Genomic DNA, 144,179 nt, shown 5'->3' on the forward strand with positions numbered 1-144,179 from the left:
TCCTTACAATGCTGAGGTGCCAGTGCAACGGGGCAATGCATGTAAACATTCATTGCGTTACCATTTGTGTTACCGTAATAGATAAGAGTAAATACGCCCCAAAGCTCGACTGATGTTTCCATTACCAAAACTAAGTATACCTATAGTGAAAGTGGCAGTGTGCAATACATGATAATTTTGTAACCTTCCCCTTACCTATTGCCTGTGTCCAAACTGGGTGTTGGTCTTCCAAACCCATAAATACGTCTCTGTCTGGCTGATAAGCTTCCAATCTGATCAGATATCAATCCCTATGGTAAATTTGTTGAAAATGATTGTATATTAATCCAGACAGCCTTAGCTAAATCAAACTGATTCTAAATTAAAAACAGAGCTAATTTTTAGTACACTTTCAGTACACAGGGAACACATTCATGTCAGTATACCGAACATTTCATTCATATTTACCCCGGCACTGCTCTTCTATACCAAGGACGGCTGTAGTAGATTTACAATCTTAACATCTAGAATTACAGCAGACCTGTTTTATATCAGTATTGTTTTAAAGTTTTCCTAGATATTTGATTTTATATATTGTGCCTTTTAAAGTAATAAAATGTACTGCATTTCATTTAGGTTCAGCTCACAATATTTGCCATGCTTTCCACACATTGACTTGTGTATGTTTTTCTCCTACACATATTCTCACATTGACTTTTTATTTCTATATTTCTATACAACAGCCCTGGTGCAAAAGGATTTAACTTTTTTTTTTAAATCACACATATTTTCAAATATTAAAATATCTGTTTATGTGATAATTATAGTACATTTATATGATTATTTGCCAAAGTATAGATCTCTCAAATTGCATTGCCGTAAACATTATTAATATAAAAAAGCATCTTGGTTTAACTAAATTCACTTTAGTTGCCTATATTGAATTTGGTGTTGTAAAAAAAAAATAAACACTCAGCTGCATAGGCCTAGAAGTCTATTGCTTTCAATGCACTGCACTTAATAATGTTATAGATACTTAACAGTTACTTTCATGGCCACAGCAGCTACTTCAAACTTGGAGACTTGGACCACCACTGTTAAAATGTTCCCCAATTTGTGGGTGAAAAATCAGTTAATAATGGCATAGCAACAGTAGTCAGATCCCTTGAATACATGTTGCAATTGTATTTAAAAGGTACAAGAGCAAAGAGTTACCTCAACCTTCACCCTGACTGACTTCTTTTTTTCTTGCTATGAATATCTGTCATTCGGGATGTTATTATTTCTATGGGTTTTTTACCATTACAATGCTTTTAGGACAACTAATATTACAAACTGTTATTGAATATATAAACAGTACAAAGAAGGAGAATAATACATAGTAAATACCAAGTTGGTAAGATTGTAAGCAAAAAGGAGATCAACCAAGACATTGATGGTAAGTAATACATAATTAACATATTAATATGTTGCTTATGTTGGTCAACAAAATTGTTTTTTTTTTGTTTTCTTTTAAAGAGCGTTATCAGTATATTTCTGCATGGATGGTGGTGCACACAAACATCAGTGTACGTTCCAATACATTTAACTTACAGGTAGAAAATAAATCTCTTATAATTACTTTGGAATATGTGACTAATTCAGAGCATATCCCTATCATCTGACAACCTATAGCATAAAAAAGTAGATTACCTTAGACATCCTGTAATTATATTCTATAATTTTATGGTCTGTCTTCTCATTCTAAAGTTAGCAGCATATATGTCTAACAGTATGTAAATGGACAAAATTGTATGGTCATGCTAAGGTTAGCCAATTTAAACTTCCAGAGACAATAAACATGAAGTTTGGTCACAGAATGTAATATTACAATTCTGCATTCATTAACAATACTGCCAAATATTTTTTAGAAGTAAGTGTAGTGATAATTTATAATAACATTTATTCTACACAATATACCAAATACATATCCTTCATCAAAAAATAATTACTTGAAAATCTAATGACATACTAGCTTTTTTTAGGCTTAGCTTTAGCCTAGCTATTCAGTTCAAAACAAACCCATAAATCTATTTTAATTTTATTTTCATGGAAAACAAATGTCCATTTTTAATATTTCAAGCACGGGTGAATTTTTAAGCCTCTAGTGATAGGTATGTCCCACAGACGTTGAAAATATGTGGCTAAGCTGTGGTTTGTTGCTAAGTTAGTCTTTCTTCTGGAAGAACCCCCTTGTGTTTTGTTATTTCTGTAAATTTTCTGATTGGGAAGAATCATGTTCATTGACTGCTATTTATTCAACAGTAATTTCACAGCATCCTGTTTCTTCAGGGACTGGTCCTTTGATGATCTCAACAGTCTGGTATGGGGAAAATTTCTTGAGAATTTTCATCTACGAAATCCCAGCAGGACTTTGGCATCCATTTCTGTACTAATTTCATTCTACAGTTTATAATTACACTTTTGTTGTTCTGTTACTTCTGCTGAAAAGTTAATATTGTAGCAGATTGCATCAATTAGCTATGGATTTATTGGTATCATTGACTAATTATACTTTTTGCTGCAGTGTTTTTTATTTCTTAGGATGAATGTAAAGCTTGGTATAATATTGGCAGCCAAAAGTCAAAGGGAAATTGACTGAGAAGATTTCTTGATGCTCCACATGTCTTCTAGAAAAGGGAGATAAAAAACGAGTAATCTATTGTTTTGTTTTCTTAGACATCTAGTAGTAGTCCTCATAGTTTTTGGGGTTCAGGCAGTAAAGTATGGCACCTCCAAATGAAAATATTGTTGCACCCCATGCTAATCCGTAGCCCCAGTTGAATTCATGGTATATTTTTAGAGTGACAGTCTCAATGAACTTGATTGGATACAGCACAAGACCACAGACCTGAAGAACAACTGAAAAAAAAAAAAAAGTCCAATAAGCATTTTAAATTTATCAACATATATGACATAAAATTCAATGCAATATATTTTATTCAAACGATTAGCCTAATATTTTCCTAGGTAAACTTATGTATGGTCAGAATCCAGCTATGCAAACACATTTAAATCATTTATAATTAAGGTTTAAAATACTGGATAGTAATTTAGTGAAAATAATTAGGCATTACTTAAAATAGACCTAAACTCGAAATGTTACTTTACAAAAAAGGTTAGCAACGAGGTGATCAAGATAAAATGGGAGCGCAGAGCCTCCAGGGATACCTACGTCATGCATCCTGGGAGGCTCTGGACGATCCTGTGCATGCTCAATGCCCCCCCTCATCTACTTCATTTGATCTTGCGCCTGTGCAGTACAAGATCAGGTGACATTTGAAGAACCCGGAAGAAGACCGAAGAAGATGGTGGCGTCCAGCGCCAAAGAAGGATACCGGGATTACGCAGGACCCGTTGAAGAAACCTCCTAATTGATGGACGGATCTTCAGGATTAAAAGTGTGTTTTTTTTTGTTTTAACTTTAGTTCCACTTTAAATAATCTTAAAGGCTATGTGCACTGAAAATGGATGTAAAATGGATATACGATTCAAACAATGGGATCTCATAGTGTGCCAACTAAAGTGATAAATAGAATTCCCCAACTAACGCTTGATGTTACATTTTCTGTTTACTACATTTGCTTGTCAGTGCAGCAACTATGGTGGGAAGTAATAAAGAGAGCTGTAGCAGAGAGATACCGGCTCACTGAAGACTCAGCTGTTGGAGGAATCAACATATTGCCATTCGGTATAACAATACCACACTATTGGGTGGGCTTTAACCGTTAAAAAAATAGAATAGCGGACCAACAATAAAAAAAAGTCAATGTGCAATATGCTCCCTCAAGAAGTAGTTTTAGTGCATGCTATGGACTGATTTAATAAAAGCTGGGTGCTTTTTAAGCTTAGAATATAACTGGGCATTAAAGTTTAATGAAATGACACAAGGGACTGTTGACCCAGGGAACATCCAATTGCCTCAGATGATCAGAAAAAAAAACTTTTTTCCCCTGTTGTAATAAGGGGTAAAGTTTTCTAAGGGTTTTTTTTTTTTGCCTTTTACTAGATATCTATGTGTATAAGGTATATATGGAAAATTCTGGTTTCTATTGTTTGAATCCCTTGTAGAGCTTGATAAACTGTGTGTTTTTTCAAACTATGCAACTTTGTAAATATTTAGTTGTTTATTCAGATATTTATCATTAGCATTTTTAGGAATGATTGCATTTTTTGTTACTGAAGAATACAAATTATGGTAAATAAACGTGTAAGCCTTATGTAGAGAACACAGCGCATTTATATTAAAAAAATGTATATATAAAAATCATGAGAAGCTTACAACTGAAAGCTGATTTTAGTAGTGTGTATTATTAAAGCTTTACAGTAACACAGTTCATAAACCTTTCTATTGGTTTATAATCTCTGGAGGAACCAGTATTAGCAGAAGAGACAGCTTGTAGTTTATATAATTTGAACTTTCATGATTTGTTGAACTCAGCATGGCAATATGGATTAAACCGTTCTGGAGAGCCTTGTGTGTTGACATACGATTTTAATTTGATATGGCATTGGAAAAGATCATATCCCGTCTCCTCATCTTCATCTGAAGGTGTTTTTTAAAGGAGCAGGTATTAAAATAATCTTCCGGAGCCAGTCCCATCAATGCAATTCCAATCGAAAAAATGTATAAGAATTTTTTGTAGCTTTCCCTTACTGGCCACATCAAAAACCAAAGTATTCAGTCAGGATATACACTGAAATGGCAGTGTAGCATTCACAAGGGATTAAAACAGATTTATTTTTATTTTATCTTACACTAAAATGTACATGTGAAAAACACTGGGGAACTGGCTTATTTAAAGATTTGTGGGGTCAATCACTAAATTCTATAAAGAGTTCAAGATTATAAAATCAATTCACACAAAACGGAGGTTTTCGACTTTAGACTAGCACACAGAACTAATGCTGTCCACAGTCTCTGGGGCTGAAGAAATGTCCAAATCCTAAGAGCCTATGTACATACAAATCTAATTCAGAAGTAACTCTAACAAGGTTGTGGTGTCCATATGCTTTGATAAAAGTAAGAAAAAAGACCTATTTCATATCTTTGATGAGACATCATATTGGAGTTGACTTACCAGGTGACCTAATGCTTTTCACTTTGGAATTATCATTAGAAAGCTAAAAGATTCTAGCTTACCTAGCTTAGTGAATAAGGTGAGGCTCTATTCTCTGAATTCCTTTGGAAAACCAGTCTGAATATATTCCAAATACAGTTCAACACAGCATATAGGAAAACATATATTACTCCTGATCTGATTTGCACATCTCTATTTCAAAACACAATGCTTGGTGCCTTATTAGCCTTCCAATGCCACTATTTATCCTCTAACTAGAACTAGTGAAAGGGTGGCACTTTAATTTTTCTTGGTATTTTGTTTTCCTATTTTAATAAAAGTAAATTTTCTACACTGCAATTACAAGGGTCATATAGATTTAGAAATGTTGTATGCTTTAAGCTCACAGTAAAAAAATTTTTATTGCATTTTTGTAAACACTTTTTAATTTAAAAGGGTTATCTGCCTGAAATGATGAGAACATGCCACAAAAGAAACAGAATAGCATTTTCTTTGTCCAGCTGTGCGGAAAATGTTAAAATGTAAATAATGGAGGTTTATCTTGACTTGTGATAGTCATGGGGCTATGATTTCTTTTCAACAGTCATTTTTTTCAATTCAGCAATAACTTCACATGTGTTTCTCACATCAAAACCTCTTATCATTTAAACCACACTTATATGTTCAAGGATATTTCTTTTTTGCCACTCATCACTTTAAAAATTAATACAACTTATAGAAGACTGTATGGCATATGCTTCACTATATTGTAAGTGTATGGCTTGTTTTTAAATGAACTATCCATACAGTTGACTTTGTACCCTGACAATGTAAGCCTAGTAAGTAGAGACAAAGAACACGATGGCTGAGCTTCTTGTACAAGTCTATTATTAAGCAATGAAACTGACCTTTGCCAAAATATTTCCTGGTGGAGACTCTTCTGGGTCCATTTGTTTTTAGCGGCAGTGATTTGTTTTGCACTAGGGAATGATTCAGTGAATGTCAGATTTGCAGCTTTATAAATAGAGCCTATAGTCTTTATAGCACAACACATGTTTTCTAAGACAAACTACACTTGACATGGAGCACCCGCGCTGTGCTTCTGAAAGCCTTCAATGAAGCCAAGGCCTTCCAGAACAAACAACCTATCAGGCTCTGAATGAATAAATATATTTCAATAATTCTTTAAATACCAAAAGTTAAAATAGGACTTAATGAGATATTTTCTCAACTGCATGCATGCTTAGTTATGTCTAACTGTACACTTTTAGGCATTTTTGTGCTTCTATTTTGCATGCAGTAGTAATCGCCTCACCCTAGGCAGGATTGACTGCTAATGATTAAAGTTACAACGTAACCAAAATCAATAAATGGCAGAAATATATATATGCAGATGTGTTAAGTTACTGACAGGTCCATTTCAACATAATGCAACTCTCAAAACCTTGCACTCCTTTGCTGTGCCATGGAAAATCATTATTTGACAAGACTACCCCTGAGTACATTCAGGAAGAAAAATGGTAATTATAACACATTTAGTTTTCTGAAACAATAAACAAACTCATATTAAAATGCAAAAGCTGTTTATGTGAGTATAACTGATATTTTATGAGAATGGGTGAAGGTCTACATAACAATCAATGCAGTGTATTACCTACTTGCCATAATGTGCACAATAATGCAAACTGAAAACATGCTTGCAGTTCCTTAAAATTTCACTTTAGGAACAGCATGAACCATTGAGCTATAGACGTGGCATGACTATCAAACATCTCAAGCATGTTATTAGATAAAGGGAAATGCTAGCAATCATTGCACAAACAATATCTGGTTTATTTCCAAACTAGGCATTTTATATACAATTTAACTAAAGTTTGACATTAAAAAACAATATTTGCCATCTGAAAATACATAAAAAGCATATATATGTTCAATCAAGTACTTACTGAAACTGTTTAACATTTCAATTTATTGACAAATGTGCAAAGAAACATCAAGCAATCATGTAATGATAAAAAAACTGATAAATTTGAGAATGTCTTTAATAATTCTTTTGATACCATTAAAATATCTTCCCCTCCCTTGTTGTTAATTTAAACTAGACAAAGAAGCTTTTTAATATGTGGGTTTTAAAGTAAAACTAAACCTGTGCCACTCACCTATACACGTTGCATCGCAGGGCTCCACCATCTTCCTTTCTTCTTCTTCCTAGAGATGATCTTCAGCCTTGTTGATTCGTCATGCTGGCATGATATAACTCCTGTGCAGGCACTTTGGAGTTCATTTATCCCCGGCACATGCAAGGGAAGCTAGGATTGCTCGGTTTCCCTGGCAACCCAAGCTCATGCTGCGCATGCACGGCTCCAGCAAGACTGCCTATTGCAGGAGGGACATTGTCCCCCTGGCTGATCCTTTATTTTGGAAAGTGGGTACTCTAACTTGGATTACTCAAGGTGTCAGAGTCATTTGATAGCAAGCAGAACAGTCATATTATTTTTATGTCTTCCCATTCAGACTTCCAAGCATGTTAAAAACCCCTCTGGTAATATTTTGGAGAAGAACAGCAGCAGATTAGGGAAATGAGAGAATATGAAAACGGTCAAGTCTTATGACAAAATTGTGCCCCTTGTTTTCCAATTTCTTTTAATTCTTTTTTTAGACCTGAAGACAAATATAATAAAATATTACTGTATTACATACTTTAAACCATACAACTATTTACATACTAACTCATACCCAACCCTACTACTAACCATGGGAGATAGTAATGTTTCCCTGATTCTCATCTTTTACCTGCGCTATTCAGCAATATATACATTTCTATATTACATTTTTTTGTTACCTCTACTGGTATTTAAGAACCTTTATATAACCCTTTGTGCCAGCCATGACCTCCCTGCATTAAATAAAGGAGAAAATGATCAAGTGATGACATTACTAAGATTATATGCTTCTTTATTTAATGTAGACACCTCTAGCATTTAAAGAATTAAAATCCAATTAATAACTGTAGCAAGCCAGGAAATTAAGGCTCGGGGAAGGGTTAGGTGATGTTGGTCATCCTTCAGCCAGGAAATAAGACAGGCTCTGAATGACTTTCTGCAACTTATAATGCACACTGTGAGCAGCTCTTACGTTCTTAAGAAATCAGAATAAAGTACAAATGACAAGCCTCTAAGTCTGCTTAAGACTGAATGTAAGGCTGGAGTTCATCTTTACGTTACTCCAGTCCTTACACAGCATATACATTTCTGTCTGATCTATGAAGACATGTATTACATTGATTTATTAACGGAATTTCCAATTATTACATGAAAAGCAAATTCTTGTTTATGTGCTACAATTTAGGAAATGACTCAAAATGCACCCTAAAAAATGGACGTTGGATAAAGAGATGAAAACCTACAATTACAATCACAACCTACAACAACGGCTTTATATTTCCTTCTATTTTTTAAATGAATCCCCTTTGTTTTGCATATGTCACCCAACTGTCATGACAAGACCTATGACAATAAAGCAAAAGCAGCTGTATTGAAGGTATATAGTGAGTTGGCAGTACATGCTGCGTATTCAGTAATATTTTATTAGTACAATAGGCATGTTTTATTCTGGTAAATAGAATGCTAAGACGTATGAATACTTAAAAACATTTCAATTTGTCTAGATATTGGAAACATTCTGTAGATCTGTGAAAGCTAAGTACAGAAGGAACCATACAACCATAACATACAATGAGTGAAAAGTTTAGATTCATGCTGTGTCTGTTCAGTTGCAGTTTAATGCACAGTTTTAATTATACAAAAAGGAGTAAAGCCATAATTCTGTAATTGTTATTTATGTGTTGTTAACTAAATCAAACTTTAGCAAAATGTAACATGAATAGGTAGAGACTCATAACATATTTTTATCAGGAGCACTAAAAAATTTACTGGGAAAAGTATGTGAACTGCCATACTTTAAAAAAGCTAAATAGCTTAGCCAGGTTTAGTCTGATTTATATCTGTTCAATAAATGCAAAAAAATATATATATTGATTGTGCTCAGACTATGTGCTGTGTATTCTGCCGTCGTATCTGAAACCACTTTAACAGGTATGATCAGAATATTTCTTCAAGTTTCAAATCACCTTCTCTTTATAAAGTAGATGAGAAAAAGTGAGGTTTCTTTCTAAGGGAATCAGTATTCTCACCCAAGAGCAAAAAAGTGAGTTACTGGCAGGATAGCTAGGTAAAAAAGAGGGAAAAAAAGCCACGATTAAGGTCATGAATGCACCTACCATATCCAAGGCTTGGTAAATTGTAATATATTACATTTTTAACTTGGAGGTTTAAAAAGTGATTTATTAACCATATAGGTAAAAAAAGAAAAATCTTAGATGTATTTTTTAGTACAAGATACAGATCAGCTTTAAACTTCTGAGAATTGTGACATTGTCTGCCCCATGGATGTTCAACTTTTTAATTTCTCTAACAGCTAAATATCAGTGTGAAAAAAAGTTATGGGTCACTGGCACGTGTTCTATGAGATGGAGAAATTTGTTCAAAAGAAGTTATGTTAAAGGGAATGTAATTATATTTAGCCACAGAAATGTCCTCACTTCCACTTAATTCCTAATTATTCCTGCTGTTATATTAAAATCGCCTCTGGGTTTAACTATTAAGAAATTAGTTTAATATAGTCTCTGTTTCTTAAAAGAAAAATCATTCCATAGATAAACTTGTTATAAGTTATTTGAATTTAAGTAAAAATATTTGTTCACAGCACCAACAGTCACTATGTTCCAGTTTTGCTGGAAATAAGACTTACTTTAAATCGATCCCTGAGCTATTTTTTTTTCTGAAATCAGAAAAGAAAGTTGCAAGAAGTACCTTCTCTCAAGGAATGCCTCCCTCATTATTCTGTTTCTGCAACTGAACATACAGGTACTGCCCCCCACATCAATAACAACTGAAGTACCAGAAGTAGGACCCTGGTCCTCATGTGTCTGGCATAAAGAAGTCTGTAAAATGTATATACTGTATACTGGTATAACTGTTATATACATTATAACCAGGAAAATGCTAATTTAAAACCGCTGACAACTTTTTTGGGTATATTTAAAACATATTCCCTTGTTAATTCATCTGAAAGTTCGCTGACAGCAGTTCAAATGCTTCTTTATTTCATGTTTCTTTGCATATTAAACAATGGGCCTGATTTTTTAAAGTTCTCCAAATCTAGAGTAGATAAACTGGTTCACTGGTTCTCCTATAATAGTCTGTCTTCCCCAGCCTTGGGGACCTTTAATAAATCAGGCCCACTAAGCCATGGGCATATGCTATATATTGTAGTGAAGTAATGGATGAATTTAGGTTAAATTTACAGAGGAATATTTTATAAATATACTAATTGTTTATATATATATACTTTTTGAGGGGGGGGTTGCTTCAGGTGGACATATTGCAACATGTCTCAAGAGAAAATAAATGTTTTGTAACCCTTGCTGGTTTTAAATACTTGATTTCTCAACCATACTTTAACTGTATTTACTATTTTTATTTATATACCATGTTCAGGTTTGCAAGTAACTAAAAAAATCATATTTTCATGACCATATTGTAGCTTCAATTTGAAAAAAAATCCACGCATTTTTTAAGTTTCACGTGAACTACTATGACACTGCTCCACTGCTCAAAGGCACCCTTTATAATGAAAGAAAAATCAGAGGCTGCATAAAGTAACTTATGACTGTACTTTACTTGATGTGACTGCTAATGAAAATGAAGATTTGAGGGATTGATTACCAAGTAAATACTAATGATGCTTATAGATTGATTGATTCATTAGTTGCTTGCACCTGCAGAGACTTATATAAAAAAATAATCAAAGATACATAAGAATACTACTAAGCTGCTCCAGAAGTAATTGAAAATGTGTTACCACCAACTGACTTGCAAAAAGGATAGAATGAGGTGTGTTACCTGTAAGCTGTCACATTGCAAATCACATAGTTCTTGCTGTTCTTTGCCATTATAGTATTATATGGAGTGGAGTATAACACAATTACAATAATCATTCTAAAATAAGTAACAAAAGATATTGACTACAAAAGAAATGTAAGGACACAAATGTACAGTATTAAATGTGTATGGTTGGATAATTTAAAATAGCACAAACTAAACATGTCAAATAATAATGATATCTGTGACACACTGATTTTTGGTAGTTTCATAATAGTAAAAAATAAAGTAAATATCTTGTCTTCCAATACAGGTACATTCTGTAATATCTAAAGAATCATCAGCTCTTTCATCTTTATTTCATCATATATGAAAAATAATGCCTAATGCAATTTAGAGTCAAATCGTGTTTTGTCCAAGAAAACTTGTTTGCTTTAATTCCCCTTCTTTGGCATAAATTTGCATTTTCTATGCCCTACTGGTATCTTTTTGGCTACTAGAGCTACCTGGTATATTGGAGTAAGGAGAAGTGTGTTACTTAATTACTAGGTTAATCAGCATTGTCACACAGGACAGGCAGGACACGACCCTATATAACCTATGATTTAGTCACCTACAGCTTACAAAAGACTTTATTGGGGAGGTTAAAGCGGAAGTAAACCCAATACTAATCCAAAACAAAAAAAAAAAAAAATCACACTTACCGTATTTTTTTGCAGTATAAGACGCACTTTTTCTTCCCCAAAACTGGGGGGGAAAAGTTAGTGCGTCCTATACGACAAAGGTGTGATAAAATAACTAATATAATATACTCACCCGATACCCGATCCTGCGTGCGTCTCTGGCTGCAGCAGCGTCTGTCTCTTCTCTCTGGCAGCAGCATGTGTCTTCTCCTGTCTGTAAAGCAGAGCGAAAGAAGCTGGCACAGCGCCACCTGCTGTTCCCTGTCCTAACTGCCGTACAGTGGAAAAAAAGCAGAGTGATCAGAAAGGAATCTTGAATGACACAGAGTGATCAGAAAGGGAATTTGAAAGGAATAGAGTGATCAGAAAGGGAATTTGAATGGCACATGAGTGATCAGAAGGGGAATACCGGTATGAATGGCACATGAGTGATCAGAAGGGTAATAATCTTTCAGAATCTTTTTTTCTAGATTTTCCTCCTTTAAAATTGGGTGCGCCTTATATTCCGGAGCGTCTTATAGGGTAAAAAATACGGTACCTTCAATCCCGCAGATTGGTCTATCCGTCAGGAGTTTTCTTCCATCGGGTCCCACGTCGTCCCGGTATCTGTCTTCGGCGTGGCACAGAGGGAGCACCAAGTGCCGACATATTCTCATCTCTTTTTTCGTGTTCTTCCTACATCCCCCTATCTTGCACTGGGCAGGTGCGAGATCGGGTGATGTAGATTGTGAAAAAGCATGCGCGAGATTGGCAATTTTTTCCCCTATTGATGAAAAGGTTCTTTCTACGCATGCCCAAGATGCTCGAGCATGCCCAGAAGGAGAAGTACTAGGATGCGTGACGTAGGTATCCTGGGAGGCTCTGTGCTCCTATTCATTCATTATTTTAAAAAAAAGGGTGTTGCACTTTTTACTTTCAATAAAAGGGTTGTCTACTTTTTTATGTAAAGTAAAAATTCTGAGTTTAGGTACGCTTTAAGTTTAAGTTAAATTGTTGCTTTTCCCTGAATTGATATTCAAGAGTGAATCCTGTTACTGTTAGCATATTGAACCAAAATGAAAAATTTTAATATTTTGTAAATCATTTCTTCACACTGGAAAACTATATTTTAGTATTTTAACAAGATACATAAAGTACAACTTTATTTTGATTATGCGAAACAGCTCAAAAATATGTCCTGGAGCTGTAAGAACTGCAGGGAAGGACAACTAAATACATAAGGCCATTAACAGAACATATTGAGCTAAATGCTGCAATACTTGGAAAGAATTTACTATTGAAAATATATTTCCAAATGTTATACCCTGCTTCACCAAAAATTGGTGGAAAGTTCTTTGCCTCAGGTTATCAAAGAAGAAAAAAAGGAACTCTTTTTGTTTGGAAGGTAAGACGCTTTAAAGGATTTATGAAGCAATAACATAACCACATGCTAACCACCACATGGACTGCGTACCCATTTTACAGTGAAAAGTATAGTAAACACTATAATCTGCCCCAGCTAGACATTGATATAGGATCAATGGCAGCTGAATATGAAGTGATACAAATTTCTAGTTGGAAAATGGATCCCATCCAAACCCTAACTCTCAGTCCCTTTAAGCAAACACTGGTCCAGGAACGGGTTGCTTTCACTGCCAACTCTTTAGGGTTGACTGCAATCCTCTTTGGCTAATGGCTGTTTGCAGGATTTACTTTGTCTCCATCATCTAAGTCTATTCCCGCCACCACCAAGAATAGAGGCAAGGATCTATACTGCATGATGTATGTGTCATTCACTAGCGAAAAACAAAAAGCCACCAGGAACTAGGAAATGGTTTCTTTGCAAAGAAGACTTTGCATGTCTCCTTTGCAAAAACCTTTAACTCCTGGTGACTTTTTATTTTTTGAGTTTAATTACTGCAGGCAATAATGAGTTCTTTGTCTTTTTGAGAGAACATCCTAAAGTGTAATGGGTAACAGGAAAATTACCCGAGACAGTAGAAGATAGTCTATCATGGGAAAACCTGGGTAATACAGCAAAACTGGAATACATTTCTCAAAATAATTGGTATTGCTGTTGGTTGGCAAATGTTTTATTCCTGTAATCCATTCCAGTTTCCCCATGATAGTCTATGTTCTCCAGTCTTGGAGAGTTTAATAAATCAGGCCCAATGAATCTGAGAAGTTCTAAAGGCAAGAAATGTTCCTGTAGCAGACAGGTATACCTAATGCATTGAAATTTAACATTACAAATATGGGTCTTATACAGTACATCATGAAAATATGTTTTTTCAAGGGTAGATGAACATGTGAAATATATAGGATGTATTATTTCTCATAAATGTTTTCTCCTCTTTCAGAAGTATGAATTTATAAGGTAACATATGTCTACTTTTAATGTTTGTTGCTTTTTGGCAGGAAGAAGCCCATACCATCCAGATTTAAGGACACATCCTGTGGAAAAATAAAGCTTAATTAGCCTTGTGCAATGCTTTTATAGATGCAGTGTTGAAGTAATATTATCATTTATAGTTAGCTGTATGTCTCCTTGGCTTCCTCCTACTCAAAATAAAAAAACAATACCATACAGAATCAAGTAGCGCTGATCTTTCATAAAGATGTACTTTGTGTTACATGTAAACACAAAAGCAGCTTTAGTTTATTGTGATTTCAGGCTAATATGCAAATCCAAGCATCAAAACAATATAACAAAATATTATACATACTGGTGGCCATGTACTATAACTTTCTTTGTATCTAATTTTATTGGCCCTTAAAAACTATGTACACAGGAAAAAAAGCTTAAACAACTGAAGTAAATTCTAATGTGAAGTCACCAAAAGTATTATATAAATATAATATAAATATATAAAGCCAGGAAGAAATGCATGTGTATAAATGTTTTTAAGGCAACAATTTAAAGCAATGATTGAAATGGTATTATTATAAAAGACTAGGCTTTTAAGTTTTTAAAGAATTTGGAAAAAATAATTAAACGTTTTGAAAAGGAAAGGTTAGTATTGGCAGCCTTCATACACTATTTCAACCCATAAAGGTTTTCCCTGAAGCTCTCTCTTGTAGTGCCAAGGCCATTAGCAAGGGTATTAAATTCCACATGCCTGCACGTTTTCTACTCTGCAATACAAGTTGTAATTCTTCTCTGACCAGAGCAGCTTTAGTATATGTTTTTATACATATTAGTTGGTTTGTCACATTATGAAACACCAAGTAGATTCCACTTGGAAATCAAGGGGTTACTGTACAGTCAAATTGAGGTTATGTTTGCTTTATTTAAATACTAATGGAATTTTTGACTGCAATGAATTTCTTTCTGAGTTGGCCTGAACAATGGATTTCAATGCTCCAATCTGATTACAAAGTAAGTGGCAATCTGAAAACATCTGGCTTGTTTGGGAATAGAAAAGGTAACGATGATCATGTGATGCAAAAACAAAACTTTCTCATTTAATGTGTACCTACAAAAATGTCAAGATTTTGTATTTTAATTGTAGTGCCAATGTAAAGTCCAATTGAAATAATGTTTGTTTTTTGCAATAATATTGATTATGTCCTGATTAAAACTTTTTTATGTTTTAGGGAACATCTAGAAATGTTAACTTTGTCTAAGATGTATCCTGTAAAGTTTTTTTTGTCTGGAGTTTTTTTTTTAATATAGCAAGTATACCGGTGCACGTCCTTGTATGTGTGGGTGCCTAGACTCCTGTACCAACAATCATATCTGTTTTTCTGTAGTGTGTGATCTAAGGATGCATATACACGTTAGACTTTTGTTGATAGAGAGGATCTTTCACAATCTTTTCAAGCGACAAAAGACTGAAAGATGCTTGAACAAGTGTTGTACATACAGCTCAGTTCTGCTCTATGGAGAAAGAAGGGGGCAGAACAAGCAAGTGGCATCCCTTCAATTGTATTACAGTTGTTCGGCGTTCATGGATCCGCCAAGACGGATCAATGAACAACGCTGGACGAACGCTGTGCACATATCAGATTCTCGTCCTAGTCCAAGATTCAGCAGATTTAGTGCAGCTCCTAGTGTTTGCACATTTGACATATTTAAGTGCTGGTAACCTGCAATACATTACATTTTGTTGATATGTTTTAACACTTAACTAGTACTTCTCAAGCAAGAATTTACACGCCTTATTTGTAAGCAGTAGTGCTAAATTAAATTGCATTTTGCTGCTCACTAAAAAAAGGTTAGTGTTGGGACAAAGGATTTTTTTCTTCCTTTTTTCAAGTGTTTGCTACTTCAACCACCTCTATAGACTTGAATGAAACTGATTTTTATTGCTTTTACAAGCAGCTGTTTAAGTTGTATCCAGGAGCTGTAAACTTAGAAGTTTTTAACTTTAGTGTATATTCAGTCTAATCAAATAAATCAAACTACAAACATCAAATGCACTTTGGCCGGGAGGTGGGGTTATACTTCAGCCACAACTGTTGTAAAGTTAGGAATAATAATGAAAAATGTACCATTGGTTGATCCATCTATTCTTTAAAGTATATTCAATGCTGTAATGTGTAAATGTATGTGTGCAGTGTGGAATATAAATGTTTCTAAAAAATCGAAAATTGTTTCCAGGCAAACCTATTTAATGGGTAATGAATTTTCAAGACAATTAGGAAATTACTGGCAGGATTAGATTTCTTTGACAGTCTTAGAATGCATTTGAATCCAAAAGCAAAGTTATAATCAATGTGTCGGCAGATGGAGTTCTGGCATATATAAATGATCTTTCTGGTTGGGAACCAAACCTGTTTACACTTTTATTGCTCTGTAATATTTGATCATTTTACCATAAGTGAATTTTTACATGACAATTCCTTATATCTCCTCATATATGGGCACTTGTGCCAAATGTGGAAATATTGAATATTTATTACTTGAACCTTCCGAATGTAACGTGGTTTAGAGCACAGTTCAGTGTCTGTCGTCCAGGCAACAGAGTCCAGGTAAGTGCCATTATTACAAGGAATCTCCAGATACCAACGATGAAAGGAACGCTTTTTGTGAGTTAGCAAAGAGCTATTTTTAGCTGTGCTTCTTCTAGGCATTGTTGCTTCAAGGGCTCACACTTACAAATTCATTTCTCAGTCTCAAGTGGTTTAAGGAGGAACAACAAAAGCTGAAAATATGTGAATATAAAATGAGAAATGCTGTCAGCTATAGCAAAGACATGTATAAGAATCCTCACAAAATGCAGATAGTGAGCAGCAGAATTTCCCTTTTTTCTGGACTCTGTTATATTTGGTTGTTTCTAGCTAAACCTTAAAGTGAATTACATTGTCTTGCCTCTAGTTGTAAAACTACAGTTTGTACTTTTTACTTTTTTCCTCCAAATCAGCTTTAGTATGTTATCAAAAAATGAACAACAGTCACCTCCCCCTTATGCATTTCTTTTAAGGTTCATGCAGGCAGACTTTACTAAACACTGTATCTTGCATTTAAATGCATTGTTAATCAACTGCTTGCATGAAAATACAAAATGCAGCAGGACCTAAGTTCGAGACATATACTTGTCCAAGAAAATGCAAAGCATGTCAACCACTGAATGGTCATCAATACATACAATTACAGTAAATGGGAATCTGCAGACTTCAGACTTACAAGTGCTTTTCAAACAGGTCAGTTATTTAGTACAAAGCATATTTATTTTAATCTCTTATGTTGTTTTAACTGGTTTGTATCCTAAAGCAACTAAACTACAAATCTATTCAGGCAAAGCTGTGAGAGCAATACATTTTGTCTGTAGTGCTTGCAAGTATACAGATCACAGTCAATAAATCAGAAGCTTACTTGAACTCATTTTTATTCACTGCAAAATTTCCCTATACTCATGGCTAATAAATGTGTGCCTGAACTCAGCATGAAATCATTATTTATCTACGCAGTGGGTCCCATTCCCCACTACAAGATTATAAGGGTGTTTTTGAGCTAGCAGTATCTTAAGGAGGCATTTTTTGCTCCTTGAAGTGGTATCAGATCCTCTCTGCTGGCTTTGTGTATGTGTTTGTAGGCAGGCAGATGCCATCTTTCTATTTTAATGTATTAACACTACTAGGTAGGCCACATTAAAAGGTTGCTGCTAGAACGGGGAATGTAGATATGTCCCTGGCAGGGCACCTGTCCAAGCTTTCATTCAGATAATACTTAGCAGTAGTTGAGAAGTAGAATTCCTCCATCACGCTGAAGTGTTACTCTTTAGAGCCAAAGCCAGTAATATGAGCAGGATCTTTTAAAACCATATCCAGCCCTTGGCCTGCCACAAATAATGTTGTCACAGTCAGTACAAAAGTAAAGAAAAACAAGGCACTGTTGAGTTGCAAGCATACTGTTTTTAGATAGCATAAGCAAAGGGAAAACATTGAATACATTGGGTTGTACAAACCCGGTCTTAAAAAGTTGAAAAGAATGTCAGCATATGTATTTGGTCTGCAGCAAATGCATTTTTTAAGGAACAGTGGGTTAAAATATGATGATTGAAAGGATTTATTGTACTGATACACCTAACATCTGATTTAAAGGTAATGTTTAGCAATATAACTATAATTTTCGGTGTTTAACTTCTAAGAAATTTTCCATAGTTTTCAAACATGGATTTTATTAGGTTTTGTACTAGTAACTGTTTTCCTATGAAAATAAAGTTGCTGATATTAACAGAACTGGCACAGGGTCTGTTTAAGCTTTTATTTTCAGACCTCTAACTTACAGTGAACCTTTTGAAATTATACTTTAAACAGACAGTGAAAACAAGTCTTTCCACATGTTATGATATAAGGATGAAGCTTCTGCATCTGCATCAATGTGACCACTTTACCTGCTGCAAACAACATGACGGCCACAGGCCTGTAGAACCGCCGGCGGGATCCCACACATATGGAAATTAGGCCAACAAGGAATGCAATGAGAATGATGGATGCACCACCTAGTAGTAAAGCCAGGGTTGCAATTTGCCAATCTGCAAAAAAAGAAAATATATAATGTTTAAGTTATTAAACACTTTAAAACTAATTACCAAATTCATTAAAGTATATACAGTATGAAAAAATATTATGCAGTTCAGATGGAAAGGATAAAAAAGCAATTTAGGTCTTTAATAGGAGCTGTTAACCCTAAAAAGGAACAAATAAAAGTTTCCTTAAGTTGTATATAAAATACCAATAAATACAGTAAACAAATATAAACAGATTTAACTAGAAACTAAAGTACCTACTTTCACCACAAGACTAGGAAAACTGCAGTGATTCAAGTGTAAACCTAGGGAACATACTGCAGCCATCATTTATAACATTCAAAACAGAAATGTCAACAAATAATATGAATACATCCATGGTTTATTTTTTAAAATGTGTTTAAAAGAGAAAAACATATTAATAATAAAAGAGAAAAACCTATGCTCAGTCTGTTCAAGTTAACGTATTTAGTATTTTGCAACAGGATAAGGGAACAAAGCAGCAGACCCAGTGAAGGCTTGCTTAGATAATGCATCTTGTAGTGTACACAGAATATCAGTCCTTATTTCCCTCCTTGCAGAGGGTAGTAGCAGGTACAACAGCTACTGATGGGTAAAAAGTGGAATGTGCAGCAAGCACTGGGTAGCAGAAGGTAAGAAGTGAGTAAGATAGTGGTAAACAGATTACTTTAGAGAGAAAGCTAATAGAGGCAGCCAGTGATGGATTAAGTTTTGAATGTGACGGGTACAGCAATGAAGGGTGTAAAAGGATAGAACAGCAGAGGAAAGCAGCATAGAAAAAACAGAAGGGTAAATTGAAATGTTTAGTTTTTTTTATAAAATAACGGCAGGTCAGTGTCTATTATTTAGAACTCTCTGCTGCACACTGGCTAAATCTAGATTAAATCTCACGCTTGGCAAATTGGTTCACCTATCTCTTTAGGTCATCACTCTATAATGTTTCTTTGAAGTTCTGACCTGAATGATTATTTCAAAATAAATCTTTTGCACAAACATTTTACTTAAAGAATGTGCCACTGAAGCAGATTAACATTTTCTTAATCTTTTATTTATTCACTTATTCTCCCCGAGTGCAGTCTGCCAAAATAATTATTATTTTATAATTACCTATTTATAATTATTAATTTTTTTTACCCCATCTAAAGAATTTTCTTTGTGTATCCCTAGTAATGTCCCTCTTCCTAAAGTGCACATTGGAAAAGCTGCTCAGCGCACAGAAGGGCTGCACAATCTAGTTTACTAGGATGAGAAAAAAGGTAAGTATTTAGCATAGCATGTTGTACTTAAGAAGGTAAGGAAAGGGCAAGTTTACAAAAAAATGAATTTATCTTTTAATCCATCGTTTACATGCTACCTTTGTTCACACCAAACCCCTTTTTCCAGTAGATGTCCATTCATTCCTCCCAGAGTCTACACTGGTGCATAGTACTGTATAGTTCCAGGTACACAATAATTGCTTCCAACTATGACCACAGCCCTGATCCCCCAAACCATTAATATGCCAACCCATTAATTCAGCCATCTATACCTCTCCCTATAAAGCAGATTTTTATTTAAAATCTATATTTTGTTGTTTAATAGTTCCCTGTCAAGACTTGGATAAAACCATGAGCATACTCAATCTACCTCTATTTCTGATTACTGAACTACTGTGATTGTGTCATTAGATGATTTAGCCAAGTAAACGCACCATTTCCAAGACCATCTTATACCTCTGCTAATCTGCTAGGTGCTCACAACCTTGCAGTTAATCAGTGTAATAGCAAAATTGGTCTTGGTAAAAATTAGCCACAGTGTCCACTGCATTGTCTAGAACAGTTATTTTTCAAACTTTTTAACTTGGAGGAACTCTTTAAATAACTTCAGGTCTTCAGGTAACCCTTGCTATAATCATTATATTTACAGTTCACAATACAGTAACAGTGTGGTGGTCAGTAGGAAGACAGCTTCCTACATTGTTGGTCATTGGGAAATCTGCCACCCTTTATTTCACTGGTAGACTTTTTTCATTAGAACACCGGATAGGGAATCCCCCTCCTCCGCAGTGTCTTGGGAGGAAGGGGATCCCCCATCAGAGATCTCCCCGCGGCAGCCGAAGGGAACCACAACAAGGAGGCTGAAAAGCCGCATGCGACTCCAGAGCCTCAGGTTGCAGACCCCTGGTCTAAATCATTCACAAATGAATTGCTTCACATTATTTGAAGAATACGCTTGCCTGGGTCCACTTTAGCTACTTCCGACTATCTCTTATTGATTCAATTCCTACCTCCAGTCACACACACTACAATCCAACCATGCATTAATTTTAACATTTGTTCCTTTTTATCCAAAGTTTGAGGCCTAGTACATACCCCAATTTTGGCCCAGTGCTCAGCCCAGAAATTATTTTAGGCTGGGTGGGAAGAAGTTTTAGGCGGGTGGCAGCCCCTGTATTTTAACCCAACTCATCAGTAACTACCCAAAAACAGCCAGGTGGCTACTGAAAAGGGCCAGGTGCGCCCGGCTAAAAGGGGCTGGGGAGAACACTGTGGCCTTTGAAGTGATTTCCGATCTGATAAAGTAATTTGATACAAAGTAAATCTAAAGAGAATACAGCAGCTAACTCAATGTAAGCAACCAGTTTTTGAGTTTCCAATTAGAGATGGACATTTTTGATAGATGTTCATCTAAGTCATGTCTTGAGTATGAACTATGAAATCCTGCTGCTATTCCGAACATTTTCTGTTTGAGAAGATCAGTTGGTATTGGTATGTATAGCGTTTTAACCCTTCTGATCAATCAGTTCCTGATTGGAAAACTGAAATTTAATTGGATTGATCGTTCAACAGAAAAATTACCAGCAGATCTGTCTGTGTGAACTAATCTTGACAGAAGTGATTTTTATCTTCAGAGCCTGTTTATTTTCAAAAATAGGGGCATAAAATATGGATGAACTCCTCTGTAATGTGCAAGGTAAGTATTATAAAAAAAAATATAAAATGTTCACTTAATAGATAAAACAATAAACATTCTAAATATATTTTGCATTGCTCTTTCCTCATATAAGATCTGTATTGTATCAGGATATACCCTAAATATTCAAAATAACAACAGATGGTATGTTTTGTAATCCACAATATTTACAGTAGTAACAAATGATAACCACTTCAGTACCAGCATACTGAACCCCATGTATGATTTGTTTGACATTAAAGAGAGTCTTATGTATATATTCTATTTCTATCCAGTATTTACAGCCTAAATATTACCATCTTGCAGCAGTTCTTGGGACAAGTTCAATAGCCACAAAAAAAAGATAAACACATGCAAACCGACATAGCTCTGTAACATTTAATTCCAATACTCATAGGTAATTCTGGCAAGTGTGCTTCCTGCTTTGCAGATGTAATGAAATGCAAGCTAGATCATAATCATAATAGATCATAGAATCATAATCAGTTAATGATTTTTCAAATCATTCTGGTTTGAAAAAATAAGGGCAGGATGCAGAGGGGCTTAGTGGCATTGTGTAGTCACTGACATGTTTTGGAGCTTTGACCAGTCCTCAAGAATGTGCTCTACACAGAAATACTAAGCTGAAAAACAATGGAGAATGTAAAAACGACCTAAATCTGACCTTTTTAATGGAAATTTCTTAAAGAATGACAGTTGTGGTGGTGGCTCTAACTGAAGAACATATTAGGCCAGTCGTTACCAACCTTTTCACCCTTGCAAAACACTTGAAACATTTTTCAGAGGGAGGACAATGGGGAAAAAACATTTCAATATTAGAGTCATGCAACTAAGTCTACAAAGTGATATAAGCCCCAGAACTGCAGAAATCATCAAATGGGAGGTCGATCAACCACATTTGGAGGAACTCCTAGCAATCTTGGGAGGAACCCTGGGGTTCCAAGAAACAGTATCAGTATGGTTAGGTACGGCTCAATACAGTATGAGTTTTATGGAGTGTTCTGTTTCCATTGCACAAATAACTTTCATCTTGGATGATGTCTGCTGTAAACACTCTTTGTGCTTTTAGAGACAGAAGCCTCAAGGTGAAACAAGTCTCCCTTACTTCACGTTCATTTATACATTTAACTAGGAAAGGGTGCAATTAGGACAAGAAGTCAATGATAGCAAAGCAGGTATAGCAAGTATTCATGCTGAGGTGAGCAAAAATCTAAATGTCATTAAATTTGTACTTCTATTTTCTCTGTTAACAAAATGCAGTGAGGCTTTCAATCATAACTGCTGCAAAAATTAGTAGGTTCTGTGTCTGTCTGTGACCCATTTGAAGAGGTTTACAAGAAATCAGTAGTATGATGGTAACCAGGTCAGGAAAGCAAAGAAAGGAGCTCTACTTGTACCTTTACTAAGAAAAGCAAACTCCACTACTAAATATAATAATAGAACTGAAGTGACATCCCCCCAATTGGTATACCAATGGCAGTTACAACCTACAATACCATGGGTTCTAAATATTTTCCTCTCTCTCCAAAATCAAGTAACAGTTTTAGCAAGATCTTTTTTTACCATGTAAATAGATATTAAAAAGAGACGTGGAAAAACACAAGGAAGGCAGAATACCCAAAACACTAAAAAGGCAAAAAAGATGAGGAACTATGAAACTATGACAAAGGGATAGAAGAAGCAAAAAACATAGCCAGCTAAACTGCAACTAGAACTGAAATATTACTTACATGTCCAATAACTGTTTTTGGTTAAACGAATAAGCAATGCAAAATATGCTTTTTTATTATTGCCACCATACACAAATATTATTACAATGCCACTGTTTTTGAACCTTGTTTTAAAAAATAAAGAAAGAAAGTCTCAAACTCAACATGCAACACTTACACATACATAAACACCAGGTTTACATTGTGCTGCAGAGGAAGAAAACCCATAGCAATTATTGCACAGTTTCAATTTTCAGTAAGGCAGAGCAGAAAAATGACAACTATTAGAGCTCAATCCTGGGAAAGAATTTACCATGTAAACTATGCCAATTTTGCTCTGAAAAGAAGTAAATCAATTTTAAACAGAAATGCAATCCTGGCAGCCTTGGACAAATGGTGCATGCATGGGTTATAGCGAGCACCAAACAAAAGAGCAGATACAAAATCTATTATTCAGATGGAACACTGAAAGAGAAAAAAACAACTATAAGGAACAGTAAAGTGTTAAAGGCATTTTTAACAAATTCCCTATTGAAAGCATATACAGTGCTAAAGTTTTTAACGAGATAGTATAGGAATAATGATAGTCTGCTTACAAATATCACCCTGTGCAATTTTAACTAGTCACAGTACACAGAACAATAAAATTTCCCAAGTTTGGAATTGAAATGCCACCTATGTTGAAAATGACTCCAGAATGCATATTCATTTATATTGTAGGAAATTACTTGCAGGCTTTCTCTAACAGCTTTCTAGCAAAAACTATAATATAAATATTGATGAGAGCAGGGACAGAACTGTCCATTACTCTAAAGGAGCATGCTCTGTGTGCTTCTAAGAATATGGTGTGAGCAGTGCAATATTTCACAGCAAGCACTGTACGATTCCTATTTGCTCTGAACGATTGCGTGTAATTAAGTGCAATCATTCATGCCATTTTATTTCACATTTCAATGACAAGGGATTAAACAGGTAATATTTTTGTTAACATTATCTATGGCATTAACTATATATTGCAATGCAGTATAGTTTTACTCATGCTGAATATTTAATGTGAATATGTTGGGCCCACTTTATATTTTACAAGCTGTGGTCTAGCAGTTACTGACATGTCCCTGATGGGTAAAAAATTGCTCACAACACACAAGTCCAATTTATTGAAGGAAAAGAAAACAGATAAACAGTTTCCTGCATCTTACATACCTGAATCTTAGATTTAGCCCTATACATATTCCAATGTTTCTGTTATATAGTTTGAAAATATTTTGAAGGTATTTTTTTAATATTCTCTTTTTAGTAACGAAAAACATTGCAGCAATCCTAAAACTATTTAAACATTTTAGCACATAAACAACAGAAAAAGTCTGCTTTGCTACACTTTTTAATCCCTGGTTGTGTTTGCTCTACAACACAGCAACCTTGTTTCACACATAATAGGTTCCCTTTGAAATAACTCAGCCATGATAGTATTTCAGTATATCCCTATAAGGTGCCGTGTTGGCACGCAGATGAAATACTTACACATACCTACATAAAATAGGAATGCAATTAAGAACTTTTCTCTGACCTTTCTGATGTGGATACTTGTTCCATGTCATTCATTCAGAATGCAATAAAGACAGTAGCTCAGCATAAGAGCCATGCATTTACTATTTTTTTTCTCATGTGAAATCACATTTTAATGTTGTACTTCCTTTGGTACATGGTTATATCAATAGTTTTTACTGTATGTTAAAACACACATGTCATCTATATAAATAAACTAATCTTGCCTCTTACCAGTTGATACTAGATACCATTTTGAATTTTTATCATCAAATCTTGACAAATTATCCAGTGAGGACAGTCCCCCTGGTAGGACACAGAACAAATAACTTTTAGGCGTTTAAACCCTTCTTTACATATTATGACATGTGCACTTGATGGCACGGCCTTGACATTAATAAGGACCTTTTTAGGATATTCTGCCATAGTGCACACAGATACAAACATTCAAATATAGAATCAAAATGTGTTAGGATGTTCAATGTCAATACATTTTTATATATTGTGCAGATGCAGTGAATATATGATTTTAGTTATTTAGATAGAATGGCATAAAATTTATACTGGCCTATGCATATCAGTGCCCAGAAATTCTGGCCCTACTGTAATGCGCCTGGGCACACAAACCACAACCAACTCCAGATATCCTTCAATCAGGCTTTATTCAATGTCATAAAGCACGACATGGGTTAAGTCCAAATAAGCGAAGTACAAGAGAGTAAGGCAAAGATAGGTCAAGAACAATCCGAGGTCAGGGCAGGCAGCGGGCAGAATGGTCATTAACAATCCGAGGTCAGGGCAGGCAGAGTTGAAGCAGAGTCAGCTTCAGACCAGGTCACTATGGAGATGATAAAAGGAAATAAACTTAAACCAACACAAGGATGCACACAAGCACACTGTGTTCACAGAGGCTTATAGCGGGCAATGGTGTACAGGACGGGCTCTCCTTAAATGGCCAGAGTGACCAATGACCTTGCGCCACCTGGCGCCGTCTGATAGGAGACTAACTGATTCCGCAATTGGCCGCAGGGAATTCAAACTAACTATGTCCCGCCCCGCGGCGAGGCAGCCGAGTGCCACGCCCTCGGGGGGTACAAGAGGGACGCATGGTAGCATGCGCACCTCTTCCCACAGCACCCCTAGGATGTGCACTACATTGCACATGCAAAGGAGTGCTGAGAGCAGGAGTTTCAGTAACCACGTCCGAAGGGATGCAATGGATGCCGCCTGGCTGAACAGTAGTTTGGCCAGGATGGCTCCCTCCACCTGCAGAGAGAGCCTTGGCCATGCTGCCTGCTACAGCGGCGTCTCCCTATGCGGCTGGGATCCCCAGGGACACCGCGGGCTCACAGGATGGGTAAGTTCCTTACACCTACTACATTTTTTTTTACAATGTACTGCAATGCAGTGAAGCAAACATAAAATATCCCTCAACAATAGTCAGTGACGGTAATAGTAACCCCCAGCCCCTATACTTCCTATCCATGTGACATCAAGCTACTAAAAATGTGTTTTTTGCTGTTATTTGTGTCACTGTTGGAGAGATTTCCTGTAAGCCTTCTTGAGCCCTAGTGTTGCTTGGGAAGTTATGTCCGCAGATTTGGTGCCCATAGTCTTAAATGATTGCTATGTAGCTTAAATTGATCTCCTTGCTGCTTATTAGGGCCTTTTCACATCCGTGAATCTTTTACCAGTAGCCAAATACACTTTGGGAAGTGTTCAAAAAATGGTTGCCAACCAAGGCTGAGCCCACAGAAAAACACAGTAGCTTGCTGCAGGTCTGAAAGGGTCAGAATTAACCAAACAAGGAACATTTGTATTTATCTGATGGTGTTCAAGTTACCAGGTCTGGCAACCCTGTTCTATATAAATGAGGGCGATTTTCTATAGACATTCAGATTGTTCACTCTGCAAGGGGCAATTCAGTTAGCTAAGTGAATATAATAATGCTCTTCTGACTTCAGCATTCATGTGCAATGACACTTCTTTAGTATATGAACCCTGATGAACTAACTTTTTATACATGTGTTATCTTTCATACCAATCATCATTTTTATCAGGTGACTGGTATTTACATTCTCATTGGCAATCAATAATGGAAATAACATTTTCTAAGTTATAGTGTATTGAGCCGTACGTCTCCATTATCCTTTCATTTTTTTCAGAACTCACCAAGTATTCTGTTCTGAAATGTCAGCACTAAAGTCTGCAAGATATGTATTCTGTCTAATGTCTGCCACATTCACACAACACTTTGTGTTGTATTGGTAACCCAGCACTAGACAGATTTTCCTGTCATCTGTGCTTATTGCAAAAAAAAAGCATATTTCACAATGAATTACTGAAATCCACAAAAGTGTTTTACATCAAAAGTTGCCAAATACATTTTGCTACTGAATACACCAATACACCAAGTTTACACAGAGCCAATAAAATTCTAAGTGAATGTGTTTAAATGTGGTAATGGTTCTTTTGAAGCGATAGGTCATCACAAAAATACTAACAGCCAACTCCTGGCAGATATAAAAGACATAAATAAATGCAGCTCTGCATTCATTTTGTGTCTAAGCATTTTGAAACTGCACGCTTGAGCATTTCTTATGGACATATTTATAGGGAGGTTTGTTCAAAAATTGTCATTATTTATACACAGATAGCACTATTTTCTGTTTACCATGTTCAATTAGCTGACAAAATTGCAATTTTACAGTGTGATTACCATATTTAGAATTAACACCACTGTTCAAATTTACTCCAGTGCCATATTTACAATTTGAGAATGGAGAATAACTTTAAAATCACAGGTAAAGATTGTCCAAAAGGTTATCCCTAGTAAGGCCTGGGCAGCACATGGTTTTTTATTTACCAGGTTTCACTTGTGCTGGCCATCTATTTTCTTGTCCAAAGGATTTGTCTTCTCTGGCACCCAGGCATAAATTCACAAAAATTAAGGGAAATGTGAGGGTAATTTTTGCAGTGTACAGGATTAAGGCATTGCCTAGGAGATACTTATATTCAACAGAGCCCCCAAACTGTTTCCAATGAAACTAAGTATTACCGAATTTAGCTTTGGTCATAAATGGCAGAAGATAGGTCCTCAATGTGCATTATTTCATAGACCCTCTAACCTTGTTCATCACTTTTGAAACTTATCATTTTAAACTGGCACAATGTAAGTCTATGGACGTAAAGGAGTGCTGGTAAGCAGATGGAATAAGAGGCACCCAAGTGACGGAAGCTTTTGCTACGGAAGGCATTACTTTACTTCAATTCTTCACTTTCAAAAACCTTTTCACCAGAGAACAAAAGCTGTCCCAGCCTATAAATGTGGAGTTTAAATATTAATGGCACACACATTTTTCAAATTGGAGGTATGTAAAATAGCATATTAGGTCTAAGCATTTGTAAGTAGTAATATGTATGTGCAGAGAATAAACTATAAATTATTTTATTACTTAGAAGGATAATATAGCCTTTTGTATGCAGTGTTGCCTGTTTTTGTCTATGGCGTCTGGCATACAAACAAAGTCATAATATCTCAGTACTGTCATATATTGTTGCACTGCAAGTTACAAAAAAAAGATTAAAAAAGTGTTAGGGAACACCAACTGTCCACGGACATGCCATGAATGCCACACAGAGCATTAAACATTCATACTCCATCATGCTGTATTGTTCAGTCTTTCTGCTCAAAACAAAGATCAATGAATTCTATTATCTCCAGACTTGGCTCAGACATTACCTGAAATGCTTTATTGCCTCACCAAAAGCACATTACATACAGCAAGTCTTCCCATATAAAAATATTTATTATCAATATTTATGCAAAAACCATACCAACAAAATAGTTCATGTGCCTATTGAAAATGTGCAATATTCATAAAAATATTAAAACAGTCAAAAAAACTTTGACCATTTAGAACTGTGGGCTACCTTGTGGTCAAAAGTATAGTAGATATTATTAGCTCATTCAAAATAAATGACCTCTGGACTATAGCTGTACACAACAGCTGTTGGTGCATCATACAGAATCAGTTTTTTCCCAAAATGCCTAATAATAGGCCAACAAGGCAAACAGTGTTGACCTCTTATCTTTTTATATTTGTTTATTAAAGTGAAATATATTTATATATAATGTGAGATGGCAAAAGGAGTCATCTTTGAGGGAAGGTATATTTCTCCACATTTCCCGTCCTATGGGAGAGATTAACCAGCAACATGTCTGCTGGGATTCCAGACCTGAGTTTGCATGTCACTAAGAGGTGTTCTGATCCAGGCCAGAGTTTGGTTTTGTCTGGCCATTAATTACTGATGCATAATATTGCTGGAACGTTTGTTTTGAGTTGGCTGGGTAGCCACCAACTGGTAGAGAGGAATCTGCCTGCTGTATAGTTAGTGCCTAGCTGGCTAGGATTTATTTTGGTTTGGTTTGTTTTATCTTATGCAACCTTTTAATAAAACTGACTGCAAACCTATCTACTGTCTCCAGTGTGCTTCATCCACTTCTCCTCTGCCCCAGAAAAGGTGATCCAACAAGGGTGGTATACCAACACACAATATCTTTATAAATATATATATAAATTGCTAGGAGCAGGTTGCATATGTACATTTGTACAAATGTTTGCAAAATGTGTTCTCATTGGTTTATCACCATCTATAAGTATTGTCTTGATCTTTAAATTGGATTTATAATCTTTTAGTTTCCTTTAATCTTTAAACAAAAGTCTCAGGCACTCTCAACCAGGGTTCTTTGGAACCTTAGGGTTCCTTCAAAGGTTGCTAAGGGTTTTTTAAGGCTGGACCACAAGAATGACCCCAATGACCCCCTTAGCTGTAAATAAAGTATGAATATATATCATCACGGTAAGAGTGACATTCTCCACATTGACTATCAATGCAAAGGGTATATTTATAATTCATCTATTTTATCAGGGGTTCCCCAAGATACAAACATTATAGTAAGAGTTCCCCTGGGTTAAATGGGGTTGAGAATGGCCAGTCATCAGTAACTAGAGGGACTTCTGTTAACCTTGCCTATGTGCTTTTGCTTTTTCTTTATTCATTCATTCAATAGATAGATAGAATTGAGACAAGGATGTCTGGATCACAAGACTAGCTGAGCAGAATTATTACTCTTTTAGCGTGAGATTTTAGTTTCTACACATTTTTTCACTATGTATTTGGGTGCCTGTCTGGAGTTCAGCTTTAATACAAATATAATGCCCACTGGAGAAAAAATATTGCGATATATGATGGCAGTAAAAGCCTTTTAAACAAAGGTTAACTTTTCTGATAAAAGCATTTTCTACGATTATGACAACATAATGTGCCTATAAAAAAGAGGACATACGCCAACTTTTCATGTTATTTGTAATGTAATGGAATACAATTCTCCAGAGTATATGTTAATGTAGGTTGTCCCAGACACATATTATGTGAAGGATTCCCGTAATTTTGTGCGCTCACTTTACATTCATTCTCACATCTGTCTCTTATACTACAGCACATAAAGGAACAGCCAGGGAATAGCTCATCTGATATACCCTACAGCTTTTTTTCTAGCAGAATGCAATTTGTGAAGATTCCGATAATTGGTTTACGTGATGTTGATTAGATTTTACTTTAATGCATTTTACTACATGTTTTTACACGTCATAACAAAGAACAGATGATGTAAATGTGGTTGGTTGTTTCCTGAAGAAAGGCTGTAGCAGTAATGGATTGGGAGCATTCTATGCCTGGCATATGCAAAATGAGAAAAACAATTCTTGCAAAAAGATAAGGTCAACAATATTGCCTATATTCAATAGCCCAGAACAAATAAATTTTGATCATGTTACTACTTTATGGATGATGAATAAATATTTTATTTTGTAGTTGCCGAATGCAACGCAAGGGGATAGTTTAAATGCTACTTAGGAGAAAAAAAAACTTTTGGTCCGTTCCTGCTGATGTGTTCTGATGTCTGATGATAGGTGTACAATTACAGAGGTACAATTACAAAGTTCTTTTTTTATGTAACAGCATGATCTTTTTACTCACTGATGAAATGTCCTTGTAGATAGCAGTGAGTTAACTTCCAATGTCAGTTCCACGAGCCGTGGTGAGCAGAAATGTACAGCAGCAATGGGGGTATCATTACATCCTGTGTGGCTACATTATGGAGCTTTCAGTAAGGTTATCTACAGAGGTTTATATTTTAAGTACAATGAATTTAAGTATGTGGAGAGACTTTCTATTACGTTTACACAACAGTCCCTAAAGCACCAAAATATTAGAGTGGAACTAAAGTTTAAAAACAAAAAAATGCAAGTAGCCATTTTTTTTGTTGGTTTTTTTTGCAGAAGGGAAATGTTATGTCTCTTCTGCAGTAAAACTATTTTACCTGCCTAAGAGTCTTCAGGTAAATGTAGCTGTGCATGTGCACGGGAATAACGCCATTCTGGCTCTGCCAATAGAGATGGCCTGATCCTGAAAAATAATAGGTGAAGATGTCAGTGCCAGCAATGGAGCAAGGAGAGGTGAGTTTAGGTATGCTTTAACTAACAGGATGCCTCCTTTTTCTAGTGAAAGAGTCAACGGTCTCTATACTTTTAAATAACAAATTTCATATGAACTGATGTCCAAAACTAAATTACATATTCTAAATGAGATCTTAATAATGCTTTGTATAGTGACAAAATAATGTTTCTCTGAAGTCTATGCTTCTTTTAAGAATATAAAATATCAGGACACCCAGATTCTTTCCTTTACTGTTTCACACAATTTTCCCACTAGTATGTATGAAGACTACGTTTGTTGCATCAAAGTGCATGAGGTTTTATTTATTAAACCAATCACTGCATTTAGGTCAGCCTCAGAGCTAAACTCTAGAAAGTGGGGTTGAAGTTTGGGCTTACCGCTGTTTTGGGTTTATTAATCCTAAAATCTTGAGGGTTTGAGATTTGCAATAATGGTAAACATATGAGCAGATTCCACTAGGAGATTTCTTTTTAACCCAGAGTGCATAGTATCTGAACTATGGCTAGAAGACTTAGAAGGATTAAAAAAAGAGGCTCACTCAAATAAAAAGAATAGGGGAATGGAGACAGAAGTCATAGTGTCAGTTTATTGGAATCTGTTGAATGGAGATAATAGAAAAAGCTGATAGAGAGAGAAAGGGAACAGTTTAGACACTTTAATTTGCTGTTTAATATGTTTTTATACAGTGGTTAATTAGAGGTCAGCAGTTACATTTAGCTCTTCTGCCCATTGCAATAATTGACTGCAATGCTTTGCCCAAGGTTGTTGATAGGGCTCTTTTTTAAAATGTAAATTTATACTAAACACATACATGATACAAATGATACAGCAGTAAACAAATCGGTCAGCAACAGGCACCTCAACTGCAGAACAGATATACTATTACTAAAATACTATGACTAAAATCTTACCTTCTGATCTTCTTTGGGATACACACTAAGATGCTCAAAGCAGTAAATCCCACCCTAGGGAGTTATGCTGCCATGCTCAATCAAGAAGATTTAAGCTCCTGAACCTATAAGAATAGTAGAGGAAGATGTTGGTGCTCCGAGAGTGCTTGCAGAAGTTTTTCTTTAGGTTTAGGATGCTTAAAGACCAGCATTCACATCCTATTGACCATCTGTTCCTGAGCTGCCTGTTGCTGGCCATTTTTAAACTGCTGTATCATCAGTCTCTTAATTCTTGTGGTAAAGCAGGTGTCTGTAAAGCAACTGCCTGTAGTCTTTGCCTTGTGTGCATTTGGCAAATTCTGCCCGAAAAATGTCCAATTTTACAATTGGATAACTGTATCATCTGCTGTCTCCTTATAAAATACTAACAGATACAGTCCAGGAGCAGAACAATTTTGCATTAGGGAGAACAGAGACAGGTTCTGTAGACTACTGGCAAATTTCTTCCTGAATATTAATGCATGCCTGTAACTGCCTAAATAAAAAGCCTGTGTCCATGCAAAAGCTTTGTGCAAAAAATTATTTTATGTGCACTTGCTGTATGTGCACCAAGCTAATTGTAAAAGGAAAATAAACAACTCTACAGCCAATTATGAATTTCTGGGTTACATTACCAATAAGACTGTCTGTCTAAATTGTACTATTCCATAAAAACATCTACCTGCTCTCTGCTACATACCATTTCTTGCATTAGAACATTAGTCTCCCTTGACAGTGTTTAGCTCACTAACTGTATTTTTGACCATAGTTTGCCCATTAGCCATAACAATGGGTTTAATGAATTTCAAATAGGATCTGCTAAACCCTTGGCATATCAAATCCAGGTGCTTTGCTAATTCCTAACTAGAAGGATAGAAATGAATGCAGCTATATAATTATTGATATATCATTATATGCTATTTTTAAATATCAGTAGTGTAAGTACCTATATATGGCAACTTGCAGTCCCTGTAGAGCAGGGTTGGAGTGTGAAAGCACGAAACAAAACAAGGTGCCAATCAATTTACTTGCCCAACAAAAAGCATAAAGGAATATTAGGAAGAGAAAGCAAAGTGACAGATAAATTAGCATATCAATGTGCTTCTTCTCATTTAGGGCTTGAATTATTAAAGCTCTTCAAGGCTTGAGTGATCCAGGAAACCTGGAATGGATCTGGTCCAGGATTCAAAACATTTGCTAGATCTCCCAGCTTCACTGATGAACGTTTATTCTCTCCAGCCTTGGAAAGGAAGGAATGGTTTACAAATAACTGGGTTGCATTTTAAAGCTAATTTTAACACCAAAATATGTATATATTGCAGTGCACCTTAGACAAAATCACTCCATTTTTTAAGCCTTGTCTTTCCTTAAATTTACCTGTAAAACCTGAAAATACCATACTCAATATCCCTGCTTGGCTAGGATCACATACCCGCTGTGTTTGTGAAAGGGAACCATGGTTGCCAGCTAGGCTGGGCTGTCTTTGTTTTTTCCTCTCCATTACAAGGAAAATATGGAGAATAGTTGATTACGAAAGGAAGGTAACATTGTTTTATGCTTTCATTTCAGCTCACAAAAAGTAACAAGTACACTGTATGTCTCTCAAGATCAGCAGGATTGTTCTGTACTTGCTGAAAATTTTATTAGCATGAAAAAAAATGCATTACAGCTACCACTTTTAGGATCCAGTAAGCTTCAATATATTACATTTTTGTTCTTGACTAGTTAATGTTTTTAGAACCCATTTGGTCTGTGTGTTCTTTTAATGTTTGACTGTGTGAATCCTAAAATTATGGCATGAATCCCAAGTGAATAAATGCAGTTTCAGGCACAGATCAAATACACAAAGCAACAAAATAAAAATACACAAATATATAAAAGTAACACACATGTACTTTTGCATATAACTAAGTAGCTAAATAATAAAAGAAGCAATACCACCCACATACCCACTATGTAAAATACAACTACATGGACATTGTCAGTAGAAAGTTCATTGGTTCTTGCATGGTTCCTGACAGCCAGTGCTGTATATACTGCTGCTGCTTTCCTCCAACAGTCTTTCCCCTCTAGAATCCCAATGGTCTGTGCTTCTTTTGTGTTTCCATTTTTGTGTTTCCATTACATCACAGTAGTTTCCTGCTGCTAACCTGGATGTGTTGGAGAATTTAAATGTCTTTCTTTCAGGCAGCCCAGCCTAGTTAGAGCACACATTTAAAATGAAAAGCAGTTTGCAACTTCATTAGCATTTAAACAAGGGGAGTGGGACAAACTTTTAAATGAAACTGTTTTTTAGGGAGTCAGGTATCATTATTGGTTTAATTCCCAGATCAAAACACACATACACATAGTCAAACCTTCATGATAAAGTAAGGTAAATGATATAGGTAGCAAAAGAAAGTAGATGATGGACATTCATAGCAGAATGTTACTTTATATCCTGCAGCCTATAATAACAGCATCATAACACCTGTTCTGTGACAGCAGTTGAACATGATTGCTGTGTATAGTGAGCAATGTTTGTCATTAAAAGCATAGCCATGGCATGAAGAGCAACAGTGTACCGAAGCATTAAAAACGACTTGACCCACTTTAAATGGTTATAATAAAGTTTCCTTTTTTCGCTTTTCAATAGGAATTTATTTAACTATTGTAAATTGATTTTCCTTCAGATAAAATGTGTTTGGTTTAGTGTTTGTCATACAATAAAAATGTAGCTAATGCCAGGTAATGATTGTTCTTACTAGTGTTAACAATAGAGAACAAGCTGTCTTCGGCTGTGGATTATGTTCAGTGGTTCTTTAGTATGCCCTATTTAGGAGGCCTTGATAAAGAATAAAAATATACTTATGCAAAGAGCTGTAACATTTCACTGTTCACTTTTTTCTTAAATAGAGGGGGAAGGGTTGGCACCCTTATTCTGTTTGTACCCTCATTCAGGAGATTTATCCTAATTATCTTTTTCCAAAGATAGCATATTAAAGAGAGGGTAGGAAATTGGAAATCTCACCAATAGGGACAGAGGTGGGAAACTCTTGACCACCTAACTGGAAGCAAACTACATACCCATGATTGTCTTTAACCATCCACATGTCTTACTTTTATTAAAAATTCCAAACTAAGATTTTGCCAAATAGTGTTAAAAAAGCAAATAGAGTTTCTACCACCTATCTCATAACATATCTTCAAAAAGCGGGATACTATTTTTAATGTACAGAACAGGCTATGGAGTCGGTATATTAAACATTTAGCCCCAATCTGGCTCTTCAGTTTATGGTACCTTTGGGTTAGATGCATTTTTTGCCAATGCAAGTCAGTGATTGGTGCTTAAAGCCCTGCTTAGCAATTTTACAACTTTATAAAGGCAGCATCTACTTTTTGCAGAGCAAATTTCCACTGTCCTTTTATCTGGTGTTCACCAAGGCAGTTTGCTAAAGGCACCCAATGAGCCAGATTCTTTAAACTCTGGAGCAGATGGACTATCATGAGGAAATCTAGGTGATTCAACAAACCTGCAATGGGTTTCTTAAAATTATTTGTTGGCTAATATTTTCAATCGTGGACCAGAACCATTCCAGGTTTGCTGGGTCACCAAGGTTTTCCCATTATAGTCTATCTTCTCCAGTCTTGGAGAGCTTTAATAAATCAGACTCATTATCTGACACCAGACCAACCATTTCCCCTACGTCCCTCTATATGCTGTGCTCCGAATAAGGTACTATGCTGAAAGCATGGGTTAAAACATATGTGGAGAGGACAGGCTGCTTTGTGGGTGATCTGGGTGTGTGTATCCCAGAGCAATGTGCAGCTAATTTGTGGGGAATATTATGGGAATTCTCCTCTATTAGGTATTCTTTGTGGATTACGTAACAGGGGTGCAAAATGGATGATCCTGTTTTAGTTGATGTATTAATATCATCACATAATAGCTGAGCTGGACTAGTTAAGAAACAACTCCTTAATGGTCTTTACCTTTATAGGGTATAGGTGAGGATCACCTTTTTATGACTAGTATCTATTAAATGGGAAATTTCATCTTACTTCTTGACAATTTAAATGTTGAAATACACCCTTTAATCAATAGTTCTCCTTGCCTACTGCAGCAAGAAAAATTCTATGCACAAGTAAATGTAAGTCTCCTAGGCATGCACTGATTTAATTCAGTCCTCACTCATAAGCTACATGAACAAGCTGAGAGGTAGTATCAGTGGTATGAACGCCAAATGGTCAACAACATATTCTCATTTGCTAATAATAGCACTCCGGGATAATATTTTGAGCAGAAAGAATTTGTGCCTCTTTGAACTTCTGTTTTGTGAGATTCAGCCCAGGTGTTTTTCAATCGATGTTGAAGAGTTTATTTACAGTTTGAGGATAAGCGCTTTCCAGTTATTGACTTCTTGAATATGTTAAATAAATTTAAATTATGAGGATTTTTTTTTATTTCCCCACAAAAATCGAACAATTTTAAGAGGACTTACTTGAATTAAAAATAAAGGAACGTACTAAGGATATACACGTGTATGTTTCTGTAAGAGTGGTGTTTATGTAAAAAGTGTGCTTAATACACAATTTCTTTTATTCTGTCAAATGATAGTGGTAATTATGTCCTTGCTTTGGCAGGACATATACTAAAAATGGAACGATAGTGGTAACTATAAGGTAAAATGGTCAACCACTTGTTTTGTGCTGCTGAGAATTCTATTTGTAAGAAAAAAGTAAAAGTTGTTACAAGTTTAAAAACCATCAGTATATGAAAGAATCAGAAATGACTGTATAAACTATAATTTTACATGTCATGGAAATTTAAATGCTTCACCCTTCTCTTTATAGCTCCCGTGACTGCCCTGTGGAACTTCGAGTCCTTTTCAAAATTTAATTATAATTAGACTGCATTTCAAAGAAATACCAGGAGAGAGTTAGAGTTTAGCACAATCTTTTTTTCTTGAGGGTAACCCAAGGTGTAACCTTTTTTTAATTATTGAAAGGGTAGAAAAAGGTTGGTTCCTCTGTTAAGTATTAGTTGGTAGCGAACAGGTAAAAAGCTAATTGGATACTTTTTAAACCTGATCTGCTTAGGCTGCAGGCAGAGGACACATCAGAGTTCTAGTAACTCAAAAATGTCAAAAATAAGCTGCAGGCAACCTACAAGAAATATTATTCACTAGGCAATTGCCCACCACTTGGCTTTTTTGGGCATAGCTTCCATAGTATAGGTTCTCCTAAACTGATTATTGATATATAGTTATAAGATATTTGAAAGTCACAGTTTCTCTTAATTGGGATATACAATATTCAAGTGTACTGGACAACATGATTACAAAACTGCCTTGCAATACATTTTGGGCACAGCTTCCATAGTATTGGTTCTCTTAAACTGAGTATTGATATATAGTTATAAGATATTTAAAAGGCTACATGTTTTCTTACAATTTTCAAGTGTACTGGACCACCAGTCGCCAACCGGTGGTCTGCTGGCTGGTGCGCCCCCCAGCAGGGTCAGGAGGAGGACCCCCATGTCCCCTGTAAGGAAATCAGGCTCAGGGAAGTGGACGTGTTGTGTCTCTAGGACACAACCCGCCCACTGTCCCAAAGCAGGCTTAGATCTGCGATGGGGGAGTGGGAAGGTTCTGACATCATGACGTTACTATGGGGGAAGTTTCTTCCCCTTTTAATGACACCCGGCTCCCAATGCATGCCCAGTCCAGAGCCGGTAAATTTAGTGGTCGGTGGGTCTGAAAAGGTTGGCAACCACTGTACTGGACAATGTGATTACAAAACTGAAAAACAATGGTGTTGTCTTCTGCAGTTTACTGCCAACTCTCAGTGAGATGTTACAATGTTATAATGTTTGCTGAAGCAAAAGTGATTTTGTTTCATTTTAAATATTTGATCAAAAACTAAACTGGAAAATAGTCTGCATTAATTTGCTAAATGCCTAATAAATCTGAAGTAGCATAATGATAAATGAACCAAAATTATTCTTTTTACTGAAATGACTTTCTGCAGGTATCAGTTCCCTTGGCTGAAATGAAAGCTCATTTAATCTATAAGAATCCTACAAACACTGTAAAAGATCAGGGACTAATAAAAGTCTAATATTCAGAACACTAACATATCACAATAAGTATATAATTTCATCCATCCTTTGTTTTGAATAGCAGAAAATGCACAAAAAACATATTTGGAATCTTTAGAAAGCATTATTTGAGAAACACTATGGGATTTATTTTTTAAAACAAAGAATATGGTATTACCTCGTTGGGAAATCAATTACTGGCTTTGAAACACATGGATCTGGTTGATTCCTACAAGGGAATGTTTGAGGGAATGTCTGATTCTTTGTTTTATTAATAGAGCGCTATAACTCACAAATAAAATAAAACTATTTGAGCCAGAATCCCATGAAAGCTGTTTACTTGTCAAAGAATGACACCATACATGGCTTGGCATGGAAAACTTGCAACTCAGCAATGCTACGAAATAAAAAGTTGGGTACATCAAACTGCATTCTGAACTTTCCAAAGTTGTGAGCCAGAAAAAAACAGAAACTGTTTGTAAAATAAATGTTAAAATCCTTAACATTAAGCACATTAGCACTGCTCAAATGTTTGACCCTTACCCTATTTTTTCTACCCAGGATAATTTCACACTTTCTAACCTCTATCCCATGATCAATTGTTAGTAAATTGTTAATTTATTAGTCATAAAATCCCTGTGTATTTTTTTGATCTTGTATTATCCATCTAGTAGCATAGCTGGGTACTGAACCTTTACTGGAGGGGTAGAGGTCAGAGTGCATGAGGTCATTCCTCTTCTCACTACTCCATCAGCATGGTCCCTACCATCCTATGTGCATTTATTCCATTACTGTTTCAGGTGCGAAAAAGAATACTAGAGTATGATATAAAGGATAATTTATACTATTAGGATATATTTTTTTAAAATAAATTCATAATAGTAAAAGTAGTTTTAAATCTATGAGTAAGACTAAAAGCTTGTGTTGTGTTGATTTTATTAAGACTGTACTTTATTTTATAGTATTTTGTGATAGCTGAGGACACCTAGGTACTCCTGTGTCTACACTGTGATAGCTCTATTTGAGAAGTGTGAGATTAAGGTACCGATGCCTCTGCCTACTAGTCTCAAATGCTTTGAATTATGTTTGGTAATGTCACTACTGTGCTACTCGTTTTCTTTGCTGGATGATCTGAAAGCAAAACTCCGCCTCTAGGATTGTGGCCTCCACAAAGTGTTACAGTGTGGAACAAAGCATAGTAAGTTTGTCATTTGCAAAAGATCAGCTGCAGGTAGCCTACAAGTAATCCTAGTCAACTCCTTTTTGTCTGTTTTCTGGGCACATCTTATAAGTTAAGTTCCTCTTTAAGAACCTGTGCTACATATTTATCATACCATCGCCTGCAACACATATAGAACAAAGAGTAAAGACTGCTATTAAAGCTCCACCAATTTGAAATTTAGATATTATGGGAAAGATGTATTTCACCATATGAACAACAAAGCTCTACTTACTAAATTTGGGGCAAAAGTGCACATAAAGTACTTTTTTTGTTTGCTTGGAGGTCAGTAATATATGGCTTTAAATGGAGTACATAGGTATTTGTCTGCTGCATTCTGCCCTGCAACTTCCCTGGGTTGCGCTGATTTCTATTACGCCCACAGATGATATGGGCTGGGCTATTGATTTTAAAGTTCTCATTTCATTCTGTTACATTCTGGGTTTTTTTTGGCTGGTGTTCTGGTAAGTGTGTACTTCCAAATAAAATATGATAATGTGCAATGCTCAAATTATCAGAAAGTCAATTAAATCCAGGTGTATTATTTCCTCTAATTTTCCTTAAGGGAAAAAAAAAAAACAACTAATACAATTGCTTAAAAGGCATGCAAAAGGACCTCCAAATTAGATGTTTTTAATTATCAAGAAGCATGAAATAAGTACTTTAACCACAAGATCATTTACTGCCTTTGAGTCTATGTAACTGATTTTAAAGATGGGTAAGCAGTGAATGCTAATCATAGGCAGCAGACATTTTCATGACAACCTAATCTTATTAATTTGTTTTTATGCTTTATTAAATAAGTTAAGTAAGTGAGCATTTCATTTTTTAAATATGAGGTGACTTTAAAAAGAAAGGTTATGTGAATAATAATTAAAAATTGATATTGGCAAATAGTAAAGCTAAATTATTGTGGTAAAGTTTAGAATATAAAAATGGAAAACATTTAATGAAGATATATATAGCACATAGATTTTTTTACAGGTTTTTACCAAAATGTGTTGTTTTAAGTCTGTTTTCAGACTGGCAGTGACATTGCGGTTACTGCTTCCCTGTACCCCTGAACTGCTTCCTCCACCCACAGAGATTCGGTGCCACCTGCTGTAAAATTTTAAACTGGTTAAATTCTTTAAGATTAAAAACCAGTGCAACAGTGCAGGCAGGCAAGCAGCTGTCAAGGTACCCACCTGCTGGGAGCCGAATGTCTGTTGCTGCCAATAGTCACATACCTTAATTATCAGATAGCATTTCAGATCATGTAGACAACATTCCAGGTTATCACTGAATATTGAAAGCATTTTCTAACATAATGCTTACCTCTGAAATAAATTAATTGTCTCATTGTCATGCTGAACCTCTGATCTCAATACTTTTATTTTAGGCACCCCAATTAAATATGCAATTAAAAAACCTTGACTTTATTCTGACTTTCATTATATTTTTCAGGGTAACAACTCTGATAATGAATCTAGAGGTCAGAATTACAAACAAGCAATATAAATATATTATATATCTATATATATATATATATATATATATATATATATATGTATGTATAATATGAATATATTAATATATTATATATATGTGTGTGTGTGTGTTTCATATTTTGCAATAGAAAAAAAAAAGTCAATAACCACAACATTTCGGCAAAAATCTTACTGTAGTTGCCATGATCATTCTATATGCAATATACACAATAGTAATAAAAAGGAAATATTCTTTGCCTTTCATTAGATTTAATACACACTAAAATACTTTGACATTTAAACAAGGCTTACAGATTGAACAGCTCTGAGGAAACCTGTCATGTGCTGCCATTCCAAAACTCCTTTTAAAAAGTATGCAGGTCAAAGTTATGACATGACCAGCCGTTCAATTTTCCTTGGTCAACGATTTAGAAAACTGTAAATACAAAGCATCATCCTGACATAAAGCACTTTTAAAAGGCAGTTTGGGACTGGCAGCACAGATATGTCACTTTCAACACGTTCTCTTTAAATTAGAATCTTTTTATGCCAACTAGTTGCTGGAAATGATTTATTAGGTGTGATGCTAGAGCAGGCATAAAAGAGAAATGCTAACATTCTCGTTCATAAAATTTACTCATACCACAATCTCCAAAAATATTTCTAGCTTCTAAAATTCATCAGATGATTTTGTCCTAAATGATAAGAGAAGGTTCTGGAATAATAGATTTTTAAATTATAATAAATTTTTTCTTCTTTATTTAGAGGTTCTTTTTAACAAACAATCATGTGATAAGTAACAAGGGCATTATAAATGATGACACTGGCGATAACAGTTAATGACCTGGACAAATGGAGAGAGATGGTAATCTTTATGCATATAGTAACTCAGGGGCCATTTATACAGTTTACCTGCTTTCAAAAATGCACATTATTATATAGTGTGTTTCTCTCCACATACTTTGGGATTCTAATGTAAGGGCATTCTAATAAATTGGGGGAAATTACAGCAAGGAGGAAAGGAAAACTAGGGCCCTTCAACGGAGGCCTTTCTCCAACCCTGGAGAGTTTCTGAAGCATCATGCAGGTAACTATTCACAACAATCTCTGGTTGTATACCTTACACGCTTTATTAAATTAATCATAAAAATCAGGAGTAAAAACTATTATTTACTGCAAAAAGTAGGAATTGATAAACACACTTTTTACTTTAGAAACAAAATAATCTCATAAAACCAAACAAGGTAAAAATCCATCGATGTTCTGTAAAATAATGTCTGTATGCCCACATTTCTTCTATTAGCACAGAGTTGCTTTCTTTTGCAAAATTCTTCATTCGACCTACATAATTGATTGCTGATTATCACTAGCCTTGCCTGAGTTACTCACTTAGTTAATAGCGAGTTTTTTTAAACTAAACAGAACAATAAAAGGAACCCAATCTCCACACGGAAATGCCTACAATTCATGCATAATCCCTACATTGTCCGCCATAGATTTCATACATAGCTGATTTTGTGACAACACAAGAGTGTCAACAATAACTCCCAACTTCTATCAACAGAGGGTTGTACAGGGAGCTTGGGGTATTAAAATGAACATGTCTCCAGACCATGTATACTGTATTATGTACATATTATGAACAAGCAGAAAAAAGTACTTTAGAACGACCATATCTAACCTCTGTATCTGCAAGCATTGAAGTTATATGTGTTTTTTAATGTCATTAAAATCTTAGCTAAATCTAATGCTTGACATACACTATTAGTTTTAACATTATGATAGTAATTGCAATCAATGTAAGCCAAACCGTGTGATGGACCACAAGTATTCCATGTCCCATTTACTTGTTTGGTTACTGATGATTGATAATTGACCATTATATATCCTAATAATTCTTCTAACAGAAAAAGTGTTTTCAATCTCAATGCGGTGGTTAACCAATCCACCAAAAGAAAACAGCTTGAATGACCAGTTTTCAACATTCTGTGCAAATATCAATTAAAAAACCTGACCCTAGATGGGCAAACCCTAATTTACTATCTTTCAAATACCTGGATGGGAATGAAGCACATTCAGTATATGGAAAATACCCAAGTTCTCAGGGAAAGGAATGTAGAATTTTAGAAGTCATGCAGCTTTCAATCCTCACGACTAGGGATAAACGAGAATGACTCTGGCATTCTCGTGAAAATATTCTTGAACTTCCGATGGGTCCGCAAAATTTCGGCGAACTGATTTTGCGAAACCATCAGACGATCGAGGCAATCAATAGGATCCCTGACACTAGAGGTTAATCAACCTCTAGTGCCGGGGATCACAGTGGAACTGCAGATGAACTCTCAATGGCTCCCGTGTGCTTCCTCCAATCAGCTGTGACCACAAAGGAACTGAACTGCAGATGAATTTTTAATAGAGAAACTCCACTGAGAGTTCATCTGCAGTTCCACTGCGATCCCCGGTTAATTAACTAGCGGTGAATTAATCTCTAGTGCCCTGGGATCGCAGTGGATTCTCAGGGCTGCAATCGTTCATGCAGCCCTTGGAATCCTCCTGTCTACGATCCCCGGGCACTAGGGGTTAATTAACCTCTAGTGCCCCGGGATCGCAGTGGATTCTCAGGGCTGCAATCATTAGAGGTTAAATGGAGACAAGTCTCCCTATTCAAAACCTCTAGTGAAAGGTTTCCTCAGCCAATGATTTAGATTTCAGCCAATCAGACAGCACTAGAGGTTTTGAATGGGGAGACTAATCCCCTTTTAACCTCTAGTGCTGGGGATTGCACACTGAGGTGATCATTGAATGCAGCTGGCGCTGAATTCATTGATCAGCACAGCCCGTGATCCTTTTTTTTTTTTTATATTCGAGCTTGGTTGGGGAATTTACACCGACCACTCTCGCTTAACGAAATTGTAATTAAACAGCCGAATTCGCTGCGAAATTGAGTTTTAAAAACGCGCTCGCTTATTCCTACTCATGACAACTAAGCCAAGAAAGAACTAAAATATAAAGAATTGATAGTATAGGCAGAATATTATGTAACATAGAACTATGTAATTTGAAAAGTACTATAGGTTATAATATAGGTTACTGTTTACAAATAGTACGATCCGAAAAAAATCTAAATACCCAGAAGAAATCCCTTTAAAATAGAAACAACTTTTTTATATATATATATATATATATATATATATATATAAATGAAGCTAAATGCCATGCCCTCAGGTCTTTTTCTAATTCTAGGTCATACGGTTCTTGTTCTTTATGTTCCATTGTTTCCTTTACTACACGCTCTGTATGATTTATCAGAAACTGAAAGAATACATTCAGTAATACAGAAATGTGTTCTCAATCACATTTACTTTGTAAAAGGCCTTTAAACCTCCCTTAGTCATGGTAGCTTAGTCTGGAAATGTACTTATAAATTGTTGCTGATTCTGTGGCCTAGCCCAGATGTTAAATATTTTAAAAGCCTTGCCAATTTTCTTTCATTGCAGTGTAGTGCTGCTCATTTCTAAAAGCATTCTTTGTCTATGAAAATAAATGGTTATGTTATACTGGCCCTATAGTAGCACTGTTAGGAAGCCGGAAACTGAAATGTTTACATTGCAAGCTTTGATTAGAAACACTGTTAACTGGTACAAGTGTTAGGAAAAGAAAATTACAAAATATGTCAGTATAGAAGACTGGTTGCTGGAAATGTTTGTGTAGCATGCAGAAATCTAGCTTCAAGACAATATAACTAATAAGAAGGTAAAAGTTTTAAAAAGAGATAAGCCATATAAACACTTTAAATGTAGTAGTGATTGATGTTAACAAAACTATTACAGTTTTAAATACACCTGTTACAAATCCAAAAAACAGTTGAAACCTTTCAATGGAACAAATATTCAGTAAGGTGGTATAGTGATTTTTGTTAAAATGTCATTGCTATTGTAGTGTTTTTGCAGTGCACACCCCTCAGTCTACGCAAACATACTAAAAATCAATAGTCTTAGCAAAAGCTTAATAGTCAAGGTGACTACAAGAAAGTCATCAAATTTATATATGATGTGACATCAACAAAATGTATAGCAGTAAGCATGAAAAAATGTCATAAATAAATATTATACAAACTATTACTGGGAAATACATATTCCATTATTGTGCAAACTATTACTAGAAAATACACTATTATTCTGCAAACTATTACTAAAAAATACACTATTATTCTGCAAACAATTACTAGAAAATACACTATTATTCTGCAAACTATTACTAGAAAATACACTATTTTTTCCATTAAAGAAACCCTGTCACCAACTTCTAAAAATTATAGGTAAAAGTACAAGAAAAATCAAATGTTTCAAATGTTTATCTGCTATCTTTTTCCTTTCCGTATGTTTTATTCACTGGTGATGTGACTTTGAATTTACTACAAATCTGACTATTCCAAGAGTATATTTCCTAGCACAGCCCCCTCTTTCCTCACACATATTAACCCTAAACTCTTTGGGGGTTATCTAAATGCTCCCTGTGGTTGCCTAGCTCCTCTGATGCTACCTCCTCGCCCCCTCATAACCTTTTATGCAACCGCCAGGGGGAAAGTGAAGGAAATTGCTATAGAAAGTCACTAAAGTGACAGTTCTAAGCCTGTTGGGGCCGTCACCATCACTAAGCACCAATTACAGAGAAGTCCACATAAGACAGGCTTTTGCAGGTAAATAACATGCATAAAATATGTTAAATGTACATGTATTTTTTAAGATTTTTAATAAATAGTCTGGCAACAGGGTCTCTTTAAAAAAGATCACTTTAATAATCAGTATCTTTACTCATATTTTTTATGAGTTCTGGCAGAAGATAGGTGAGCCTCTTGGGATATTTTACAGACTGAAATGGTGCTGACAATATTGAGAAAACACAACTAAACAATTGAACACATAGCCACCCAGAAAGAGAATGCTGTCCTTATATAATAAAGATATTTAAAGAGATTCAGATTCCTACAATATTCCCTTTTTAACTGGTTTACTATAAAAAAGCTTAATTGGGTTATGAGGGCTAATTCAGATTTCAGATATCTAAATATTATGTACAGAAGCCATGGGGATAACTACCTAATCATTTCCAACAATGTGATGGGAGAAGGTGACATTTGAGTACTCAGTATTTTATGAACATGTGCATCTATTTCACTTATATAGTTGTCATCATTTTTTATTTTAATTGATTTCACTTGTCTTTTCCCATGATTCATCAATGATTAATTACTTAGTATAATCTCAGTAGAATTTATAAGGAATTTTGGCAAGGTAATTGTCAGTTCAATGATTTCAATAGTCTTATTAGCATATTAAGATTTACTGTTTAATTTAATTTCTTTAAAAAAACAGTCACTAAATAAAAGGAAAGAAACAGTAATACATTCCTTTTTTCATGTTCATGTCCTAATGCTGATGACACAGATAACCCTGACATTACCTGGGTTGTATAAAGGTATATAAAATACCAGGCTATGCACATTAAAACATTTATATATTCTAAACCAGTGTTTCTCAAGCAGGGTTCCTCCAAAGGTTGTTAGGGATTACTTAAGCAATGAGCAATTTGTGCCTTTTTGGTCATTTACAGTAACACCAATGGCCTTTCTGTAAGAATGTTATTTTTTTACAGGCCAGCAATGTAAGAGGCATTTTTCCTACTGACCACCATGCTAATATACATTGAGTGGTGGATATAGTAATATAGCAGGAGTTCCCTGAAGACATGAAAATTATATCAAGGGTTCTCCCTGTTAAAAACATTGAGGAAAAAACTGTTCTAAACAAACAGTAAAATGCATTTTAAATCAGGTCCTTATTCACCTCTGTAGTTTTAACATTGTGAGAAATTTTACAGAGCAGGCACTGAATTTACTACTAATACTACTTTCTGTTTACTAGCCTGCAAGTTTTTTTTCATTTAAGCAATCAGTAAATGCTTGTAAACTGAAAGGGTTTAAATCCTGACCTTGGTCTTTGAATATAAATTGTTTAAAAGCAGCTTGTTTGGAATATATTAACTATAGTCCAGCCAAGGTACACTTGGGTCTTGGTAATATTGGGTAAATGCACCTTAATATAAGGTATTCTGAAGATGCTTACCTTTTTTTCTAGATGTCCTTCTACAATTAAAAAAGTCCTTTTTAAGTAACGGAGCCAGATGTAACACTGTGGTTCTGCCAATGTGGAATTCTATTGTGGATTCAGGGTGGGGGGCTAAACCTCGATGCCCGAGACTTACAAGAAGAGGAACAGCCCTGGACTGGTGAGTCTGAACTGGTGAGTCTGAGGGACAGCTCGAAGAGTAGAGTAAGTATGACAGCCAAAGTTATTTTTCTTTATTCTTTTTCAAATAAACTCCACTGACAATCCTAAGGTCTTTGCTGTAATGTGTAAGTATGCACAGCAAATTTGAAAAATTAGACAGACTGCCTCCCTTCAATCAAAAAGTAAGTTAAATATGAGTTTTCTAATCTTAGTTTAGTAAGGCATGTGTGCAGGGATCTAATGATTCTTTGAGGAATGATAGTATGTCTCCATGGCGGAAATGCTTTGACATATTACCAGTGTTTAATATGTTAAGTTATTAACATCTAAGTTTGATGAACCACTCCACAAATATGTATAAAGATAAAGTCAATGACCTGGACTTCTGTTGATGTGTCTATATACATATGATCTAAACAGCCACGCAGGTTGTTGGTGGCTACTTTACTTTTGCAAAGTGGTAATGAATATTGAGCAAAAATGTGCTAAAGGTAAAATTTTAACATTTAAAGGTAACATTTGGCTTCTACATTTAGCCCTTAATTGACCTTAGATTACATTAATGACATATGACTATAGTAGGGACATGAGATAGTGAGCTCCTTTGAGGGACAGTTAGTGACATAACTATGGACTTTGTACAGCGCTGCGTAATATGATGGTGCTATATAAATAATGTGTAATAATAATAACATTGTAAAAAAATTCTATGAACACAAAGGCAAAATCACAACATTTGTGTTTGTGTCTTCTCATTTAACACTTGAACATGATTTGTAACAGGTAATGTTTATTGCTAATGATATATAGGAGCTATCTTTACAAATCTAAATGACAAAACCTATTTCTTCATCCTTATCAGGATACTAGCATGTAAAGTCCATTTGGCACATACCAGCTTGTCTATAATGCTACATCATCCATCAGCCTCTCTGATGACTCTCTGATGATTATTTTGATGACAGCAGTGAAGGGTGGAAGATTCGGAAAGCTGATACTCACAGCAGAGTGAATTGAAGATATAATTTTCCATGCAGCATCAGCATGGATGTGGAATTTGAATGCACACCATGAGGAACACACATCAGGATCATGGAAAAGCAGATGGCAGCACAATGATTCCCACCATGCAAATAATAAAATATACATGGACACGTTACAAAGCTATCAATTTGCTCTGTAGAAATCAACAAAAAAGTTCATGCCTGTTTCCCTCCTCTGCACACTTATTATCTGCTATGCATAAATATATATAAAGCTAAGCTCCAGACTTTGCTTTCTTTCAGTCTTCTCCTGTGCTAAAAGTGATTGGTCCCATTTCTACACAGACTATGACTTACCCTCAGAAACATTCTTAGGTTGTAAGCTCTTTTGGGCAAGGTCCTTTCCTCCTCCCATGTCATTGTTTGTATCTGTCTGCCATTTGCAACATTTATTTAGTGTACAGTGTTTTGTAATATATTGGTGCTTTAAAAATACAGTATAATAATAATTATAACAATATTACAAGCTGCAGCAGGTACTTTAAGAGTGCTTTTAAGGAGCTGACTGGAGTTTAGATTTAAAAAAAATGTCTGCTAACCTTCTTTTGTCAGGCTCATAGATGAAAATAAGGAAATGCCAAACAAGGCACACATTTAAAGATAGGAAAAGCTTGAGATGTCAGCACTGAAGGAATTGGATAATAGGAAATCAGCTGCTGATCATGACCTAGCCAGACAAACAATTCAAAAAATTTGTATAAGGAATTGGGGAGGAGCAGCTTATTCCTCACTAAACTAGACTAACATCTCACCTCCCTGCTTTCCCTTATGTTATTTCTACCTCTATCCCCTCTCAGATTTTCAATATTCAGATCCAGTTTAGGAAATTAAATTGTATAGGTTTCTTTTCATTATGAATACTTGTGACCACACTCCAGCTACATTGGTGTGTCATATTATATAAAAGTTTCCTCACTCATCTGTTTTAAAATTTGTGTCCAATATGTTTTTGACTCATTTTATTTTTATTTCTATTATTTTTTTATTCTTTATTTAACAATCACATGGAGAAAGTTTTGTGAATGGAACATAGTCCACCAAAGATAAACAAAACAATAAATCACAAAATATGGGAATAAACAAAAGAAAAAAAAAGTAATTGGCCTAATAAACAATGAAATGTAGGTCGGCTATTATAGAAATATATGTATATAGCTATACATATATATATGTAGTAAAAAAATGACAATATGGCATTAATGAGCAAACAGGCAAGTGAAACGAATCGCTTCTGCATTCAGATAAAATAACGCATAAAGGGAAATTTTTCAATCGACCTAATCTATTATTGAATGTTTGTGGAAGAAGAAGAGACTGAATCAGGAAAGGGTATGAAGAGGAGGGAAAATGGGTAATAGAGGTAATAGAGGGAAGGAAAGATAAAAAAAAAAAAAAGACTCCACACTTCTGAATAAATATTAAAAGTAGTTACCATATTGGTGAAACCCTAGGCCCTAAGTATAATTACTCAGAAACTTGATCTAGGGTATTGAAAAGGCCCTTAAATTATTTAGTGTGTAGGAATGTCATCCAAAAAAACTTTGTGTGTTAAAGATGGAGACAGACTGTTACAACAGGTTACAGTTGAGATCTTCCATTTACATGTTGTCATTCACTTTCCGAATCTATAAATTGATTGGTGGAGGTCAATCGAATGGTTAGGTCATTTTCCAGTACAAAGGTATGTAGGCTCTAGCTGCATGTATAAGGTGATTTAAAACTGATTTTCGATATTGTGCCATAGGCAGGGTGTATTGTTGTGCTGTAGGAAGTCATCTGGCAGGTCAGTATCACTTATTGGAAAGGAAGAGTGTTTCATCACCAACGCCCCTTATCTTAGTATACTACCAAAAGTTTGCAGCGAAGAACCTGGGGTCTCACAAAATCTATATTGTTTCAATGATTATAAGTTACTCTCTTGACAAAGAAAATATCCACTGCTACTAATTACTGTATATAACTTCATTTTTCGGCAATATTAGGAGTGACCAGTGGACCTTCTCCTTCTGGTAAGGAACCACCAAACACCATAGAAAGAGGGCCTTATTACTACAAACAACCTTGATGTTACATGGAATATAGAAATATGTGAACAGAATAGTTACACCAAGGGGTGGACTTGGTCCCTCAAAATAGGCTTACTTGGCGTTGGATGATTACCTGATAAAATATTTTAGTTTTCAAATGTAATAACTTGTATGAGATACTGTAAATATTATAGGACATTAGCAGCCCACAAATTTCCCAATAGATCAACAGTTTTTTAACCAGAAAATCAATAATATATATATGTATATATAAAAAAACACTTTCAATGATGTATAAAAAAAGACCAAAAGATACCAAATAGGTCAAGTTCATTGTTGGGGGAGATTCAATATTTCCTTTTCTATAAAGATTTTATATCCACCTGCAATGTGCTTAACTTGCTAGAGTTTGACCACTTCAGGGATTTCCTAGCACAGTCACACCTCCCCCTCCCTGCTGCTACATCATAGCCCTCTCTTATTCTGGCAGTGTTTAATTACTCTCTGCACTGGCCTAGCATCTCCACCCCTCCTGGTTCCTCCATACAAAACCTTTAATGTAGCTTCTGGAGAAGAACAACTTATAAAAGTGTCTATAAAGTGTCAATTGAATGGCTGCTTTAACTCTGAGACTGACATCCAATATAATGGCACCCAGAAGCAGTTTCAGGCCTTTTTGATCTCTACGCAAGAGAGATTTTATTGTGAATAATAATCTAATAGGAAAGATGGTTGTTAAAATGGCTGGTCTTGTGACATGGTCACTTTAATTTGACTTAGCACGGAACAAAGTTTAGAACAGCCCAGCTCTGTCCTCTTTTTTCTGCTTTTCCAGGGTGAAGCTATTTTACAAACCTGTCAATGTAAAGTGTTACAAATGGAAAACACACAGTTGCCACAGGCTACAGAGTTTGTTACTGCTCTGTGATCACACATTCTCGCTTGTGACTATGTGATTAATTAATCTGATGCTTTAGGAAATTTAGCGCAATTTGCTTCTGCCTTTGAAAGGTGAATTATAGCAGTTTCCTACTTTAAAACAGAAGGCATTTCTGCTCTCTTTTATATCCAAACAACATGATAAATGATATTTTCACTCATGAATTGTGAGTTGAGATTTTATTATTTTATGGATACTTCAAACTGTGTATTTAGAACTTTTCTATGAAAGGTAAAAAGCTAAAAGTGAATATCAGCAGCAAACTATTCATTAAAAAATCTATAAATGTATTATTAAAATGATATCATAATATCTACAGCTTCATTATTTACCCAGTAAGCTAGGGGTGCTGCTGCATTGAAAGTACTGGATCTGGCTATGGTGTTTGGTAGTATGTTCAGGTAATAAAACTGCCCAAATAGAATTACAAATCCTGCAGCAGGTTAACATTTTTTATAAATTATTATTATTTTTGTTATTAATAAACTGTATTTATATAGAACTGACATATTACCCAGCACTTTACATTAAATAGTGGTAGCAAATGACAGACAGATACAAACAATGACACAGGAGGAGGAGGGGACCCTGTCCAGAAGATATTTTAGTTATGTATTCACCAGCTCCAGGTTCAGCCTAAAATGAATTCTGAACACTTACCAATACGTATTTAGAAACTTGATCCTAAAATACAGACTTTACTTTGTATGGATATATATACATATGCATAATGGACTATAAACTACCACTATTGCTATAAACTACTATATAATGTCCCCATTCATTATTTTCTGAATGGCTAATGTAAATGTTACATGTTTACAAAGTATCAGATGCTACACAATTGCTATATCGTTACCCTTTAGATTATGTTTGTACATTCTCCCTTAACAATTCTTCCTGCATGTGCCTGCATTCCCACATAACAATTCCAAGAAGCTGCTTTTGTTTAAATCACAATAAGAGGTCAGCTGGGGTTGACAGAGTATTCCTTATAATGCTATATCACTACTGTGCTGGGATCAGGTTCTGAGAAAATGCTGAACACCCAGAAAACAAAACCACTTAGCAACCTTATTTCAATGATTTTAAATTACTGGATAATGAAACATAAGAAAGGATGCCTCTAAAGAAGTAAGACATCTGAAGTGTTCCCACTTATGTGGTTACTAAGCAGAAAAAGAAACAAAAGAAGCAAAAGTGGACTTATAAATACAGAAAAGGAGTACAAAGTATCTAAAAATGGGAGAAAATTGAAACAATACCAAAAAAGTTAGATAAAGAAAAAAACACCATATAAAGATTAATAAAATAAAATAAAAAAAAAAACAAATAAAATGTAATCAAATAAACTTTAAAAATGATCAATAAAAATTACAGAATGCTAAATGATAAAATGTAATGTAGGTCTGGAAATGATAAAAAATAACAAGGCAATCCAAAACAAAATGGAGAATATTTCTTCTTTAGGAAACCAAAAAACTGGTAAGGCGCCTTTAAAACCTAAAGCCCTTACTCATTTTTCCCACTCAACCTAACAAAGCCCCTTGGAGTTCTCTTTGCTCAATGGAGCACAGAGCCTTCAGTGACTGGAGCAGGGCCAGTCTCTGGACTTTGGCAGGTCACATGGGAAGGGCTCTGTTTTTGCTTTTTTAACAAAACTTTCATTCAGTTTTGTTGGTCTTTAGGGCTTTGAAGCTGGAAGAGCACAGAGCACATTTGTGAAACACCTAGCTTTGGTGTTTGTTTTTTTGTATGATTTTTGATATGATTTAAAGGATCGCAGTACAGCTGTCCAATTATTCATTTTTCTGTTTCTTCGTCAGTTTGCCAATATTCTGTTTAGGTAGAACCAGTATCTAATGGAACAAGACTATGTACACACATCAGATTACTGCCTCTGGAAATGATCTTTTGTGATAGTTTCCTGTAGAAGCTGAACAAAGGAGTGCTGTACACGCATGCAGTACTGTCCTGTTGTATGGAGAGGGGAGGACAAGCAAGTGGCTCCTCGCTGTGCTCCTCTCCATATGAATACACAGAGCATTCCTGATCCTGCATTCAGCAATCTGCCATGGTAGACTGATGAACGACATTGGAAGACCACTGTATGCATGCCAGCACAACCTCTCATTCCAGGGTGACAATTATCTGACATGTGTATGTAGACTTATATATTAGCCGAGGTTCCCTTCCTTTGCAGCACTTACCAAATTTTCATCACTCTTTCACCATTCTATTCAACCACCAGAAGCAAGGAAATTAAACTTTGATTAGGTTCCGATCTGCTCTAGTTAACAATACCACAGGAATAAGGATTCTTTTCCTGATGTCATGTGGCATTGAATAGCCAATCAATAAATGTGAGAAAGAGGAGTAAATCACATACTCCCCTATAACCACAAGCACTGGATGTTTTATTTACTTCTATAGTTGACCAGATAAGCATGCAGTGCAACAGCCAAAGTTGACTGTGATGCTGGGGTAGGTGGCAATGCCTCAAACCTGTTTTTTAGCCCAGCATGAGCAAAGCATAAGTTTGTTAATTTTCTTTGGTGTGGAAAATAGATTCCATGATTGCTGCTTTTCACCCTGTAACCTGTCAGAAAGCTAAATATACAGAATAATCCCAAGGAGTGTTCACTGAGAGAATTAGATTGGAAGCAATGTTTCCCCTTGCCCTGACTAATAGCATCATTTTCACACACTGAAACACTAGTGCCTAGGCACAGATAGTTATAAAGTTTTAAGAAATATTGATACACGTAGGTGTTTTAGTGATACTGTATGAACTCTTACATTTTATTATTGTGACATTATCACAATATTTTGTTTAGTTCTCACAGGACAGCTTATTGCTCAACAACCAGATATTTGGCAATGGGCAGCAATGATACCAGGGGGCCAGCAAAATACAATCAAGATCCACCGTTCTCAAGAAATAATGCTGCAATATTGACAGCAATTTGAATTTTAATGGTGGTGAGAGGCTAGCAGGGAAGAAAGCAGGTTGTGCTAAAGTGGAAGTATTTATATTATGAGTTTTTCTAAAAGCACATTTTAAAAAATGCATTCAGTAACAATATATATGCGTACAGTAACAATATATTGCAATATATTATCGTACTCCCTGCATGAAACATATCGAATCTCCAGATTATTACCGATACGGAGTCCTAGTTAGCAACTTGAACCTAAAGGATTTTGATTGTACTTTTAAAGAAAGTATGTTTCCTTTTTTATGCCAACTAGCCTTACCAAATTCAACTAGCCTTTGTCCACACCAGGTGCATAGTAAACTAAAACTGTTGCTTGCACTTACATAGTCTGTCCCCAAAGATGTATGTGGGACATCTCCCGAGCACCTCCTGTTGTGACAGACTGCTATATAGGAGTCTTTGAGGATTGACTGTGCAGGTGTGGCCCACAGCAGGAAGATTTTAGCTAAAAGTACAGATCACTGCAAGAGATAAGATTGCACCTGGATTACTTAACACATTATTTTTACCTCCTTGCAGAAATCTACAGAATCAGTCTGCTCAAATGAGAAATAACTCTTCTAGACTCTACACAAATTGCTCATTTTGTAGTATACAAAGCACATATTTTTGTTTTCAGTGGCTTTTCCTATTTTTAACTATGCATATAGTGGTTAGGGGAACAACCATAATAATAAAAAAGTGACTACTGGGAGCACATACAAATATGAGATTATACAGTTTCTCAGCTGCATGTAAACTCTGCTGCCTTGGCCCTATGTCAATAACCAGTATCACATGAGAATACTCACACCCCCTCCTTTTCCTTCATTCAACTGGCAGGTAGCCAGATCTAATGTTAGCTTTGCTTTGTTTTTATTTTTGTTTTTCTGAACAATAAAAAACCCAGTGATAAAAAAAAAAACAATTAGCAATTAAAGGAGAAATCCACTAAAACACTTTGTTAGATAAAAATCGTGTTACAATACCAATCACTATCATTACCATGTTTTACCAGATCATATTGCCACATTGTGCACTGCTAGAATGTAGCAGCCTTATTTAAAATCCATTTGCAAGTTGTTACATAAGCCTTAACACAAATCTATCCCTTTGGCAAGTGACAGTATTCCAATACATGGATGGCTTTTCTACTAACATGAGTACATGTAAGGTTGTCTCTGCTCGATGTAGCGTGCCAGTGCTATAGATTACCACAATGAATGAATGTGAATGGTCTGCGCATTATGGTGTGCTGTGAATCAAAAAATAAAAATAAAAAATTAGGTGCTTTTACAGCTTATTCATAATGAATGGGCTGACAATTGCAAAGTGTGAGGAATTGTGATGTGTATCAGCTCTACCTTTTACCACTGTCATTGAAGAGAGTTTCCATCACCTACTTTTTGACTCCCTGTAACTGAGGACATGGACCGCAATAAAACGCCTCAGAGAGGTTCTAACCCTTTCTCGTTCCAATCAAAGGGAAAGAAAATTATTGGCTGAAGTTGAGTAAGCTAAAATTCTGGCAAGTATTGATATTAATAAAGCAGAATCACCCAACACATTCAGTTTGTGAGAATTTACTGCCCTGGAGCTCAACCTGTGGCCAAAGGCTTTATGTATCCTTTGGCTCTTGTACTGTGTCCCATTGGACCTAATAGTAGCAAAAGCACTGATTTGAAATCTCCAGCAGCCTGTATGCAACTTATAACTACACCTGTAGCATGTCACCAGACTCTTATTGTCTTGAGCTCTACATATATTAATATTAGTATAAACTAATATAAAAAATTATGTGTGCTTCCCTGGAGATATTTAGGAGCTGTTGTGAAAGCCTTCTTTATCTAATAGGTTGACCAATACTAATTTATTTGAATAGCACTGTATGTGTCATTACTGAAATAATCAGCAACACAGAGCAAAAGATTCATGGAAAGGCTATAGAAACAACAAAACATCTTTGCACTGGTTCCTGAGCTTCTATCAATCAACTAACCAAAATTGAACTGAATCTTGGGAATCAGTCCATGGGTGACGTTGTCAAAACGAAACTCTCCTACTGCTCACACTGTCTGCACTGCTGAATACCAATCTACAGACATCCTTCTTTGAAGTCTGTCATGGGTCCCTTATTGTGCTTAGCATCACTTTTGGTATTCAGGTTGGCTAGCATGTGAATATGGAGATAAAAACAAATAAAACCATCCCTATTTAATGTACAGCGCTGCGTAATATATTGGCGCTATATAAATCCTGTTTAATAATAATATTATTATTAATGACAAAAAAGAATAGAAAAGAACATTTACACACTGCATGCTATATTTGTATGGGGTAACCCCATATTGGTATCAGAGAGTTCTTCCTAAAAAGACTTCTAAGAAAAACTTTGGAATCTCAAAATATTTATTGTTATGTTATGTTTGATTGCAAAGTCACCTTGGAAATGTCTTCTTATCCCTACTCTCCTGCATTGTATGGTACCTATGTATACATGTGTTGCAAACCTTACCTCTGCTACACAGTATAAAGCAACTAGAAGGCATATTTATAGAGAAATTCTTGTGAATCTTACCAAAAAGATGGTGAATGAGACTTTTACAAATCATTTAAAACACATGTGCACAAGATACATATCTTTAAACATAATAATCATGGCAAGGCATGCACACACAAAGGAATAGAGGTATGCTTACTAAAATCATGTTCTATTTACTTTTTGTCTAGTACAACCAAAGGAATCCATATTGAGATAAGTGAGTAAGGATATTTTTCCCAAATGCATAAAGCACAGCTCACAAGGCTTCAATTAGTGGCAGAGGCTTGAATGGAATCCAGCAAACAAATATGTGAAACTTTCAGTTCTACCACATGAGGAGCTAAACAAGCAAAAGGAAATATTCTGTGGTAACCATAGTAAAGAGAATGCCATTTTTTGGTATGTCATTGTCAGAATTAGCCATACCAATTATTTCTTAGCAAAGATACACTGAGCATGTTTTGTATAGCACTGTATTTTTGCCACATACCACTGAAATAAAACAGAGTCAGGAGGGGGTCCTCAGTCCCACAACGAGCCTTTATGTCCCATCAGACAGCCACAGATGTCAAACATAAAGAGCCTGTTCAGGCATAATTATTCATTTACTCAAGAAATTGCTAGTCAGTCTGTGTGATGACCTTGGAAGGCACATGTTATAAGAGGAGCTTGTTTTAAAAACTTCTGCAGAATTGATCAGCAGACAAATATGGTAAAATAGACTTGTGGAGTGAAAGAAATCAGATAAAAAACACATCTGGCTCTCAGTTCTCCTTTAACTGTGCGAAAAAAGCACTATTTCATTGTTCTGCCAGTCTTTTGTTTTCACCATAAAAAGCTGACATGAATTGAGCCAAGCATGAGCCACCTTGCATTATTCCCAACAAGCTTTGTCACGGCCTCTCAACTTATTCCCATACTGTCTTGAGCACACAGACATTCCAACAAGCATGCTAAAAATGCAGCTGCTAAGAAATGCAAATACTTCTTTTTAAGCCCATTCCCCTTACAGCCATATAGAAAATTTGTCTGGAAACCGTGGATATTATAACAGAAAGTCACTGAGCTGGAATAATGGATTGCGGTTGCTACGGAGACCTTTTTTTGATGTTGCCTGTCTCCCTAACTTTGCACATCCAGCAGCCATAATCAGAAGCCAAAGGATTGCTGATGCCAAAACTTTAAAACCTTAAAAATACACTTATTGATCTGTGTAAAGTAAAACTGCAATTACTGAGTGAGCAAATTTCTCGAAAAAAAAAATAATGCCTACCAAGCTTAAATACCAGAACAAACTCAACTATAGACTGGGAAAATATGCAACCAACATGTGTGGTTTATGTGGTGGTGCCTGGCTTGGCTGGGGTAACACAGAAAGCAGCCAAGTTATAAAACATGTTAATACTGCTCTGTTTTGTTGGACATAATGAACATAATGCATATTAAAAGCATCTTGTAAAACCTAATGATGCAGTAGGTTACAAAATATAATAGTAATCATTGCCAGTTTATAGATAGGAAATAAAGATTCCTAGTAAATGCTGAGCTGGTAACTGCACAATTGCCAGCCTGCTATACTATTACCATTGCCTTCAACCTCTGTGCCAAAGTATATTTCCTGTAATCCAGTGCTGAGAGATACAGATCTGCGATCTGTCATTTTATACATCAGTATTCCAGCTGAATGCATTCATGTTGAGGTTTTAAACAAATGCAGTGACATTGGGTGCAGCATTAAATTCACCAGGGAATGTGCTCAATCTAGATGATGATTCATCTCATCTAAACTACAGTTTAAGCATAGGTTAAAGTTATTATATCTCCAGAGATTTAAGCAGAAATAAACACATAGAATAACATGCTGCACAGATCGTGCACCCCCATTTATACTATGGAGGTACACAACTAATAATAATAATTACAATAAACAATAATAGTAATGAAGCTTTTACTTGCCATGTACCAAAAAACAGAAGTTGCACATGTATCTACCATATATGACAGCATATATATAGTATACCAAGAGACATTGAAATCAATTAACACCCAACCTGGTGACACAAAGTCATTTTGCAATCCTGCTATTATCCATCAAGAGGCTTAAGGTGTGAGAGGTAATATTAGCAGATAATTGTTAAATAGTCAAGATGAGCCATACATGATAACTATATAACCATGAGGCTGGGGGAGTGCTGTGGCTAACCCCAAGCTATGGCAAAATGTGATATGTACTACAACAGGCTGGTAGCTCAATGGCAACACAAAAGCAAGAAGACATTTAGTTTTATTAGACAAGGTAGGTGATGTGCAGTAACCCATAGTAACTAATCAGATTTCACCTTTTGTCTGCTTAGAGCTGTCAGAACAATGGAGGATGATTGCAGGTCACTTTTGTGATACTTTTCATTAGCGATTGCTTTTTATGACCTACTAGATTGTAAGCTCTTCGGGGCAGGGTCCTCTCCTCCTGTATCACTGTCTATATTAGTCTGTCATTTGCAATCCCTATTTACTGTACAGCGCTGCGTAATATGTTGGTGCTATATAAATCCTGTTTAATAATAATAATAATATTACCAAATAGAGCCCACTAAGGTGCAAAGAGCAATGATGTGCAACAATCTATCAAAGGATTCCTTTAAATTATTTACAAACTGATTTATGATCACTGGCTGTTGTTATTAAATACCACTTTACTAAGAAACAAAATATTTATGCATGATTCAGAAATTTGTAAAAACACAAGCTATGTGAACGAGCCCAATTTACAGCAATACACACTAAGCTGAAACTTACTGTGCTACCTTTCCACCAGCCACTACATCAGGGATTTGCAGAACCCTGATTGACCTGCCATCTCATGGTGCCAGGTCCAACACTTGGCAGAACTAGCAGAGTCATTTTAGCTGTGTGGAATGGTGGCATTTTACCCACCACTATAAGGGTGCCATATGATTGCCATTGTATGATGAATGTATGTTAGCAAGGGTCAACATATTTTATATAGATGAGTTTGTGAATATAAAAAGGCTGATGTACCTTGTATAACACATCACCCTAAACTAGTGGTATGAGCTTTATTCCCAAAGATCTCTTCCTACACAGCAAGCCTTGTTTAGTAGGGATCTGTGTAGGAAGACACTATGGGGGAGATGAGGTGTGTTAGGTGCCAGGAGACAGCAGGCAGACAGATGCCAGGTGAATGTTACATGAAATGTGTGCAGGGATCTGGGGAACTATCTCACCGCTCTGCAGGGTGTTTTCACATTTCCATTCGCCCAGTTTCTTGCATGACTCCCAGAGGGAAAGGTAGTATTGGTTGTCCGCCGTCACCCAGGCTGGGCTCAGAACGGCTCCGATGTCCAGACACAGGGCCAGGAAGATGCACACAAGTCCCACCAGCTTGAGAGGGGTGAGCACCGAGGAGCGCACTTCCTCCATCCCGCTAGCAGATGAAGCCATGATCCCCTCCCAGGCTCGGAACAAGGAGGATGCTGAGGCTGACAAGACTCAGGACACTTTGACAAGTGCAGTGACTAGGTAGAGCAGGTGAGGACAGGTGAGAGGTGTTACAGGAAGCCTGGTGCAGGAGCACTCTCCTATGGCTGACACTTGTTTCCTTGCTTGCTGCTCCAGGACCCCAGCGAAGTGTTGAGCAGTGACCTCCGTCTTTGCATAACTCCCTCCTCTCCTCTCCTTGTTCTTCTCCGCTCTCTCTCCTCCTGCTGGCTGCAAGGGGCACCGGCCAGGCTGCTGACGTCACTGGCAGCTCCAGAGGAGGGACAGACAGGGGGTGACAAGCATGGACAATCTTCTCCTATCATATAACCTTGTACGACGGGCTCCTCCTTGTTACAGCTATCACTACAAAGCTCCCAACTGTTCCTGCAGCTTCTCAGTAAAATCAAGTGCTGATGAGCAGAAAGAACACTCAAAACTGCTTGTAAAAAATAATGAAAATTGAACCAAATTAGTGCAATTATTGAGCAGGCGTCTAGCGTTACCTTGCATCTAATAGCGTCTAATGCGACCGCTCTCTGGAGTTTGCCTTCAATGGAATGTGATTGCACATGCTTAAAGCGTACCTAAACTCAGAAATTTCACTTTACATTAAAGGATAAACAACCCCCTTATGTAAGGTAAATATATTTTTTTTTAAGTGCAACACCTTTTTAAAAAAAAAAAAAAGTGCAGCACCGCCCCCTAATTCTCGATCGCCTAGGCCAGGGGTGTCTAAACTTTTTGCAAAGAGGGCCATATTTGGTGAGGTGAAAATGTGTGGGGGCCTACCATTTAGCAGGTACTCAGGGTCCCGCACAGCCCACCATGGTGAGATGAGGGATTCCCTGTGCACCAGTCCAGTGTCAGTGTGGGCTTTGGAATCAGAGTGGGCGTGGTCCGTGTGGCTCCCGCACAGCACATGCCTACTGTAAAGTAGAGGATTCCCTGTGCACACATGGGGACTCCCGTCCTGCCGATTATACCCGCCGAGTAGCGGTCCAATAATTGCAAGGCGGATGATCAACTCGTTAGGCGCATATTATTGATTTTACGACAGAGGCTTTGGTCATGCTTGGCCTAGGCAATCGAGAATGAATTTAGAGCAGAGTCTCCCGGGATACCTACGTCGCACATCCCTGGAGGCTCTTGGGTGGCGATCTCAAGCAAGCGCAGTAAGATCGGCAAGTTATTATTATTTGTTTTCCAACCTACATCACCTGATCTCGCACCTGGGTTGGGTGACGTAGGAAGAAGAACCCCGAAGAAGAGGGAAAGATGGCGGCACCCGGGGCGCTGCCTTGGTTACGGATACCGGGACGACGCAGGACCGGATGGAAGATACCTCCAGATACCTTTCCCCCAGATAAAGTGTGCTGCGGGATTGAAGGTAAGGGTATTTTATTTTTTGCTTTGGTCATTTTTCACTTTACTTCCTTACTTAAAAACGCTTGGGCACACAGTTTTAGTTGTTTGTAGGCATTTACTACAGGCATTTCAGGCGTTTTTGTCATGAGTAGGCCAATATAGAAATGCAGCCAGGTGCATGGGTAGGCCGGATGAGGTTTAAAAAGCAGCCAGGTGCATGGAAAGGCCAGGGTAGAAAGGCAGCCAGGTGCATGGGTAGACTAGAAGAGACTTAAGAAGCAGCCAGATGGATGGGAAGGCCAGATAAGGCATAAAGAGCAGCTAGGTGCATTGATAGGCTATATTAGGCATAAAAAGCAGCCAGGTGTATGAGTAGACCAGGATAGAAATGCAGCCAGGTGCATGGGTAGGCCAGATGAGGCTTACAAACAGCCAGGTATCTGGGTAGACTAGATGCAAGATAAGGAGCAGCCAGGTACATTGGTAAGCCACATTAGGCATAAAAAGCATGCAGATGCATGGGTAGGCCAGAATAAAAAGGCAGTCATGGGGAAGGGTGGACCAGATGAGGCTTAAAAAGCATCCAGGTGCATGGGTAGCAAGGGTGTAGTCGTAAAAAAAAAAAAAGGGGGCATGGTACATGTAAAGGTGCCCGCCCCACTACACACCTGCCTATGTGTCACTCAAAGGGAAAGAAACTTCCCCCAGAGTGACGTCATGACACCAGAACCCGCCCACTCTCCCATCTCAGGTCTAAGCTCGCGATAGGAGAGTGGGCGGGTTGTGTTCAGATAACTCACCCACCTTCCTGAGCCTGCAGACCGGCCAGAGCCGCAGACAACCAATGAATTCTTTGCCCATTCCCGAAAAAATTGAAGACACTGCGTTACCTACCCGGTGCGGTTTACCTAGTTTAAAATAACACTAATATTTTGTGACACTACAGTTTGTGTGTAGTATATGCTGTATACATTTTGTGTAAAAAAACAAAGCATGGGTCTCCCCAAATCTTGAAAAACAGACCCCTAAATGGCTTGGGACTCTTGTACAAAACTTTGGGGAAACAACCATTTGGCCCCTTCTCCGATTCTTAAAAGGTCCTCGGGAATCTGGTCTTCCTAAGAAAAAGGGAAGGGGGCAAAAAGTGTGCAGCTCTTCTCCCCTTTTTGAAAAACCAGGCCCACCAGCCCCCCAATGGTGGCAGGGGCTATCATTGAGGGAGAGGCCCTCTTCACTACAAAGTGACTGGTGTTGTAGGGGTCTGAGGGGCTATTGGTAATCTGGAAGTCCCATTTATTAGGAGGAATCAGTATCTGCCCCCAGACCCTGGGGAGTGTGGGGGTACCCTTTACCCATTCTCATGAGGAGTAAACATTCCCTCATGTTCCCCCATTAGCATGTTATTTTTTTCTCTTTTTTTAATTATTTCTTTTTTATATACTTTTACCTACTTACCTTTTCAGCTGCCCCCGAAGGAGGATTTCTTCAGTGTTGCCCTCTCACTAGCAGGAGCAAGGGCGCCGGGCTTCTATCAGTGTATCTGTGAGTGCAGCTGTAGGGCAGTCCAGGCCGTGTATCCTTGAATGCCCTCTGCTGTGATTGGCTGCAGCAATCATATCACTGCTGACTGCTTATCAACCTCAAATACAGACCCCATTTATGTTCACTCTTTTATAAAAAATACTTTGGCACATATCAATGATTTATTATATATATAGATTTATTGGATAAGAGGGTCTAAGACCCATTGGAGAATAGGCCAAACAGGTTGCTTGCTAATGTCTGTGCTGTTGTGTCCTTCCTACTTGACGACCCACCACTGGATAAACATATGGTTATTAAATGAGAAGTTTGCTAAATATCAGGATACACACTGAATTTTTTACAATATTGATATTGGAATATTTTTGTCAACATGAATATAAAATAATGGAAGACTGTGGTATTGTTATAGCTGTGATTGTTATACTCCTGTCTCAACATCTCTGAAGAAGCAGAGGAAAATTCAAAGAATCTTCACAAGAACTATCAGGAAAATGACACAAGGTAATATAGCATGAAAACTTTAAGTATTTAATAAATTATGGTTTTATTATTTCAATAAATATAGTGTTTATGAGGGTCATTCAGTTATTGGATTTGGCACTGATATATTGGTGATTATCCACATCTGTAAAAATTAAGTTTACATTTAAAAATCAAAACCAATAAAATAAAAAACAAAAAAGATATGTGTAGACTTTATATTTTGAGGGGTTGTATTAACCCTTCATGGAGTGGGTAAAGGGTACCATGTACCCCTGTATCTATTCCTCAGGGTGTGAGGGTGGACAGCTGGGGGCCCTTTACATGCTTTTTGCCCCCTTCCTTTTTTGGGACAACCAGATTCCTGTGGACCTTTTAAGGACAGTAGATGGCCTCTAACTCTTGTTCAAGAAAACGGTCCCAAGCTGTTTGAAGGGTCTGGTTTTCAAAATCTGAGGGGACCCCAGGCCCTTTTTTTACATTATTTTTTATTTTATTTATTACCAAAGTTTTTATGTTTTTATTTTTCAAAAATGATATTTATTTATATTAGATTATTAATATTTGTCTATCACCTCAGAACTTTAAATCAAGCTTCTGTGCCTTCAAATCCCTCCATAGCTCCTATCCCACTTACCTTTCTGACCTGATAGAAAAATACAGTCCTAATTGCACTCTTCTCACCTCTAATGATTAGGGATGAGTGAGCAAATTTATTACATTCAGTCTTGCAGCGAATTGGGCCATTCTCGCTTACCAAACATGTAGACGAGAATGGCGAGAACGGAGCTGTCATCTCCGCATCCTGATTGCTCTTGCAGCCCTTTACTCTTAGAGTTTCTCTATCCAAGAACACAGGAGGAACACATACTACAGGGTTGCAACAGCAATCCCACAGCCGTGTTCATTATTAAAAGCAAGCTGCATGACTCTCAGAGGAGGAGCCTTCCTCAGCCAATCAGAGAGCACTAGAGGTTTTGAATGGACCTCTAGTGCCTTAAAAAAAAATGGTAGAACTGTTGTATACTGTTTTCAAATTACCAAGGAACTGTTTTCTGCTTGCTGAGCACAGGAGATCCAGCTGACATTGTAATATAAGTATTTCTTACTCTCTAACACACTTTCCAGCACAGTAATATTATGATACATTTGTTACATTTTTCTTTTATCCACTGCAATGCGATCCACTGCAAGAAATCCTCAATCATTGCTGCAATCATTGAGAAGAGTGTGTGATCCCCGGGGCACTAGAGGTTAATTACCTCTAGTGCCCCGGGGATCGTAAACAGGAGGATCCCCAGGGCTGAATGCAACTCTGGGAATCCTCCTGTTTTAATTTCTTCGATCCTCCGATGTTTCGAGAAATTGGTTTGCCGAAATTTCACTGAACCATTGGAAGTTCAAGGAAATTTTCGCGAGACTGTCAGAGGCATTCTCGTTCATCCGTACTAATGACCTACTAATTACTTCCTCACACATAAGTAAGTAAATACAGAATACACCCCAGTACACATTAACCCCTAGAATTTTGCCCAAAGAAAACACAAAAGATTTCCAGTACACATGAGCCCTTAGCATGCTGACCTGATTCATGTTAACCTCTAGCATACTGTATAAAGGTAAATGGGGGGAGAAAACTTATTGCAGGGAACCAGCAGTTTCCCTGCCAGACTAATAGGGTCCATCATAGATGTATTGTCCATGGTAGGATGGAGGATCATCATTTAAATCCTAATAAAGGGCTGTGAAACAACCTTTGTCCACTCTTTCCCCAGTGAGGGCATGCACCCACTGGCGTGGTGGTTTCCTATATTGCAAATGCTGTCAAAATCTAGGGTAACAGAAGATCCAGTTCAATCTGCTTTTCTGAACGGATTCAAAGCGCATATTTACTGACTGCAAATATGTGATGTTCCTTCGGCAAAAAAACATACTTATCTGCATTTTCATGTAATGTCAGCACATTCTGGGAATCCCCACATCCCCTGACTCGGCAGAATTCAATGAACTTCCACATGCACGTGTGGGAGTTACATGATTCTGGCCTGGTCAAAGATTCCAGAAAATAATCAGGTGTGGAAGTTACGTCTTTCTAGAACGGCCAATCAAGATGGCCAAAGATCCTTACTAGGAATCTAGATTTTAATCTAGAGAAGAAGGAAGAAGACGCAGCCCCCTGAAACATAACACATAGAGGTATGTATAGCGAGGTTTAGTTCTGCTTTTATTTGTAATGACATTTTAGTGGGTAAAGCTTACTGTTTTTAAAGAATCACTTATTGTAACCAATAATAAAATAGCAGGTAGAATCACAAAAAAATATTTAAAGTATTTTTCCTTTCCATAAACATTTTTTTTCTATTTTGAAGGTGTTAAATATAATTTCATTACTCTGAACTGAAGAGTTCAGTTATCAATGTTGTATGGAACACCTAGAATGCCAAACCCATTGCTCATCTCTATGCTGTAGTCCATGCTGTGAATACTCCTACCTGTATCTATGAGTTGTATTGAGATGCTGTAGTGGTTCATGCAACCATTACATTTATACCCACATCACTACCCAATATGAGACACTAAGCTCAGACGGTGAAGTGATTATGCTGCTCTCTCTGGCTGTGTGATACAGTACATATTTTTTATTTCAGCAAAATACAAGCTAGCTATAATATTGAAATTTTTGACATGATTTATCTCATTTTGTCTAGTTATGGGATTCTCTTCCCCTATGTTTCTTGGAGGATGGCATTGGTGTCATAAAGTTATTGGTGAGGCTCTGTCCTGCTCTGTTTATAACAATTTTTGGTAATTATAGTTTTCCCTAAAATAAGCATACACTTTCTGACCTCTCCCTTTTTCCAGTGCTGTCTTCTCATGAACCTCTTTCAGGTTCGGGATCTTTGGCTATATTGATTGGCCAGGCCAGAATGATTTAACTCCCTTGCGTGCAAATGGTGTTCATTCTTTCCAAGCAGCCAGCTATGCCGGGAACATACACTGGGCTGTGCAGTCTTTCTACTACAAATCTTATAGCAGAAATATTCACCATATCCATGCTTCTGAAAACACTAATAAATACATTGTACGTATGGTTTATGTTTATTTAAGTCTGAACCAAATATGAACCCAAGTTCAAAATCTGCAATTGTAATTTCTAGACTGCCATGTAAATTCAGTAAACAATGGTCAGCCATGTATGTTTTCATCTATTCTGTAAATAGGTCATATGTTCATCTTACATCATGCAGCACATGTAGCTTTTCTCTCTTGCATACAACCTAGTTTGAAGAGCTGCATTAGTGAAATGTTTGTTTCAGTTATTTGATTTCTGACTATTTAACACAGAAGAGTAGTACCTAACAAATAACCAATAGACAGCTTACAGACCAGTGAAAGCTGGCTGCTTTCTAGGAGTTAGCCAAGTGGAGGGGAAAACAATTAAACATTTTAATACTATTATTTAGCTGCTGTGTTTAAGAGTTGGGATGAACATGCTTTTCCCTGCCATAACAATGAGCAAGCTTTTATTAGTCTAATCAAATAATCTGACACACATCCGCCCACACAGGCTGATAGCAAAGCCAAGTGCCTGCATTGTAAAATCTTTTTTTTTTATTTTTTTTTTTTAGTTCAGCTTCAAGCAAACCATTCTGTAAAATAATGATATTAGGAAGCATAAACTCTTATGTTCCAATACATGTTAGCCAACATGTTCCCCAGCATTCAGCATTTATAGCAGCGGTTCCCTAGGACCTAAAGATGTTTCATTTTTAAAAAAAGCCAAACATGGTCTATAGATATAGATCTATATTAATCTATAGTTTTGTTTTTTTGCTTGTTTTTTTTTTTTTAATAAACCAATTTGGATGCAATACTCATGTTTATTCCAGAGTTGGCCCCAACAGCAATTCTTTGTCTACCAAAAGTACCCCAGTCCTCCTGATTGATGTATGCCAAGCATTATCTTTAAACCTAACTCCTGCCTAATCCTTAAACTATACCCGTACACTACATATCATTTATTTTGTGGCAAACTTATCCTGAACTAGTAATTGTGGTTCTGCAGTAACTATGTCACATACTGAAATTATTTTTGGCAAGATCCCTGTAAGATAAAATTCACATCAATGCATCATACTTGCAACAGTCAGAAGCAACTTTTGTTATAAAATGAAAGGTTCCACACTGGTATGCCTGCCTGTGCTATATGGGCCAGGTCACATTGTAGCTGCCTTCAGGCATTTTGATTGGTGGAGTAATACACATTGGAAGACCATGGGTGAACATGGGTTATCCAGCAAACTTGGAATTAATTTCTTCAAAATCATTTGCTATTAGTTGACAAATGTTTTCAATTCTGGACCAGATCGATTTCATGTTTGCTGGATCACTTGGATTCCCCATTGCAGTGCTTTAATAAATCAGTTTATTAAACCTATTGTATTCACAACTTACCCACATTGCTTCTATACATCCAGAACATAATTGCTACCAGTATATGTATTATCTTCAAATCTATCCAAAATCTGAGACAGTTAGGTAAGAGTCTCTATAACTTCTCTGCCTTCAGGCCCTATGTGACATGTATGGCTATTACATCTGATCTTATTAGTGTAATAGTAAGCTATGCAGCCCACTGGGGTGCAGCAGAGGATAGGTGGCCTAGGGGACTAAATTCATATACAAATTAGAGACTAATTAAATACTTATAGAAAACCTACTGGTATCTAATGAGCCAAATAGCCGGAGATCCTCCTATGCAATAGAAGTGCTAGGAAGCTGAAGGTCTCCTATAGTCTTGTTTTACATTTTGTGAACCTTTTCTGGTTTTCAAAACATATTGTAATAAAAGAATATTGGAAATACGAAAACAAATTATAGTCACAAGATTTAATCTAGGATATTATTTGGAAATATGTTATTGTGCCTTTTGTGGATTATATTAGATAATAATAATATGTGAACCAAAACACATTTCACCTTTTTTCCAAGATAGAACAAAACAATATCCTTGCTGTAAAATTATGCATTTTCTCAAGTTGTTGATTATGCTATATAATTTATATATAATGAGACCTGAACAAATAAAGCTGCAGTTACCATGTATCATACTGTATATTATTAACTTGATAGTGTTCCTTTACTTTAATTCTTCCTATAGAACAACTTCAATGCTTTGAGCTTTTTGTTACACAGTTCATGCTGTGAAGCAGATAACTACATATCAAGAGATTGGTCTGCATTTAACAGAGGCCAGAACTTTTCTTAGTCTGTTTTTTTTTGTATAGATACAGCAACAAATATTGGTGGGTTAGATCAAGGTATGCTAATATGGTAGAATTTGGCTGGGCTAAAACATTTTCAGGGAAACAATTAAAAAGCAACATGTTTAGAAAAATTGTGGTATTGTTGTTATTATTGAGTTTTTCGGCTGCCAAATTCTGTTGTCCAAGAAATAAGCTAAGATTTCAATGCCAGGATGTAAAAGTATTTATTTTTTTTACTACTAATAGATAATTTCACAATTAGAAAAAAATGTAGGGCATTGTAAAGTGCTTTTACTGTTTTTTTTTTCAGAATGCTTGTAAATATTTTATGTAAGGTTAGGGTGCATGTTCACTTCAAGCAGAAATGTTTTTTTGGTGGGGATTTTGTGTTGTTTCTCTTTGTTGCAAACTGGGATTTGGATTTTGGCTCAGAATGTGCCACTTTCATAATACATTTATAGCTAAACCACATCTAGTCTTAGAAAAGTAACTGAAGTTGTATATTTCTTTCAGAAACATTAAATGTAGATTTACATACAAATGATTGAAGTCCCTAAACTTGTGTTATTATCATTTACTTCCTGGAGAACATCCATCATAACTCATTACTCCTCAGCCTTGCTCTCTTGAGCCCACTGCTTTCATCCATTGGATTTCAGTTTTTCCAGTTATGGAGACTTGGAAGATATCATGTTGGCATTTCCTAGGACTGCGTTCAAGTATAGTCTACCTAGGAACTGATAATTTTTATATTTTGATAACACTACCCAAGGGCCAGCCATGCATTGGGACCATGAGGTGTTGGGAGGAGTACTAAGGCAGGGTGCTGTGATGTTTTCATGAATCTATGTACAAAACTTTGCCAGCACCTCCAACTGAGAAAAAGAAGCACTAAAAAACTAGTGATAACATCATCATGACATGATAAGGTATGTACTAAAACCTTATTTTTAGGTGACTTTAGGAAATGAGTGATGGTGAGAGGCTTATGACACAGTCATGGTTTTCCCAGCGACTGGGTAGGCATAAGTTGGGATAGGCTAAGTTGTTTCAATGTGACATAATTGGAGATGTTTAAAAAAACTTTCACAGTTATGCTTCACCCGTGGAAAAGAATGTTGCTGAGAGTATTATAAAGAAAGTGGCAATGTTGATTTTGGCTGCTAAACCAGCAGTACAAGCCTGAGAGAAGGCAAGAAATCTGTAAACTCATGCTGCTGCAAAATAATGGTTAATGAGCAGCAGGTGTCTATTCCAAAGTAAACATTGTAAGATCATTTACATAGAAACTTTTTACAGCTAACAAATGTAACATTTGTAAGGGTACCTGGTAACAAATATGATCATATAACCAGCCACTTCTCCAAGTGTTTACCAATCTGGCTTTACAAAAACAAATACATTCTTTGTTATAATTTTGTAGGCTAGTTTAGTAGCAAAAGAAGAATGTGCTGAAGGATTCAAGCTGTGCTTCATAATGCTACATAATGTTTGGCCAGATCGCACATATCTGCAATGACTAGCCTGGTCCTAAACATAATCAGAAATCCATAATTTGTTCAGGTTATTTGGTCTGTAATTCACCACCCTTACACTTTTTCATTGTAAACTGGCTGGACAAAAAGCTTATCTGCCAATGAATCGAAGCCTTAAACTAGGTACACACGTGCAATAATTGTCGTTAGAAAACAAAGGACTAACGACAGATCAATGAAATATGCACTATATATTTGAACGATCGTATTGTGCACAGTTCTGTACATGCTGTATCGATACAATCGTTCAAATATAATCGGACAATTGTGTACACACGTTAAATACGATCATTTGAACGATGCAGGAAGTGACATGTAAAGGAGAAAGTGTACTGTAGAAACATCCATGATCACTGAACGACCGAACACACAATAGATTGCGAACAATCGTTGCCCGATCAGATCCGCCTGGAGGGTCGTCGTTTCCAGCAACAATCCTCGTTCATCTGCGTCATTTTGCACTTTTTTGTTAATGATTCCAATGATAATTACTGCATGTGTGTACGCAGCTTAATAGTGATGACAGACAATAAACTACCTATCACCTCTCATAAAATAATCTGCCTGCTTTGAGCATCATAACAAACTTACTAGATTGTAAGCTCTTTGGGGCAGGGTCCTCTCCTCCTGTATCACTGTCTGTATTAGTCTGTCATTTGCAACCCCTATTTAATGTACAGTGCTGCGTATTATGTTGGCGTCATATAAATCCTGTTTATTAATACTAATAATAATAATAATAATAACAAAGGTTGCCAACAGTTAAAATGAAATGTAAAAATTATAGTCACATAGCTGAAAATGAAGGGCCCTAAACTGGTGGTAAATGCTTGCCTATTTTAAAAAAAGTTATTTTTAGATATGTCCAATGAGAAAATTACAGTCTTGAGGTTAAAAATAGTGATCTGTACACTTCTATTAGGATTTCTGACTTCAGCATCATATATCAAAAGTATTGAAAATGAGTGAAGGTATTCAAAGTAAAAATAATCATGGTAACTATAACAATAAAGTAAATTCTACTGCTCACAATGGATTACTTATCTATACCAAATACATTATACACACTTATTTATATTTTATTATTAAAATTTCACCAATTGGATCTAAAGTTATTGGATTATCACTGTTATCACTATATCATTCCTTAATCCTTTACATTCAACAAGGATTATAAAGACTATGAGGCATGCTGATATACAATTGGCATAATAGTATAATGTACTTTTACTTTGTAAGAATATTTGTTTGTATTTGTAAAGTGTATGTACACACCTTTAGTCACATGGACTGCAGGTAAACAATTGGCCCACATATTGCAGCACTGAAATCATTTTATACCTTTTATAACATTTCTTTTTTCAAAGCACTGCATGGCTGACATGAGCAATGTTAAGCATGGAGCCTTTTGTTTATGTTAATGTTGTATTTTTCATTTACCAGGCCCATGCAGAATGATTTGAGCTCATGCAGTCTTGTGGGGCTGTGTAATTGAGGGAATGAAGGAAGCCATGCCAGCTCATGACTGTTAGGAAAAAGCTGCAGGAGTATATGCAAACAAGGGTGGCAAAGTGAAGACTGACCTGCTGAGCACTGATAGTGCTAATGAGGAAATGCTAGAATCTGCTAGGAATGCTAGAAATACTGGTAGAATCACCAAGTATTTAAAATTTAATGAAAATTTTACATAACTACGTGTGCTGTTTTTTACAAAGAGCACATGTAGTTAGATAAATTATGGGTTTTCTAACACTTTTAATATTGTATAATACAGGATTTATCACTACATCATTGACTTGTAAAGCTGAAAAAAGGAAGAGAATCGTCCATTTCCAGCAGATAGCTGAAGCATCTCTGGTCTGAATGGGAGTACCAACCTATAGAGTGTTAAATAAAATAATAAAATTACATTTTCACATACCCCCAGTCTAACGGCTCTACTGCCCATATCAATAATACTGTATATATTTTATACACATATATTTATATTAAAAACGATCTAGCCTTTTTGGGAATACCAGTTTATACGTCATATATTTGTCCCCCAGCATATGGTGTGCCACAGAGAAGATTATCAGATTATCAGTTGTAGATTTGAGTGCTTCATTCTTCTCTTCTAGTTCCATAGCATATACTGGCACCATTCTGAGAAAGGGCAATGGCATTAAGTCACTTCTGCCTTACTCTCTGCATCTAAATCCTGTGTACACCATATCTTAAAACAACATTCTTTAGTTTATTGTGTTGCTGGTCCATTGCTGTTGCTTTCAGTAATGAGAAAACCTCTGGATTGAGGTCAGCAATTGCAGCACACAAGAATGACATAGCTGAGACCTTCCATTCCAGAGTTCCAGGTAAAACAAGATTCCTTTGGTTAGAATGAACAGTGATTTATCCATATTAATAAAGTATGCTTTCCTGTGAAAAAAGGCAGATACCTTCCAGAGTATAGGTCCAATTTAATGTACAATATTTATTAGAAAACTACTACATGCAAAGGCAATGTACACACAGATGCATGTAGATAAAATAAGCAAAGAAAACATAACACACTGGGGAATATAAACACAAAAAAGATTCTTTGATTCTCCCTTCATAGCCAATAGAGACATAATTCAGACTCTAATTCATACTTAGTGTGCAGCTTTCCTAGTTTGCCCAGTTTTATTTAGGTTGTTTTTATGGCATAAAAACATATTGTGGTTAGCATTTGCTGTTTTGTTGATTTGCTTGTATGATTCATAAAATTGGCAATATGTGTATATATGTAAAGCAAACCAGCTTGGACAAATAGGTCAATGTATTTTAGCTCCATTTTTCAAATAAACTTTTCCTGTTCACTCATTATAAAAGAAACACTTAGGAATCTACATGTTTTTACACTTTACCTAAAGTATCCTTTTTTCAGCAAACATTTGTTGCTCACTTTTTAGTGTGAGTATGGTTTTATTTGTTTCCAAAGGCTGCTCAGATATACAATAAATGAAACCCTAAATGTAGCTAATTTAATATGCGGCACCTTTTTAGTGTGAGTATGGTTTTATTTGTTTCCAAAGGCTGCTCAGATATACAATAAATGAAACCCTAAATGTAGCTAATTTAATATGCGGCACTCTGAAATACTTAAAATCATGTGGTTTTCAGAACCTCAGCATTAGGGTTGGATTATTTAACATCAAGTGAGCATTGGCATGGTGATCAAATGTTTTTTCCCCCCAAAAATATGGATTTTTTTTAATTTATCAAATTTTGCCAAAGCAGTCTTAAAAGTAAAACTAATTTTTATGAAATTTTGATAGAATCTAATTTTGATGAAATTAAAAAAAAAAAAAAAAAACAAAGCTTGCTATTTTGCAGTAAATGTATCGCTCTCATTCCTATACAGAAGTGATATATGAGTTGATACCAAAAGTTTATCCTAAAAAGATGTATTTCAGTGATTGGTATTCTCTTGGAATTTTATTATGCATGTACATTTATGTTTCAGATCTTTTCAAAAGGCATCTTTTGACAGATTTCTGGGTTGCAAAAGTAAAGGCATTGACCTCTCAGCCTGAGGTGCCACCCTATGGAAATCTATTAGAAAATATGCAAAGCCTGTCAACAATCCCTGAATTCCCATGGGGTTGGAGAAATGCATTGTTTTTCAAATAGTACACTGTAAATGTAGAAATGTTCTTCAAAGATTTCCAAAAATCCTTTGAAGGCAGACATCAGAATAGCCTTCATAAGATAATACTTTTCTGTAGAAGCTGTACTTTAAGGGGTTATAAGAATCAAAATACATAACTTTATAGAATACAGTGTTTTCTGTAACAGAAACATTCATTTTTTAACATTATATTAGAATAAACTGCTTGCAGATTTTAAAGTATATCTACAGCCAAAATGTTTTTTGTTTTTAAATAAAGTAGGAAATATTTAAGGAAATGTTGGTTTATCCCTATTTCTTCATTGTCCCTATTTGCTCTGCTGTGGCTAAGGTTGTATTTGCTCAGTATTCTTTCATGTTAGAAGTATTTTGCCATCTTAATTGGCTAGGAGGGATCACACACATTCACATTGGTGCTACCTTATCTTGGAATGGAACTGAACTAAGTCTTTTCACATAATTTATTAAATCCTAAAATCTATTTTATAAACATTATAATTAGTACAATGGTAATACAATAATTCAGCAATGATAATACACCAGTAGAAGTAAATCCTCCTTGTCTGTGATTTTTGTAATTTATCAAATGTACAGTAGCATTTTTTTTTATCATGGTGGAGCCTTAAGCTCCGTATGGACATCAGAGGTTTGCCACTGGAAACAATCTTTCCCGATAATTTCCCAATAACAGATGAAGAACAATTGCCATACACACTTTCTGTTCTTCTCAGGTAAGAATAATCTGACATTGGTAGGAAGCTTAAAGCTGTAAATTGAGGTAGCCCAGCAATTGATGATTCCTCCCTCACAAAATGTATGTCCAATAAGGATAATATTGGAACATGTAGTTCAGATGAAATATATCTTCTGAAAGAACTAGTGGATACAAAACAGAAAAAGGAAAGGCTTATAAATAGACATTGAGAATTTCACTTAACTACCTAAAATGTTCATCTTTTTTACAAACAACTGATCAGATTAGGATGTATGTTGAGCCAAGAGATGAATAATACTTCTTGCTCACTTATGTCTGCTGTTATCTGGACATGCTGCATGTGGGATCGAGTGGGAGACTGTAACACAATGAATGCTGATTATCCAGTTTGAGATTGTTGTAATGTAATGTAGGATATACTTTAACATCCAGCAAACAAGGAAGTACTAGAATTTGAGTGTCCATAACATGCATTCCCCAGCCCATAGTTAACATTCACCCTTACCCACCTACTTTAAAATTTAAGGACCAATGACATTTTGCACAGGCACATACCTAAGGCCAGTAAATGTGTCTATTACTTTGACCATTGTGAAAGAGAGTGGGGGGGGGGGATTCAGGCACCAACTTGGCAGAAGCTGATATACAAAATATACAGATCTACAAAATTTGTAGCATGTTGTGTAAATTAAAAAAAAAAACATCACATTAACAGTCATACTATTGTGCATAGTTGCATAGTTAAAACAGTTGAAATAAGACTGCTTTCCATCAAATTCAATATCTTACTCCTAACTCCTGCAATGTTAGTCCAGATAAAAGGCATAAACATAAACTTTGAGCAACTAAGAAAAATTAGAGGAAAACATAATTCCTAACTTTTATGCCTAATCCTCAAGAGCAATCAAACCACTTGGATTACAATATTAACTTTAATATATATATGCATAAATTGAGAAAATGATGAAAATTAAGAGAAAGCCTAATGTTGTTTCATTAAATATTTGCATCCAGTATAAATTATTAAACAAAAAACATGTTTTCGTTTTTTGTGATCCATATTTTTAGTGCTGTTGGTTATTTCCTTTGGTGAATATCAGTCACATGAGGTTAAAGTGGGCAGATCTTTCCCATACCAATTCACCCTTATTTCACTGTGTAGATAAATAGCTTTCCAGGGCAATGCGGTATAATTGTAAAGTCTATTTATACAAAATAGTCGGAAACTTACTCAAGGAAAACGCAATAGCTGCAAAGCTTCTGCGGAAAGTTTTTTAATAATTCTGTTTATATTTGCATACTTAGGGGAATTGCATCAGACAAAACAGGGTCTGGAGCAATTATGAGGTGGGGGCCCAATATACACAGCATTCCAGCTCCCAGCAACCCTGACATTCTGTAAACTGGGGCACTGGAAAAGGTAGGGACCCTGGGCAATTTACCAGTTTGCTCTACCCTAAAGCTGGTCCTGGTTCCTTGCTAGGGATGTCTTGCAATATATTGCTCTGAAGGTTATAAGTTTTGCGAAGTGGGATAGGGCAGGCTCAGAGGACTGGCTGCTGTGAACTGGGAAAGAATTGGCAGCCAGGATTTGGGCATATCTGAGAAAAGGGACATAACAGAGACATATCAGACTATTCAGATAATTATGGTTTAGAGGAGAACATACTATGACCTTTTATTTTTAAAAAAAGCCATCCACAATCCAAGTACACTTGACTGTAGTATTCATAGAAATGCGTCTACAAAAAACAGGAAGCCAGCAATTAACATTCAGTACACTTTTTCGTGCATTTGTCAATTTTATAAATTACTTTGAAATTCAATGTGCATGCAGCATAAGCACTCAGAAGACCTACAAGTGCTGTATAACACAATGCTCAATAAAATGTTTCTGATGCCTTGATTTTAACATGAGCTAAATATATTTATAATAGTTCTATTTCACATAAATTGTAACTCTTTTGCAAGACTTCTCAATAATTGGTTTGCATGTTTATAACGGTTTAGCTCAGGAGTTCGACTTTTTAATTACATTATGTCATGCAACTGACAAATAAAAATATATATATGTATCATAAATCAAGTGATATCTGTACCTAGATCACTATAAAATAAATCTGATAATTTGGGAACTTAATCTTGCTCAAATTCATACTCTGTAGTGGAACTCATACATCACCCTGGTGTGAAATGAACAACAGTTAAACTCAATAAAATAATATAAACAGTCAGATCAATTTTACCAATCTTTTCTGAGCCCTTAAAATTGATCATGAACATTCCGATCAATACTTCTTTACTGCAGTGCAAAATTAGAACAAAATACTAACTCTATAAACAAAGAATATATCACTTTTATTTCTATTAATGACAGAAATTCTGATTATTTCTCTATTTTATTACCAACATGTGGTGTATTTACAAATGAAAGGTAGGTTTAGATGCACTTTTGAGTGATCCCTAAAAATCCTAATCACAATTATGTTGTTTAATAGGAACTAAATGTTGCCCTTGTTCATATTTCCTATAAGCATACTGCAGTGTTTTTAGAAGGAATTTTTAGAAAAAAACAGCACCACACCCCTATCAGAGAGGACCCTCTTCACTTTTAAGGCCTCACATTTCGATTTTGATCCTATAAAACCCAGTGGTAAGCATGGTTGCTAGATAGCTAGTACATTCAGCTTGCAGCAGAGTTACTTATTGCAGTATTTGCAAATAACACTAATGGTATTTGTATCTACTCAGTTTAATTATCTAAGATTCATTCAAGGCCCCTTGTTTCTTGTGACTTGGCAATTTTTTTTGGTGTTAATTAGTGTTAATTTATATATTTGAAAAGTATGTTGTTTTTAAAATGTGGCTAGCAGTAAATTCTCACAATTTACCCACAATGGGCCTGTTTTATTAAAGCTCTTCAAGGCTGAAGAGTATACACTTTCATCAGTGATGCTGGGTGATCCAGCAAATCTGGAATAGAACTGGTCCAGGATTCAAAACATTTGCTAGCAAATTGCAAATTACTTTAAAGAAATCCCATTCAGGTTTGCTGGATCACCCAGCTTCACTGATGAAAGTGTATCCTCTCCAGTCTTGGAGAGCTATAATAAATCAGGCCCCATGTGTCTTACCTATCCCCTATCATTATTTGGTCCAAAAGGTGGTATTTTTGATATGGCTGCTATAGTTATAGTTGGGATTTTAGATTTTTAGGGTTGTATAGAACAGAAAGAAAACTGGGAGAGGAGACTTTGTACTATCTTATCTGTGGCTCCATTCATGCCATGCAAGTGCCTTTCCCTGAGTAAGCACCTAGAGAGTGGTATGTGGAAGGAATTACCAGTTGTATACTAAATGAAAATAGAAATAGGGAAACGAGCACAAAAAATTTGCAGCAGGGTTGACATTACTTTAAGTATCCTTTATACCAGTAGTTGCTGATTGGACTACTAGGGATGTAGTCTTCCCAAAGTTAGAAGAAACATTAGTGAAAATGTACTTTTCTGAAAAAATGTCAGTTTAAATCATCTTAACATATCTTCTTGTCCATCAACTAAGAATTGGTTTTGCAGAAGAACAGTTAGTATCAGTCAATAAAAGTTGTGAAAACCAATGAGGCGGGTAACATAGAAAAAAATCTGTACATACAATATCTAAAATGGATTTAAACACAGTTAAGTATTCACATTCCATTCACAGAAGAATTTGTTATCTGTTCAGACTGTGGCTGGATGTCATACCGACAGATTTCACCTTGTTGATTCAAAATAATTTTGTCTAATGCAGAGAATGTGCAAATATAAATTGTTATTTTTTTGCTAATGCCATGTTTGTATAAAGCCAAAATCTGTGATAAAGAAAACAAGTGTAATGGTTTTAATACTTATTTCTTTCTATGCTATTATCGGCTAAGCAGAACATTTTAATAATAATAATTACAGGACTTCTTACAAATAGTCAATAGGAGACAGTGTTGTTTTCATCATCATTAAACCATTCTCTTTTGCTTGATGCATGATTTAAACTACAATACATTTACCATATGATAGAGGAAAAGGCAACTTAAGCAGAAAGTGCTGAGATTATAGACAAACTCTTTATTTATTACATGTGGCAATCATACGACATCAAAATGGCATTACAACTGTGCCACTGTGAATTCTGCTGTTGTTAAAGGGGTTTTCCTCCTGTGTAACAAATAGCTCTTGAAGTCAGGGTAACGGATTACTTTTCACAATGCTGCAGCTCACAGCTGGTACAGCAAATCATCCATATCTCTTCTGACAGCTGTACTGAAGGGAAGTGGATTGATTCAGTCTATTAGAATTGTGTGCCAGAGGAGTGTGAGTGTGGCTCAGCATCTAGACATACTGGATGAACATTGTACAATAATGGCCTTGCATTTGAAAAAAACAAAACAAAGTATGGTAGAATAAATAAAAAGGATTTTTGCGTTGAAAAACCTACTATTTACTAGAATATTCTACAGAATATGTGAAAGTCAAATGTAATCTGTGCCAAGTGTGCAAAGCCATGGTGAGAACAATTACTCTAAACTTCAAGGAACCATTCAGGAAACCGGTACGCATTCCTATACATTTCTAACACTACTAGCAGCATGTCTGATGGTGCTGTGTGTATGCTAAAGCCATGGGCATGTCAGGAAAGTAGAGAGGTTAGCATGCTGCTATCAGTAAATTAACTCTTTAGTTGTAAAGCATTATTATTTGCTTGTTGTTTATGTAATATATGGGCTATGTTTTTCCACTTGAATATACAATCTATGAATAAAAAGTTAGTTTAATTGACAAGAGAGTGCTGTTCTATTCTCCTTAGTATACTAATGGGTAATCTGAAAGGAACTAGGCGTGAACACATCTTCACTACACTGAGGGCCTGCAAGATATATACTAGGTCTTTGCATGTGAATGCACACAAGAGAACAAGCAAACAGGACTGTAAGAAGTAAAAGAAAAAGAACGTGTTATGTCCATGCAACAGGATCAATGACACAAACTCAAGCAAAACAAATGTTTCCAAAAAGATTTACTTATTTAAAGATTGTTTTAATTTTTGCAAAACTATCTTGACGGGCAATGGGCAGTGCTACCATCAACATGAAGATGAAGATCACATTTGCAAGAGGTGTAAAAAAACCCCATCCATTTTGTATTAGAACAACCACCTCTGGATAGAGGTAGAGGCCTTTGACTCCATCTATCTTCTGTCTACAATGCCCTTTAAATATCTCTACCATAGCATTTTTAAAACATTTGATATCTTCAGCCATGTAATTTAAAGGATTGATACATATGCAGACTTCCTGACACCCAGGATAAGAATATGTTAATAAGACTTTAAATAAAATGTTATCGATAAAAGGCACCTTTTATTAATAGGAATATTTGAATATTAAAAAATAATACAAGTGTCAACATTATTGTATATACATATTGCCCATTTCCCTTCCTGGCGGTATTCCAGAGTGTGGCTCGGAGTTAATTTTCAGTTCCAAAAGCAGTAACCCCGAGCCCCACTCTGGATGGAATTGCCAGGGAGTTTAAAACTCCTTACCTTGTTCCCACGTTCCAGCAGCGTCCTCCAGCAGTGCCTGCGGTGTCCTCCAGGGATGACCAGCATCTGCTTCCCCGGCTGGCATCGCCAGGCTACAAAGATGCCGGCCTGCATCTGTGAATGTTGGGGACGTGTAAATGCTGGGAAGAAGATGCCGGCCTGACATCTGCTCGCAAGGCTTAGGCTGAAGGGCAGGAGCGTTGGGCAGGTAGGCGGGACCAGGTGGAAAATTTAAAATAATGAGTTTTTTTAAATGTACCGCTTTTACATTTAAAAATCCTCATTATTCATAACGCCAGGGAGGTTAAGGTCTCATTTATCTCTCAATGCATTTTGCAAGGCATGCTTATTCAGGAATGAAAAATGATGAGACTAGCATGTCCTAGTTGTTTTGTCTTCTGCTCCCAGTTGTAATGTGCCTGGGCACACAAACCACAACCAACTCCAGATACCCTTAAATCAGGCTTTATTCAATATCATACAGCACAGCAAGGGGTAAGTCCAATAAAGCGAAGTACAGGAGGATAAGGCAAATGCAGGTCAAGAACAATCCGACGTCAGGGCAGGCAGCATGCAGAATGGTCACTAACAATCCGAGGTCAGGGCTGGCAGAGTTCAAGCAAGGTGAGTTTCAGACCAGGTCACTAAGGTAATGACAAACAGATAAACTTTAAACCACATAGAGACACACCCAAGCACACTGTGTTAACAGAGGCTATAGCGGGCAATGGGGTGATGGACAGGCTCTCCTTAAATAGCCAGGATGACCAATCACCTTGCGCCACCTGGCACTGTCTGATGGGAGACAGAGTAAATCCCCTGCAGCTGATTGGCCGCAGGGAATTCAAACTAACTATGTCCCGCCCTGGGGCGAAGCAGCCGAGTGCCACGCCCTCGGGGGGTACAAGAGGGACGCATGGTAACACGCGCACCTCTTCCCACAGTACCCCTAGGACGTGCACTACTTTGCACTTGCACAGTGCTGGGAGCAGGAACCACATTCAAAGGGATGCAAGGGCTGCTGCCTGGCTGATCAGTAATTAGTCCAGGGCGGATCCCTCCGCCTGCAGAGACAGACAAGCTGTGAGCAGAGGAGCAGCCTTGGTTATGCTGCTTGCTACTGAGGGGTCTCCCTCTGTGGCTGGGAACCCCAGGGACACCGCAGGCTCGCAGGGCGGGTAAGTTCCTTACACCAGTATAAAACAGTTCGCCAGGTAACAAGTATCCCCCTATGTATGATGAGTTAAAGCAAAACAGGTGGTACTGTAATCCAGGGACTATCCAAAGGGTATTGTGTGTTACCTTGGTTAATCAGCCGCAAAGTGTCTTGTTAGGGTTTTAAAACCTCATTGATTTCTATTATTTCATCTTAACTTGTAAGAGGGCATTTGTTGAAGTATTAAAGAATTCAGCTTCTCATATCAGCTTCTATGTAGATGGTCCATGGAGGCTCCAAATATGTTTTTTGATAAAATTATGATTCTTTGAATAAGTTTGTGACCACCTATTGATAAAAGGTGCCCTAATAATTCATAAGAAGGGGGGAGCATGATGAATGCAGAACTCCTGGAATATGCCAGCCAGGTTGGAATATGTTGGAATATGTTGGAATAGGTTGGAATATGGAATATGCCAGCCATTTGCTACTCTTCACCACCACATGTTGTCTCACTGCTCTACCATCCACCCCCTTTTACATTAAAATAGATTTACAATTACCTGAAAGGGTTAATATGAAGGACAGAAGCCAGTTAAGGGTCAGAGCACCCAATCAGCACCTATAAAAAGGAGAGACCATTAGTCATAGTTAAAAAGATCAGAGAAAAGTTTTCAAATCCCCCACTCCTTATATTCTTATATATTAATTAAGTAATTTATTAAGTATTAGTGCTCGAGTAATGGTAGCTGGGCTCCTATTGTTTGTTAAGAATAATTATTTATTATTACTGTTGTTATTTAATCATTTTAAAAGTAAAGTGATAATAAAGGCTGTGGTTAAGAAAAATGCACCTGCAGTCTCTGTTTTATTGCTTCCTTTATTGATACGTTAAGTCTAAGGTTAAGTGTAATATATTGGCTATGTTCTTATAAAGTTTGTTTACACGTTTTGTTTTTCTGATGGATTATACTAGAATGTGGCACAAAAACTTTACTAGTTCTATTTTTAATCTATATTAAAGAACAGCCTAGTTTAACAAATCTTCCACCTCCTGATCTGACAATCAACATCCCAGGGTCAGATTACATGGTGATTGGATTAACTTGTTCGTACTGTGTAGGTATAAATGCTAGACTATCTCTTACACTGTTAGAACTGAAGAAGCAGCTTGGTTGGCAGCAAAACATCTTAAACATTACAAGATATACAAACACCTGGATAAATGAGAACCTTCATAGATTCCATAGAAAATGGAACACCATTAGTATTCTAAAATAGGAAACTATTATTATTGATTGAACAACAATTGCAAAATGAATGTAAGTAGAAAAGAAAATGTAGATACTAACTAGATACAAACTAATTTTTTTTTATATAATACATCTTACCTTGCATTTCATTAATTACACTTTTTTACTCAAGACACCAATCTCATTGGTTGTATAATGTTTTTAGTGCTCCTTCACAGACAGCCATAAAAAACAACAATAAAAACTACCACCCTATTAAAAAGTGATTTGATTTGCACCTGTGTCCCTTTTGGAGAAATTCTGATTACTTTCTTTCCTGGTCACTAAAAATTAAGGACATTTTTAGCAACCAGGATAAAGATAAACAATACGAAATCTGGCAAATGATCTAATCATTCCTTAACTAAATGCTTGAGTCATGGGCTTTATTGGAAATATTGAAAGTTTTGACATAAAAAATGAGCAGATGGAACATTATGTATTTAATGTAAGTATGGAAAATCCACTCTTTGTCATCAGTCACTGAAACAGGAGCTTTTATGGGAATATTCTCCTTTATTCTTTTCCTGGTACCAACTCAAAACTTTAGTCAAAACTTTTTCTCATTTGACAAATAATTATCAACACAAAGACAATGAGGGCAGTAATAGAACAGATACACTTTAAAGTAGCAAAGAATAGCAGTTATCAGTGCTTTAATATCTGCTTGTGACCATCACTTCTCTACCTTTGAATTCAGTACTCAGTGAGAAGGTGTGCCAGGTGTCACCATTTGCCATCTTGTAGTATACAGCACACTTATTGCCTGCTTGGTGTGCAGAGACCCTGACTAACTGCCAATTTACCCCTCTCTCCACAACAGCACTGAATGCATTATGGGTTTACTTGCCTCATTAAATCACCCATTTTATTTCCAGCATAAGATCCATCTTTTGAATTTTGTTTTCACTTTGGATTGTGAGTATTTTAAAATGGTTTACCTGTTCTATAAAATGTATGTGTTGCGGAAGACAAGAGCTCCTTTTTTACTGCACAAATTGACCTTTGATTTCGTTTAATGAGCACCTTTAGTATTATAACCCTTACATATCTATTCTTTTTCTTCACTTGTGAAATTTATTTCTATTGAGCAAATTGTAAATTATATAAACTCTTTTGGGAGCAGACAGCTATCAATTTCATAACTACAAAGCTCAAAAGCTATATTTCTTTAAAGACCATTTTCTTGAAAGGAATAAAATAGCTTATGTTTTATAGTAAAAAGTATTTTATGAACTGTGATTCAACCACACAGCGAACAAAACTTCCCTGCTTGCCCTTATAGTAAATTAGCTGTTGGGAAGAAATGCTAATGATATAATTTACCTCTAAAACTTCTATATAAAAAAAGGGAAATAGAAAAAAACAGTTTAGATTGCCTTTATTGAATGATATATTATAAATTTATTTTTTATTATTTTTGTTGCACAGTAGCCTTTTATTCAACACAAGTTATTGGAAAATGCAGTTTCTACATTAGGTCTTAATGATCGTTGAGCCTATAGATTTGTCCTTATTATTGTCTGCTCTACTGATTTTGTGCAAAGCATAAGAGCTGAACTGAAAATGCACTAAAATAGCGACAAAAGAGACATGATCAGATAAATAAATTACTGCAAACACATTAGTCAGCCACAAGTAAGAGAACAGGTAACATCCTGTGAAAGACAGATCAATACCCTAATGGATTCCAGTAACATCACTAAACACTTGCAAAAAGAAAAACTCAGGGAGATATACATTCTACTAGATATTTTTTCTTTTTACTGCAGAGTGGTGCAGAAAAACCTCACACTGCTGATACCTGAATAAAATTCATATTTTGTACAATAGTATCTCATTATAAAATCATTATAGCCTTTTGTAGCTAGACGTAACTGTGTGTAACTGTGGAGAGACGGCCCGGGCAAGCTGTGAGTCGGCCGCGGTCCAGACCCGTGCTCACCGCTCACCGCTCCGGGCACAGAGGAACAGAGGAGAGACAAGTAAGAAACATATGTTTAGGCTACATTTGGACCATAAGACGCAGGGACTTTTTCCCCCCACTTCTGGTGGAAAAAAAGTGCGTCTTATTGTCCGAAAAATACGGTATCTGTTAAATTTTGCATATATAGCTTGACATCACCTTCGACTCTGCTCTCCCATATTCAGAACATTTCCATGGCCTGTCACTTTCACCTACGCAACATCTCCAAAATCTGCCCCTACCTGTCTCCAGAGACCACCAAAATCTTATCATCTTTTGTCAGGACTACCATAACGTTCTTTCCCCTGGTATTCCACTAACCCGACTCTCTCCTCTACAATCTATTATGAATCCTACAGCCAGACTCATCCATCCTTCCCACCATTCCTCCTCTGCCACAGCTCTTTGTAGTTCTCTTCGTTTGCTTACGTTTCACTTTAGAATTAATCTCAAGCTCCTGTCCTTTAATATTGTTACACAGTATTTATATAGCGCCAACATATTACACAGCGCTGTACATTAAATAGGGGTTGCAAATTACAGACCGATACAGACAGTGACACAGCAGGAGGAGAGGGGCCTTCGCCATTAAATCCTTCCACAGCTCCTTGTCCCACTTACCTTCCTAACCTCATACAAAAATACACTCCTAGCCCCTCTCTTCTGTCCTCCAATGACTTACTAATAACTTCCTCACTCAAATCATATTCACATGCACGGCTACCTTGTTCTATTTAACTTGGTCCTACTGTCCACACATTTAAAAGAGCCCAAAACCCATCTTTTCAAATTCACCTGTCTTCTTCTGCATCTTAAACCCATCCTAAATTTATTCTCTGCCCCCCCTAATTGTGGGCTACTTCCCCAATCCTCTTAGATTGTAAGTTCTTTGGGGCAGGGTCCTGTACTGTTCCTGTGTCATTGTTTTTGCCGGTCATTTGCAATCCCTATTTTTTGTACATATATTTATGGTAACACAATCTCCAACAGATTATTTATTTTACCAAAATGACCCATGTAAGCCACAGCATGTCATCAGAAAACATGCTTTACATTAATAATATACACTGTAGCTAACACATGGTATCGCTTAACTTACATATTTTCATTATATACATAAACATCTTAGGATTCCATACCTCATTTCTTTTTGATGGATTCTTTCATCACACTATCGTTTATGACCTTCGCTTTATGTTTAAGCTCTTCAATTGAAGCCATCAATTATATCTGTGATAAGGTCATACGTGTAAACACTGTCAGTAATAACATTCCACTGCTAATCATTAATTAATACAGGACAGAGTGATGTCAATTGTAATTAATGCTTATCATGTATCACGGGTGACTTTGAATGCTAGTTTCTTGCTGTATAACAGTACATTTCACAAATACATATTTACTTAAACTGAAAAGATTTCCTACACTTGAACATTTAACGGTTGCAACCAGCACAGTATATAAGCGGATTTATGACCTCAAGTGCTATCAATTACACTGTTTAAAACAAAAGACTTTTTTGCACTGTAAAGCTTAGTCTTCTCACAGGCTGGCCAGTTTAAAGTAGCTAAAGGTATGCAATCTTTAATTTTCTCTTGAGTGAGTAGTAAGATTGTAGTTGAAGCTGCGTCATTGTTTTCAAGACAGACACATTGGCCCTGATTTATGAAAGCTCTCTAAGGCTGGAGAGAATACACTTTCACAATAGAACTGGGTGATCCAGAAAACATGAAATGGATTTTTAAAAATCATTTGCTATTTGCTAGCAAACGTTTTGAATCCTTGATCAGATCCATTCCAGGTTTGCTGGATCACCCAGCTTCACTGATGAAAGTGGATTCTCTCCAGCCTTGGAGAGCTTTCATAAATCAGGGTCATTGTCCAAGTTATATATATTGGCTGTTGGAGAGATGGATGTTTTGGGGCTCTTCAGTTAATTGTGTATTAGCTTGTTATCTAAGTCATACAAAACAAATATTACATTACACTTTGTGGAGATATAGTATTTATTGGCATTGATGCAGTACTGTTAACCTATTATTCAGCTCATGTGACTAATGAAACATATTCACCTAGAAGCTGGTATTAAACTCATGTGTGCTGGGCATACAGAATATATTTAAGCAACTTCAGTTCTTGGTAATACCCTGAATCAAATAAACTGCATGGTGGGATGAGTTGAAGGCACATCAGATCCCCCAACTAAAGCTTAGAAAATAGTTTCCTTCCTATAAATCGCACTTGGGTTTGGGGAGCTTTTGGCGATGGGCCTGATTTAATAAAGCTTTCCAAGGATGGAAAGGATATACTTTAATCAGAGAAGCTAGATGATCCAGCAAACCAGGAATGAATCTGGTCCAGGATTCAAAACATTTGCTAACATATAGCAAATTACTTTTAGGAAATCCATTCCATGTTTGCTGAATCACTAAGCTTCACTGATGAAAGTGTATCCTCTTCAGCCTTGGAGAGCTTTAAAAAATCAGACCCAATGACACACGTTTAGGAGAGAACCCTGCTGGAGAGAGCTTACATTCTAAGAGAAATATTAGATATTATAGGTTTTATTATTTTAATGGTAGAAACTTTGGTTTTAAACTCAATGGGCCTGATTTATGAAAGCTCTCCAAGGCTGGAGAGGAAGCACATTAATCAGTGAAGCTGGGGGATCCAGCAAATCTGGAATGGATTTCTTCTAAGTAATTTGCTATTTGCTAGCCAAATGTTTTGAATATTTTCAAATGTTTTGAATCCTGGACCAGATCCATTACAGATTTTTAGATCACCAACTTCACAGATGAAAATTCATCCTCTCCAGCCTTGGAGAGCTTTCATAAATCAGGGCCAATGATTGTATCTGTCTGCCATTTGCAACCTCTATTTAATAGAGTGCTGCCTAATATGTTGGTGCTTTATAAATACAGTTTATTTATGGAAAATAATGTTATGTATATAATATTATCTAATCTATTGGTTGACACTACCAGTTATTATTTGTGGCTTGGGGTGCTTTCTTAGAGAAAATATTTAAACTATATCCCTGTAGTGCATAGTGGTAGTTAACTTTGCACTTTGTAGAATCCTCTGTAAATACGCACCAGTCTAGTGGTTTAGGAACAAGGATTGCTGTGGTCTTTATCAGGACCATGCCTGTTGCTCCAGAGGGCTAGCAACTGCTAGCAAAAACTCACTGTTGTACACAGGGTCAGTGAAGATTTTCTACCATGGTTTTCTTCTTCTTGGCTTTATATTTGGTCATCTGTCAAACCCAGGGGATTTGCACTTTGGTCTATAGATTCAAAGTTATCAGACCGTCAGCAGAGGTGATGAGTTGCTGCAGAAGAGAGGACCCAGGTCCCAATTCCTCATCATAGTCTGCGGGTCTCGAGTTCTAGGTCTAGAATGCCATTGGTGTGGAAGGCCAATAGGGCAATAGACAGAAACTTTAAGATAAAGATAAAAGATAAAGACAAAAGGTTAAATAACAGGAGAATGAGAAAATGTGCAGAAAAGTTACTATTAATTAAAGAAGCATACCTGCCCCATGGCCCTGCATAAACTTTAGGACAAGACTGGAGATAATAGACTATCATGAGAGAACCTGAGTGATCCAGAAAACCTGGTATGGATCCGGTCCAGGACTGAAAACATTTGCCAACTAATAGTAAATAATTTTATGGAATCCATTCCAGGTTTTTTGGACCACCTAGGTTCCCCCATGATAGTCTATCTTCTTCGGTCTTGCAGAGGTTTAATAAATCAGGCTGAATGCATAAGTCAATGACACAAGTGTGATAGCCAGAAGACAGAGATATATCTTTAACAAAGGTTAGTTACTTACACAACAAAAATGAATTTTAAAGTGAAGGAATGACAAAAAAATAGGTTGTCAAGAATGGAAAGGGTAATTTGGTTTCTGTGTACATTTTAAAACGAAAACAGCAGTTTATACAAGAATGCTAGAATGTAATGTGACTGTAAGAGTCATATTGGTAGAGTATAGTAATGGAAATGGAAATTGATTGAGAAAAAATAATATTCTACAGAACATTTTGAGACCAGTGCTGCTTGAGAGCCCTGCCTATTCCTGGTCATTAAATCCCTTTTGTAGGTATATACCTATACATCTATTAAATGATGGAATTATACAGATTTAGTATTCCTCTACTGTTTTCAGATAGTAAAGGAGATGGTAGAGTGTCTAGAGGTAACATGAAAACTTTCTTCTTGCCCACTTAGATCACCATCCCTGGAGCAAATGTCCTGCTTTGGGCCTCCATCAAAGACTGCAGTATGTTTTTAAAGGAATCCCTGTGCGCCTTTAAATTAAGTGAAATGTACAGAGAAATACAAACGTACAATAAATACACAAAATATTTGTGCGTTATAAAAATTGTATTTTTTATGTTGTTAAAACATATGTTTTATTATATGGCATATAGGGTAAAAAAAGGATAACAAATATTGTATTAGAGCAGTGTTTTTCAACCAGGGTTAGATGGAAACCTAGAATTCCTCTAGGTTGTTAGTGGTTCCTTGATAAATGAAAAATGTGTGCCTTTCAGGTTGGAATATGGGACACCAATGATCTTTTTAGCTATCTGTAAAGGTGATCCTTCCCACTGGTCATCAATGTAAGAAGTATTCTTCCCACTGACCACCACACTAATATACAATGAGCTGTTGATATAGTAATACTAGCAGGAAAAATCTGAAAGCTATTTCAAAGGTTCTGCTAAGTTTAAAACATTGAGAAAGGCTGACTTACGGGGTTCCACAATCATTCTATATTATGACAATTCAATGGCTTTGTTGGGGGTACAGTCTTTTAGCTTGCTTTTTCAGTAAACATCTAGATAAAAACACTGAACAATACCTTTTTTAACACATATATGTTGTGTCACACACATCAATAATCATTTAACTTCTACTCACAAAATACGTATATTATTGATATGCAAACTAAAGCCAAACAGCTTGTGCCACCCTATGCTGAATATATTGAATGAGACACAAAATGGTTTAGTGACAATATTGCTTAAATCACCTCGGAGCAGAAATAGTAGCAGCATGACATCACTCCGCAGACCATACTCATACTGCTCTTTCTTCCATATATAGCTGTACTCCACACAGGCACCACATGGACTCCGCCAACATCACACAGAAAGGGAAATATTATACAAACGGCAGAAAAAAATAGATGAAAAGTGAAATTTTTAGACATTTGGCAGCACTTAAAACTGGCTTTCGCAATGGCTTTTGTAATCAGAAGAATCCAAAGGCAATAGAACAGTCTAAATTATTTAGGCTGAGGAATGTAGACGATAATAGTGGTGTACAGCAGAAACACTGTTACATGGTGGACAATTGTTTCTATCAGTGATGAGAACAGCATGTCATATTTTAGGACAGCAGGGACATGGTTGCTACTCTGTTTATTCTGTCTTGCAATTTGAGATTTATTTTTTCTGAAACTGTGGACTAAACATGACTTTCGTTCTACATTATTGCATTTATGAGCAACTAACAACGATTGTAAGCTCTTCTGGGCAGGGTCCTCTCCTCCTGTGTCACTCTCTGTATCTGTCCGTCATTTGCTACCCCTATTTAATGTACAGCGCTGCGTAATATGTTGGCGCTATATAAATACTGTTTATTAATAATAATATTAGTAATAATAATGATAACAAACTGAGCAACAACAACATTTTTCATGTATGGTTTTAGCACAAATTTGATTTTTCTTGGATTTTTTGGATTTTCAAATAGAGAAAACCAGCAACAATACAATAAGCAAAAAAGGAACGGGGGGGTGACATACTGTAAGTACATATGCACAGTTGTTCACTGCAGTACGAAACATACAACTGTGTAGGATGTCCATGATACAGAGGAGATACAACAAAAAATCACTGCACAACAACGGTTTTGCTACTAGGAATAACACATGTGATTTACATGATATTGAGTGTGCTGATTCCAAATCTGAATTTAGAATGTGCCTATCATGTACAGATTTTAAGTTATAGGTGTGCTATTGCTGTTCAAATGGTTGGTAATTGGGTAATGCATTTTTACATGGGAACATTATACTAATTGCAGCTACCACTATGCCTGCTGCCTCCTCAGCTGAATCACGCCCCCTGGTGGCATGCATGTTCCCGCAGGGGCTGGGTATGTCTGGGCAAGTCAGTGAGCTGACGTCAGAAATAGGTATATAAGGCGGGATGAACCAAGGGCTTGTCTCTAGTGCAAAACCATCTTATTGCATAATACAGCTAGGCCATAGTGAGTTGGTTTTGAGCTAAAGATGAATAGGCGCAGCTGTGTTAATAAACTGGACAATAGTTGCTACATTTTTGGCAAATATACCCCATGTGATCAAAGCAAGAACCTAACCAAGAGGGTGAGATTTGCTTACAAGTATTACTTTGGATGTGAAATTGGAGATCAGGATAAAAGCTGAGCACCTCATATCTGCTGTCAGGTGTGTTACATTGGCCTAACACAATGGTTGAAAATGGGAAAAGGAATAAAATGCCGTTTGCTGTGCCTATGTGTCACGGTCCCTTCCGTGACAGAAGTTTGAGGATCTGTCAGACTAGCTGCATGTGTGATTATCTGACAGCCTCTTTGGTTTTACTTGTAGCTGTGTTGTTGTTTGTAATGACCACTCCCCTTGTATCAGGTGCAGCTGGAGCTCATTACTGCTCTTCCATTTAGTCTGGCCTCACACTTCATGCTGTGCGGTTAATATTCACTACTGGGATGTGAATAGCTGGAGTGTCCTGCCATTCTGAGTTCCTGTTGATTTCTGCTTATAAGATAAGTTGCTGTTCTTTGGTGTATTGGTGTTTTGTTTAGGTATTTGTTGTTTATTAGGCCTCAGGGAGACACTGGGTCCTTCATAGGGGAAGGGACCAGCAGTCTCAATCCAGACCCTACTGCTAGGGCTGTGCAGGGCTAGCAGGGCCTAGGTTCCTGGGTATGAGTTTGCCTACCTTCAGGGGATGCTCATATGGTTAGGAGTCAGGGCTGGATTAGGGTTTTGCAAGGGGTGACCATTCCCTTTTCCCTAGGTATTTGAGGCCTAGTAGTTAATACACCTTCCTGTTACCCTCCCCTCCCTGTCATTCGTGACACTATGGTTTGGCGTTAGCCAAAAGACCATCACTCAGGCTGCTACTTCTGTATGAGTAAAATTGCTGGGTTATCGAAGAAGACTAAGTCAAAAATCGTCTATCCTGATTGTGAATCTGCTCTGAAGCCAATGCAACATGATGCAGAGTGCCAGTCCCTCCTACATCTGTTGTTACTGACAGTGACATGTCGGATGAGGAACAGGAGGATGATGCTGATGTTAATAAATGTTATGAACCCCAATTTAAAGAGGTTAAGCCAGCATTTTCTTCTGTACCAACGTGAGTGGTTTGATGATGGAGTTAGGTTGTAAACACATACCAGAGCAGTGGAGACTGTTCATAGACTCGAGCTGATGCAATACAGTTTAAAAGCTGTATTGCTGCATAAAGGTAACAAAAGTCCTTCTGTTTCTCTTGCTCATGCCGAGGGAATGAAAGAGACATACCAATCCTTGGAGGTCATTTTAAAATTGATTAACTATTCAGAAAGTGGAACATTTGTGGTGACCTGAAGGTGGTGGCACTCCTTCTTGGCCTGCAATTGGGATATACAAAATATATGTGCTTTCTGTGCCTGTGGAACAGTCTTGATGACAGCAACCATTACAAAGTGAATAAATTGCCACCCGGACCTGAACACACTGTTAACCAGTACAATTTGAAGCATAAATCACTCATTAATCCACAGAATGTTTACCTTCCGCCACTTCATATTAAACTTGGATTAATGAAAAACTTTGTCATTTCAATGGATTGTGATAATATGGGTTTTCAGTATCTGAAGGACAAGTTTGGAAAAGTTATAATGGTAGCTAAACTGAAAGCAGGCATTTTAGTTGGTCCCCAAATCAGCAATTTGATGCGTGAGTCCACATTCAGACAAACTCAACCCACTTTAACTTGCTGCTTGGGATTCATTTGTGCTTTCTGGGCAACCAGCGAGCTGAAAACCTTGCTGAACTCGTGAACAACATGCTAACAGCATACCATAAACTTGTCTGCCGGATGTCACATAAAATTCATTTTTTACATTCCTATCTGAACTTCTTCCCACAAGATTTGGGTGATGTGAGTGATGAACAAGGGGAAAGGTTCCACCAGGACATTACTGTTATGGAAACAAGATATCGAGACCAGTGCAACCCCAACATGATGGGGAGCTACTGCAGGTTTCTACAATAGGAGACAGCGGAGAGCCACAGACACAAAAGCAAGTGCCTGAAACACTTCTGAAGTGTACATGTGTGTTGAACAAGGACACAGTGAATTATGTGCAATTGTATTTGTTGTTGCAACATAAATTTAGGTTTTTGTAATGTCATGGAACTAGGAGGCAAAAGTTAGTTATGTATAGAGATTACATTACATTAATTACGCGTCTATACACGTAATTAACTTAAGATCCTGATATCCTAGGCAGAATCGGACAGTGTGCATCAGGTAATTTCATGCAGTAGCATCCAAACTGTAGCAATGCTTCTTAACCAGGTTTCCATGGAACCCCTAGGATCTGAAAATTATTTCAAAGATTCCCCCATGTTAAAAATGTTGAGAAAAACTGCTGTAGAAGCTACCTGCATTCTAAAACTGTGCTGGACTAAGTGGGGCAACAATAAACATTATCCTCCCTAGCGGTAATCCCAAGTGTGACTCGGGGTAACTTTAGAAGCCCCCCCTTACCTTTGCCCTGTGCTCCAGCGGCGATCGGATAGTCCCGCTGTGATGCTGGGGCGCTGGTCCGTCGGGGGGCGTGGCCGGGAAATTTAAAAGCAGATTACAGAGTAATCTGCTTTTAAATACCACCCCCCGAAGTTGCTATTACTGCTCGCATCAGCGGTGAGATGTGAAGCACAATGCAGAAGTCCTGCATTGTGCTTTGCATCTCTCTGGAGATGCAGAGCAGCAGCAGCATCTGTGTGAGGCAGACGGGAAATCCCCACTCACATCACCCCAGAGTCATCTTCCGGGTATTGTGAGTGGTGATGTATTGGGGGGTGTGTCTGGGAGGGAAATTTAAAAGCAGATTACAATGTAATCTGCTTTTAAATGGTTTTTACAGTACAAAAACACCACACAACATGAAAAATGAAAAATAAAAGTACATTTTTATTTTATATTTTATTTTAAGATTACATTGTTGTCTATTATTTCATTATTTTTTAAATTATTATTTATAATTATGTATTATATTATAATTTATGATTATATTGTAATAAATAAATATAATTATCATACCCGGGAGTTAATCCTAAGAATTACAGGCCCACAATATAAACTGACAGAATTAGAACGCTGGGGGGTAAGGGGCTAATTGGAATGGGGGGGGGGGGTGCATACATATGGAGAAAATAAAATACAGAAGTAAAAGAATTTTAAGAAGGCCAGGTTGAGACTCTACAGTGAAATAGACAGCTGTAGGAATAACAGCTTGTTCCAGTAGGGAAGGGTCGAAACCCAAAAGTCAAAAACTTCTCTTCTCTAGCAGAATGGTGTTAAGTTTTTAGTTGATGAACCCTTCTCATAATTTGTTTTTATTTCTTGAAAGAAAGGGTTTTGAAGCTTCTGTGATTAATAATTTGGTAGCAATAAAAAGTGGAAGATCAAAGCTTAGACATTCTTGATGACCCCTTCTAGACACTGATTTGATTTTTTTTAAAAATGCATGCATGAAAAAGTGGGAACTCTACTATTGATTACATTATTGATTGTTCCATTGGTTTGTTGGAAACAGAATACCTAGATATATATGTTAGCATGTGGTAAAAATGAACCTTGGGCTATAAAAAAAAACTAGTCACAAAATATATGTATTGTAGCACACTTTCTGATGTCTTGATATCATATAATATATATTATGTAATATCAACACTGGATTATGGAGGGATAGCTCTGCAATCATTCACAGTACTGTGAGTTTAATGTTAAAGAAAGATAAACAGGGGGGTTACTTTGTGTGTTGTTTTATTTTATTTTATTCTTACCATTCATTCACAGGCTGAACCAGGCTAAACTGCTTAAAAGTCCACTATGGGATGCTGATACATTTACAGACTGCAGTCCTGGATCCTAGCAATTGGACCTAGATGACATACTATAGACATTTCCACAGTGAGATGCTGTTGGAATAAAACGGATTGTTAACACATAGCCAGGAGCATAAATAGGTATGTCTGGCGCATTTGCAGATTTGCTGTTACAGTATTTCTTCACAATAGGCAATAATATTTGTGTAACACATGGGTAACATAAACTGTAGATGCTGTGCAGACAGCAGTGGAGCCTTGTTCTGTATTGTGTCTCTGTGAGTACCCTTTTGGTAGAGGCAGGGTTATACGACGAAAACAATCTTGTGAAACTATCAGAGGTGGAGTGGTCCTAGATTTTGCACTGCAGATATATAGCTTTGAGGCTTTAGGTACGGCTTTACTTAGTCCTCACATAACAGTGCTATTTATTCAGAAGGAAAACTTCAGAAAGAATTCAAGACATAAGGGTAACTTTTTCAGGATAATGCTCCGCCCAATTGCAGTTCCAAATGCACTCTAAATGCTAAATAATGTACCAAATATTGTCTTTTTTTCAAATTCAGGTCTGCTTTGAACTGCTATATTGTCTTTAACTACATCCCTATTAGACTTTAAATCCTAGCGAGCTGTAGCATTTTCTGTAATGAATTGTCATATAATATTCTGGAAACAAAGTTGAAAACATTATTTGGACTATTTGTAATAAATGAACATTTTTAATTAGCCTTTATATAAAGTTTTAATTGAATTTGGGGAAAACTCAGCACTAGTCTATACAATAGATGCTCCTAATGCAATATATATTGGTATGATAATTAATACCATGCTATGATAACCTAACAAATAATATGTAGATACTATGTAATAGCTAAAAATAGTTGTAGGTAAAGTGAACCTATCACCAAACTTTTGTATTAAAAACACAGTATTAAAAAAAAAACAAACAAACAAACAAACACAAAAAATGAAAACAGTTCTTTAACAATGTAAGGGAACAAGCAGTCCTATCACGCAAAATTTCATTTTGGTGATAGGTTCACTTTGAGATAGTAAATTCTTTAACAATAACTAATATTGTGTTGCAATTCTTTCTGAAGCTCATACAATGACCAGCAAATGTTCTGACGTGTGAGAGGCTTTTTTTTTTATATGTTTTGCTTGACCAAAATACTAACAAACTTGTGCAGTTCTGCAGCTGATTAAATATACTACACTAATAAGACAAATTTGACAACTTCTTTTGTCTAAAGAACTTATATTCATTAAATGTTATCAACTTAGAAGATAAAAATACTTTTCTGTTGTCTGAGACAGTTTTTGCATTTTGTCCCTTGGCTGTATAGCTTATTCTCTTTTGAAATGTACAAGTATACTACACTATATTTATCTACTTGTGTGTGCTTCAAGATTTTTTGGCACATTTTTTAATCTGGCTAAAAACCAATAGTCTTGATATTTTCAGTTAGATAAAAATTCCAACATATATATACAGAGAGAGAGAGAGAAAGTGAGGGAGTGAGAGATGATTAGTATGTTAGTTTTATTGAAACTTTAAATATCACTGTAGAATTTGTTTTAAAAGTTAGCAATTTTCTACATTTTTAAGGTAATTTATCCAAATGAGAATTAATGAACATTAATTATGATAAGGATAAGTGGATGAACCTTTTGATTTTGCTATGAATAGTGTAAAATAGTACAGAATAAAACTAAATAATATTCTAGTAGTTCCTTCCTAAATTTAAAATGAGTTTAAACTGTATTATGGTTTACTTTAAATCAGTTTTTTTTATTTTACTTTAATCCATACTGTAAGGCTGTTCGCTTTAATGGGACAGTTAAGTGTCTTACCATTGATAACAATCTAACTACAATTGCTTTCTAGTTTACTCCCTTTAGGTTTTCATTTGGTGGCCCTCATAGACGCCTCCTAATGATGCTAAAACAACATTCAAACTAATAGTGGAAGCCTAAATATGGTTAGTGATGGACATTTATAGGAGAGAGACAGGCTTCAGAAATGTCCACTACTACAAAAGCCTGTTAATCCTGTGAGGTGATGTACATGTATATTCATATAAATTAGGTTAAAGTAAGTAAACTTTACAAAAATAGTGTATTTACCGAATATCATGACAAGGTGGTTTGATAAAATGCCAAAAAGCTGCAAAACAAAACATAAGAAAAAAGGAAAAAATACTTACTTTTCCCTAGTTATTCAGTTATACAAACTAAAATATCTCTTTTTACTCATCTACTTAAACCATATTTTATCTAACTTATAAATTATAAAAACAAACTATCTACAATAAATATACATTTGATATTAATTCAAGTAAAACTATTATACAATGTTACAAGAGACATAGAATCTCTGTAAGGAATGGATGGTTAAAGATGAAAGTATTTGTGGTCAAATAGATATGAATATAGTAGCTTTTCCAAAATTTATTCTGGATTGATTATCATCAAAGTTTCCGAAATAGCTAAAATGATTTCTAGCGAACACTGTAATTAATTCATTTAGAGTGTAATTTTTCCCTTTCAATATATAAACTATTTAATTCTTATCTAAAATTGTGTAGTGAGTTTTAATATCAATATAAACCTTATTTTTTTTTTCATATTGTTAATACCTTTTCCCCATGGGTACCCTGAGTTTTTAAGTTAACATGCACGTACACTAATTCTGTAGTATTTAAATCTAGAAAAATTATTTTTTCGGGTCAAAAAGAGTTTTTGTTTCATGTTAATGGGAACTTTTGGGCTTCCATCCAAAACTACAGAAGTTAGGAGAAGGTAAATGTGATGGACATTAGCTCTTTAAAATCTCACAAGTTTGGAGCCCAGTATAATGGGTCAATTTAAGGGATGTAACTACAGTCTTTCCGGATGCATTTTGCCTTCATGGGCTTCTTCAGGGAATTTTGAGACCCTAAAAATTACAATGGTAAGTATATATACATACTGTAATATTTCCAATAAGTTATCCTTAATCAAATAGAGATCGGGTGTTTCATAAATTGACTTACTTGTTATATTGACCTTGGGGAAGAAATACAAAGTATGTTCTCTATAAATTGCAAAATGGGAGATGACAAAGAATAACTAGTTTGGAGGTTCTTGTTTGAAGGTTCATAACAAAAATGGTGAATACACATTATAATTTGTATGGAAAGAATTCAGAGAATGTTGGATATTAGAGACTATTATAAAATAGTTTTACTTGGGTAAGGTTTTTTTTAAAGATTTATTAAACATGTGATTTTGCCATAAAGGTGCCAAAAGCAACTCTTATGCTACTTGAAAATGAGTAAACATATGCTGCTGCAGCTACTGCTATTCTTCCTCACCCATGAACTGCTGAAAAGATTGGTAAGTGTTCTATGTGCCAATAAAATTAAATTTTCCCCTAAATCACTGACTTTTCTGTTTTTAACTTCTCAACAAATGTCTGATTTAGAGAGACAGACTTAGGGTGCTACTTGTCACAATTTCCTGTTAATGGCAGACACAATTGCAGAAACAATATTAGTGGTTTAAGCAGGAAATAGGGTGCAGGTGGGGATGGAATAAAGATTTAGACTGCCACAACAAAAGGATGATAGGTGAGTGTAATAAAAAATTGTTATCAGGCAGGTAAGATTCTTTTATTGCCTTCTGCAAGAAAGGAAAAGGGGGCCATATTTGGCATGGTTTGGTAATCCAGTTTCCTTTATGGATAATGCCAGGGGGAGCACACAGGGTCGCTGCCCCCATTTCCTGTCCAAGAAGATCCCAATACGTCTGGTTTTAAAATTTAGGATGGCCACCAAAGTCTAATCTGTCCGATTTCACCTGGTTGAATTTTCTTCTGATTGGAAATAAAAACACTCTTATACCAACGGTTGCAAGTATTACCCAAAGATTGCACAGTGTAATTTTTGGGGTTCTTTTAGCAATAAATCTTGGACTGATGTTGGTGGGCTGGTCAGTCTTAGTCAATATCACATACATTTGAAATCTTCACTAATTGTAGATCACTGTCTAAACAATGGGATTCCTTACATAAGTGATTACCATAATTAGCCCATGTTTTTGAATTCCTTCTCTCTAAGGGCCTTTTGATCCTGTCACATTGACAAACCACAAGTCAATATCAAGGAAAACAGATACAAGGTTTAGAAAAAAATACATTCCCCCTGTATTGGCCATAAAGAGATCCCAGTCATTGGCACATATTCTGAAACACCTTATTCTGTTTGTGTATTTGAAGTGTTGTTGTACAGGTGCTTTTTCCACATGACAAATCCTTATTTTTGCTAATTTTGCACTATTAGAGTGTTTTTTTTCCCTAACATTACTGTAAAAGACAAGTAACAATAAAAAAATGGGTTTTGTATCACCACCATGACATAAGCAAACACTTTAGATAATTGTGATACATCTAACAGCAGTGAACTGCACATTTGCTTCATGTTTCAAAACAAGAGAAGACAGCTTTTTTTTACCTGCTTCTAACAATGATAAATGCCAGATAATGTCCATGTTTATTAACACTTCCTATTTCATGTTTCAGAAAAGTTGTGCACACATCTAACTGAGACTGGTTTACCTTTATTAATGCTTTTGGTAAAACAGTAGTACAAATGTTTTTGTGTTCATTATTGGTCCGCAAACATGGATATTAAATAATACATTTTTTTAAAGAGATGTGTTTAAAATAAGATAGTATGTATTGGAAGAAAATAGGGATTCTGTGTATTGTTTCTCAGAGTTTATACTGTATCTTCCTAAAACAATCAGGAAGTTATTGTAAGACAAAGAGCACAGGAAGATTTTTTTTTAACTCAGCAGGAAACGTCCCAGTTTTCTTTTATTTAGGATTTTGTTTTTAGAATTGCAATCTAATAGTGATTCTAATTAGGAAAAAAAATGTATTTATGTCTTTATGTACATTTACCATGGTTGATAACATAGTACAATAACTTCAAAAAACTCTGCTAAAGTCATGCATAGTTACCATACTGCTTTGGATAAGAAATTGCACACTTGGTATACTTAAAGCTCAAATGAACTGACAGGACTTTAAAATAATTGATATTTATATAGTATGGGTCCCACTCTGCGACTTCTGGCCACACAGGCATTTTTACTCAGGTTGTGGCTTGTGTGCTGTATTGTGCCTCTCAGGTCAGTTTAAGTAACACCAATTATTTTTTTGGCTAATGGCTTCCCAATAGGCATTTTTCACTCTGATCACCACAATAATGCACAGTGGATATAGTAATTATAGCAGGGGTTCCCTGAAGACCTGAAGGTTTTTTCAAGGGTTCTACCATGTTAAAAAGGCAGAGAAACACTTGTTTGGACTAACATTTTTATATATATAATAATATAACATCAGGAGTAACTTACAGTAAATGGAGGGAGGATAGCATGAAGAAGAGAGAATGTTCACCTTACTATTTTTAAAACCATCTTTAATACCTTTGCTAAGAAATGTACATTTTTCTTATACTATATCTTCCAGTCAATTATCTTAGAAAATCTAACTAACTTGCAAGCTATCAAAAGCTAATTATGTAACCTAAAATGCAAAGCCTTAACTTTAACTCAGAATTATGCAGAAATGTATTTTATGCACCACAGTCTAATTTGGGACAGTTTTAAATCTAACATAATTACATCATGTGTCAGTTAAGTCTTGACAGGCTTAAGCACACTCAGACATTTGTACTTCACAAAAGTAAAAGGATTAGAGAAACGGAATACATTTTTATTTTGAACTGAAAGTTACCATTTTTAAAATTTATCTGGAACATTTACTAGTGGAATCCTAAAGACAATGACCATGTTAAACGGTACACACATGCTTAAAATGACTGGAAAATAAAAATAGCAGGGGCAGAAAATGTATATTTCTTCAAAACAGAGCATCTCTGTTGGATGGTTGAGGGGGGTATCATTAACAAGTACCACAGCCATGGTGACAAGCACAAATATATATATATATATATATATATATATATATATATATATATAATTATATATAAATATATATATATCAAAGTAGTCTCGAGGAAAGGACATCCGACATACGAACGACTCCTAGATACGAACGGGCTTCCCTGTTCTTCCCTGCTCGTTCGTGTGCAGGACAGAGGCTTGATGTGGGGAGGTTCGCATGACTTGCAGAAGAAGTCTTTTGTTGTTCTGCAAGCTCTTGTAACTCTTTAATGACCAAGACAAACTCTGCAGTTGTTTCTTTTTGCATATCACAGCACAGCTTGCTCCATTAAGTTTTTTTCTTTGATTTTTTGCTTTGTTTGTGATTAACTCACAGTGAGGATTTTATACAGAAACTGACACCACACTGCCTAATAATATGTTGAGACAAACATCTGTCCTTGCATTCACACTATTGAGTTCCTGAACACAAACAAGTAGCACTATTTTAGTGTTCTGTCACTATTTAACGGACTCTTACAAAATAGTGGAAAGCTTCAGCATTGCATCAGTCCATCAATATTCCGGGCCCAAATCCCTACTATTAAAACATCAGGCACGTTCCGTGGGACTCTATTCCTATACCCAAATTTCAACCTCCCTGGCGGTCTGAGTATGTCAGTATTTGTATGTCAAAAGCAGTACATTGTTTTGCGTGGAAATTTGTTGTTTAGTATTGTTTAATACTGTAATTCTTAGGAATAACAACTGGGTATGATAAAGTTTGAAACACAAAATTATAAATTATAATATAATAAATAATTATAAATAATAATGATAAAAATAATGAATTTATTAATTTTAATACAAAAATACAATAAAAAAATGTGTCCAAACAAGGGTACAATAATAAATAAACTTTTGGATTTATTACACCGGGGAACAATTTTGAACACATTTTTTGTTGACTTCAATTTTTAAGCTTATTTACACTAAAATAGGTATGCTGATTCTGAAAGTGCAGTTAGTTTTCTTCTATCACGTCAGGTTTTTTTATCTACCGCTTATACTAATGTGATTACTGTAGCATGGATTTGTATAGGCTATTCATTTACACGCAAGACAGTGTGGTCAGAGGTTGTGCGCTGCTCTACGTAGTGAATAAGCAAAATTTATTTTTCTACTTACACACGTATTTCCTTTCTTTCAGATCATGTCTGGCTCTGCTTTTTCTCTTCATAAGTGCCTAAACAACCCTGATTCATTTTGGTATACCTGTGACAGTTTCACCATTCCGAGTCAAAGGGCGAACATCAGAAGATTTGTAGAGCAAGCCTATTTGCCATATTTTAAAGTTAAACTTGGTGATCAAGATCAGTCTTGGGCCCCATAAGGTGTGCAAACAGTGTGTCGAAGGTTTATGGATGTGGACAAAGGGAACATGTGATAAGATGCCATTTGGTATACCTATGGTTTGGTGAGAGCCAAGAGATCATTTCAGTGACTGGTACTTTTGTATAGTGAAAACTTAGGGATATAACAAAAAAAATATATATGCAACAGAGCATTCTAGTCTTCCATTGGCTATACCCACAGTGGCACAGATGAAATCCCAGTGCCGGTTTTCGTTACACTACCCTCTCTTGAAGAACATTATTATGGTGATGAACTAGGTGACAACAATGATGAAGAGTTTGTAATTGAAGAGGACTCTGTTCGTAAGGAATTTGATCAGCATGAGTTGAGTGATTTGGCACGTGATTTGGGACTATCAAAGAAGGCTTCAGAACTCCTAGCATCAAGACTGCGTGAGAAAAACTTACTTGAAAAAGGAACCAAGGTATCGTACTTCCCAACCAGATAAATTGCATTTCTACAGTACTTTAGAACTGACAGTGGCTTTGTGTATTGCCATAACATACCTGGTTTAATGGAGGAATTGGGAATTCCAATCTTTAACTCAACTGAATGGCGACTATTCATCGATTGCTCAAAGCGGAGCTAAAGTGTGTCCTCCTTCACAATGGCAATACATTTGGGTCAGTCCCAATTTGCCATTCAGTTTCTCTTTGTGAAGAATATGCAGACATAAAGAGAGTAATTGAGTTGTTGCAATATCACCAACACAATTGGGTCATCTGGGTTGACCTTAAAATGGTTTGCTTCTTATTCTGGTCAGCGGATACACCAAGTATCCCTGGTATTTGTGAATGTGTGCAGAGCTTGTGAGAGGCATAGGGTGAAAAGGAATTGGCCTCCAGCCTGAGCCACTTGTTGACAGAAAGAATATTATATTCCCACCCCTGCACATGAAACTGGGTCTGATGAAAGAGTTCATCATAGCTTTGCCAACTGAAGAAGACTGTTTCAAGTACCTCATTTTGGCATTTCCTAGCCTGTCCACAGATTCGGCAGCTCATCAAAGATGAACATTTCATCGGGACAATGTCAGAAGTCCAAAAGAATGCTTGGTTATCATTCAAAGCCATTGTCAAGGACTTTCTTGGAAACAGAGGAGCAAATAATTACACAGAAAATGTCCAGAAACTCTTGAACAGCTACAAAATGCTTGGTTGCAAAATGAACATCAAGGCATTTTCTGCATAGCCATCTTTTTAACTCCCCGGAAAACCTTGGTGCAGTCAGTGATGAGCAAGGTGAACAATTCCACCAAAATTTGAAGGTCATGGAAGGACGGTATTAGGGTAGATGGGATGTACATTTGATGGTTGACTATTGTTGGAGCATCAGGCGGGATTGCTCTGGACACTCCAGGAAAAGGTATAAGCGTAAATGTTTACCTTAACCATTTACACGATTAATTTTCAAATATTTTTTAAATAGAATTACAAAAAATCCTTTGTATGAACAAAAGAAATTTAAATGAACAGTACATTCAAGTTTTTTATTTCATTTTTTTTTCACTGTATGTAAAATTTGTATGTTTTTTGACAAAAATGGAGGGTACCCTGTATTGTAAAAACTGGATGTAATAGCAAAAAACTGGGGTAATTATTGGATTCACCACCCAAAAATTAGTAAAAAACAAGTGTAAGATCTAACTCAACAAAAAAATGCATACCCCAGTTTTATTTATTATTTGGATTTATTTTTTTAACTTTATGTGATAAATGTTTTAAACGCAGATTACAATGAAATCTGATTTTAAATTTCCCACCAGTCCACACCTCCCTGGGGTACCGACGCTTCACACATCACATCATTTAAGCCGAGGAGGTGATGCAGAAGGCAGCCGGGTTTCACTGGAGGACGCTGCTGGATCGTGGGGAGCAGGTAGGATTTTTTAATGCTATTTACTGCTTTTGGTACATAAAATTCACCCCGAGCCACACTCGGCAATACCGCCAAATTATAAGTGCTTTGTGAATTTATCAATGGATTAACTTCAACATCAACTAACATTGCTAATGAATCCACCTCCTTCATTTGCCTGCACCTAATCTGCATTTCATCTCTTCTTCAAGCCATATCATATCAAGGCTGCCATATAGTATAATATATATATATATATATATATATATATTTAATACATATATATATAGATATATAAAGTATTTGACTATTATCTGTTTACACCTTTGTTCCAGCTGACCAAATAATGATCTCCTTGCTAACCTGATCTCCCAATATCCTTGGTACTTGCATCAGCCCATCAATGTTCAGGGCCCAAAGCACTACTATTTAAATATCAGGCACGGTCACGTGCCCAAATCCTAAATGCCAAATTATTTGAGAATTATTCCAGGAAAAAGGACCAGGAAGGTGGGACACAGCATTACACTCTTCAAATTCCCACTCATGCCTTTAGATTAAATCACCATCTATTCACCTGGACTCGAACACAACCTCTGCTGCTACCATCCTGAACTGCCTTTTCACCAAGCCACCTCTTTCACTTTGATTCATCCTAACCCACACCTGGAACTCAACAAGCTTACATATCTCATTACAACCCATACTTCAGCTGCTGCTCACATGGTCTTTAGTTTGCCATATTGTTTAATGTTTATTGTTTAATTGTTCTCATTTACCAAAGTCATCGTATATCCAGTAGTAGTTACCCACATGCAACAGGACTTTTTCTTGTTATGTTGAAGATGTTTCACAGCTCTCCAAGCTGCATAATTGGTTTATGAGTTCTCCAAGCTGATAAAGCAGATTTTGTTTCTGAATTGATTTTAGGGCAGGTTTTGCACATTTCACTGTACCAGTAGTGTTAGTTTACACACATGACACTGAACATGACAGATTTACTTTAAATCTTAATTTTTGTTTAGACGTTACATTTCCTGTGTCAATTATTTTAGGTTCATGTATTTATTGTTAAAGTTTTTTTTACTGTTAAACAATATACTATGCTATTCTGAGTATAAGTAAACCACTTCATTAATTACTGAGACGCCAAGCTACTGTTTTGTCTGAACCGTAAACTGGGAGGGAACTAGTTTAATGGCATGAATCTGCTTTGAAGTTCTCATTTTGAATTTAGCTTAACTAAAACACAAATTATTGTAGTAGGATGTTTTGGACAGTGCAACATAATTTTTACCTAATGTAGAATGTGACAATATTTTGCTTAGAAAATGAAATTCAAGCTGAAAACACTGCTCAAATCAGTAAATGTGTTATTTATGCAAAGAAGTGGAATGAAATTCACACAACTTGAACTAATTTTTGAATTTGCTGCAGCTTGCAGCAGAGATCATCACCCCCTCTGTGCAAGTCAAATGAGAGAAAGCAAATAGCAAGCACACATGGGTAAAGTTTACTACAAACGATATCTGAATCACAGGCAATAGGCTCATTCAACCATGAAAAAAAAAATTGCCAGGAATGGGATCTGTACATGAGGTTATAAAATACAGAGCACATTCATACCAAGAGAGAATATGGACTTTGATTGTATATCCGTTTTTGCATTAAGAAGAAAACTGAGGCTAAAACTTTTTTTTTTATAACTTAGATAAAATGTTGAAAGATTGTCAGGTTTGTACTGCTGTCTATATTCCCTGTAGGGAGTTCTCCCCTCACTTTTTGTTTTGATGTAACTTGTTGTTAACAGGAAGTGAAGTGAACTCTCCCCAGCAGCTATAGAAAGAGCAAAAAAATAACATTCTATTAACACTAAAAGCATGTTTACAAGTGCACCACAAAGAAAAATATGTAATAAAATGCTACAACCAGAATGATTATATATAAGGTTTCTCAGAACTGCAACTACCTATAAATAATTCACTAGCTGATTACCCGGTGGTGCCCGGGTATTTATTCATTGCAATCCTATTTTATACAGGAAAAGGAATAAAAATAAAGCTTTAGTGTTACCGTAGAACAAAGAAATGTTTTTTTACAGGTTTTAAAATTATAAGTACAATATACAAATAAAGTAAAATAAATTAAATTGACCTAAATAATCGGCATATGTTCCAATGCTGTTTTAAATGTTTTAATGGGAACATTGTGTTCATGAAACACCCTTTGTAACCTGAACATTTGTTCCTGAGATGTGAGTGTACCTTTGGTCATTTTCTATTAGTTCGTTTTCAATAAAATATAGTTGTAGAAATTTTGGTGGTTGATCTGGCAGCAAAAGTAACAATCCCGCCTTTTGGTAAATTTCCCCTTGCACCGTGAATGTGAATGGAAATCCAGGCTGTTGAACAACTGATATGGGTCAGAATTATGTCATTTGGAAACATGAGTTGTATTTTCTGATGTTATTAAGAAAATGTTTTGACTATTTGAGGTATTTGCTGATGTGTATTTCCAAAGTTCTTGTGGTGGTGTTTCCAGTTGGCAGAGTTTGACTTTCCCTTTTTTGCAGCAAACACCAGGAGACTCAGATTTAAACTTCTTGCATGCTGTGAGTAGTCTTTATGTGGATCATAGTGGAATCATTCCAACGCTAAGCTAAAATGTTGTGCAGTCACTGATCCTCTGGCTCTTTCTCTCATTTCATGTACTCGGGTCTCACGCTGTTGTACTGTCTCTGAAGCTCTACAATTAGTAGTTCTTGCTCTCATTACCTGTACTTGGCTCTCACACTGTTGTACTGTCTCTGAAGCTCTAGATGTAGTAGCTCTTTCTCTAATTTCCTGTACTCAGGTCTCACGCTGTTGTACTGTCTCTAAAGCTCTAGATGTAGTGGCTCTTTCTCTCATTTCCTGTAGTCAGGTATCATGCTGTTGTACTGTCTCTGAAGCTCTAGATGTAGTGGCTCTTTCTAGTGGCTCTTTCTCTCATTTCCTGTTCTCAGGTGTCACGCTGTTGTACTGTCTCTGAAGCTCTAGATGTAGTGGCTCTTTCTCTCATTTCCTGTTTTCAGGTGTCACGCTGTTGTACTGTCTCTGAAGATCTAGATGTAGTAGCTCTTTCTCTCATTTCCTGTAGTCAGGTCTCATGCTGTTGTACTGTCTCCAAAGCTCTAGATGTAGTAGGTATCTTGCGCAGTGTGGCATGTCTTCTATTCCTGTCCTCGGGATTTAAAAGAGTCCAAAAAAAGTATGTAAGCAAAAGGCACACTGTCACTGAGCAATGCATGCACACATACATGCAAATATACCTCTGACATATACCACAGCACTGTACAAAGATCAGCAGTGCACCCACATGAGTCTGAGTCATATGTCTAGCAAGTTTGGTTCAAATGTCTCAATGTTTTTCCGAGTGATGGTGGAACATAGCAAGTTTGGTTGAAATGTCTCCATGCGTTTCCTAGTCATGACATACACACATACACACATACGTACATACATACATACATACATCCAAATATAGCTCTGACATATAGCACAGCACTGTGGTGCACTCACATGAATCTCAGTCACAAGTATAACAAATTTGGTTGAAATGTCTCCATGAGTATCCGAGTGATGGTGGAACATACATACGTACACACATACACACATACATCCAGTTTTATATATATATATATATATATATATATATATATATATCATATATCATTTAACTATCAAATGCAAAAAGTCTCTGTGCCAAGTTGAGGTTTTTGAATGACAGGGGGTAAGGCCCAATCTGAGTTTCGGACATTTGGCCTGATTTACTAAAGCTCTCCAAGGCTGGAGAGGATACACTTTCATCAGTGAAGCTGGGTGATCCAGCAAACCTGGAATCAGTTTCATCAGAGGCATTTTCTTTTTGCTAGCAAATGTTTTGAATCCTGGACCAGATCCATTCCAGGTTTTCTGGATCACCCATGTTCACTAATGAAAGCGTATAGTCTTCAGCCTTAGAGAGCTTTAATAAATCAGGCCCATTTGCCTAGAGTCTGGGATTAGGATCTAGTGTCTTTCCCAAGCACAAATAAACAAATAAAAGAGCCACCATAAGATTTTTGTAGGAAAAATACCTGCTCAGTACTAGCTCTTTTTTACATAACATAACTGGTTCACCTTTAGTTTTTCTGTTTTACCTTATACTAACAAAATATCAGAAAACATTTGTATTTAAAATGGAACTAAACTTGCGTTACTCACCTATTACCGTTCCTTCTCATCTTCTTCTTTGTTCTCCTCCAGTAGATCATCAATCAACCATCTTGATTGGCTGTGCCAGGCGGGATGGCGGATATCCTGACAACCAAAGCTGATGATGCCTATGCACAGGTCAAATTTTTGTCAGAAACCCTGAAAGATCAGGCACGACTTGCCTTTTTGTTTCTGCAAAAATAACCTGCCTGATCATGGATTTCTAAAAGTGGAACTCTTTAATGGCTAACTGAAGTTGTTAAAAATCAAAAATTCAGAATTGCATAGATTCACCCTGTAGGCTTTATATAATCCTGAAGAAGGGATCGAAGTGATCCTGATAGCTTCAGTTAGCACTTGTAGGGTATCACCTTAACTACAATCTTACTGCATTAATGGCAAACACACACATATATAGTCAGTTGTTTAACTAGTCAAGGATATTAGGCATATTGGGGTTTTTCACATTAATTTGAAACTAGTTTGGTATTTGAAGAATAAAAAGACATTACAATGAAAGTACATTGTTTATCTGACTGCAACTAAGAAACCGCAGCCTGGCATAAAGGTCAGCTTTTCTAATAAAGGTCATGTAAGCCAAATTTCAAGCGTGTTTTGTTCTCTTTATTTAATACATTGTGACTGTTGCTGTTGGTGGCATCTTGTTTAAACATAACATGAACAATATATAAAATGATAGCAAAGAATTGTTAAAGTATCTGTATTATATTGATTGGCTCCACAATACTATAATGTCCAGTAATAATAACAAAATCAATTTATAAAATATTTGTAAGTTTATTAAATCTTTGGTGGACTTCAAATCTTCAATGTTTTATTATTTTTTTTCTTACTGTATGCTATTTTACCTAATTCTTGAACAAATTCTTCAACATACAGGATAAGTATCCAGAAAATAATGTAAAAATAGACATGATCATTTATCTTTGTATGAAATCGAATTATACAATTTCAAACAAGAATAAAAAACTGTATTTTTTTATAAAAAATCTTAATTCAGATGTGTTATAAAAGCAACTGACCTCAACAACAGTTCACAAGTATTAATTTTGTCCCTCTCACATCCTTTGGTCTCTATGTACCTACAGGACACAGGACAAGGATGAAACGGCATGGTGAGATACCAGGTATCTAATATTACTAGAGCTATCAAACATGAAAATTCTGCCAGAAAATCCAAACACCATTAGTCAATAGTTTATATTCTACTGAATTTATAAGTAATGAATATATTTTTGTAATTTAATTTTTTGTTATGTTCAGAACTAAAGAAATTATTTTTTTCCTTTAAAAAATGAAGCAAGTATACAATTAGTGTTTATTACATTTTCAAATTCATCCAGAGTTGCTACATGAAGTACTAATACTCTAAGTTTTAAATGTGTTTTTTTTACTTTGGTGTGAATAACCTGTAATGTAAATAGACCTGAAAAATAAGTTAGATACCATACTCACAGCTTAATGAATCTAAAATTGATGGTACCTATCAACTTCTAATCTGTATACGCAAGTCCATAAAAGGTACTGGGCCATCATTTTAGTATAAATTTGGAACAATTTTACTTGTATACCATTGATTATACAAATAAATAAACATTTATGTTTAACATTAACATAATGCTATGTTCAGACTGTCTTTTTAATAGGCACCTTTTACCAGTGCTTAACTTCTCCAAAGGCTTGAAAATTATCGAAACGAAAGAGCAAGGTCCAACACTTTTCTAATTCTAACTTTAGTTCTCACTTAACAACTAAGTGATTTATCTAATTCACCAGCTGCAAAACTGAAAGCGTGGAACTTTCCCAAAGATTATCCATGCAGAATCCCATAAATTACCAAAGAAGTAATGTGAACTGAATCCCACCAGTCATACGAGTGGTATGAAAGCATATTATGTTTTAAATTGAACATGAAAACATGTTTTGTTTCCTTTGCCATTCCATTCCTAGCATATAAACCAGTGTATTGATATGCCTATATTAATAATCTAATTCAGATGTTTCCAAGAATTTCAAGAACTTCTTCTGTATGATGTTTGGGCTTAGACAGATGGCAGTACAAATATGCCAATATCAGTGACCATCTGTATATACATCTATATATACATACATTACTTTTAATGTAATAATATTTTGATTGATCTGATTTCTTTACATTTCATTGGGTATATGTTGCAAAGGGATATTCCACCACAATTATTAAACTAATGCATAACAGAATTCATATAGAATTCATATTGTTAAGTTAGGAGTTCCTTATTCCTTTTCAAACCAAAAGATAAGTAGAATCCCTATCCCTGGGTGAATGTAATTTGGTAAGGAGAGCACCTGCTGGGTAAGTAATAGCCTAGTGACGCCTATAAGTGAAAGAACAATGTATTTGTAGCAAATATAGTATTAAAGAAAAATAAAGAAATTATATATTGCAAAATCTGTGTATTTGCATGTATACTTAATTGAACTGCAGAGAACCAAACATTTTTGTACCCTAACATAAATAAAAAGGGCTCTATTTAAAAAACAGGGAATCTGACCTTCCCTCAAACACTCCCTGATGGGACTCGATACCCACAAAGTAATATTTTAGGGAATTTCAGGTTTGATTCTTTATAAATGGACCACAAAGATATCAGGTCAAAAAGGAAAATTCTAACAGTACTATGTTAATACATTCATTATTACTAATTTTGCAGCAAATACATGTACATTTTAAATCCCTGTAACTCAGATTCTTCACTGAAAATGAAACACAATATAAATATACATCTCACAAAAAATGTTCTACGGTATTATTTTTAAATAAATTCACAGAATGCTCAATTTAAATTTGTTTTAATAAATAATTCCACAGCATAATAGAAAAAAAAATGTCAAATTCTAGTAAATGGCTAGTCAACTACCAAGCAAGTATACAATTGCAATCCTTGTGTGTACAAAAAAAGATTAATAGTCATGCATTGTAGCCCAAGGTGAATCATTTAATTCAATTGAAGCTGTCACAAATAGGGACATATGTAACAAGGTCCATCATAGTTAATTTAAACCAGTAAAGGTTTTTTTTATCGGTTGTCACTAGCACAGACTTTATTTTAACTTCCACTTTATAATTAAAAAGTCATCAAGTAACATAATCATATAACTGACTGACATTTCACATTTTGTCAATATTTCTCTAAATTATAATAAAAATTAGGCTGGTATTTAAGTGTGCTGCCAGAAAAAAGACATCTGTGCCCCCCCCCCCCAAAAAAAATGCAATTTTTTTATGGTAATTGGTAATATATATATATTTTTTTTTTTAAATAAATCTGCTCCCTGCATTTTGGCAAAATGTATTTGATCATAAATGTGGGATAAAAAACAAGCTATGATGGGGTTAAGTTAAATAGTTTTGTTTGCCTATTTTGCTGTAATACCTTTTTTTTCATGTAGGGTTTCATGACCTTTCATGTAGTGGAGCAGAGACAGTGAACAATTTTAATTTTCTAAACTGAATAATGCAGCTCTGTTACAGTTTATAGGAGCTATTTTTGCTTGAGCTGATTCAACATAATTTACTAACATTGGACTGGAAGTCTTAGTTGATAAGTGTCACCTTTGCAGTAAGATTTATGCATTGTAACGTTAGGATGTTGCTGTATTTCTTTGTCAGGTTTACAAATGTTAACATTAATTAAGGCCCTTGCAGTGTAAAGAGGAAATACTTTGCTGTATGACCATAAAGTACAAATTTATGTTTCTGAAGTCTTGCAGGCTTCTATAATTTGTTGCACAGATCACTGATTTATAAATTTGATGTTCTGGATCTAGCCCATAAATCTAACAAACTGAAGAATTAGAGCAACAAAGTTCCTACTGTGTTCTAACCTTAGGGACATAAAATACATTTTATGCACTCTTTCCTTCTGAAAAACAACAGCTGGAATACGTTTGACCATATAAGACTACATCATTTTGCTAAAGCATACAATACTTTTTCAGGCTGTTCATATAAATTAAATATTGGAATGACAAAAAATAAAACCCTGTGCAAATTAAGTGAACACATTTTTACGCCAGGGCTAATATTAAATTTGCAATGAAAAATAAGTGCACTGGTAAAATGTGGTTCTCGTTTGCACAACAGGGTGTACTGCTCCATGGTGCATTTGACTGCAGAGGTCAGTGAGGGCATATTTTAAAGCCTATTTAGTACTTGTTTAGAATGTGTACATTTTTGGATATACATTCCTAGCCTGACCATAGCTGTAAGGTGTATATCACTGGAGGGTGCAAGGCATGCTTTATGAAAAATCTCAAGGGTAATTTTCTCAATGAAAATTAAGAGATGCCAAACGTTTAGCTTGAAAGATCCCCACAGCTTGTCACAGCTATGGGTGGACTGAGCGGAGGTCTCCGGACACATGTTTAGACCCACATCAACATAGTATTTTACAATACCTAAAATAGATAAAGTAAGTCTTGATTTGTAGAATGATACATAACATGTATTTGGTGGAGTTATTTCCTATCTTGCAATGCCTTTTTAGTTTTAGTGTGGAATTCATTTAGTACAGCTAGAGCTAGTAAAACCAGACAGTAGGGCTAGTAAGAATCTCTTCTCTCAGGTAAGTGTATCAATGTCCATTTAGCACCCACTAACCACTAATCTACACCACTGACCCTCAAAGTATGTTGGCTTGTCACCAACAAATACCAAAGTAAGGCGCACTATATCACTGACAGTGACAACCAAGATAAAAAGGCACTAGACCATCGACAACAAAAGTAAGGGGGCACTGCATCACTTACTGTATCACCAATGTTAGAAAGCATGTAACTGTAAATGAGCATTTCTCTACAAATCTGTAATGTGAGGGGCACTTCACTAAAACCATCCATTTTTAAACATTGTCTCTGATTCCCAATGTAAAGAGGCTCTACACCACTAACCACCAGTATGAAGGGCACTTCACCCCTGTCCATCAATATAAGGATACACTTTACCAATCACCACCAAAGCAAGGGGATGCTACACCACTGACTGCCAATTAAAATGGGTCACTGCACCACTGACCACCCCTGCACGATTACTGTAATATTGGGAAGAATACTAATGTCTGATTTTTCTTTAAAATGTAAAGGTGTGGAGGCTGTTTAGGGACTTGTTTAACAGTGTAGGCCAAGATCATACATTTCCCCTCATAAGATGTCATCTGATAATCAACCAAGCATCCTTGCAGACCCACTAATTTACAACAATGGGCAGCACAGTGGCCCTTAGGTAAGTGCTCTGGCTTTTAGAACCCCAGGTCCCAGGTTCGAATCTCAGACAGGACACTATCTTTATGGAGTTTGCAGGTTCTCCCTGTGTTTGCATGGGTTTCCTCTGGGTACTCTCACAAAATCACAAAAATGACCTTACATTGTATTAAAAAGACATATGACCAAGGTGGGGAAATTAGATAGGGAGCTTCTTTGAGGGACTGCTAGTGACATGACTATGGACTCTGTGTAATATAATGGTGCTATATAAATACTGTGTAATAATAACGTGCATTGAAAAAGTTGGAATTTTGTGTTTTCAGGTATCATAAAACTCTGCATCTGGCACATGACGGTACTGAAGTGGCCTCTTAGTGACCTTTGAGCTGTATTCAGGAACACATGAATTTTTAATCTTCATATTTCCACTACACAGTTCTGTACAAAGTTATTGTTGGACAAATCATAGCCGAATCATTATGGTGAGAATTTTGAGACTAAGAACTAATCTCCTAGGCTTCAGGAATGCCTGGCAACCCTGTGAACCCTAACTCCCAGACATGCCTAATTTGGTCTCTTTAAACTCCTTATTTTGTGCTAATTTATAATCTGGGTACTGGGAGCCTTTTCCCTTCTGACCAACCCAAATCTCCACTTCTATCCCTAACCCATAAATAATAATCACGACACCTGCAGGTATGGTGAACATGGCTTATGGCCGTTTATTTATACTTTTACAACTTAAAAAAACTTACAACATTTTCTGTTACAGCATATCAACATTAACTGAACATTAACTGTCCCTTACTCTTTTACCCCCATTACCCTATATTTGCGTTTCTGATTGATATATCCACCTCTTGCTCCCAGGCACCATTACACTGCCTCAGGAACTGTATCAATCCCGCAACCAACCAGACATTAACACTTCAACATTGCAGTTACACCGTCTTGGAGACCCCATACCATAGATGGCTCTCCACACTCCATCACTTTTAACAACACACCTCCCCGAACACACTGCCCCTCAAGGACCTCACACCTATTAAACCACCCAAACCCTAAAATAAAAGTGGCGGGAGGGCGGAATTTTCTTCCCCACTCTTGTCACAATTGTGTCATCCCCCTTTCTTACACCCTCCTTTATAGACTATTTATCTACCCACCCATTGTTTTCTTTTCACACGTATCAATGTCCAGCTTTTCCTGCCCTACCTACCTTGTACAATCATACGACCCTTTGACCTTCCCCCCACAGTCATGTTGGCCCCCGCCTAGCATTCCCCTTGCTTGCTTAGGGGCCTCTCCTGAAACCTGAATTTGGGAAATTATTATTCTTTTAAATTTAGAGCATCCTAAGTGTGTCCACAAGCATCATAATCAATGTGGACACAACCTCCCAAACAGCCCCTACCCTGCTGTCATTGCATGGTCCTATTAGTCCCACCTCTGTGTATTGGAATAGAAAAAGCCATGTAAGCCTAGCAGAGAGCTTTCACTGATACTATCTTGTTGCAAGGGACAACAGCACTGACACATTGAGCCCTGCAGTGCTCAGTGACTTTGCCTAATAACTGTATGCAGCAACCTGGACCACAGTTAATCCAATTCATTGGTCAGTGATTAGTCTTTATTTTTCTGTGTTGTTTATGCACTGTGTTTTGTTATGTTTTACTTATTAAACACTATAAAAAATGTAGGCTAAATCTCTGAATGCTCTTAGTGTGACTTACTCTCCTGAGAACGCTACTAAAAAAATCATGATTTCTGAAAAATCCCCGTAGTGCAGCAGGTGACACATAGTACTAAAAGAGGCAGAAGGGTAACGGTGCGTGCTACCTGTGAGTGTGTTTGGCACTTTGTACTTTTCATAGTCCTGAATGTTGCACTGTAGGCAGAAGCAAGTAGGGCATATCTTTTAGATACTGCAGCATTTGTGTATACAGTGAGTAGGATCATATTCTATTGAAGCATTTCATCATAATATACTTCCACTGTTCAATGAGATTTGCATACATGCACTAGTTTTGCTCAGAGTTGTTAGGGGTGTCCCAGGTCTTATATAGCTCTGATGTTGACTCTTCTGCTTCAATACTTTTAATCACTGATATAGAAACAAGTATGCGGATAAGAAGGTCTAGCTTTTCTGTCACTTACCTGATCTGCATACTCCTTCAATTACTGTAATACAAATATTGATGCAAGAGGGTCAACATGACAGCTAGATAATTAGCATTTACAGCAGGGAAGCAAAGCAGTGACAGCTCCAGGTTTACTTTTATATCAGGCTTACTTAAATTCAAATCATTACGTAGTAGAATAGCATAGGTGCATACCAGCTAACTAATCCATCGTTTGCTAATATGCAGAAAAAGGAGGTTACATTCTTCCTGTCTGTCAATGTATTGTCTATATTTTAACTTCTTTTAACAAAACATGTCACTTCTTTGGCATTAATGTGTCCAGTGGTTCAATTCATTTTTCCATTTCACTCTGTCCTGATCCGTTACCATGGAAACCTTACAAGATTGCTCCTTTTCATTTGGTGAGCATGCCTTCTATTTATAATTGCTATTTGTAACTTTTACCTACTGTATAAATTGACTAGCACTGGAACAAAAAACATGTGGAAAATACATTAAAGTTGTCCATTTATGACACATTTGCTGAGGTTTAATGAAATAGGATTTAACTTTTTTTATGACAAAAAATTTTGTTGAAATTTTGTTTTTAAATTTTATTTAAACTATATTTGAGAATAGGGTGCCCATTTTTAGATGATCCCTCAATAATCAAAAATGCTATTACATTTATGTGGCGAATACTTCAAATAAATGACTTCAAAATGTATAGTTTTTGTTGGATTTAAAAAGCCTGTATAGCAATAATTCATTTAACTGTTCTGGGATGTTTACCTGCTCAATATGAGACATTAGTTCTACAATATATTTTTTGTGAAAAGAAACTAAAAATAAACATTTTTTTACATTCCTAAATCTTTTTTTTTCTGCAAAAATTTTTTTTCTGCAGTGGGTTCCCCGCATGGTTTTGTCTGTAAATCATACCTTATGTCCTGCTCCTGCAGATGTGACCTTACGCTTTGCTAGACCGGTACCCCACATTCACAATCCTGAGTAACAGCAGTGTAGGAGAGCCATAGCAAGGAGAAAAAAAAGAGTTCAACTTTATCAGACCTAGAACTGTAAAAGCTTTTAATGTTTCTGTATATAGGATTAACTAAAGTGTATGATTGGATACAAAACCTATAAGCAGTATATCTCTGTAACAGTCAACTGCAACAAAACATTTTCAATGGTATATTTAACAAATTAAAAAAGAAGCTAATAAGAGATGTTTATTTCCATTACTTGCATTTTTTCATATTCAGTTATTTTTGTTATTCTGTTGTGAAATGTTAAAAGTACAAAAAAAAAACTGTGAATCATAGGCGAATTGAATGGTATCAGCATTGCCAAGGTGTATTTTGCTAAACTACTCTATCATTACTGCTGTCCTTATCTCTTCAACTAATTTTTTGTAGATCAAGATGATAATGTATTACACTACTTGAAATAATAACAGAACATGTGCACAGAGCTCCAAATTTCTGAAAAGAATACTTACCAAACAAGTATAATAAACGCAATAGTATAACCGGCCTGAAATTGAAAAAAAAAGTTGATTGTAACCTAAATGTAATAGTTTTATTAGCTTCTTTAGATGTTATTCAGATGTAATCTTTTAAAAAATTAATTTTTCACAATATCTGTCTTTTGCCGGCAGACACATTGTTAAGTTGTTCTGATTTGCACATCTTCAGTTCATTGCTAGGGAGCCAGTCTCAAAATCAAATTATTTTCATTTTTTTATTTTTATTAATTTTTCAGTAAAATTTTGAGTTGTGCATACTGTAAAGTTCGATGTATATATATATATATATATATATATATATATATATATATATATATATATATCAAACTAGAACTACACAGTACACACTAAACTTCAATGTACTACCAGCTAGGCAAACTCAGGTATTGTGACTGCTATGTACAGAAATACGATTGCAAGCTTGTAGACCAGCCATCCATGCATAACTTAAGAGCTGAGCTCCAGGCAGATGTTAAAGATACAATATGCAGCTCTGTATTCATGAATACATCATCAGGGGGTCTATTTATAAAGCAGTAAATCTGACATTCACTGAAACATTCCCTGGTGGAGTACCAGTTACTGCCATTGAAACACCTAGAGGACTCCCTATATATGTATATACAAGTTTATGTACCTGTATAGCTGATCTCAGAGTGAATCAGAGTGAATTGGGAAAACCAAGATGAGGACCCAATCAGTTCTGCTTTGATGCTCTTGTGCTAACAAGAAACATGCTGATAGATGAACAGTAGAGTGACAGAGAGCATATTAGTCTGTTGCTTCTTCTACCACTTTGTAGTCAAGACTTGTAAGTTTTACAGAACTGCAGGAGAGTAAAAGGTCTCCTCCACTATCATACATGACTGTACTATGTGTGAACTGTGCATATCTCAGGACAAAATACAAATTCCCCTCTGCAGGTAGTGCACACAAACACCATTTGCAATTATTAGTTTTACACAATTAATTGCATTTCATTTATAAAATTATATTTTGCCAACATACTAGAATTCAAAGTATTATACATGCTTATTAGGAAAACTGAACTTGTATCTTAAGAGCATTTGGAGTCCAAATTACCAGCATGTATTGTAATAGCAGCAATAATCACCTGCAGTCAGTAATAACTGAGTGACTCTCAGGCACAATGTAGTGTTTGCATAATGAAATAGGTAACAGCTTGGGCTGTCCGATAATAATATCCTTGTTATTAAAGAATAATCTTGATAGGAATAAAAAAACAGACATTCTATATAAATGTGCAGATTAGTGCATATTTGCTAAGAAAAAAAACATTGATTTTAAAAAGTTAAATAAAGAAAAGTAGTCAATGTAAAAAGGCACAATGGATGGCAAAGTGGATGTCCTGAAATACAAATCATTTGGTTTATTATAATTTTACTAGTGTAGATAGAAAAAGGAACTAAAGACTAGAGGTCTACTATGGGCAAACTACATTTGCACCAGGTGTTTTGAAATTGGAGTCCCTGCCAGCTATATAACATATTTAATCCAAAAGCAAAGTATACAAATGGAAATACCTGTAGTGTGAATGTACTTATTTCAGTATTATTATAGATTATTTTGGAGCTATTAAGAAAAACATTAGAGCTGTTAGGCAGCCTACTCTAGTGACTCTTGCTGTGCCAATGTTATGACCAGTATTTTTATACTTAAAGTGAACCCTCCTTCTCGCATATTTTGTTTGATTTATTCAAACTTACAGACAGGTTCACTTTGGATGTCAATAGTACTGGGTTACTTCTCCCTGTATAGTTATTGACCTGTTTTTTTCCATCCTTTGGTAATGTATTGCTGATTTTGGCTAAAGTAATATACAGTGGCTATATCTATAGATGTATTTTGCTGCAAATTATGCATTGAAGTTTAGGGAATGGTCAGTGAAAGGGTCAGTCAGGTGCTGATTAGATTGGAAGTTTACCCTATTGAAATTTAAAAAAATGTCAATTGCTCAACCTTTCCTCTACATTAACACAGCCCATCTTATTCTAAAGTAAACTTACTAGGCTTTTGGTGTGTTGTAAGAAAAGTAGTAAATACATTTAGGACTGACATTAGTTTTTAAAGTTATACATGTGTAATATGGTGCTATGAAAGAAATCAGGATGGTACTACCAGGAAACAAAATGGCACATCCTTGTATACATGTATTTGTAAACGTACCTCTAGGAAACACTTTTTTCTTTATTAGATAGAGTACGGATATGATCGGGCTCGGGCATGCGCAGAAGGAGCAGCCAGAAGCCTCCCAGGATACATACGTCATGGAACTGTGCTCCTGTTCTGTCTTTATCATCGCGGTGATCAAGGCAGAAAGAGGCTGTACTTTTTTTTTTTTAAAAAAAAGGGTTTTAAACCCTCTACCCAAAAAAATGTCATTTTTACCTTATATAAAGGGATTGTCTAACTTTTTATGTAAGGTAAACATTTTAGTTTAGGTCAACTTTAAGTTAGTAATGCTTTCTGTGTCCTCATTGGGGAGATTTACACCTCTATTTGTATTGGTGACCATCATCACCAAGAAAGAAATGAGAGGAAATCCAAAATTTTACAGATGTACCTAGATCAAGAGATGAGAGAAAATTTACCAATGGGGACACCAGGAAATATCTGGTAACATGCTGCATTCATCTTGCCATCAATTCTCAATAAGTTATCTTTGTTTAAAGTGTTTGTGGTTGTAGCCATAAAGTTCAATTTTTGTCTCATCACTCTAAAAGACTTCATTCAAATGTTTTGTCTAGATGCTGTTCAATATATTGTAGGTGGGCTGTTTTGTGGCATTGGTACAGTAAAGGTTTTCCTTGCATTTGTATAACTGTATAGCCAATTTTTGTTCAAGTACTTTGTTATTGTTATTGAAATAGCAACACCACTTGCTTGCAGAGGAGCTTGTATTTCAGCAGAAATGGCTTGTGGGTTTTTCTGGAACCTCTGTATGTGAACTTATGTGTATATGATCAGTTCCAACATTTAAGGGTATACAAACTTTGATCAGGCCCATTTGGGTGGTTTCAGTTATCATTATGATTAAAAAAGATACATACATTACCACATATATGTGATAGTAAAGTGATCTGATTGAGCACACTCCCTAAAAAAGGGAAAGTTTTCTATGCAATCAGTCATTTTTCAAACAATGGTCAATATTTCACAAATTCGGCTAGGGTTTTTAAGCTTATGAGCACCATTGTAAATATTATTACAACAATAAACTTTAAAAAAATTTTTGTGTCTGCAAAATGGTGTATATTGGGATAAGTACAAGTCCATTCCTGGAAATGCACACCATGCATGTACAATCATTGTCTGTGAACTGTAATATTTATGAAATAACTATCTACAATCATTATTTCCAGTTGTATGCTAGAATCAGGAAAATCACAATGTCCTGTAGTCTGTTTAAAATAGTGGAAACATCTAGTCAAACTAAATAGTTATATTATATCAGCTTATATTATAGGTTCACTAATGCACAGGCATTCATGTGCTCTCAAGGTAAAACACATATTGCTTATTTATTAGATTGTTTGCAGTATGTGCGAAGTTATGTTTTAACAAACCTTTGTGAGCAGTAGAACACACAGTTTATAAAATTACATATAGATATGTCAAGTTACTGTAAAAATTGTGAATACAATATTTAAAATAATATACAGTATTGCAACAAATATGTGTATGTGTGTGTATGCGTTTAATGTATACTCACACACAGACACACACACATGCCTTGATGTATTTCTATACATTTCAGATAATACAATAGGTGAGAAAAACAGCTATCTCATCTAAAATATGTTTTATGTGTGCTTATTAGCTGGAAACAACATTGGTCCATGCAATGCTCTGTCTGTTATTATTAAAGAGTATAAACAGAGTTTTTTTTTTTTTTACCTCAAAATGACATTACAAAAGGCAATCTTGGTTTATCTTCAGGTCACACCAGTAGATGGTGCCGTGTCCTTAATGTAAGGTGTATAACAAGCTTGTGCTGTGAGATAATATTTTGTGTGTTAAACAGGATACATAAGGACACAGTGCCATCTACTGGTGACCAACAATAATGCACAAAGGATCATTCAAGAGCAAGTGACTTATAACCACCTCAAAAATACAAAATAGTACACCTCAAAAAGGAAGGGAGGAATAAACAGACTAAGCCTATGTATATTATTTTTCCCTTTTAAATAAATGTTTTAAAAATAATGCAGATTTATTCACATTTTTATTTTACAATTTTATTGACATTTCTATTGAATATTGTTATGAATGCTAACACTGACAGTTGACTTTTGTGCCATTAGTTTTTATTTAAGTAAATGCATTTTACTGCATTTTTTCAGTAAAAGTAAATATCGTTGTTTATATTTATATCCATTTATTTTCAACTTTTCAAGGTAATTTTAAATGCAAAGTAAAGGGCATCAGAAAGGTATACTCCTCTTAGATTTCATTCCCTTTATAATTAGGTAGTGGCTATGCCGACTTCATAAAAGGTGTGGGGGCTATAACATCAGCACACTTAGAGAAAAAAGCATTCAAGAGAAAAAGATCACAGGAAAATAACATGGCACTGGGTTAGGTAAAAGTAATGGTAATGGCTTTGACTAAGAATATAAAATCAGAGCATGCAGTATTCCTTTGTACAACTGAGTATTAAAATACATTAACATATACATTGAAAATACATAAAGTATAATTAAAGTTAGAGACCTAATTTAAAAGAAGAGACACGTTGGGCCTATTTTATTAAAGGTCTCCAAGGCTGGAGAGCATACACTTTCATCAGTGAAGCTGGGTGATCCAGCAAACTTGGAACTGATTTCCAAAAAGTCATTTTTCTATTTTTGTGCAAATCTTTTCAAACCTGGGCCTGATCCATTTCAGGTTTGCTGGATCACCAGCTTGTCGGATGAAAGTATATCCTCTCCAGCCTTGGAGAGCTTTAAAAAATCAGGTCCATTTTCCCTTGGTGAAAGAAGTTTCATAAAGAATGACAGAACATTTTCCATTCTAATGGGAACATGATAAATATTCCAATGGTGAGCAGGGGTTAATCAAAGTCACACACATAGTCAGTCCCATCAGTTTGACTGTAACATATGTTCAGCAAAATCCACCTGTCTATCCATATTTACTGTGGCAGATTGTCTTGTTAATAGAGATTGCGGCCATTGTACTGGGTAATCACTGGAGAATGACATATTTGTCAGAAGAACACAACAAAAACATTGACCAGTCTTCAAGCTTTTTCTAGTTTTAACTATAAGATTGAAACCACTAAATTAAAATGACATGTCAAAGTTAACATTATGTGTTTTTTTCTTGTTTTGAGTCCTTTTGTTACACAGTCATCAATAAAAGAGCCAGCTGTTATTGCCTGGGACACATTTTTCTCCCAAGGCAACACAACGTGCGACTATAAATGTTCCTGGCAGACGTGTACAGTCTAGACTACATTACACTCACTTATACATTTTGGTATTGTTCCAAAGAAAAGTACATTTCTGCCAGTTTCCTAAAATATATAATGTACTCTGTAAGACAGCCCTGAAGCATATTTAAATTATGTTTTTTTATTGTAAGATCAAATAAACTAACATACACAGGGCAAAGTGAAAAGTGAAAAGGCAATATTTCTAATATGCATTGGTAAATCATCCATATACAGTTTTTTATATGAGAAATCAACAAACCACTGCCCCCATGGGCCAGTGTAGCCTGTTGGATCATCTACAGCAGGGGGGTCAAACTCAAATACACAGAGGGCCAAAATAAAAACATAGAAAAAGTCACGGACCTACCTTGAAATTTATTGAAAAAATAGCTGCAGTTCATATTTAGGATTCCTTTGGGGGGCCAAAAAAAGGGCCTCCCGGGGACAGAGTTTGACACCCCTGATCTACAGGCTTGGATACCTTCTGATCAGCTGTTAAATAAAAAAATGAAAAGATAGGAGACAGCTTCTCTGTCTTTTTTCTTGTGTGACTCCAATTGGGTGAGATACGAAAAAAAAAATCGGGTTCTGAAATTTTTCGATCCTTTTGCTGCTTTTTAACAAATGGTGAAAAACTGACTGTTGAATGCTAAACAGGAAGACGATATAATGAAAAAGGCAATAGATGATCAAGCCCTCTAGTTTAAAAAAAAGCAATATAAATCTTAAGCACTGTAGAAATGCATTGCTCTGGACATAGGTGCATTCCCCTCCCTACTTAACTTACCATACAGATCTCCTGACCGCTGTATGATTTTCCTTTTACAAATACTCCTTCCACTAAAATTTAACTTTTATCCACACTCTATTCTAGTAACCTTCATCATTTAATAAACTATATATACATTTCCTGTAGCATTTCACTCTACAGCATTTGGTCCTAAAGATTTGAATGCTGCACACTCAAAACCTTTTGGTCTGCTGTAACTTGTTGATTTAAATAAGGTCTTACTGTCACGTGCAATATTTATTACTGGACCTACTGCACAAGTGTGAACTGGACCAAGGAGTTTCACCATTAGGTGTTCACCCAGAGCATCCCTCAAAAAAATATAAGCTTTACTGGGGGGGCAATTTGCTGCCATTGGACACACCTATGCAATGGCAGCAGACCTAAAGTTAGAATAAGAATGTGGTACAAAACTGATAGGCAGATACAAGAAGAAGAGCAGAGCAAAGGTCAGGGAAGGCAGAGAACAAGTGTACCATTACTAGCCAAAGTCGAAGCAGGGGCTCTGGAGATAACACAAACAAGACTATGACCTTAGCCTATTGGTCAGGCCATTGGTGTTGGTCTGGGAACAGCTGAATAGTAAAGTTAACTGACAGGCAGAGTTGGGGACTGGCTTTGTAAATGCTTTTTAAATCAATAGGTGGAGTCTGGCCATGCCTATAGCTACCATCCTTGTAGATCAGAGCAGGGAGAACGTGAGAGGGTACAGAGTAATAAAAAGCACACAGACATCTTTACTGCTGATCTATCCCACTGCTGGCACTATACTCCGTTTGTTGATTTTACTTGAATACAAAAGTTTCTATGCATTTTATTTTCAGAACAGCGGCATAGAAATTGAGGTTATTGTTTGATGGTATTTTTTATTACCATTTTATTGGTTTTATATACAAAATATATTGTATTGTGGTAAATTGTTTAGTACTTCCAGTTTTATATTTAAATATAATCTAATAATTCAAGAGTTAGAATTACTCACAGATTCAGCTGTTTTACTAAGAGTACATATTCATGAATAGTGCCATCATTTGCCATTGTTGAACAATGTGTGCCATTGTGAGGACATTGATGAGTCTGCTATATTACACCCTTGAAACAGATGTCTGATTTCTGCTGTAGCCACTCAACAAATAGCAAGTGCATTGGTAAAATAGGATAAAATCCCAGGATAGCAACACAGCCTCTGCCTAGGTAATAGGCATTCCTACACAGCAGCAATGGATTTACTTTAGCACGCCACACACTTGTTTACTAACAGTTGTCCCTACAGCAAATGCTTGCAGTTTGGGGGAGCCTACCTCAAATCTGGCATCTGTGGACTACCATAAGTCCTCTACATCAGTCCCCCACCTCTTAGATTGTAAGCTCTTCTGGGCAGGTGCTGTCCTCGTCCTGTCACTGTCTGTGTCTGTTTGTCAATTGTAACCCCTATTTAATGTACAGCACTGTGTAGTATGTTGGTGCTATATAAATGCTGTTTAGTTGTAAAAATATTAGTCAGTGCATATTCTGGGTCTCATATAAGTTATATGCAGGCTTATGCTCTGGAGCCTTAATAAACTATTAAAAACTAGTTGTATATACTTTTATACTTTTATACTTGTATGTACTTTTTATTTTAAGTTTTTTCTATCATAAACTAATGAAAGAAACAGACTGTATAAAATTAAAAAAAAAACTACTAAAGAGCAAAACTATTTGTAAATCATCCGGTGATATCAGATATGCAACTTTCAACATTTGTCTGTAACAGAATTCTGCCTATTTATGTAAGATTCAGATACAGATTGTGTTTGCTAGATGACTAAACAGGTGTTGCATAATTCAGTATGAGAGACAGTTCTTGGAATAGAAAAGTAACATTTCTACACACACTGGGCTAAAATTGCTCAGTTATTATTAAATACGGTCTGTGTGAGAGAGAGGATTTATTTGTTGGGAGCTATAGTCTAAAGTTTGTAAGCCAGGAAAAATACTAAATCACTTAATCAATCAATAAATCATCAACAAAGTTGTTCCGATTCTTTCTCCAAAAGCTGTATGGCTTATTGCTGTAAGCCACAGATATAGTTTAGAAAAAACATCATTTCAAGCGTAATGGATTGCTTGGGGAGGTACGTTAGTCATCTAGAGTAATTTTAGCTACCTATATTTTTTGACCGACTGATATATACTATAAATACCGTATTACTACTACTAATTAAATATTACTATAAAAATAATATTTTAAAAAGACTCCTGAACAACTTCTTTGATTTTAGTTTTTTTTGTAGTTTAATTCTTGCATCTTTAAAAAGCTTGGATGTTTTTTTTTTTTTTGGGGGGGGGTTTGCAAAAAGTTCTGCACTTTGTTTTACTCTATTTAATAAAAATTTCAAAAACAAATTACATAACTTTTCTACATAGTTACCTTTCTAATCACATGACACTCTCAGACCTGACCAATTACTACTGCTCTGGCCCTCATCATTCCCAATAAAAGCGCTGACACTTTTTGAAGATTCCTCATGTAAAGCTATAAAAATGATTGGGTCGTGGCAAGTGCACACATAGACCCAGATTTATTAACGCTCGTCAGGGCTTTCTTCAGTGAAGAGATGTGATCCAGCAAACCTGGAATTATTCTGGTCCAGGATTTAAAACATTTCAGGTTTGCTGGATCACCTGGCTTCATTGATGAAAGTGTAATCTCTCCAGCCTTGGGAAGATTTAATAAATCAGGCCCATAATCGCACACATTGCCCCCTCCTGATGTGTGAGACTTCCTCCACCTTCTAGATTGTAAGCTTTTTGGGGCAGGGTCCTCTCCTCCTCCTGTGTCACTGTCTGAATCTATCTGTCATTTGCAACCTCTTTTTAATGTACAGCGCTGCATAATATGTTGGCGCTAAATAAATCCTGTTTATTATTAATAATAATAATAATAATAGTAATCGAACTAAGAGCAAGGTGAGTATATATAGTTTGTTGTACTAGGAAAGGTTGTGTAAGTAGATATTTTACAGATCCTCTAAAACAGTGGTTGCCAACTGCTCTAGCCAGTGCACCCCCGAGCAGGGTCAGGAGAAGGACTGGGGGGACGCACTGGCCAGAGGAGCAGACCACGTCTCTGTACGGATTATTTAAACAGTGGGGATCCAGCAGAGCCTGATCACACATATAAAACATCTGTGATTATGTATCATGGCTCAAACAAAGCAGGTGTCAAGGTAACAAAGACCATCTTTAAAAAGTTTGGAGTCCACCAATGAATATTCGGATTGTGTACAAATGGAGGAAATACCAAACTGTCTTCACCTTACCCCGAAATGTGTATTAGTCTGAGAGGGTAAAAAGGAATCCAGGGTAACTCTCTAAGCAACTGAAGGCCAGTCTCACATTGGTGAATGTTGATGTTTATGAGTCCATCATGAACACTGAACAGCAATGGTGTGTATGACAGGGCAGCAAGCCACTGATCTTCCCTAAAAATATTGCTGACCATCCATAGTTTGCCAGGGATCATGTCGACAAACCTGAAGGATACTGGAAAAATGTTTTGTGGATGGATGGACCAAAAGAGGACTTTGAAATCCATGTCCAAATATAATAATCTTTGTTTCGTTTGTGGTGACTCAATTTGCCGAATGAAGCTGTCATTATGACCCCAAATGAAGGGGCAGCTCTTAGTTTTCATGAAAATAATTTAAATTACAAATACACATTACATTTTCGCTTATAAAGGATATAAAATAACTGATTATGTTCCACAGCAGTTAAACCCAACAGTCATGTATTAGATCATGTAGTTTTTAAGGCTAATCACTGACTACCCTTTTTTTAGCTTTTACCCCCATTACATTAAACATTCAGTGTCAGACTGATAAGTTGTGTATATATATACACACATATATATATATATATATATATATATAAAATTTACAACAGCCAGCTACCTACTAAAACAACATCATTGTAAATTACCCAAAATATATAAAATCAGAAAAGCCAATATGTGATTTTACTTCTGTACAGCTATTATCAATCACTTAATTAACATACAAAAAAATAGGTAGAGAATTAATCTGGTCTACTTAAAATATAACTGCTAACATCAAGCATTTCCATGATATAAATGCTAACATAAGGAATTTCCATAAATGAATGTCTTCTTGTTGGAATCCATCATAGTTAACCTTCTCTAAGTAGAATGGAACTTATTGCCTTCATTTATCAAGGTTAAATGCGGTTCTGTACCTGTGATAGCTCCAGATTGTTTTCAAGTATAACGCATACTAAGAAATTTACAAGCAGTTCTCTAAGGACTACTGTCAGCAAAATGGTTTGGCAATAGAACTCTCTAATGTGGTAAATTAGATGTATTTTGGGCAAAATAAAATATATCTATATATATGTTCTGGCAGATGCATACAAATATGAGATCCAGTATTATATATCATGAATATGGGTTATCAGAAAACTGCATAGAAAATATAAATGTATTTAAACCATACAGCCACTGCATACTTTAGAGTAAGCCCTTTGTGTCAAACTTATACCTGTAATATAGATATTGTGTCATCATTTTTAAAACACACAATAAAAACACACTATTAGCTGCAGTTGAAATGTTATGTCACCTAAAAGGCACACTCCAGTCCAACATGCATTTAAAAAAAATTTACGACATATGGCTTACTTGTGGAATAGCTCTAATTTCCAACCATACATACTTCTTCTACAGTTAGTTGGATAGCACAATGCATCTTTTTAAGTGCCAGTATCTCTTTTTTTAATGGCTTTGAATTAATGCCTGAAACAATGTCAGTGTATACACAATAATTCTTTCCATTTATATAGAAAAACATATCATAAAGTGTACACTATTACTTATTTTTTTGGGGAAGGAAATATGAGAACTTTTAAGAAATTACCGGGGGGAGGGATGGGAGGAAATTTATAAACTACATGCAGCTAGGGGTTTTAGGTAAATTCGTACCAGGGTCCTGCGCTTCTACTAAAATCTTGAGGGTTTCTGTTTGTAAACATTTCCCTTTTTTTTTATATAAATATAAAAAAATCATGTGAAAGGTGGCTGCAATCATGACCAGAAACAGTGTGAAGTTATCTGAACCTCACTGCCCTGGATGATATATATTTTAGTTTAGAGTGACCCTTTCTAACTGTATGCACCATGGTAAACTAAATCCAGTGTGCAAAAATAGATGAGCCAACTCATGTTTTAAACATTGACTTTTTTTCTAGCTCTCCAGGTGCCACTGGCATCCAACATTTCTGTGTGTGTAGAATACTTGGTTATCCATTGTCAACTGAGGGTCTCCTTGCCTTTTTCCTGTAGCAATGTAGGACCTGACAGGAGAAAATAAAGCAAATGAAGCAGTTTTACAACACTGGTTGCCACAAACAAATGGCACACCTTCCATGATTTAGAGCAGGATAGGTAAGGACCGGTGTGAGAGAGCACGTTAGGAGCACCATTGAACAAAAGTGGTTAAATGGGTCTGACCCACAATTCATGTTTTAAATTCACTGATAGACCGACTCTTTTATAAATACTTACACCGTCTTTAGAGTAAAATGGTAAATCATTTTGCCTGTTTTTACACTTCTCCCTCATGCCCAGTGGACACAAATATATGGTTTATTGAACCTGATGTTTTGTGTATCATGGCATAATAGAAAAAAAACACCTGGCCCTTTGCAGATATTAAAATTAGGAAAATACCACCAGAGAAGGCTACAACTACACAGAAGATCATCCTTACTTTCCATAGGAATTAAGAAAGTAAGTAATCAAATGCCCTTGATTATTTGTTTATCATAACTATCTATAAAAGCAGAGGTTTTGGTAGTTTGGTGGTATGAAGCATTGGAAAATTTTATTACAATGCCAAAGACGAATGGCAATAGTAATGATTTTAGAGAAGCAGAAGAGTCAAATGTGAGTTCATCTTCGTGCCAGCTAAAGCTTGGATCATGCAACAGGACAATGATCCCAAACAAGCCAGAAACATATACCTGGTATATTTCTGATTACTGTTCCATTTCAGGTATTTTTAAGAGCAAATGAGGTATGTTACATTGAGAGTGATTCCAATGTCAACAATGATGGCATCTTGTAAAGAAAGAGGTGTAACTTTGCCAATCACACCATCAGAGCATCACGACATACTTCCACTATGCAACACTATTTTTATCACTATATACTGTTCATCCTCTCGGTGAGGATAATACGCACATTAAATGTATTTTAAATACTAATTCAATAATAAATTTCCTCTAATGGTTCTTGGTGGTTGCCAGTGGATGAGAAACACACAACAATTGTGTATAAAAGAAATTGTACTGCAGATACTACATGTAGGAAAAATGTTAACACAGTTACAGTATGTTACAAATTACAATTAATCTGGACATTGTGGGAACATTCTAGATGAAATTGACAGTAACAATTGACTTTGTTCTAAAGGTCACACTCCAACTAATTATCCAGACTTTCTGGGACTTTTTTTCTTGCCAATACTCTCTTTCCTCTTAAAATCAGGCCTTGGTATACACTTCAATGTTTTGCACAATTCTGCATGTCATTTCTAGTTGCTAATGACTGTCCTTTCAGTTCACCTAACAAGGTCATGAACAAGGTATTGCCTGCAGACCAAATGTCCCCTCCAAAATGTTGATCCTAACTATGTCAGCAGTTCTCATAGGAAATTATTAAAATGTAAGAATCCTTCTAAATTTTGCAATGACAAGGTTCTCAAGATAACAATCATTATTGCCAATGTGAAACTCACCTAATTTCATATGCTCTAACACTCGCTTTAGTCTCACTTAACTTTAAAATGTAACTCTTGACAGGTATTAAATATATATTTATATATATACACACACACACATTCCTACATAAACATTCACAGACACATTCATTTTGATGATATTTAGTCCATAACCATACATGGGTTAATGTTTAACAAACTAGAGGAAAAAAATGGAATGGTTCATAGCATCTACTCTGTTATTAGCATTCCTTGCCTACCTTGCAAAAATGACAGGTGTGCTTTCATTGGAAGCTAGAACAACTTTGCTTTTCAATTCTTTCAGTAGTTTTTTCAATTGCAACCTGAACAAATTAATATTTAATATATATGGTAGAATTCATTTCTGGTTACAGGGAAGAAAATTGTAGTGGATGGTACATAATTAATAAAGGCATTTTTTGACAACTTATGCAATATTTACTAAAGAAAATTGTGTAATATAATCCAGAGGCATAACTAGAAACCAATGGGTGCCAGCAAAAGAACCAGGGGGGAGTAATGGTGTGCATGGTGTTTGTGGGCCAACTTCACTAACAATGGGAGGAGCCTAAAGGGGTATGGGTAAGGGGGGGGGGGTAAAGGAGTCAGGTGTATGTAATGTACTGAGTACAGGAGTCACATGTATGTAATGTACTGAGTACAGGAGTCATGAGTACAGGAGTCACATGTATGTAATGTACTGAGTACAGGAGTCACATGTTTTCAATGTACATATACACTGCATAAATTAGAACAGTGTACCTTTCTTTCCTGGTAGTATTTGTTTCTGGTCTAGGTGTGCAATGATGGAACTTTAGCAGTCTCATGAGCTGTCATTTACTGTAGCTAGTTTTCAGGGAATTTATTGCACCTCCCTGCTGGTCAAACACCCAAGTCCCTTCTGTCCACCCCTTGGCCTACATAATGTTTGAACACCTACTGCAGGAAATTAGGTGAAATCTGTTCGACTATGTCAAAAAAGTAATAAAACTTTGACAGAATGATACCCAAAAGTTAAATTGGATTTGGGCATTAAGCAAACAACTAAAGTGAGGGAAGGGCTTCCAGGTGAATGAGCAGTATTTCATGCCACACATTTATCCAGGTGGCATAGAACCAAACGGATTCATTAAATTGTTGTCATAAACAACCAACTACTCTCTGTAAACAAAGGAACATGCTGCCATCTGTATGAAATCTGTTGTACATCCAAAGACATTTTAGGAAAGTTCTGCAAATGCACCAAAATATGTTGCAAATCTGAATGTTTATAAACATTGTAGAAGCTGACAGCTTCAAGCAAAATACATCAGATGTTTTCGTGCTTATTTAGGATTGTATTGGCTGGTCATCTTTGAAGGTTCTTACACATGCAATCATCCACCTAGAACAGTCAGTAATGGTTGCTTCAGGCAACAGAAATTGAAAGGGTGCACCTTTTAGAGTATTAGAGCCCTTGTTTACAGCAAAATGTTCAACTAGAATACAGGCCTGTTCCTTTCATAGTTTTTCACGTGTTTAGAAATGTCATTAATTTAGTCTGCCACTGCTGTGCTCTCGTGCAAAACAAATCATTTTAGAAAAACATATGGTGTAAGTCAATTAAATAAGTAAAGGAACTGTTCAAATTGTCAAAGTAAATTGGGAAAAACAAAAATTAAGAGCAGAAGAGCCCATCCACATTAGCATTTATTTATTAATTTATGTAGACCTCTTCTGAAAATGCCAGTAAACTGACTACTATTCTGACCCACCGGCTTTAATCTTTTCCAAAGTTTTCTCTCAGATGGAGCATAAAAGTGGTGGCTTAAGGTAATCATTACAGCTTAAATCATGAGTATTTGCAATTTTGAAAACATTTTAATGTGTTAAAAAAATCTTCAGTTATCACAAAATAAGTTTTCTTGCTAAATTTCCTAAACACCCCCAATCAACCCTAGATATGTTTGATAATAGGTAGATTGTTCAAAATACTGTAACACTGAGGTTATGAGTGAGGAATGGGTGATAATGCGAAAATAGTATGTTTGAAAGGGTTTGTTTAACGATTATGCTAAATGTGTCATATATAAGTTGAATACAGCTCTGTTTGTGACTATTGCTAAAATTAAGTGACAGATAGCAGTCAGTTTTGAGGAAATTATCAAAGGTTTGAAAGATTTTTTCATCAAATACATTGTAATGTATACAGAAATAGTTTGGAATACTTTGTGAACTGTGGCAATGTGTTTATCTGTGCAAATACTAAACAGTACGATTGACAGGGCCCTGCTAACATATAAACGGGTGAAATGATTTGTAATCATTATTTATTAGTTTTGTTGAGGTAACAATGTTCTTCCCATCATCACTATTTATATCATCTACCATGTGTGGAAATATCTTTTACAATAAAATACAGACATTATTTGCTCATTTTGTAAATACTATTCTATGGTACAGTAAAAGTAGAACTGTGAAAACATTCACAAATTAGAGTGAGGCTCCATATCAAAGGAGTTCCCAGCAGCACAATGGAGTCAGTTTCTGCAGGGAAAACATAGATTTGTTATGTGAATCAATTAAGCACATTCAGCTGTAATGTAATACAGGAAAAACAGCCTGCCTGAATTTCACAGTGTCAATAGGAGTTTTGCTGAAGCAATACAAAAAATGTATTTTGTGTTCATAGTTACATAGTTAAAATGTATATTGTATTCAGATGAATATGTTGTATTGTTTTATTAAAGAACATACCAATGCCTAAAAATATATGCTCATGTGCACTTTTGCATGTTGCAGAAATGCAAAAAGACATTCCTTTGTGCATATTACAAAAAGTCACAGAATCTTTCATATATATTTGGATGGAACCTCAGAACCTGGGTCCTAGAGATCTATGTCTAGTTAGCACATATTACCTCTGTTGCCATCAGAAGAAACACATAATAATGCTAATAATAATAATGATTATTACTATTAACACTATTACACTTTTAACCTTTCCTTTTCCCCCTTACAGAATATTGCAAGCAGTCATATTCGAATTTGTGACTTTATGAACAATGCAACCATAGCAATGAAACATAGCTTTTTTGCCACTTGCCGTAACTTCCAAACAATATTCTTTAACCACTTTTTTGTTTTCTTAAAGCTTAATTTGTTTTGCCACCTTAATACTTAATAATATTATTACTTTATAGGATGAAAAAAATACATGAAAGTATCCAAATATTATATTACCTGGCACCTACTTTGCAACTTTGTTACAATGCAGAAGTAAGTCAAAGCTTCTGGCACCACTTATAACTCCATTTCATGCTTAAGCGCTGCTTTTCTTTACAACAATAGTAGTGGAATTGATTTACTAAGGAATTTTAAGCGTTCACACAGCAAAATGAATTATTGCTCTGCAAAGTGAATTTTCATTTAATTTATTGAATGAATGTTATGTTCAGCCATTCAATCATGTGCAATCAGAACTCAATTTTTTTTGTTTATTTATTTAAAATTTCCTTGCACATGACTGCATACCTGAATAAAATATGTAAGCATATTAGGTACAATTATTAGTGAGGTGGGCAGCTCTGATACCACTGTGCCACCATAACAGTGGCATACTATTTTATATTTTTTGATGTGCCCTTGGAACAAGACTGACCCAATTTTAACAGACCTTCACACTTTATTATAACATGAAATTAAATACTTAATTTTTGTGTCTCAGTGATAATATTATGACCATCTCTGTTATATCTAGCTACAATCAACCATGGATATTGTAGCCATGAACATCATGCATAACAAGGTGCTATTCAATATCATTAATTTAGCAGCTAATATATTACAATATATTTAGTGAGTATGCATATTTCCTCCTGCCTACGTTTCTAATGACTGTCCATAACTTTGGGATTAAAGAAAGGTGACAAGAACTTTTTGTACAGACTTCATCTCAAGAGAAACACTTTCAGGGCCAGCATCAAGAGCAGGTCACAATGCAATCCATAATCTACACTTAAACTTCAAAACCTTCCATTTCAAACTCAGTCTACAGTGCACCATATGTGATCAAGATTAAATAAAACACAATAGTTGAAGTCTAGCACTTGTCTTCAGTGAAAAGTAATGGAACAATAACACAGGTATGAGTCTTTTCATAAGAGAACGTTTTAAAATCAAGGGACAATAGCGGTTATCTAAGTCAGTTCAACAGGATGTAACTACAGTTTCTCATCTTGTTCAAGTATATTTGACTTCTCCACTGGCTTTAGTGTTTCTTCTTATCTTATCTGACTGCTCTCACAGAACCTGAAAATGCTCTCTGTCAGAAAATTACTCTGTACACATTGCCTATTTTGTCCTAAAAGATTAGGCCAGTAAGTGCAGCAGATACTCACAGCTAGTAAATATAATGCAAGAACATGTGGAATTCAGCTTCTTAATTACAAGTGATATTGTTCATGTTTAATATGTACCTTTTTTAGTTTGTACAAAGTTTTATATATGAAACCAAGACATGAAAATATGTTAGTGTTCATGAAATAAATGTATGCAGAGCAATATATGCAAAAAATGCCAGATGTCACGATACTTTGCACATTGCATTTTACACGGTGTTATTGAATGTATTTTTATTTTTTTATGGGATGTTTATATTAGAAATCTTCTGAGGACTGTAAGGGAATGTTCACACCTGGCTCGGAGTCATGTGATTCTTGAACACTAATACCGCTCACTGCAGCCCCCTATTTTCATGATCTATTATTTTATGTATTACAAGTCTTCCTCTTTATGGCTGCAACTTTGTACTTACAGCATACATTATTGAAAGGGAATACTCTGCAAAATGACAAGTACGTAAGTTGACTATAGTTCCTAATTTGTTTAAAGTCTGGTGGAATATCTACACTCAGAGCCTGAAGTTTGACATCTTCCTAGTTCGAGGGGATAGGTAGGTCTTTTAAAAAATGCTTAGGAGCTCTTATAACATTTTACACAAAAATATTCTCCTCTTTTGTGTTCCTGATAAAATGATAGACAGAAGAGTGTGAAGTAAAAAAAATACTACTATTATACATGCAATAAATCAAAAAATATATCTCCATGGCCTACCATTTTTCTCAACAAGAGTGAAATTACACTTTAAAGTTTGTTACTGAATATTGAAAAATTTTGTTTGTTAGGCACAATGTTTTTCTTGAATTTATCCACCCCTGAAATGTCTAATAACCACCTCACATACTTGCTTTCATGCAATTGTACAATATACACAATGGGTAACTTCTTAAAAAAAAAAAAGCTCAAAGCACAGTGTCTGGTAACAGAAATGCTTAAAAATGCTTAAATTTAGAAATTATAACATACCTCTAAGGTCCTTTGGTTCTAAAATGTAAGCTTTTTTTCCACCCTTTTTGTAGAATTTTTAACTTACATAATGCATTTTCTGCATTATTACCTAGAGTGCGTGTATGCTGCCTGTGTCTTATTCCTGAGATAGAATAATTCTTCTAATACCCAGTATTATTGTGCTGGCTCTTACACAGGTTGTAAAAGAGCATCTGGAACTTTATGACAATCCCTTAGCAGGCTTCATTGAAACTAACACTAAAGAGATGGGCTTACAAAAGTCGGCAGGGCTTGTGTGCAAAATTGGTCCAAACCTCAAGAAAATCTTACTGCTTCTAAAAACTTAAAAAATATGTTCTTTGGACACATGGCATGTTCTACACCTCAGAGATAAACATAATACAAGCACCAGAAATCTTTTTATATATTATGTAGACGAAGGAAGCCTGACATGCCAAATTCAGAGGATATTCAATTTCACCTAAAAAGGCAATTAAAGGGCCTGGATAGGGCCATACGTAATTGTATTGCTGCAGCTTTGTGGCTCTTTAATTTGGATCCAGCCCCATAGTGTTCTGGAATGAATGGGTGGGGTTGGTACTCCTCCCTTTTCCAGCCCACATATTGAGGATAGCTTGGTGGCACCTGGCCATTTATGATAAAATTAGCTGGTCTTTGAAACTGAAGGCAGTGACAGCCTGAAGCCAGGTGGCTCGGATGGACAGGCTGCGTGCAGTCTGTATGCAGGAAGAGCCCAGGAGGTCTCCCAAAATTTAGGTGGGACCAATAAAGAGAGAAGTTTGTGTTTTCCTCTCCCATGCTGTAATGACACTGATCAGCTGTGAGGGAAAACCCTGAAAAGTGCTTTGTTTTGGAGACTTTTTTGTGAATAAAAGTGGGCAGAACTTGAAATTGAACTGGAGCCTGAAATACCCTTTTCCAGCAAGTGTGTTTGGTGCTAATCCCTCACATTTCTACTCCCACAGAGTACGTATAGTTCCCTAATGATGTCATTAGTTTGTCGGACCATTTACTCTAAAATTGGCACTTGAATGACAGTTTACTTAATTTTAACTAGCCAAAAGGCACACACATAGATCCTGATTTATTAAAGTTCTCCAAGGCACTTTCAACAGTGAAGCTGGGTGATCCAGCAAACCTGGAATGGATCTGGACCAGAATTGAAAACATTTGCTAACAAATAGCTTATCACTTTTAGGAAATCCTTTCCAGGTTTGCTGGATCACCTAGCTTCACTGATAAAAAAGTATATTCCTTTCAGCCTTGGAGAACTTTAATAAGGGTCATACTGTCAGGGAACCATATTACAGTTATCTAAATTTCCACAGCCGAAGTAGCACAAAAAAACATCATACCTCTACTAAAAATAAATAAACACACACCCCCTCCTAATACATCAACTGAAAATCTGAAAGACTAACCTCTAGATTCACCCTACTACCATTATTGCAAATACATGAAACAGAGCTGAGAAGAGCCTTGGAAACTCTAAAGTACTGTTTTTCAACCAGGGATATATGGAACAGTAGGGTTCCTCCAAAGGCTGCTAGGGATTCCTTGGCATAAAGGTCAGTTTAACTAACACCAATGATCTATTTGGCTCTAAGGGTGACATTGTTACCACCAGCAAGCTGTATGGCCCTGGTACAACACCAGTGCTTGCCAAACGTCAGTCCCCTTAGCCATACTCTTCACCTATAGCAAGCGGCTCACCCTTGGAAGGATTAATGCACTGTCCCAGCACACGGTTGCCCCCAGGACCTTTGTGCACAATGGAGGGTGTCTGGGGAACAGCTGAAAGAGGATCAGGAACACACAGTTAATGCAGTACAAATAATTCCAGCAGAGGCAAATCCAGAATACAGAGCAGGGTCAGAAATACTAAATCTAATGAAATAACATGCCAGCTGCAGGTCAGCCCAGTTAATGCTACAACAGACAACTGGTGACTGGAGTGAAAAGGCTATAAAGACGATGGCAGGGCAGGATGAAGCCAGGGACCAATCTGCTCCTAAAATCCCGTTCAGCTGTGCTCCTAAAATCCCTTTCAACTGTGCACAGCTTCAAAGTAATTCTTCCTACTGACCACCACACTATTATACTGTAATATGTGGGTATATGTATAGCAGGGGTTCTGTATGACCTGAAAGTTGTTTAATGGGTTCTTTATTATTATACAAATGGGTGTCACAGTGTTGCAGATATCAGGATACCAATGAATTCAAATATGTTCAAAATAGTGACAAAATACAGGTGGTAGAGAAACCCTAAATATACCAAACTGGATGTTTTCTTCTATTTGTTGGATTCTTCTATTTCAAGGGTTTCCCCATGATAAAAAGGTTGAGAAACACTTTTGCTTATGACCCAAGGAAGTGTGAGATCCTAGCATTCTTTATATGAGACTTTTCATTCCAAGTCCTCGTGTGCTGAAGAAACACAAGCATTCACCATTCACCAATGTATGTTCTACCTAAAACCTTCTGCCATGTTCTGACCTCTCATATGACAATGTATTAAACATCTTTCTCAAAGATGACCTAATACCAAGTACACTGTCAGGTTGTTAGACACAGTATTTCTAAAACTATACAGGAAACCCCAGGGATTTAGGAAGCTAAGGTAATGGAAAGCCTGGCAACAATACTGCACAAAGCCTTGGAGAAATGTAATGCTGTGCAGATCTCTTGGGACAATTACATAATCCAGAATAGATGCCGATCCTCATAACCAAAACAGTTAAGCCTGTATGTATCACCTGGCTTTTTCCTTAATCCTCTCCTTATGCTACACTCCCATCTACCTCCAAAGGATCTTTCTTGTCACTCCAAATCTCTGCTATCTTTCCTTACCCTTTGATGGTGTTGATTTTATATGATGGCCTTATACTCTATCTACAGGTACCAAGAACTCTACAGACCAAAACGTATGGCATGTATGACCCACATAGCTCCTATTTTTTTTAACAAATTAAGTGTACTATTAACAATATATATATTTTCTGTTTCTGATAACTCAACTCTAACCTATTTATATACCTTTAGGCGAGAATACAACATAAAGCCAGTACCAGTTTTTAAAATCTTTATTTGAAAATTAAAATTATTATAACAATAAATCTGTGTTTCCCAACCAGGGTATATGAAATTCTAGGGTTTCTCCAGAGGTTCCATGATCTATGAGCAATTTGGGTCTCTCAGGTCAACTGACATTAATGATCCTTTTGGTTCTCTTTAAAGATGACCTTCTTTCCAATGGCCAACGATGTAAGATGCAGTTTTCCTACTGACCCTCATCTGTATGTACTGTGAGCTGTGGATATAATATAACGGTATATATATATATATATATATATATATATATATATATATATAAAGGGTACCTGGAAGATCTACATTTTTTTCAAGGTTATCTCCTTGGAGAAAGACCCAAAGTTTCTTTAAAACAAACATCTACTTCCTTTCATGTCAACAAACTTTTTACTAATTACTATTAATTTTTCTAACCTACCAAATATAATAATACAGAGGTACTGTATCTGCTGCAAACTGGTATTTGTCTATTGCTTTCCCATGAGTAAATGACGGTGCACAGTTTTGCCAGTTCTTAAAAACAAAGAAACATTAAACTGTATTATGTTATGCTGTGTTTATTACACCATTTAACACTTTGATTGTATTGTGATTATGTGCCTAAACTGTTCATATATTTATTAATAAAAATATATATGTTAATCTAAAAAATATTATCTGCTGTAAAAATGCACAGCTTTAGCAAGTGGTGTTTCAATAAATTCCATGACATTATTGGAATGTATTCAGCTACACGTTAATCCCCAACAGAGATTTTTTCAATTTAGGCTGTGAACAATGGGTCAATTTGCATCCTCTAAAGAAACACCTATAATAGATTTATGTACATTATGCACCAATTCTCAAAATCTTTATGAGGCAAGAGATCTTAATTAAGATAAATGCTACCCAAAGCGATAATTATGAAAAAGTACATACTGTGAAGGGACAATACTCTCACTTCAGTAATTAATTAGAAATGTGTATATCCCCAGCAATGACTGCAGTAAGCCCTCTAGAACTTTTCTTTTTATTTCTTGTTTAGATTATTATTTCTCCAATGGACATATTTTAAAGTGACATTATTATTTCTTGAAAAAGGTCAGACAAGCATTTTAAGTCTATATGTTGCTAAGCCTTAGCCTATAACTATATTAAAATTTATTTAGCTGTGTTTGCAGGGAACCATGCCCTAATACAGAACATCAGCCAAAAATTAGAACACATACATATTAGGACATACAATGAATGTTTGCTCTGCGTTGGTGAGTGATGTTCAGTAAAGTTTTATACCTTGGAAATTTGGAAGTTCCAAACTGAAGTCCAATTAAAGTTCATAAAAATCTAAATCAGGCTCCAATTTAGTATTACAGAACAAATATTTTAGGTAAAGACATGGAATGACACTGTTAGGGAATTGGTGCTTTTTTTCTTTTTGGTTAAGAATAATTAGGAATACTGAGGAGTGCATTTTACAAGAAATGTAAGTCTTGCTGTTTTGAATTAAATTGATGATTATATGTGAACCATTGGACCTGATTTAATAAAGCTCTCCAAAGTGGGAGAGGATACACTTTTATCAGTGAATCTGGGTGATCTAGCAAATCTGGAATGGATCTGGTACAGGATTTAAAACATTTGCTAACAAATAGCAAATTGCTTATTAAGAAACTCGTTACAGATTTGTTGGATCACCCAGCTTCACTGATGAAAGTGTATTCTCTCAAGCCTTGTGAAGCTTTTATAAATAAGGCCAATTGTCTCTTTATAATTGGATGAAGCCTAATGTTTCTTTAAAGCTATATTATACAGAATAGATGTGCAACTGTTATACCTATTAGTAATCTTTGGAACACTCTCAGTGGCTGACTAGACTGAAATCAGCTTGGTTGCTGCTTGCTTTGTCAGGTTCCTTGCCAAATAATTGTATCTGAGGGGGCCATAGACACATGGGGATGATGTCCTCCCTGCATGATCGGATCAAAAAACAGCCTGAAGTACTTCTTTACTACGATTAAGAGCAGGTTCATACCTGCCTCTTCATCAGGGGATTCCACATGGTTCAAGCACTTCCACAGCAGTGTTGGTTCAAAAAGAAGCAATACTAGTACCACTCACTGCAGCCCACATTTATTGTCCAAGGGGCTGTAGTTCCTGGCATAAGGAAGAACTTAACACACTGCAGAAGTATTTTTTGAATCAGAACACTCAAATAACACCTAAATTAGGATTGGGGCATCCATATTTTATAAAAACAGTGTAAATCCAACCTCAAATGAATTTTGGGATGAGCTCCACTGAAGAGAGTTTTGGAGAGTTTTAATAAATTAGGCCCAGTGAGTGAAACACCCAGTGAGTAGTTATATATGGACAGTGCTCATGAAACAATGGAGAATCTAAGTGGGGTTCTGCCTACAGCTGCAATGTACTTCATTTAGAATTCAACAGGCATTGTAATACTGTAATGTATAAACTTACCTTACTGGTTATACATTCTGCTCTACAAGTACTTGAAGTATGCACGCACAAATATGTACATTGTTGTTGTTAGCACTTGATCAATTTCAGCAGTGCAACTAATGTTAAAAAGCTTAATTCCCATAGCACTCAAATATATTTGTACTGTATGTGCCTTCTGTAGTTATCTCACCAAAATGATGGACACATCTATTCTATTCTATTTAATTAATATCCAACCTCACTCTGTCATTACCTACTTCTAAAATGCTAATTTCTGGCTATAGTTTTTTTGAAAAGGTCCTCCTGCTAAGGGAAGGTTTGCTTAGTTAGCAGTATGACATTTATGAACTTTAATCATCTCGTTATAGGCTAGAAAATAATTATGTTTAGTTTTTTTCCCTGTACATTATTAGGTAATAGCTAATGCATATGTAGACTCTACTCATTTTTTATTTTAGACAGATTAGAGAATTGTTGAAACCTATATCAATTTTTTTGCTGTCTGTGTCCAGCTGGGAGAAACTAAAGATGAGAGAGGATCTCTCCGAAGTGAATGAAATCCCCATCTAAAACCTTGTTGCTACTAGTAGGTTGTATTAATGCAGCAACATGTAGCACGTGTTGATGTACTGAGTTGCAATTATTTTTTAATTGCAACCCAAGCTTAACTTACCAATACACTACAGCACACCTCAACACTTGGTGCACTTTAAAAAAAATTTCAGCAAGTACCACATTTAGGAGATATGTCTATATGATTTATACAACATACACCAAAACACAAAGCAATGTTCTGTGTTTTACAAAAAGGACTGTATACATTAGTGAGAATTAAAATTATGTTACAAAAAGAATATATAATTGTCTGATGACAGCTAAAAATGTTTGGATTCCCACTCTCCCTTTCTGTCTTTTGAAAATGATCACATGAATGAATGAATGTTCACAGTGGGGACATAGAAAATTAATTTTTTCAGATGTTTTAGCTCAGAGCTTTTCAAAGTCAGCCTTCAAGGACCACGACACACATATGCCTCTAGAATTTTTCAGAAAACAGTAAATTTTGTAAGATGTGGTTTACAGCAAGTCAGAAAAGTTTGTGCATCTTGGTCTGTATGTGTCCCTTGAGGAGTGCAGTTGACAACCCTATTCTAACAATAAAAATGTTACATTTTCATGCACAATAGGTTAGGTAAATTAATTCCAACTGCAAAACTTGTTGACATTGTTTATATTTATGAATATGCCTGTAGAGTTGTGCAGTACTATCTACAAATCAAGGTTAATTTAATAGTGTGATTCTGCAAATCTGAAAAATCTACTTGCAAATATGCAAAAGTAACAGAAATGCAGTCTCTCTAAAGCCAAGCAAATGGAACTTTTTAGGAAGTAGAGATCATAATTTAAAGCCTACATACTTCTTTCACTTCAACTTTCCTTTAACATTCACTGCTGCTTTCTGTGAGAAACATCTTGGGAGGGTAGTTTAAGTCATTCCTTAGCAAAAGGTGACAGAGTACATGAAATATCATGATTGACGAGAGTTCTTGTACCACAGGGAAGAGCTTTCTTTTGTTTCTGCCATTGAGAAACATATTAAATCTTGCCTTCATAAATGTTATGTTTCTAACACCCTTCTTACTGACATCTGGCACAGCAGCCTGGGAGGTGTATGATTCCCTCTTTTACCTGTTCACTACTGCAGCAAGAGAAAGGAGCTGTAAATAGCATAGAGCTGTCAGCTTGTCTGCTGCTCTGAAGTTAGAACTTTCAAAGTACTTTTAGACCAAGTCTATCAACTTTTGAGAGCAGTGGAACCTAAGTGCTTGTTACATCTAACCTGTAGTATGGCTGGTAGAAACTGAAATTATTATTTTTTTATACTGGGAAGTTTTTGAGATTTTTTTTGTTTTAATTTAGTTATTATGAAAATATTTGTTACCGGTCAAATAACTGAAAGTAGTTATTCATCATGCCATATTTGTTACTGCAGAAGACATATATCTTGTACAAGTAATCCCCGGGTTAAGGACATCTGACATACGGATGCCTCCTAGATACGAATGGGGCTTCCCTGCTTGCTCGTGTGCAAGACAGAGGCTGGATGGGGGGGAGCCATGGGGAGCTTTAATAAATCAGGCTCTTAGCCTTTATACAATGCAAGGCCATGGGATCATTGGGTCATCTATAGACTAAAGCTCTCCACTGCAGGACTGAGAATGCTTCTTTGAAGGCAGAGGTCTAAAGCTACGTACACACTTCCAATTATTATCGTTGGAAAACGAACGACGAACGATCCTGCACGATATATACGAACGATCTTATAGCACCGATCCTGCAAATAGAGATAACGACACGATCGTTCGTAGATATTGTACACACAATAGATACGATCGTTTTAGCGATAGAGGAACTATGTGCACGACAGGAAAGTGAACGAACGTTCGTTCATTACGCATGCTCTGAACATGGACGATCAACGAACGACCGTACACACGAACGATGTTCAACGATCGTCGTCCAATCTGATCCGCCGGTCCGGTCGTTCGTTTCCAACGAGTTTCCTCGTTCGTCGGCGTCGTTGGTTACTTTTTTACGAACGATTTTTTGCCCAATCGATCGTTCGTCGTTCGATTGGAACGATAAAAATTGGAAGTGTGTACGCACCTTAAGGTTACTGTAACTGATAGGCAGGAAATCTGCAAGTGTTCCTTATCTCCTAGTTAGCTTTTATAAACAGATAACTACCATGT

General features: G+C 36.0%; 1 protein-coding gene across 1 annotated transcript; it reads right to left on the minus strand.

Moving 5' to 3' along the window:
• Window positions 1-1,904: 1,904 nt before the first annotated feature.
• On the minus strand, window positions 1,905-60,638 carry TMEM47 (transmembrane protein 47). The gene is made up of 3 exons (XM_072414306.1): window positions 60,167-60,638; window positions 18,522-18,662; window positions 1,905-2,880 (listed from the first exon to the last, which is right to left on the minus strand). The coding sequence occupies exons 1-3, from the start codon at window positions 60,381-60,383 to the stop codon at window positions 2,702-2,704; spliced, it is 537 nt and encodes a 178-aa protein (XP_072270407.1). The 5' UTR covers window positions 60,384-60,638; the 3' UTR covers window positions 1,905-2,701.
• Between the last annotated feature and the right edge of the window lie 83,541 nt (window positions 60,639-144,179).

The sequence above is a fragment of the Pyxicephalus adspersus genome, chromosome 1 (genome assembly GCF_032062135.1).
Source record: "Pyxicephalus adspersus chromosome 1, UCB_Pads_2.0, whole genome shotgun sequence".
NCBI lineage: Eukaryota > Metazoa > Chordata > Amphibia > Anura > Pyxicephalidae > Pyxicephalus > Pyxicephalus adspersus.

Excerpts from the sequence above, each read along its gene's own strand:
- TMEM47 (XM_072414306.1), bottom strand. The coding sequence starts at position 60,383 with ATGGCTTCATCTGCTAGCGGGATGGAGGAAGTGCGCTCCTCGGTGCTC. Across the intron at positions 18,663-60,166 it reads TGAAAACACCCTGCAGAGCG|ATTGGCAAATTGCAACCCTG; the intron begins GTGAGATAGTTC and ends CTTTTTTTGCAG. Across the intron at positions 2,881-18,521 it reads CGTCATGTTGTTTGCAGCAG|TTGTTCTTCAGGTCTGTGGT; the intron begins GTAAAGTGGTCA and ends TTTTTTTTTCAG.